This window comes from Corapipo altera, unplaced genomic scaffold (assembly GCF_003945725.1).
Source record: "Corapipo altera isolate COAL_440 unplaced genomic scaffold, ASM394572v1 65, whole genome shotgun sequence".
Lineage (NCBI taxonomy): Eukaryota > Metazoa > Chordata > Aves > Passeriformes > Pipridae > Corapipo > Corapipo altera.
In genome coordinates this window covers 4,465,858-4,601,549 of record NW_020884891.1, presented here as the reverse complement: position 1 = coordinate 4,601,549, position 135,692 = coordinate 4,465,858, and the positions used below count along the sequence as shown (strand labels likewise).

The following is a 135,692-nucleotide window of genomic DNA, read 5'->3' as shown; positions in this document are numbered from 1 at the left end:
CTCTTGCTCACTTACCTCTTCAGGCCTCCCCGGGTTTTGGGGACATCCTGAATCAGCTTTTTATGGTACTCCATCAGCAGCTCATGGAGCCGATCCTCCTTCCTTTCGCTCTCACCCACGGTCCTTGCTGTTAGCTCCAGCAGCTCAGTGCTGGTCTGGAAGAGCCTGCAGGCATAGCAGGTGGATTTGGCAGTTTCCATCTTGTCTCCTGTCAGCACCCAAACCTTCATGCCAGCTGCATGCAGAGCTTCGATCGTCTCTGCCAACTGCTCCTGCAGCCTGCAAGCACAAGGGAAACGTCACTCCTCAGGCTGGCCTGCACCTAATCCACATAACCCTGATTCTGCAGCTAGGAAATACCAGCTCAAGAGAAGTTAACTGATTTTGCCCATGCTGGGGAGATCACTGCCACAGGAATAAGGATTAGAAATCAGCAATCCCAAGTTTTTGTCTGCAGGCAAGAAGAGAAATCACTCTGTTCTACTCTTGACTCTTAGGTCTCACAGTAAGAGTTTAATTCACACTTGCAGTTACTATAACTGCATGTAGAACTGAATTTGTTTTGATGTGCAAATTAATGCTGTGTGCTTAATTCACACTCTAGAAGTACAAGTATTTTTGTAGTTTTATTAATAAATCCCAATTTCTACTACAGTAGCCAATTTTAGCAACTAGAGCACTGTGAAATGGGCTGTGCCATGGTGTAATTCATTGCCCTGGACATCTGCTAGCATCTGCCTGGCTGCTCAGTTCCACCACAGTGAGTCAGGGCCACAATACAACATCACAGAGACAGCACAGGTACCACAGTGCTCGTGGTGGGGTCACCTCTTTACCTGTCTTCTACAGCAGTAGCCCCAATCAGGTGCATGTCTGCTTCTGTGTCGTCAAAAACCTTGGCCATCTTCTCCTCCCTGTCCTGCAGAGCCATCTTAGCTTCATTGAGCTGTCTGTCAATTTTGTCATACTCCTTTTGAGTTAATTCTTTGAAGGCCACGCAGAGTGTCCGATAGCCATCCTGGTGTGGGAAGGGAAAGAAAAAGTGGACAAGTGCCCTAAAACTAGATTCTCTACAGCTCCTCACTTGAGGGTTAGTGCTTTTGTCCACCATCAGTGCTTCTGGCAGTATTGACCCTGAAGGCAAGGACAATTTGCTGGCTTGAGTCAAAAGAGAGATTTTCTCAGTGTTTATACAGTAACTTCATCCCCACAGACTAATCGTGGTTCTGCTTATCATGTGCAGGGCATAGGGCAGAGAGAAATTACGAGAAGGACCACAGTTGAGAGTGTGCACCCGGCAGGGAGAGCAGGGACCAGGTGCCACCACAACTGGGACCAAGCATTTCTCCCACTGGACTAAACAGCCTGTTGTTGTTACCTCTATTTTTAACTTGCCTGGGAGATGCTTGGACACAACTGTGATGGAGACCATATAAGTATATCAAATAAAGGTGGAAGCCAATGGCACAGAAAAGGAAAGAAGCCTAGCATCAAAACAATGTGAAGTGACACTCAGATTTTCAACACTTCCCTCCAAAGCAAGGTCACATCTCCATTTTCGGAATAAAGCTTTCCTGATCCCAGGAGCCAGCCAAATTCCATCTGTGTGCTCACCATAGCATTGCGGTCCACATGGACTTTTGTTTGTTGGATTTCTTCTTGCTGCACCCTTGGAAAAATAGAGGAGTCTGCTCCTTTACAGAAGAGAAGCAACTTTCCTATAAGGAAATTATAAATAGTTTATAGCATTCATAAGCTGTAGAAAAATTTAACAACTAACTCAACAATAGTGAGCAAGTTATGCTGAGGGAGGAAATCTGGCAGGACTAAAGAAGGAACTGCTAGAAGCCCAGCTGACTACCAAAAGTGGCCACATAAGCCTGTGTAAAATTTTGTCTGACCCCAAGTTGGGACATCAAGTGTCCCTAACTGCTTCTAAGCAACCTTCCTGCAACAGGTTGGACAAAGCACTTTATTTTTTCCTATTTAGAAGCCTTGGTAACCTTACCATAGAGGGTAAAACCAGCATCCCATACCTTACAGGACTGACACTTGAGAAGGATGGTGACCTCTGAATTTTTGTCTGTTATCCCCATGAAACCTCATCCCACTCAGGGGACATTCTCACATCTCTCTCTCTCTGTACTTGTTCCAGCCTGGAACAAGGCAGGCAGGAAGCTCTCCATGGGTCACTGTTCCCTCCCCTGATCTGGTGCTGGGTCCCAAATGGCTGCTACGGAGGAAAATTAACTCTATCCCAACCAGACCCAGTACAGAATTTAGTTAGATCAGCTTACAAAACTAAAAGCTCAGTCTCTCTAGATTACAGGAATAAGAAGAATGTGTTTTATATCCGTGCACATACGTATGAGAGTCCACAAATGCACTTGGATTGTACCTGTGGTGGTTCTCACAATGACACTCATACGGCGACGGACAGGGTCAAAGTTCAACACATGGAGAAGTTGGTACCTTAAAAAAAAAAAAAAAAGCTTTGACTCAGTAAAAGAAAACCAGAAAAATAACTATTTGAGACAGAAAATCACTAACAATGAGCTGCAGAAATCAATACACTCTATAAGAGGCATCACCCACTGGGGAATGTACTTTTTACAGCTCCTGCACAAGAAAATGGAGAAAAAAACCTGAACTCCAGTGGTGCTCTGAGTATAGGGTTGAGGGTGTGGGTGCCACCACTGTGCCAAGTCCCCAGGGTGGGCAGAGGCTCAGCAGTGGTAGAACCACATGGCACAGGCAGCAACACTGACTCTGCCAATTAAGAAGTTTCACCACAAAGGAAGTAAGAAATGAAACTTGCTTGTGAAGGCAAGTTCTCAGGGAGTGCTGGGATTAGGTCAGTGACTCTCAGGTATCCATCAAGCTGTGAGGACAGGGCAAAATCTAACTATTTTCAGCTTGGTAGGGGAAAAAAGGTTACAGGGAAGGGAGACGTATCATATGTTTAGGCTTACAATATCCTGCTGTGAAACCCAGCCACTGTCCATAAGGTCAGCAGCCACCCTGTGAATACCAGGAGCCATCTGCATGGTTGGGCATGGATGAAGGATACACGCAAAGGCCTGCAGGCACTTAAGGGACCTGAATTTAGACGTCAGTAAACCACCCGCGGATTTTTGTGAGCGAGCCTTTCAGCCTGCACCTCGCTGTGCTGTGCTTTGTAAAGAGGACAGGACTTTTCAGGCAGGTCAGCATGGCCTGACAACCCTCAAGGAACAGCTTTGACCTTGCCAGGTTGACCAAACTCGCTTAAGCCGTTTGGGAGCGGCGCAGAAGAGCGGCCTTGTTCCTCGGCAGCCCCAGCAGCACTTACATCTCAGTTTCATTCTTTTGGTTTCGTATTTTCATGAAATCGTTTTCAAGTCCTAGAAAAGTGAAACCATACCTGTCAATAAACAAAAGGACAGAACAACATTGAAAACACCCATTGGCACATATTATACATTAAAAATGTTCTCGTTTCGCCTTCTGAACTGCAGAGGAGAGTAAAGAAATTAGTGAGCCTGAGCTAAAGAGCATGGCTGGATGTTTGCTTACTGCATGCACAGCCTGCTATGATGTTCTGGCACTGCTCCCATCACCTGGAGAGCTTGGGCACTGGAGCACAGAGACATCAAGAGCCTCTGGACATGGTCCACTGGGTCTCTGGCAGATTTACGAGCCATGAACAAGTATATACAGCTGCAACAGCCTCATCTAAAACCTAGGGCATGGCAATAGCATCGAACCCCTGAATGGTTTGGGTTGGAGAGTATCTTACAGATCATCTAGTCCCAACCCTCTGTTCACTAGTCCAGGTTGCTTAAAGCCCCATCCAGCCTGGCCTTGAGCATCTCTGGTAGGACACAAATGTGGGGTTGACAAAAGTAACCCACCCTATGGTTTACCACTGCACACCAAGGAAACAATTTTGCTGCAATATGCAAATGGTAACTGGTCTCTGTTTCTTGGGGATTAAACTACAAGGCCATGAGGGTTCCAGCAAAGGAGGGAATTGAAAACCCAACATCTTCAAATTCTTACTTTTCTGCGCCTTTCACCAAAGCAATTTCGTCTGGGGAAGAGGAGATGTAGGTGTATTTGCGCTCTGGGTGTCCTATCAGCCCATCCACCTGGTCTGCTTCCTTGATCTGAACCGTGTGGCACAGGCAGAGGGCTCGCAGGAACAGCTCCTCACGGCTCTAGGCAGAAATGAGGTAGGGCTCGTTACCAGCCCACCTTGCAGTACTTGGTTGTGATTTTTGTGTGCACATATTTAAAAACCAAAAAACTCCAAACCCCACACCCCCTCCCGTTGTGTTCACCCAGTCAGGAGCTTCCATCGTGTTCACCCAGCCAGGAGCTGACCACTAAACCCCAACAGCCACCAATATGCACACTTCTTACCTTTTCTGCCTTGCCGTAGTATTTTGGGAGTCCATCGGTCTGAGAGAAGCCATCCACCTCCGACATGCAGTCTTTGTACTTGTGCCCATCTATGCAGCACTCGATGAACTCCATGCTGTTCTCTGTCAGGGTGCCGGTTTTGTCTGTGAAGACGTACTCCACCTGGAAGAAAGCAGGCAGGCTGCCCCACTGCACCTCCAGCCCCAGCTGTCGGGGAAGGAGCCCCACCAGAAAAAGAGGCAGGGGCATTTCACCACATCTGTGTCAGTGCTGGAGAGTAGTACTTTGCTGCTATCCTAACCTGACCCTGCAGAAAAGATGCAGGTGCCCCACTTCATCACTGTGTAGTTCTTCTACTTTGCTCCTTAGAGCAGCTCCTTTGTTTTTCAGCCTGTTTCATGGGTGGCAGGAGGCAGCTTCTGAAGATTTAAAAATCTGTTTCCAGGCTCTTCACTTTCCCCTCATCCTCTTTCTTGAGTACTTTGCTATAGCTTCTTGTGCTTATAGAACTGCTACTGCAGGTCTACTGCCTCCTTTGGGGGATTTTCGTCTTGGTGCTGTGTTTCAATTAGTTAACTGCTACTCCAAATATATTTTTACTGTTTTTTAAAGCAAAATTAAAAGCAGGAAGCACTACACATGCCCTCCATTCAGTCTCTCCTGGTGCAAATAAGAAAGGGAAGCCTAAGCTGCCTAGGTGCCCCAGCAGCAGAGCAGCTGCAAGTGCTCTGCATGCCCAGGGAGATGACTGGGCAGACATTTTCGTTAATCCTCAAAGAGACAGAGGATTTTTAATTTTTAATTGAAGCAGTGAAAGCAAACCACCCTGACACGCAGAGTGCTGCGCCTGATATTTCCCAATATGGGAACAATTGGCGTGACCCAATTCCTGCTCTTTCATGCACTATTTATATCCTTATCTGTTTCGCAGAGCGAGGGGGAATCACATTAAATGGAAAGTGCCACCAAAGCGGGTGAAGTTCTGCCCTGAGGGAACCACAACAAGGGTTCCTAGCAGGGGGGACATTTTCACCCACACTTTCATCCAAGCAGATGCAAACAGAGCGTGTTCTGACCTGTCCGAGCTCTTCGTTCAGGTCTGAGGTGTTCACCAACGCTCCCTCTTTTATTTCTTCATCATACATCTCCTTGTCCCAAGAGATGAAGAAGGAGCCCAAGAACTTCTGCATCTCTACTGTAACATACATGGAGACTGGGATAATAAAATTGAAGAGAACCATAAATGACAGGAAGTCCGTGAACATCCGCAAGACCTACAAAGGAAAGAGAAGAAGTAGTCTGTGTCCATCAGGAGTAACTCAAGGCCAGTTTACAGCAACACCTTGGGGATTTTAGAGAGCTTTTCTTCTAAGGTCAAACAGAAAAAAACCAACCCAAAAATGAATACAGCTAAGATACAGGGCTAAATCCCATTTTCCTTTGACACAAAAATAAAAGAAAGTTCCATAGTGACCAAAACAATGTTTTATCCGAGCATATTCCTCTTAACAGCATACTGCTGCAGGCCCATCCTGATCCCAAGTAACTGGAAACAAGGAGCAGGTATCTTGGGACTAGTCAAGTTATGGCAAGGGTACAACAGATTCAGTGACATCCCTGTAAGTCCTGCTCAATAATCCATCAAATAACAGATCTCTACACACTTGCACTCTCTCTTTCAGGCTTGACTGCCCACGTCTCGGCAAGTTTAAGAAACTGGTTGATGTGGCCTCAATTTAAGTTTACCTATTCAAAGCTGAAAGATAGCTCCAGTTCAGATAAGGACCCAGGTTAAATCAGCTGCACTTCTATATTATATAGTATTTATTTATGCCTTGCCCTGCTCCACAGAAATATCAATGTGCACAAGCACAAAAGAGGCAGGAAAGAAACGCAGACAGCAGGAGAGACCGAAGGAAACGACAGCACTTTCTGGGGGCAAACAGGACTCACAGGGCTGGCAGCAGGCACCACAATTAAATAAAACCGTCAGAATAGGTAAAGCTGGAGGAGGTGCTGAAATACAAATCCACTTACCTTGAATGTCTCTCTCTCTTTTTTAGTCTTTTCATTGTACCAAGGCTCATCATTAAATGGATTACTCTGCCAGACATATTTCAGAGTCGTGCACACAGTGGCCTTGCTCAATAGGATGCACAAATACACTATCAAGAAAGCGTTGATAGATCTGAAAAACAGGTTTCTTTTTTCAATTCTTGCAGCTATTTTTACACAGAAAACTGCGTAAATAAGAAGGAACAAGACTTCCTTATTTTTAAGAAGGGAAATACAGAACAAGTGCTTTTGACACTGCTGATATTCAGGGTCAGGTTCATATATTTTAACATCTCTTAATTTTGTTTTTAAATTAAAAAAAATACTAAATTATGCTGCTTCTTGCAAGATATGCTTTATCAAATACCCAGATTTTCCTATGCAATCAGAGATCATCTGAAACAAAAGGCATTAGATTAGGGGATTATGTCTTTACAACTCATCCATCAAAAACGAAAACAAACCCAATAACTCTTACTGATTTTTTTCTGGAATATAAATACTCACTTTTCCACTGCAGACCGTTTCTGAGATTTCCCTTGGTAGTTCAGAGCCATTTTTGTCTCCATTCCAGTATAGACTGCAACTCCTGCAGGGTATCAAAGCAGGGCTCATAAGGGATTTGCAGCCCCAGAGGGACCCAGCTGGCACTTGACCATAAGGGGCATCGGTGTTTACATCAAACTCAAATCCCAGCTGAAGGAGGAGGCATTACCCAAGGACTGTTCAACTACAGAAACCTCTGAGGCTGCCAAGTAATGCAACTGCACGTATCCCAGAGGACTAAGCAGGAGCCTATGGATCACATACAGTCAGAAAAACCATCAGTCTTCCATAACAGCCGTCGCCCTAAATCATCAGTGTCTGGAACTCTGCTCCTAGCACATTTCCAGCAAAGGATTTGGGAACAACTCCTTGCTCATTGTATCTGAGGCAAAAAGAAAAGCTTGCTCTGGTGTATAAATACAACCTGCACAGCCTGGCAGCACTGTAGACACAACCACTGTCTCCTAATTTCACCCTGTCCACTTTGCAATCAGCTTGCATGCCAAACATAGATGTACAGCCCAGGCAGATAGGCTGTAGAGAAGTATTTTCCCTCTCCAAATTTAGTAATGAACATCTACATTTTTCATCATTTATCAAAACTATTTAAATGAATAAGTAATAAAAACTGTTCACCATAAATCTTCTTGGTATTTTTGAGGGTAGCACCTTTCAGCAACAGGTTTTCAGGACCCAAAGACCTAAACATAAAAGAAATTATAACATTACATTACTCAAACTACTTTATAATTTAGACTCAGAGACAGATTATAAAGCTAAACAGATGCTCTTCAGATTTGAGTACATGATTTGTATGTAAAATTGGACCTTGCTTGATTTTTTTTTCTCTTTATATACTTACATTTCCATTTCATCTTACACAGACTATCCCTGATGCTCAAAGTCCCACATTTATTGGGGGATTATCAGTAAGGCTTTTGAGGAATAAGTGCAAAATGTTCAGATCTCGTATGTTCCAGTACTTAGATGAAAATCTGATTTTAAAAGCATCAAAGCACAGTCAATCAATGGCACCATCAAAGCTGGTGGCCCCACTTATGTTTTTATTTCTCTCTGAAATCCCCAATGACACTCTGTTGACCCCCATCCATGACCCTCTCTTGCTTCCAGGGTGTGAGTAGATCCACCACAGCACAAATGACATCCAGCATGCTCCAGTGGCAGCTGACTTTTTTTGATGGCTTATGAACATTATTTGCTCATTTTTTTTCCCTGAAATGCTCCGATTGATGTTTAGGTTTTTGCTTTCCTTTGAATGAAGATATTTTGTGATTGTCTGGTAAATTTCCCATCAGCAGGGCAGGACATTACCAGGTGGTCCTGCACTGCTTCCCCAAGAGGGGCTCAAACAAGTAACAGGATGGCAGAAGGGAGGTGTCCTTTTATAATGAAACCTTTGGAATAGTTAAAGAAAAAAAAATTGCCAAATGATGGCAGCACAAGTTCAGATCCTTGAAATTTTATGTAGATATCCAATCCCTCTGTGGAGGGTCAGCAGATGGCTGTAAGACCAACCTGGCTACAGGCTCCTGGTTACTTCTGTAGATGATAATTCTTCCAACAAATCTGTAATAAAAATATGAGAAACTTCTATTACAAACATCTTATAGATACTACAAACATACTAAAGAAAAAAATCACTTACAGGAGATGGAAGCAAACACAGAAATGAGTGCATTTGAGAATTTAACGTTTCAGAGGGGTGGTTGCACTCAGGACAGGGAGAAACCACACACCCCCAGGGCCAGGGGTGTCCCTACATGCCCCAGCACATCCCCATTACAGATTGCAACACACCCCAGCAAACCTCCTTCAAAGGATTTAACCACAAAGACCCCTTACTCCTGGAAGCCATTTGGCCCAATGCATTTCACCTGGGAGGTAGAGTGGCTAAGATAATCACATGGACCATTACTACAGCTGAGCTGACAAAAAGAAAGCTCATTACACCATGGCAAGTGCTGCATGATGGAGGTTTTCCTGCAAAGACACTCAGCCTTGAAGAAGTGTGGTGTTGACTTTGCCATTCTCATATGGAAGAAGCCTAGAAGCTTATCACTGCCTTCAGAAACCTTTTGGTCTCAAACTAAAAGAAGATGGCCTTTGCTTTGCTGAATTGTAACTTAGCAGATTCCCCAAATGATGGTGCTGAGGTGTCTGCAGGACATCGGGCAGGATGGACAGGGAGGGATGCAGGAGGGGCAGGGAGGGATGCAGGAGGGGTAGACTCACTTGTAGAGGTCAGGCTGTGGCTGTTCACACTCGATGGTGGCAGTGAGGGTGTCGATGGCTTCATCTGTACAGAGCACAGTGGTATCCCGCACTGCATAGTGAGTCTGGGCAGAGGAGAAAAGGCAGTGTCACCACAAGCCCCCAGCAACAACCCCATCCCCAAGTTTTACACTCTGTTACTTAAAATGTCACCATGCACAGGCTTGTTAGCACCAGCAGTTCACCCAAGCCCTCACCATGCTCCCACAAAGCAGCTGAAGCATCTCTCAGCAAAAGAATGAAGTCACTAAAGCTTAAGAAAAACCATAGTGGGAAGGAGCTGCTGAATATCTCCCAGTAAGACATCTACCAAAATCAGAACATCTTTGGTTGTTCCCTACGGACCTGTCCTGGTTGAGGTGGGGGGAGGATGCAGGTGACCCCTGAAGAAGGGGCTCCTGGGGACCACCTGCCCTGGCTCCTGATGGTAACTAGACACCAGCTCCAGCACCCAGGGATCAGGCAGAGCACAGGCAGACTCCAAGCTATTTTTAGCAGCTGCTGCTGCAAAGGTTCATCTCTCATAATTAACTGGAAAGCCCACAAAGGATCTGCTCGCTGCCTTTCAGGCTCTATTTATAGGAGCTACTCAGAGCTCCAAGTCACGGCGGGCTGCACGGCACGCTGCCTCCATCCATCTTCATAAACAAATTCATTAAAAAGCTTCCTCCACTCCTTACGTTTGCGTCCCCCTCCTTGTGCATCCCAGGGAGCACCATTACATTACACACACTGTAGTCATGGCATCATAAATAGCCACCTTCGTGCCTATTTCATGCAGGTTTTGGTAACCTGCCTGGCTGTTCGTATCGAAAGCAGACACACAAACACACACATCCCTCCAGTACAAATCATAGCTTTTGTGAAGCACAACTTAAAGCTGTTCCTGCAGTGCCCAAGTACCAAACTCAGCCCTTGTGTGGGGTTTTGCATCTGCTGCTCCCAAAACCACAGACACTGTGCAATTACTGAGTGATACTTCAAAGCTGTCTCCTAATCAATTCCACAATCTTTACATCCTGTAGTGTATTTAGAAAACACATGTTCTTTTAGCTAACGTATGACCAAAGATTTGAGCTTCAAAGACAGAGCCCTAACAAAATCTCTTTTATGGTTCTGTTCCAGTTTAACTTAATCAGGCACCTTTCCCATATCTCAACCTGACATGCCCCAAATACCAGAAAAATCTCCACCAGGAAGACAGCAGATATCCATGCAGATGAGGTTTGGTGATTACCCAAGTGTGCTTCCCTCACCCTCTTTTTGCAGCAAACCCTGGTTCCTAATGTTAGACCTATTTCCCCAAAGAGAACTGGCTTTTCTTCAAACTCATCTTCATCTCATCATGAAACAGGAGACAGCTCCCTGTCACCTACAGGAATTTGCAAACCAAGAAAAACACAACACAGTGCTTGATATAGAAACTCAGCATCACACTTACAGACTCACAAGTAACTAAGACCCAAGACTCTGCAAAAGTAATGTGAACTCATGCATATAATACACCTGACAAAAATAAGCAGTAGCCTTTTTAATATGGTTATCTATTTTTAGGCTCAAGCCACTTCAAAGCTCCCACTCCTCTTCACTAGTGGAACCAGTACAGTGCACCAGCACTGCATCAGCTCCTACACAAGTTATCCAGAACCAATTAATAGCCAGCAATAGAGATGAGCCACAAACCCCAGATAACACTTATCAGATCCACAGTGGTATTCCCAATGACTTCAGAGGGTGCCAGAATGAATTATGTAATTTTAAAGTATCTTCCAGTCTTACTACCGCAGCTGCTAGTATCTGTATAAAAAATTATCAAACTCAAGTGCAACCAAATGTTCATGTCTTCTGAGGTATATAAGTTTTTTACTGTTGCTTCTTTCCCTAGATTAGAGAGTAAGAAAAAGAAAATAAACTGAAGAGATTCATCCTGAGCAAGACTAGTATTAAATTTCACTTCTCGCTTCAGGGAAAGGGAGAAAAAAATCCCAGAAGTGACACTTTTCTCATGCTGGTGAAAAATTCCCCAAATGAATCTGGACATACTGCCTGAAAAAGTCCCCAGTTTCACTGGAAATGCTTGGTTAAGTAACAGGCACGTTGGCAGGTACTGGAAAGGGAGCTGAAGAGCTGCAGGCACTGCTTTACTGACGCACCAGACCTCGCAATGCGCGGCTGGAGCAGGGAAGCACTAACATGTTCCTGTGTTGGGCAGTAAAGCAGTGAAGCTGTATTGATAAATATCAATACAATTTGGGGCAGCACCAGCAGAAATGGCTCTTGGAGACAAAACACAGCACAAACAATCCCTGAGGGCTTCAATGCTGACGCACTGGAAGTAGACAAGAGGGAGGAGCTGTTAAATGCAGCCATGCAGCCACAGGGATGGGCTCCATGGGAGTACCCTCCAGTTAAGTGCACCCTTCTGCCATGGAAGCAGTGGCACCTCCAGGTACGAAAGGACCACCTCCCACACACTGCCCCATCCATTCCTGTCACCTTGAAATTGGACTCGCCATCAAGACTTGCTGTAGTGACATAACAGGTCCCATCAATGCTGCTGGAGGCCAAAAATATCAAGTCACAGGGGAAGGTCTCATCTGCTTTCACTTCTACTATGTCACCAACCTAGAAGATAGAAAATATTTACATGAAAAGTCCTCTCAGTTGTTATGAGATGGTTATGATTTAGCTTCTCCCAAAGCCTAGAAGAAATCACCTTGGCTAAAAAGGTAAATTGGGGTTCAAGAGGTGTTGGGTCCTTAAGCATCACCCTACAAGCCCTACAGGGTGATCCAGCCCATCACCAAATCAGAGCATCCACATGGCACAGTTACTGTTTATTTCTCTGCTAAATCTTGATGGAGCAAGAGACTGTACTTGTCTGGAGTGCGGCGTGATAAATTAATGTCAAAGCTAAGTGTACTTTCCTGGTGTCCTTGGGAGAGTTGGAAATAGAAGAGGACTGCCTGTCCTGGAGAAGTGCAAAATGCTGACAGATCTGTCACTTGTCAGCCCCAGTTCAGTTTTTGTGAGACAGCTTTTCAAAAGCAATCAAAGGCAGCTTCACTCCTTAAGCAGGAACAGCTCTTGAAGCATCTCATCTGAAAGTGAGCAGGCTGGGGCACCTCTAACTCAGTACATCCCTCCTCCCCTGCCCCTGTCTCCTTACCACACACACTTTTGTGTTCCCATCAGCTTCAGCAATAACTATATGTGAGTTAACAGTTACCTTGATTTTTTCACTCTCTTTCCGCACTTGCTTTGCATTTTCAACAACGAAGACATTGCTCTTGTTCACTTCGTTGTCAGCTCTGTGCCTCAGCCAGTCCTCGTACCCCTAGGCACACAGACACAGGCAACAAAGCTCATAATGAAGCAAGTAAACTAATGAGAAAGGATGAGTGAGGCTGTAGAGGGACAGATTAAAACAATGAATATATCAAGCGGTCCTCAGACCTCCTTCATGCCTGACAAAACATCAACTGGAGTAGCTCAGACTGAATCAATTTATTTTAAAAGCTTCATATGCATATTTGACAGATTCGGAACAGATTAAAATAACACACAAAAATAATCTATATGCGGGGCAGGCAATGAGCAGCCAAACTACTGTAACACATTTCTATTATTCTCAGCATTGGCAAGAACAGGCTGATAATATGAATAATACACTTAGCAGCCTGTAACTCTTTCCTATGGTAACGCAGGATGAGACTCTTCCTCTTCAGTCTTTACTGGAAGAATAAAACATTGAGATTTGAAGTAAGTAGATTTTTTTCTAGCACTCTCTTTCCGGCCACTGTAGGAGAAACTTCTTTTATTATTCAAATTAGGAAATTTTAAATGGCACATGTGCATATGATGGGAGGAAAAAGGTCTTTTTACACCTCAATATGAGGGAGGATTACATGTGTTCAGGACTAGCTGAGTGGTTGAACAGAACCTGTCCTTTCCACCTACCAACACAGGAGCAGAGCGTGGGCTATACTTGGAGTACATCTCTGCAAAGACCCACAGAGCATTTCTAAAAAGGGAAAAAACATTCAAGTAACACCAGAACTACAGCAATAAGCTTTACTGACCCTCATGGCCTGCTTACAACAGCACATGCAGAGATGCTTTACACTGCCAAAACAAGAGACACCAATAACCACACTCAAATTGCAGTCTCTCTTGAGAAGCACCAGTGCATGTGTCTCACCCTCTAAGAAGGGTTCACCTAACCTACCAGTCCAAGTTGGTGACTTCTGAGTATATTTAAATACATGTTCATCATTTTCTCTACATGTCCTAAAGAGCATCTTCTTCTCCCCACACTGACATCTGTACCTGTTTGATAGCTGTGACAGTGATGACAAAGAAGAGCGGGAGGCCACTGGTCACTGGGCTGGTTGGGGTGTCCACTATCACCTGCAGAGAAAAAAAACACGTTCTGCTGACAGGTAGCAGAAGAAACCAAAACCCTGGTAACGGGGGAAAAAGGGGCTCATCCCACTGGAGGCAAGTCAGAGCCCAGCAGAGGAACAAGGGAAGGAAGGGCCTTGTCCCTGGAAGTGTTCAAGCCAGGTTGGATGGGCCCTGAGCAAACTGATCTACTGAGTGGCATTCCATGGCAGGTAGGTTGGAATTATATGATCTTTAAGGTCCCTTCCAACCCAAACCATTCCATGACTCATTCTACAATTCCAAGGGGCACATGAGAAGGACCAGCACAGGCCTCCCCAGGAGTGCCCTTCTCCATCACAAGGAGACTCCAATACTTGCTCCTGAAGATCATGGAATGGCCTCCGGTGGGAAAAATCCTACCAGAAGCAGCTTAAAGCCTAAATTTGACCTTGCTCTAGCAGGAAACAAAAGCCTGCTGAACAGGCTGCTGGAGATGGGCTAAATGCAACTATTCAAAGGGTGAATGCCAGCAAGCCCACTCCCACCATAGGGTGTGCTGGAGAGGACCACGGCAGAGGACGAGGATGGGGGAGAGGTAGCAGCAATGAATGAAGTGACAACCACCCTCATTCCTCACTGAGCCACAGGAGGGTCCCTTCTCCAGTTTGGCAGTGGAGACAGGGCACATCTGAACCTTAAACCACTTCTGGTTATGAAAGGGAGGACAGTACAAGTAATCTTGAACCACTGACAATTGAAGGTTCAAAAATAACACACATCAGCCCAAATTACCTACTAGATATACTGCAGAATAGAACATGAATATTTAAGTAAAACAGAAATCCATGTTATGTCTTTCAGCTCTCAAATTGGGATTTCAGAACACAATTTAAGCACCATGACTACACAGGGGCCTTAGGGCAGACAGGTGAATCCTTCCTGAGCTCGCTCAGGTACTCGAGCCAGCCCTGTGGCAAAGAACAAGCCCCATCACCATTAAATAAACCTTCAGGCTGTGGGTAACCACTGTTTCTTCTGACTGCATCCAGAACAGCAGAACAGGGAGGAAACAACATAAGAGGAGGACAAGCTGGACCCTTGCCCCACCTTCCAAACCAGGGTACAATAAATTGGCCCTTTTTCCTGCTGTCCTCAGAGAGAACGGGAGCACAAGAGGCAGATGATGAGCTCTGTGGTGAAAGGGATGGGGAAATTCAGCAGAAAGGCTTTGTGTCCCCACAAAGGGACTTTGTCTCTTGTTTTTGCTTCCCTGACACACTCAAAAACAGCAGCATCTGTATATTTATTGTTTCAGACTGCCCATAAAATGCCGTGTTAAAGACAGGACTCCTCTTACTGGCTACGTGGACATTTTTGACTATGAAGTGCTGTACACTGCAATATTACCCTGGACTACTGAACCCAAAGAGAAAAGTCAGAGGATACTGAAGTGGAAGAGATACAACATAAGAAGCAGCCATATAAGTGGCGTATGAGTTAAGTAGCAGGAGGGTAAACTAAGATAAACACCACAAATATTTCCAGGAACACAAAGCCCTGGCTCACTCAAATGGGTGTAAAATGTCTCCAAGAAGAAAGTCTGGTAGAAACCAGACTTTGGAGGAACAACCTCAAGCAAGGATAGTGCCAAGTGTCACACGGACACACAGCACACGTGATGGCTTCTCACTGGGGTGACATCACTGAAGTTTAGGTCAGACAAAAGTTATCTTGCAAAAACTGGACAGGTCTTGGAAATCCAAGAGGAGCTTTGGTTGAGAAGGGCAAAGCAGAGGACCTCCTGCTGCCCAGCAGAAGAGTTTTCTGCACTGGACAAGATGCAGTTGCATGTATTTATGTAAACAAACGATACAATTTCTGTCCACACAAATGCTGTATTATAGATGTAGGAACACAAATATCAGATGAATTCCCTGAAATAAGCAATTTATGTATCTGGAGTTTGCACACCCTACACATCCCACGGCTGGATACTGCTCTTCCGCTCAGTGGCTGGTGGAAGGCTGAGGAACACATCAACAATGAGACAGAACATCAAAGGCAGACTGCTCTGAAGCTATTTTTGAACTGATTTAGGACTTCAACAGCTTAATTTGGATCCACTTAAAAGTGACAAAATCCTCCTGTTACTTAACAGATTCTTCCTAGGTGATTCTTTAGGAGATTGAGAATCACACTTGCAGAAGTCATCCCCATCAATCAAAAGGGACACTTTTCATTCCTGGTACCACCTAAATTAGTTTACTGCCACCAGCTTGGTCTGTCTACAAACACACTTGGGACTTCAGTCACTCCAAACCAATCCCTTCCACTGGGAGTTTCCTTGCAGATTCCTGTGAGTGTTGCAATAGATGAAACAAAGAAACAACTATTTGTATCTGTAACCCCGCTTGTCTGTAACAGGTGTTCCACCCCAATGTACCTATTTTATCTTAGAGAGACAAAAGAGCTTGAGTCACAATGTAATGTTTTCATAAAGGGTTTCACAACAGGTAGAGTAGATGCACCAGGGAATACCCCAAGTGCTGTAATGCTTCACTCCTCATGCAGCAATCATGTAAGACAATTCCATTCATCTGAAGAAACTTAAAGATAAGCACAAACATTTAAGCAATGGTATTTTTCAAGGTACGACCCTTGGTATTTTAAATGGAGTGGCCCCGGTTGCTTTTTAAGGCAAGTGACATCTCCAGAAGCACCCGGGGGGCAGGTGGTTACTCTATACAGCAGCCAGTGGATCACTGCTGTCAGGTTGGGTTTTGCTTGGTTGGGTTTGTTATTTTTTTAATAGACCATGAGGGCTGCTTCCTCATTTTAGAGGTGCTCACAGAACACAGTGAAGGAGGAACAATCAGGCTCTTCTCTCACCTGCACACACCTGTGTCTAAAATGGGCAAGCAGTTAGACTGCAAGCCGCTCTGTAAGTATAATCAAGAATATTCCACGTTCTTCGTGGCCAGAGGGTCAATAGATAAAATGTAATACCGCGTCACTAAGTGGCCAGCTACACAAAAAGGACATCCCGACTCCAGGGCATCGCTTCAGTTCAAGGCAAATTACAAATTGGGTCTGACAAAATGGAGCAACGCCAGCGAAATGAAGAGATGGAGGCAAGCCAGCTGACGCCGGAGTAAATTGGCCTTTCATGTCACACTGCCAGGAAGAGCCGCACACAGCTGTTATCTTGGGATCCCCCGTTTCTGCAGCAACCACCGAAATGACTATAAATCATAACTCTTTACTGTAAGGATAAAGATTTTAGGCACTCGTCTTTCAAACAAGCAGCCTAGGAGAGAGTGATACCCCAGTCCTGAATGACCAAAACCCTGGAGAAGCCACCTAACAGAAGGATCTCTGCAGTAGCCACACAATGCCACTTCATTTGCTGGGGTACAGCTCTGATGCCTATTTTCAGCCCCAGAGCTGAATGTCTGCTGAGACCCAGGCCTGAGGATTTAAAAGGTAAGTGCACTGTGGAGATTCTCTCAAACTCCCTTTGCCCCAATGCATTTTGACAGCTTGCTTTTCTTGGATGACAGAACAGATAAAATGAGTATTCAGGCTTCCCCAGGATTTGCCCCTTAACTCAAGCCACAAAGCAGAGCAGGAAAAGTTCATTCATGTAAAAAATTTGCTGTTTTGTCCATGCATAGCAGCTTCCTGAAACTTCATGTTACTGAATCTCATCCTACGCATTTTCTAAATTCTAAGTACAACCTATCTCTCCTGCTTGCCCTGAAACTCATGATAACTGAGACATACAAATATCATGTTACTTCAGAAAATTGAGTTATGCAACAGAAGTAGTAACTGTGACAAAAAAATAAATTCTGTAGCATCAAGTGTATTTTCACTGGTTGATTGATCTTAACAGCTAGAGTTAAGATGGTTCATCAGTGTTCCAGCAGTCATTCAAACCTCATCTCAGATAGGCCTAGATATTTTAATTATTATTATATACTGGATGGTGTGGTAGAATTATAACACAGCTTCCAACTAAAAAAACCAAAACCACTTATAAGCACAAATAGAGTCAGTTTTGAAGCTCAATTCTTGTTCAAGCTGTGCTTACCATCTGTACCAAAATAAAACCCACTCTCAGCAGCAAAGCTCTTACCTGCACGAGGAAGATGATCAGGAAATAGAAGTTGGCAATTCTTCTAAACTGTTCAAAAAGGTTCTTCGGGAGGAAGTTCCAGAGGGTGTACTGTGGGGAGAGAGGAGGACTCACAAACAGACCAAGGTCTGTGACTGAGAGGGACTAGAGCTACAAAATGGAAAGTATTTGCACAAAAGAAGAAAGGACTTCTCCCTTTAATGTGGCAAGAAGAACCACAGCAAGGCACCTGAGCAGCTCCAGGCAGAGGTCCAGGTCCCAGATCTAAACCAGGAGCATGATGGACCTGGATGCTGAAATGCCACTGAGCTCCTGCTTCAGATTCCAGCTCCAGTTCTCTCTGCTGGAGCAGAGTAGGAATAGTTGGAAGTGCCTCACAATTGCGTGGGCATTTGTGTTTCTTTGCTTTAAAGTAGACAACTATTTTCCTTTTGTCAAAATAACCCAAACCAGACATTTGGAAAACGGTGAAGGTAAAATAAAATAAAAACAACAGGATCTACTTCAGCAGATAACTTCTAGAAAGCCATTTATAGATGTATGATTTCATTAAGAAATAATGCACAGTGGAGATTTTTTTCCAAATTCCCCAAACCATCTTAGAGCTGCTCTTCTGTTAAAAAAAAAAAAACCGAAACAAACAAAAAGCCAACCAAACAAACAAAAAGCCAACCAAACAAACAAAAAGCCAACCAAACAAACAAAAAGCCAACCAAACAAACAAAAGCCATGCTGCCCATACAAATCTGGTATTAGGTCCTGCTTTATTATAATTTTAAGAAGGCTGTTGAATCATTTGCTTTAGAAAACATGGAATTTAAAATGGAATGTAAAATAATGGGTCTAATATCTATCTTTCAATCTGCCTGGAATAAAAAAGAATAAGCAGTCAAGTCTCAAGACCAATATCTACTTAATTATAAAAGAGACTGGTCAGGTAAGACCACCCATGCCTAGCATATATAAATGGAAAAAAAGAGCAAGGACACAACATTCGAAAATAAATCAAGGAAGAACTAAAATTAGTGCTCAAACAAACCATTTGTCATAGAGGGAACAGGAACGGGGGAAAGCGTCCTCGTTGAAGGACCCCCTCTTGCGTGCCAGGGAAACATCAGTGGGAATGCTACACAAGTTAAACATGGCTAGACTTAAAACTTTTTCCCAAAATAAACTCAGACAGCACAGATATATAAAAGCAGATAAGAGCCAAGATGTATAAAAAGAGAAAGGAGAGGGGAAAAAACACTTTACAGCTCAAGTACAGCAAAACTGAAGCTTAAGTGTATGCTGAGCATCATGAATCCTAAGCAATATCATATGTATCCAGCTGTGTTGACAATATGGAATGCCACTTGTTTGATATTTTACTCAAATTGGTTTCAAATCTTTTGAAATAGTTTCATGAATGTCATGGAAAAAAGCTAAGCAGAAGGCAGATGGGTGTCATCACAGTTTTCCACCATAAACAAAAGCGGCATTAATACCATATGAATGTTTCCCCCTCTTCATCCAAAGGGATAAACAGAGCATGGTTATTTTTGTCCTATCTCAAGACAGAAAAATCTCATGGAATTAAAAAAAATAAAATAAAATGAGGAATTGTATTTTTCAGTCCATTTTTAAAATAATTCTCACTCCCTTTTGCAAATCTGATTGCTGTTACCTCATACTGTATTACATCAAATTGTCCTTTCTTCCCAAAGCGAATGCCAGAAAACTTAAAAAAAAAAAAGAAAAAGAAAAAAAAACAAAACCAAAAAACCAAACACACACCACCAAAAACACCTAACCCAGTCCCTCAAAACCGTTGTGTCCATGTGCTTTGCTCTCATCCAGCCTAGAAGAAAGGAACTTGTACAGACCCCCACTGGCATTGATAGGAAGAAAAAAAAAGCCAAAGAGAGTGACTGGAGCTGCATGTAAGGTCCATACCATGCTGCTCCACTTGCAAAGGGACCTTTACATCCAACCCTGAGGAACTCAGCACTTCTCAATTTCAAAAACCACCACCAAATAAAACCTGGGTGAATACAGGAGCAGGGAATACACGTCCACTATGCACCTGGACAAGCAGAGTGAGCTCACCTTGGAGGAGACAATCCTGTTGTCGCAGAACTTCTGTGCCACACACGCCTCTGTTTCTGAAACAGGACGGTGCCCGACCACCACGGTGCGTGTACCGACCCGCTTCTCCTCCCCAGCACACTGTCAGGGCAACCAGGAAAGGGAGAAATTAGCTTTTAACTCAAAAAAATTAATTATCTGTGTTAATAGCTTCCAGCTTCTCAATGCACTCTGCTGTTCATGGGAAATAAGGCAGCTAGAAACACAAAAATTCACTTCTATGCCCCAGTCAAAGCACAAAGAAGAACACATAAGGTCATTTGGCAAAACCAAGGCCATGCTGAGCCTGCAGCCCAACTCTGCTCAGTCATCAGCTCCCAGAACCCCAGCCTGTCACCAGGACAGGTCACTATGTTGGACATCTGTTGCCTATACTTGCAGCCTATACCAGGCAATTTCTCCTTCTTGAAGGAGAATATGTATTCTTATGAAGAATTTGAAATCATAAGGAATATAATTTATCATCCACATATCTTTTCCTAGTTCTGACTTGAAAGTCCTTCAGCTTTGGGTTTATTCATCACATGCAGAACAATGGAAATTGCAGCCTCCTTTACACACACACTCTCCTGTCTAATCCTCAAGTCCATGCAAAATGTCTCACCACCACACTGGTACACATAGACTTTGGATTTAGCTTAAAAAAAATCTACTTCTATTTAAAAGACAGATGCTCATGGAGTGCCCTGGATCTGGCTCCACATCTCGGTTGTCCAAAGGGCTCATCACAGGCAGCTTGTCAAGCTGCAAACAAAACCCAGTTAGAGAAAAGGTGCTCCGAAAACAAACGTGTTAAGACAGCAAAGCCTGGGACTAACTGCTGCTTGAGGAAAGTGTAAAAACCAAAAATTTAAACAACTAAAATAGGTGTACCTGGAGCAGCAACAACTGAATTGATCCTGCCGCACCAGGAGCAGGATCTGCCCAAAGGAAGCAGCTTCCTTCCCCTTGCTCCCCACCCGTGTCTGCAGCATCTTTAATTAAAGAAGTATTTTTACACTATGCCTAAACCTGGTTTGCTGTGCTGACTGCTCTTGCTACAGCCATCCTCAAACCTCCAGCAGCTGATGCTTAGAGCAGAAGACGGAAATTTCTCACAACCCTGCACCATATCCCTGCACCTCCCAACACAGACCCAGTAGCAGCCACCAGCATCCCCAGCAGTTCCCAAACACAGATAAGGCAGGCGCACACTCCCAGCTAGGGAATGCCACCACTCTCCCAGCCCCATCACCACCGCCTGCAGCAGTGAACAGTACATCTTCCAAACTAGAAACTAGACCCAAAAAATGTTCCCTGATGTATCTGCTGCGTTATAGAGGTGGTCTCACCAACCTGCACCCCAGGAGCGAGAGGCAGAGCCATTCATCTGTGCCACTGCAGCACCAGGGGAGTTGAGACAGACTGTCCTGAAGTGTGAAGTCCCCGTCGTGTCCCTGTGAAGGATCTGGAGCCAGGCGTGCCTGGTGAGCATCCCTCCAGCACAGGGAGGAAACGACACCTTCCCCTGCCTGCACCATTGGCAGAGCAGGGGGGAAGGAGCAGGGGTGAGAGTTTGCCAAACACACGTATTAGCATGGAAACCATAAAGTTCTGGTTAAAGCACTACTGGAAAAATATACACGAGCATTTACTGACTATCCACAGTTAGCCACAGAAAGCGTGGAGCACATGAAGCCCCAGAGCAGAGGAGAACCCAAACCCCAGCCTCACCGAGTTAGCACCACTAAATCCTAGGTGGGTTTTCACCCTCATCTCCCTTCAGTTATTTATTGGAAACATCTCTTACAAAGAATGACTGTAACCCCATGTTAACAGTAACACTGTAACTCCACAATGCATCTGAGCCCGCTGCGGTGGCAGGAGAGGGAGAAGTCATCATTCCCTGGTCTGACCAGGCTCCCACCACTCACGGCATTTCATTTCCCACTCCCTCAACCACCCCACGGTGTCACACCATCCTACACCCCACGAGAAGCTGGAAGGTTTCACACCACATCTTTCTCTTCTCCACTTTCCAGAAAGTGAAAACACACCACGATGACGCCTGAGGCGAGAGGTGTTGGCTCAGCACAGCAATTAAAAGCTCTCATTTTGATGAACCCACCTCGGACCTCTCGCTGGGTCGCTAATAGATTGCTACATCTTAATAACAGCTCTCAACGGAGACTTACAGGGAGATTTAGGGAATAACTGCCAGGCTTTGAGGAAAATTATAAAATATGCAGATTAGCAGAGAGAGGATTTAGATTACCTTTTCCAACTGCCTTTCATCAAAAATTTTAATTCTGATGAAAAAAAAAAAAGAAAATATTACTTGGATACAATTCAAACAGCTGTCTCATTGCCTGGTGGGGTTCTGTAAAGCCCAGAGTCCACAGCTCTGCAGTGAGCTGGTGTGGGTTAATGCCAGAGTTTCTCCTGCTGTTTAGAGCCAAGTCTGCCAAAAGGATTATTCAAGAAAATAAACAATTGCATTCCCCTCATATGCACTTTATCACCTCCCTCGGCCTGAGGCGTGGTGTTTGCATGAGTGCTGGGAGAACCAGAGCTATCTGTAGGGATTAGTAGTGTCAGACTGCTCATGACCTCAGGACAGTGCCAGGGGAAGCCACACTGCATCATCCCACCAAGGCCTGACAATGTGGGGATGTTGGTAGATGACCTCAGATCCATCTGCTCTACCATGTCCCTGCAACCCCTAAGAGCTCCCAGCAGCTGGCAGACACACAGCAGCACCCCAGGGGACACTGCAGACACCAGGAACTGAGAGGAAGGAGGGAAGGAGGTATTTTTGAGCAGAGTCACTATCCTGTCTGCATCATCTGCAGACCAGCCTCAAAGATGTGCGCCTCTCCTGCAATATTTCAAGCTTCAGTTCAGGGCTCCTGGTCCACTCCCCCAGTGCCTAACCAAGCCCATCAACGAGTCAATCTTTCAGCAGGCATTCAAACCAGATTTCTCCTGAAGGAGCTCAGCTGGAAGACAACAGCCAAACACAAATCATAAGAGATAAAGATGAGGCTAGCAAGGCTGTTCTGCCAGGAACATCCTTCAAGTTGGCAGCTCACTTTCCGTCTTCGTTCTCCCCCTTGGGCAGGACCAGGAGTCTAGCTGCAGTAATAAATAACCACATCATCACCACCAATGCAGGCACACTCTGTTGCACAGGCAAAGGGCTGCTGCTGCAGCACAGTCCTCCTCAGATCATGGAGAAATTCAGATACAGAATGTATTTCTGTTAAATAATTTGATGCAATCCAACTTTCCCCTACTCTCACTTTTTATAAAGCCCATGTACTGCCAGGAGCAGTAGCTCTGAGAACAAGGCATTAAGGATAATGACTATTTTCTTACGCTTTCCAAATTTAAAAAGCCCATCTACATGCACCAATACACCCATGGAAGGTCAGTAGAAGTTTGGCATTTCACTACAAACTTTTTTTTAGGAGATAAGAACACGTATGATTTGAAGGCATCAGACCAGGTCTAAAAATACCCACGGATGCAACTTGCAACTAATAAATAACCCAAAATCATCTATGACTTGAAGCTGACAACAGAAGAGACAATGGAATTACATCTGCAGCCCACAGCACTCCCCCTATTCTTCACCTCAGTTTGAGCAACTCTCCCTTTGTGCCTCTTTCCCCTCTCCATCTGTGCCCTTCTCCCACAGAGACATCCTGCTCCAGCACAACAGCTGCCCCCTGTCTCAGAGAGAGGTTCCTCTTCACCCACCCTCCCCAGTTTCTACGAATTCATTACAGCATCATGTACAGGACCTGGATGGCCCTTGATAAAAGTTGCAAACCTGGGTAAAAATTAGCAAGCCTGGATAAAAATTAATGGAGTTAGTCTGAGTTCAACAGGAGAGGTGAACCTCTCCTGCAGCCACCGCTGACAAGGAGCCACTCTGAGTGGACTATTTCTAGGGCAGCTGTAAAACACAGTGTGTAATTATATGCCCCATATGGAAAGCAAGTTGTGTGCTACCTGCTGACCCTGTTTCCAGAAAAAAAAAACACACAGTGGTAGAAGGAAAAAACCCACCAGCATTTGATTCACTAGAGTTTCAGAAAGCACCTAAACCAGAACTAAGTAATAAAAAAAACACTGCTTTCATGTTTGCTGAAGATAGCTTCAAGCCACAAAGTAAACACAAATAACTCATAGAAAACATATCTAATAAAAACCACAGGCATTTAAAAAAAGTAATCTGCTAAAACCAGAGATAATTATACGGTTTAAGTACAAAGTTCAAACATTCGAATGAAATCACAGCTTATATTAAATATATGCAAAAGAAAGATTAAATCACATTACTTGGCTTCAATCTCATGAATAGTTTAAAGTCTAATTTCTCCTATATTGTTCCATTTATCAAAAATGTAGTAGAGAAGACGACCTGATTTACAAAAAAAAGTCTGCAAAAATAACACCATCTCCCAAAACAGCCTGTTCTAGCTCCTGTTTCATTTAGCCACAAAAGAACAAAGAAAAATGCATGCACAATTTTAAAAAGCCTCCATAAATTTACCATAACCTCCCCAAAACATCCATCAGCCTTGGGCAGTCGCTCAGCACACCAACTCCACTGCCCAACTGATACATTTTTAATTGAAAATTTTTCTTGCCGATTTTTCTATGACTCCCTGTTTTCAGTCATTTCCATGCAGGTAAAGGCAGTCCTTTGAGAATACCCTTAATAATTTAGCAGTTCAGACTATGCTTACCCATGCTGACCACATATTTAGGCAGACTCCTGATTCAGAGAGAGAATTCTATCGACTGGGATCAACCCCACTGCTCTCCCTGAACCTGCAGGAAAGAGTCGATAACCTGCACAGACCTTGGAAAGGAAACAACCAACCAACATTGCATTTGAAACACCAAGAGCTCATAGGTCCAAGAGAAAGGGCTGAAGGTGTGGGCTGCTTGAAACTCATCTCTCACTGGACAGGACTTTAGCTGCTCAACCCTAAGCAGAATAGGGAAGGCTGGTACCTTGGGAAAGCAGAAAGTTGAAGTTTAAACCTGTATCCCTTCTCCTATGCTGAAGTTGAAGCTTCTGCTGCTATTTCAATCAGAGACAAAACACAATCACCAAGGAGTGACTGCTGGGATAAGTCAGGTTCAGCCATGATGAGGGGGCAGCAGGGGTAACCATGAGAGCCCCCAGACCAACAGAACAAACAACAGCAAAAGAGGAGTCATGGGAAAAGGACCAATACCTAGTGTTTTTTAAAATCACAGTCAACATGTGATGAGGTTCAATACCCAGACCTTGTCCTTGGTCCCTGCTGGGGATGACAAAGTGGTAGATCACATGCTCTAGCAGAACATCATTGACCCAGATCACACCACCCTTAATGCAAGTTCAAGTACATCCAAGCAAGGGGCCCCAACGAGAGCCTGTTCCCATGTCCTCTCTGCCCCAAGATTGTTCTGCCTGACCATGTGGACTTATAAGAAGGTCACTTTCATCAAGGACAATGGGCTGGGGAACAGCAGAGCCAAACTAGGTTGCACTTCCTGGAAAAGCTGACTTAGCCAACAAAGCCACTGATAAAACCAGAGAGAGACATGGCAGGGTGGGGAGAACAGGGGAAAGAGCTACTTGAAAGGTTTAATAAGGGTGGAGAGAGGAAACACAAGAGTTTTTTTTCCCAGATACTAAATTTACAGGAGAGCCCAGCCCCATCCTGGACTTGAGGAGCACTGTGCACAGGGGTGACAGCTGAAAAGACCTTTTTTGGCACAGGTTTTGTTTTTCTTTTTCCTTCTGGAAGAAGTCAACCCCCAAACCACACAGTACTGCATCTTCCCATCAAACATGCCACAATGTCTGTAATCACAGCTTCTGTTCAGCAGCACTTTGCACAAAGTCAGGTTCACATATGGTGTAGAAAGTCAAACCCAGACAGTATTGATTGGGCCAGTATTACTTCAGTGCTGCTGTTGTGTGGAAAATCTGTTGCTCCTGTTCAAACATAACCACCGACCTTTGGAAGTTTTCAGTATCTCAATTCTTGTTTTTCTCTACCCTGTTGGCAGCCAGGGTTATGAAACCATTGCTCATCTTGAAATACAGGCAGCAGATCTTTATTTTTGGCAGTCCAAAAGAAAAGTTCGACCAGTATGCTGCCAGCATATAAAATTCAGGCTCATAGGAACACTTCAGGCTCGAGAATAGAAAAAAAGGACTTTGAAAAAGAGCCAAATGTTTTGCAGAGGTCACAAAGCAAATACAACAAGGTCTTCCTGTCTTCAAAACTCTTCCTCCCTCCTTTCCCCAGCTCAAGCTGTGCACATATGTCTGTTCATCGGTAGCTATTTTAGCAAGGCAGTAAGCTCTCCAGAGCAGTGATTTGCCCTGGCAAAAATTAAAATAAGAGCAAAGTGGAAAAAACCCTCCAAGTTTGCAATTGTCAGTGCTTGAATCACCCTGCAGAGCTATAATTGTTGGTTTTCCTGTTGTTTTCTGGTCCTCTGAAAGCCTGAGCTCTTCAGTTATGGAAACAAAAAAAACCCCCTAAATGCTATGTTATGCATCCCCGCTCGGCCAGACATTACTCTGACCTCTGCCACCTACAAACATTTTGCCCCTTTTTAAGTTTTCCCAGCATTTCAAAGCCAGGCTGCCAGCTGACTGGCGAGGAGCCCGTTTCCCAGAGCAGTTTCCTCCCTTTCCCCTGGGAAGCAAGCCTACTTGGCTGTCCACACTCTGGGGACAGAGCTGCACACCCCCCTACCAGGGTGTACCTCACCACAGCATCCCAGAAGCATGGGTTGGTACACAGGCCTGCCCAGCCACATCCCCCCAGATCAAGCTTTGCCCCAGGGAGGCCATCATATCTCCCAAACAACAGCCACCAGCAGGGATGGGAGGGCAGGTCCAGGCTGCAGGGGTCCACCAAGTCGTGCACCAGCACCATGGGGTGCTCTCAGTCCCTGCAATGGGTACCCAAGGTCCAAGGTCCCAGCCCCCCATACCATGCTCCTCACTCACACTGATTCAGATTAAGTTTTTCAACTCCAAAAATGTAAAAGCCACGGTTTTCTAATCCTCCCCTTGCTGTACTACAGAGAAATGTTTCCACAGAAGCAGCAAGAGATAAAAGGGAAAAGAGAGGGATAAATCACCACCTTCACCCCTTGCTCCACAGCCAAAACCAGCCCCACATGCTCCAGACCCCACTGGAAAGATTTTCATCTCCAGATACTACAGTGACCAATAGATTCACTCTTGGGGCTGCAGGTACAATTGTACCAGGATACGGGATCATTGCAATCCATCCAGTCAGGAGAGAAATCCTCAACATGTTGCCTAGAACTGTTTATCTTCAGGAAATCCTTTGGCTCATGTTCCTGCTGGGCTGGGTAAGGCAGCTGCAGAGCAGCTCCTGTGGAGCACAGGCTGCCCAAGCAATGCCAGCAGCACAGCAGCCCAGATTGGCAGCAGGAGGGAAATCTGCTTATCCACAGGGACGTGGAGCTGAGGTTTGAGTTAGCCCTAGTATGTTGGCCTTGGAGCTCAAGGGGTTTCAGTGTGGCCAATTGCAGCACCATCAGCTGCAGAAGCGAGCCCATCCTGTGCCGGAGAACAAGACATCACACCAGGAAATGCCTCAGCCACCTCCATCCCATCCTATCAGAGGCTACCCCTAGCCAAGCACTGGGACAAGCACGTTCCTACTCTCACAGTTATCAAGACAAGCTCCTTCACCCAAGGTTTCCTCTCTCTGTGTCACTGCTTCCCACCCTGCACTTACCAGAATGGGACTCGTCGAGTGGGAAATCCCACTTCCATCCATTCAACTGCCCTGAAAGAAACCACCCCATGGAAATTATGTACTCCACAATATTAATTTGGCTGACACAAGGACAACAGCCCTCCAGGCATCGCAGCTAATTTTACTGTGCTCCCTCCCTGAGCAAACAATATAAGAAAAGGTGAGTTGTAAGGAAGGAAGAAAAAACAAAAAGAACAAAAACTTCCCACAACTCAGAGTGAACAGAAGTGGCATGCAAAACACCACCCAAAGTAAACAAAAAAATATATTAACTGCATTTTATGTTTGGCTTTGCAGCCCCCCCAGTGCAGTCTGAGTCCCTACAGACAGCAGTTGCTCGGCTTTGTGCAAACTCTGGGGAGGAATTACACAGAAATTATAATAAAAGATGGCAAGGTTGCTCACAAAGTGGATTTTTTCCCCTGCATTTAATTTCCCGGCAGTGAGTTTGGGTTTTTTTTTTTATTTTTTTCCCCTCTTAAGCCAATTGAGACTCCAGTGACAGAGCACAGCGTCGCTGCAGTCAAGCAGTATTTAATTTGTATTACTGCTGAAGAGATCTTGGATTGCAATGCCAAAGAAGCGCTTCAAATTGTCTGGTCTTGCCTGTTGCACATCTTACTCAGCTCTTCTAGGTCTTTTACAGTACAAGAAAAATAGGATCCCTCTGTTTTGCAAATCAGTGTGTTTGCCACAGTACTGCAAACAAATTACAGCTATCAAATGGCTGATGCCTCTGTTTCTCACTCTAATAGTCTTATAAAATCTTGTTACGGCATACAGCACGCTTTAAGACATGCAAGATGTAAAGACCCTTTGGAAATACACTGCAAGAAATTACCAAGCCCTCCACATACTGCCCTACAAAAGCAAAGCTGGGGTCCTTTCACCTATAGATCCTGCAAAATTCAGCTGAAAACAGAGTAAAAAGCCAACAGCAAATCATTACTCAGCCAAGGCCACAAAGGAGGTTAACAGGAATCGTGTTCAAGTTGTGAAAAAAAATTATGAGTCTTGCTCTCAAAATACCCAGTTAGGACAGCCTCACAGGGGCTTACCCTTCCTTCTGCTGCAGGAGGAAAATAAAAAGCTCTTTACAAACAGCCAGATCAAAAATAAGTGCATTAAGCAGAACAGGACAAATGCCTCTGAACTACAAGCACTATCAATTAGGGTTGGAAGTTCAGAGCAAGTATGCTTTTAGACTAAATGGTCTCCAGTTGGAATTCCATCTCAAAAAATCTAAGTGAGGTTTTGGGAAAAAAAATCACTGGAGTCAGCAAGATGCAACAGGTGCCCACAAGAAAGGACAATCTGTGAGTCACGTGTGAAAGGGATTGCATAAGGAGCTAAACATTTTACAGAGCATTGGTTCTGATCAGCATCCGTGGCAGCAAGCATTCCTATGAGAACACAAAAAAACATGGAGGGGAGGAGAAGCAAAACCTAGGACTGCTTCCTTCCCACCAGTGAGCCCCCAGCTGCTATCTCCATCCAACTGCCCCGTGTGCAGCTCAATATCCAAATGCACTTTACAGCCACCAAAGTGGTGCCTTGTGCCAACCACTGGCCTGCAGCTCCTCGGGTTTTGGCCAAGCCCAAGAAAGAGCCCATAAGCAAAAATAAATGTATATACTTAATGCATCTATATATATTGCACATATGCATATTTGATGTGCATATATTGCATGCATGTATATTTAATGTGTGTATATATATATATAGAATGAAGTCACTGCAGCCTCTGGGCAAAACAGGCTTTTCCTGACCCAGCAGCTGTGCTGCTGCCAGGCAAGAATCAGGTAAGGGCAGAGGCCGGAGGAGACCTTCTAAAACAGTTTTACTGTTTCCCCAGGCTACAAGTCAGCAAACCAAGCTTTAAACCAGCCTGCCACTTACTACCATCCCCTGCAGTGCAGAGGCAGCACCAGCATCACCCTCCTACCACAGAAGGGTGATGGCAATCCACGTAAAAGCTTCATGCACAAGTCTTGGAGTCAAGTTTGCAAAAAAGCCAAAGTACTAACTGCCCAAATCAAATGTTAAGCAATTAAGGCAAGCACAGTGACCAAGTCATTGGTGTGAGGTTGGATAAATCAAAGCAATTCAGCAAAATGCACCATGATGGTTACACTGAAAGCAGTTGGGGCTGCCTGGTGGTGGTGGAGACAACCTAGGAAGAGAGTACAAGGAGTCACAGGAGAGAAAAATTACGGGAAGGAGACACAGTAATTTTAAAATAATAATAATGGCTTACAGTCATCAGCAACATGAGCATTTCCAATGAGTAGGACACTTTCTGACTGGCACAGTATCTTCAAAGGCAGGACAGGGTCTAGCACAGCCCACTTCACAGTGTCCTTCATATTGTGCCCACTGCCAACAACAATCCAGCAGTGTGAGGCTCCTGAGTAACACAATCACAAATGGGCAAAAAACCAGCCAGAGTCCAGCACACCAAGCTGCAAGGGACCAGCCCTGCCTGTAGCCCAGCATATGCATGGTCCCCACAAGCTGGAGAAAACTGCAAATCTCCAGGCAAAAACCAGAAAACACTGGAAAAAACCCAAACCTTGAACCTCAATATTGCTCGGTAATTAAAGCAGGGGGGGAAAAAAAATACTGTCTACTTGCAAGAGATGAGGTAACTGCCAGGGCAGAGCTGCAGGAGACGCACGCCAGGTTCTCCTGGTTCCCATGCAGCATCACCTTCAAGCCTAGGTCTGGATGCAGGTCCACTGGTTGGGAGGGCACAGGCAGGAAAAGTCCACAACACCCTGTTTACTGCACTGGCAAAACCTGCTTGAGAAAAACCAACCCATCTGTCCCAACACCAGACCTCAGCAAGCACAGAATTATTTCTGAGATGAGCAGCGAGAAGGAGACTTCAGTCTAAACGCAGAAGTAAAGTATTTTCTAAGATCACCTCAGGATAGCCTGTCCAGGCACAGGGCAAGAGCTGCTGCCCTCTCCCCTTGGCAGGGCTCAGCAGGGGACACTCTTGGGCAGAAGGCCACTGGAGGGACTGGTTGAGCAGGAAAACCTCCCCACTGCCATCCGGCCTCAGCACCCACCCCCTACACACAACTAAATACAGGAAACTCCCTTGAAAAATCCCCTGAGCAAATGTTTTCAGAGAAAGGCAAATGGGTTAACAGCACACTCAGTCCAAGTTCTTGGAAAACTCCCCCTGCCCAAGCACTCCAGCCAGGCTGGGCAGCTCGGTGACTCCCTTACCCCTGCGATCTCCAGTGGGAAGATCTCAGCCAAAGGGATGTTCCCCCACTTGGCCACTCCAGCATTTTCTCAGCAAGAATAGCAGGTTCAAGTCTCCCAAGGGGACACAGAGTCCCCCACCTCAAGGAATTAGCAGCCAAAGGCTATTTTTCTGCTTCACACCTCGGATAAGAGACACAAGCACTATGCCATGGGAGGAAGATGCTCACAGGAACCCAACCTGCATTGCTAAAAACGTGATCACTGGCAGACAACAACTAATTTGGGTGGGAAGGTCTGTAAGTCAGAACTTACAGACCCCACGAATACTCTCCACCAGCTTTGCTTTTAACTAACATCAAAAAAAAAAAAAAAAATCTCTCCACTAGAGAGAGACTGTTACAGCCAGAAAACAGCAGTTTTAATCAGAAAGGAAGTGCATAAACTAAAGGCAACAGGATGAAATTAAAGGCAAGGTTGAAAAGCTTGCTATTAATAGACAGCCTGTTAGTTTTTACAACTTTTATTGTTAAAATTAAATTGCCATGCCTTCAGCTGCAACTCCAGTCGGCTCAGCTCTGAACCTTCCCCGTACAGCCCAGACAATCATCATTATTCTCAGCAAAATACCAACTGGGGACAAAAATGGTATTGAGTGAAGAATAAAATACAGGCCAGACACGTGTTATTCTCCACAAAAAAAGTTTCTGCACACCACAGGTTTAACTGGCAGCACCATTTATCATTAATGTTTGACTGGTGCTTTCCAGTCCCTCCTTACAGTGTTTTCTAACTTCTCCAAACTTCAACTGCACACATAAATGCTTCCATGCAGCTGTTTATCCCAGGGTAAGTTTTTTGTTTGATTTTTCTTTATTTTTAGCCAAATGGCTGAGCTATTTCTGGGAATAAGGTTATAGTTAGGAGACGTTAAAGAGGAAACAGTTACAGGAATCGAAGAAGCTCCTGTGTCCCCACATTCCACGGAAGTTGAGAAACTCCTGCGTCCCCATTTTCCAGGGGAGGGGCATCAATAAGGGATTGCATCCCTGGGAAAAAGTCTTTTGCAGCTATTTGAGCTTGTCTTCTCTGTCGTCAAGCATAGGCTGCCCTGTGGTTGCTATAGGGGAACTGGTCCCAAGTGCATGAAACGCTGTTATCATGTTAAATACACCTTACAAAATAAATTCCAGCAACTTTCATGAAAAATTCAAGTCGCTTCATTAAAGTTCACACTCTTTTGAAGTGTGGGATTTCTCCAAGCAGAACTGCCACCTGGTGTCACAGAAACACCCCAGCCCCAACCTTTGCTGCTTGCAGGTTTTTGTCACATTAATGAAAGCAAAACACTTCTTGCAGAAGTTGTCAGTCAGGTACAAGGTATCTGACATGCAGCCTTACTCACAAGCTGTTAACATGACTTGATTTAGGGGAAAAAAAGACAATTCTCAAGGCCACCAACTCTTGCCTATGGTCTTCTTTGTTATTAGAGTAGGAACTGCAATCACGCATTAATGTTTGGTTCACACTGTCTTAAAAAAAAAAACAAATGTGAAAGAAAATCACAGATGTGCTCCATGTCCCAAAACAGACATTATTACAAATTTGCTGCAAAAACTATAGACATCCTCCACCTCAGACTCAGACATCTCCTACAAGTCATACTCCAGCATCCCCCCGAGCTGGGCAGGGGCTGGGTGAGCAGCAATCAACAGTGGTCAGCTCCCACACTGCCCAGTGCACCCCAGGAGCTCTCCCCACTCACCCCTGTCCCTCCTCACCTATTTCTCATTGCCAATGGGGAATTTATTTCCCCTCTAAAAAATGACTTTGGGTCATTTCCCATTTTCTGTCATTTGAATAGGTCTCAGTGGGATTATTTTCCTGCAGGGCACCAGGTAGGACCTGCCCCACAGGGTCCCATAAACAACCTGGGGGTAACCCTGTGGTTGGCAGCTGCAGATTCCAGAAGACCAGGAAGGGAACATCACTCCAACTTACAACAGGGCAAAGGCACAGAGTCACAGCCCAGGGACAAGCACTGCATGACCATCTAAGATGCATCTTCTTTCCACAACATCAAGCAAACATTCTTGAGAACCTGCAGCTCACAACAAGCCCAGCACTTGCTAACCACCAGGGATTTACCAGGGTACAGGCTGCAAAGAGGATCAGGTCCCAAGGTATTAATTAAAAGGGAATAACACAACTAAGGTCCTGTTGTTGGGCACTGCACAAACACACAAACAGAATAATTTTGCTCCCAATTACAGACTGTTTGTTGTTTTCTTAATTATCCTGGGTTCTGAACAGAATAGGAAAATACCGGAGCAAGGAACTGAACTGACTGTAGAGGCAAGAGATCCAGAAGGGAGTGCAACTATCAGTCCATGAGCTCAGCCAGCACCAGGTACCCCAAGAGGAGAGAGAACACCTTGGGGTCTTTCCCTGCCTCCTGCAGCCTTCCTGCACTGCGAGCAGGGTGACAGCTCCCAGGGCTCGCTTCCAGACCAGCCTTAAATAAAAGCAAATGGAGGGGAAAACTGATATAATGAGGGCACGAGCAACTTCTCTTTCTGCATTTCTCACTTAGTTCTTACAACAACCCAAACCAGCCCCAGCCCCGCAGCACTGGCAGAGCTGTGGTGCAGAGCTGTGGCCTGCAGGTACAGTTGTCTGCACGCTTCGGAAGAATCCAGCAAGAGTAATAAATGAGAAAAAGCACCTTGTCTTTGATGCACAGCACAGGGACCAGCACTTCCCAGCGAGTCTGGAAGTGGACAGAGCTCACCCCAGTCCTGTGAGGAGCCCAGCACAGCAGACTGACCCAAACCCTCCCTGGGCCACCAACACACTTCCCCACTCTACTCCTGCATCCTCCCCGCAACAGCTGTACAAGCAGCATGAATCTAAAAATAAGACTCCAGTGCTAGAATCCGTTTCCAAAAAAGAATTAAAGTTATATTTCAAGTTGACAGTATCTCCTAAAAGTGGATTAACCATGGCAATTCAATCCCACCTCCCCGCAGCGATCCCAGTCCCACTATTCTTTTGGCAGGGATTATTTCAGTGGTGCAAACTGAAGTTAAGAATCCAATTTGTTTCTGTAGAGCATCAGTCTGTACCCCTGGGTAGCAAAGCAGACCCACACACACCACTCTACCCTTCTTGCTCTTTTTACCACCCCATGTCATACCCAATCCACGATAAGAGTTTATAGGAGGGAGAAACAGAGCCACAAACAATCATGTTGATAGGGCAAGGTACATCCATCGTGCCTAAGCTGTGAAATACAGCTGAAAACAGGATTTTTAATATCTGTTGGTATTTACGAGCCTCTGGCAGAGACCACACAGAGAAGAGGTTACAACATTTGTCTGAGTAGCCCTATGGGATCTTAAGTGTCAGAAAATCTGCAGCCTTCAGTAACTGCAGTGAATTTTCTGCAATGAAGACAAGCATCTCTTGAAGCCCAGTGCTACCCACCCAGGACTGAGGGCAAGACAGCAGCTTGGGACAGTTCCACGGAGATTGCCAAGGGTTGCCCCCTCCTCCCATGGAGTAGGAGAGAGGGGACCAATCCAAACCTCCCGGGGCACCCTGCAGGGCTGGGGACAGGGCAGAGCTGCAGCAGCATGGCAGGAGCTGCTCCGTCAGCCAAAGGCTAATATGGCCACTTGCACCAGCTTGATAACAAATATTTCCTTGCTACTCAAACACCACTTACTAAGCCAAGAGGTGGAAAAAGTGTCTAAAACCCCTCACCAACACTGCAGATGCCCTGCCCTCCTATTCTGGTCCCCAAGCAGAGCTGTTCCTCTAGCCAGAAAATTACCTCTAACCTTCCAAACAGGTGCCGCAACAGTTCAGCCCTGCACAAAGCATTTAGAAATCCCTGAGTTCAGTGTTCAGGACTGTTTTTCCTCTGCCCCAAAGGGCAGCACACCCCAGTAGTGATGCACATCCACTCCTCACAGCCAGGGACTGCGAGAGGTGGCACAGAGGCTGTGCGGGGGCCCCCAGACAGCGCAGGGTTCATACGATGAGGAGCCCCTGGGCAACAGAGGGGTCACACCTCACACATAAGGAGGGTGCTGGACCCAGAGCCTAGTCAGGCACCTCTGTGGGTACCTGCTCAGGGGAAGCAGCCACCTAAAAAAGCTTTTCTCTGAACTCAGTGGAGATGCTTCAAACCCCAAAGGCCTTCCGACAGGACTGAGAAAAAGCCTCCCACAAGGGTGGGGCAGGAAGCACATAACACAGGGCAGAGATAAACTCAGTCATCAAAGCCAGAAAAGCAAGGCACTGAGTACAGATCAGATATATTTGACCCCGAGGCTGCAAAACAATGGTTGTGGTTGGTTCTCCACAGGGCTAACCCAGAGCCTGAAACAGAAACAAACTACAAATGAGAAAATCAACCAGTTTTTCCCCCCATAAGTACTGCAGAGTTACCTCCAGACTTAAAAAGGAGATTTAGCATCCCTTGTCCTGCAAATCTGTAAAATCTGGCACACATAGCAGCTCGCTCAAAACCAAGAGTGAATATGAAAGTGCATCTCCCAGCGGCTCCGGCCTTACGGGCAATTACGGGCAGAGCGCATTATTCCGGCAGGTGACCGGGTGGTGCCTCAGGAACCAGCTCCGGAGCCTCTCAGACGTTTGAGGTGTGCTAACACCACACACCGCTGCCTGCTGCTTGAACTCCAGGAACTTTGCTAAACTACGCACTGCGCAATCAATGACACTGCTGAGTAAACAGCGGCGCCTGAAATGATGTTAAAACACTGCTTTTGCCACATTTGCTGTGGAAGAGGAAAAAATGAGTAATTACAGCATTCAGGCCAAGCAATGAGGTCACTGTGAAATCTTCAAGTAGCTTATGTGGCATGGGGAAAGGTTCGGGATGGATTTGGGGGGCAGGAAGCGGGTGGAGCAGCGGCGGGGGCAGCACACCCCGCATCCCGCCCGGGGAAGAACCACGCGGTTTGCGGTGCGCGCTGCCAGGGCGGGGAAGTCCCCTCCGCTGGGTCTCGGGGGGTAAAAAACAAGGTTTGGGCTCTAGCAGCAAAGGCAACATCTAGAGGGCTCGCAGGGACGGACAGACGGACGGACAGACGGAAGAAAGGGGAGCGGGCCGGCGCCCCGCGGCGCGGGCGGACCGCACCGGGAGGGGGATGCGCCGCTCACCCCTCCCGGAAAAACAAACCCAACACAAGGCGGAAAATAATAACAATGAACTTTTCCCCCGCCCGCCACCCCGGCCCCGCACTCACCAGGCGGCTGAGGCTGCGGCGGAGCATCGCGGCGGCGCCCGGCCCCGCCGCGCTCACCGCCGCATCGCCCGGCCCGGCTCAGCTCGGCTCGGCTCCTATTGCGGCCGCGGGCCCCGCCGCCGGCCCCGCTCCATGCCTCCCGGCCCCGCCGCCCGGCCCGGCCGCGCCGCTCAGCCCCGCTTTGTCCCGCCGCGCCCCGGGGGCGGGACCGCCCCGGAGCAGCCTGGGAGCTGCAGTACCGCCGGCGGCCGCCGGGGGGAGACACCGCGCCCCGGGCCGGCCCGCGGGGACAGAGCGACGGCGGGGGACAGAGGGACGGGAGGGGACAGAGGGACGGGAGGGGACAGAGGGACGGGAGGGGACAACCTCCTACCCGCGGCACCTCGTGCCCTGTTAAACCCTCCTACCCACCTCCTCCCACGGGTGCGATTTGTCCTTAATGCAGCTTCCCCCCCCCGCACGGTGGCACAGGCATAGAAAGGTTTGGGTCGGAAGGGAACTCAAAAGCCATTTAATTCCAACCCCTCTGCCGAAGGCAGGGATGCCTTCCACCAGACCAGGCTGCTCCAAGCCCCATCCAACCTGGACTCGAGCATCTCCAGGGATGGGGCAGCCACACTTTCTCTGGGAAACCTGTGCCAGTGCCACGCCACCCTCACAGGGCAGAATTTCTTCCTAATATCTAATACAAACCTGCCCTCTTTATGTTTGAAGAGGACTAATCCCTTTTGTGACCACCCAAGGGGTCATTCTTCCAGTCCTATCACTACATGCCCTCTTTAAGAGTCCCCCTCCAGCAATCCTTTAGGAACTGGAAGGGGGCTCTAAGGTCTCCTCGGAGCCTTCTCTTCCCCAGCTCTCTCTCAGCCTGTCTCCATAGTAGAACTGCTCCAGCCCTCAGAGCATCTTCGTGGCCTTCTCTGGGCTTGACCCAACAGGTCCACATCCTTCTTATGCTGGGGGTCACAGAGCTGAACACAGCACTGCAGGTGTGGGTATGAAGAGTAGAATAAAGGGCAGAATCTCCTCCCTCAACCTGCTGGTGATATAGCCCATGACATGGTTGGCTTTCTGAAGTACAAGAACACAGTCTTCCCCTCATCTGGTACAAGAAGCCTAGCCATTGTCATGATGCTCAAGCAGCCATCATAAACATATCTCAGAGCATCTTCCTCAAATCATGACTGACCACAGAAGGTATTTAGAGTCTCTGGGTACTTTTCCCCATTGTAAACTCTTCCCAAGCAGCTCACTGCCATGGGTGGCTCAGACAGCTGCCAGCTAGTCCAGCCTGTTCCCTGGGGCACTTTTGCAGCCTCTGAGCCCACAGCTGCCCAGCATTTCCCTGGTGCCTCCAGCCTTCCCACAGCACACAAGCTAAACACATCCTCTTCCCTCTGGGCTGGGACAGCGCATGAGTGGAAGCAACACTCATCTGAAACATTTCCCCCAGGGACCTTCTCCCTAGTTGTGCAGCCACAGAACATGAGAATATTTGTTTCCACATAAACCACCAAAACTGAGAAAGACAAGATGTAACCTAACAAAATATACATGGTTTTCATTATGTTTTTGACATCCTTATTGCCTGGTAATAGAACAGTCTTTTCTAGAGCAATATCCTCTGCAACAGCACAGGGAGTTTTCCTGGTGCTATCTCTCACTGACAACCCCAAGCACCTCCAGGAGCAGACAGGCTCCTTGACCCCAGCCCCCAGGGGCCACTGTCATTTCAGCAGTTTGTACTGCTCCTTTTTTAAAGTCAGCTTCTCCTGGAAACCAAAAAAAACCACCTTGTGGTACCACAGTTGGGCCTGGAGAGCTACTGTCAGGTTCCAGAGACCTGGAAAACACACAGATTTTTTTCACTTGGCATTTTTAAAGCAAGAAGAGCATCATATTGATTTTACTAGGGCTAAAACCAGTCACATTTCCTCTACTCAAGCACCCACTGTCTGACAGTTTTACATGGTGTGATATATCTAAGCTCGCACAGAAAGCCTACCCCAGCACCAAAATAGCAGTCAGGTGGACAAGCAGGAGCCTACTGGGATTTTTTTAACCCCACTTGTCCCAAGGCAGCAGTAGATGGATCATAAAGGCTCTCACATCCCTGCTGAGCAAGGCAGCATTCCCTAGGGAATGAGCCAGTGCTCATCTGAATCCCAAGTGCAACCTTTGCACTCTCTGTGCAGCTGTGCTGTTACTCACCTTTCCACACAAAGGCCTAACCACAACAGAGGAAACCAGGAAACAATGCTAGGCAGTTTGAAACACATTTTAAAATAATGAATGGGAATTGTTAAACATCATAATATAATACCTAACCAGTTTATCTCTAGACTTCCCTCCCCCACAAAACAAAAGAGAACTAAACTTAGACCTACACTACCCTGCAGCTTTTGCACTGCTTCTTGGATACTTTTCTGATGTTTTTGAGCCTGTTTGTGTTGGTTAAAAGAGAGAGTTGTTCTTTTCAGACATTTTTTTCCTGTTGCAGGGCTCTGGTAGGTGCTGAACAGACCAGCAGTGCCCAGTGAACCACCAGCCTTGGGAGCCAGGCATGTAGATGTTTCCAAAGGCCAAGGCAGCCTGACTCACCTGGCCCACAGAAATGAACTTTATTCTTCTCTTCAAGATATTCCTACAGGTACAGTTGCTCCTCACCTTTCACCTGCATTAACTGGTAAGAAGGGGAGTTGGTCTCACCAGCAGAAGAGAGCATCCATGCAGGATTTCACTGGAGAAATCAAGGCAGCTGTCGTTTCCCCCCTCCCCCTGTTTGCTGCTGACACATTGGACTCGGGCAGTGAAACCCCTATCTCAGCAGAAACCACCCCCACAAAGAGGAACAACCCTGACTGGGCTTTTTCACACCCTGGAATTGCCTGTGTGATTCCACTGCTGATTTGGTAGCAATTGTATCAGCTCATGGGTCTTTTACAAGGGAAATCTATTTTTAATGCCACAAACAGCCTGTGCTACATGGGTAACACATGGCACAAGCAGTACCGAAAGGGTCTCTTGCACAGAGCTGGCAGGGACCCCATCCCACATTCAGCCATGCCCTGCCCATGACAAGGGGACCACAAGGGGCAGGTCCTTGGGAGAATTTTGCACAGTACAGCTTGGTTGGGACCCATCACTACTTCAGTTAGCATCAAAAGCAAGTTATTCAGCACATCAGCCAAGCTCTCAGCAGACTACAGCCAGGGCGAGAACAGAGTGACCCAAGGGATTGCTGTGAGCTACTCACAACTTCAGAAAGTCCATTAAATCCCCTCACAAGATACTTTTCATGTCCTGTGAGAACCTTTGTTTCTACTGTTCATGGTGATGGAGGCTTTTGAAGCTCAGTCCCTGGCAGATGGCTTAGCAGGAGGCGAGAGCCAGCCTGCCCACTGACCTTGGGACACACACTAACCCTCACTGCGTTATTTGTTTTGTTGTTTTTTTGGGGTTTTTTTAAACGCTTATTCTTGCAGCGTTCTTTGCTTCTTCTGCCATCGTGTGGCCACTTGGAGGATGAAGAGCAGTTGGTGGCAGAACATGCAATCGGCTTTCCATGTCTTCAAACTGTTTAATGGATTTTTGTAGTATCCGGTGGAGTATGAAGTCAATGGAGATGTATTGCATCTCTTCAAGGCCCATCCACTGCCTGACGAGTACTACAGGTTTCTCTTTAGTGTTGCTACAGCCTGAGGTAGATCTTGTTAATCCAACCTTGTAGACTAACAGTTAGTTTATTGTCAGGGCATGACCTCCCTATTGACTTGCTGCTCCTCCTCCTCACACCAGGCAACAGGATCAAGAAAGAGGTACTCACTGAAAGAGGTACTCACAGAGGTACTCAGCTGACTGATGCCACAGCTACCCACTCCTGAGGTGATTCAATCCCCTTGAGAACCATTCCAGGACCATCTCCATCTGGGAATGTGAGTTCTTGCTCAGGGCAGCCACAGTCTCAGCACTCTTCAGAGACTGGCAGGGCTCTGTCCTTGCCCACAGGTACATGGGCATGTGCCAGGGCCCTCGGGGGGAATGCCAAGGATGAGCTGACACCACCACTTTTTTCCTCCCCTTTTCTTGAATAGGGCAGATCTTTCACTGATTTGGTGGCATAAGTTGTTTGATAAGAAATGGAAATTTTTTTCCCCCCAACACATCCCAAGGCAGAATTCCTGTCTCTTCACACCTGAGACTTTCAAATCTACCCTGCCAGCACAGGGTTGACCAGGGGCCACAGGACCAGGAGCACACTTTCTGAAAGCAGACAAAGCCACCCAAATTCTGTATCTGCTGGAGTCCTACCTATAGCCTTTAGCTGCTGACATCTCTGGGCATTGCCCCTCAGCAGGGCAGGCTGCAGATTTCATCCTCCCCTCATGCCTGGTTGCCTGGAAAAAACAGGTTCCACCTGGGAGTGGCCAGCAAGTGCTTGAGTATCCAGGGCATTACATGGAGGGATTGCATCAGACTTGCAAAACACCTGTGAGGGAAGGAAGCCAGTAACTCTGCAGAGGGGTCTGCATGAAGCCATGCCTCATGACTTCCCTTGGAACATGCACATCCCATCCCCCCTGGATCAGCAGGGCTTGACCAGCACCAGCTGAGCACATCACTCAGCACCAGTTTCCCAAGTTCTGTTTCACACCCTGTGCCAAAAACATCTGCTTCAGACATATGATTTCCTCTGGGAAGTCATAACCTGCAGCAGGGACATCCCACGGAGTGCTTCTGGGCTTTCCCAATCTTCCTGGAAAAGGGAAGGAAGAGGCAAGTTCATAGTCTGCACTGAGCACTACAGAGTTAACTCAGCAGCAGCACCACACTGCAGTGTCCATCACACAAAGGGACTTGCACATGCTTCTCTTCACCCCTCAAACACATTTTAGATCAGTTTATCACAGTTTGCCAGCAGCTTTCTTTGCTGAAACAGGGCAGAGATCTCAGATGCTGGTTGCTGCAGGCCTCTGTAGCCCTAGCACCTGCAGCCTATGAATACAAGCCTAGCCAAAAAAACAAACAAACAAAAAACCAACCAACAAATAAAAGCCCTACAAAATCACACCTAAACCTCTCCTACAGCTGTACTATGCATGGAAGGTGGGTGTAAAGTCTAATCAGAAGAGAGCTCAGGTAGAAAGCAAGATTTATGCCACCAAATCAGGAATATGGGCTAGAGACTTGCTAAACTCACCTGCACAGAAATGTAAGTGTAGTTTAATAAGGTGAAAGTTCTCTTGCATGCAAGGCCTGAGCTCTGATTGCTGCAGATGACTTTAAAATGAAAAATTCTGGTTAATAAATTGGCTCTTGATCCCATATCCAGTGATATTCTGTAGCAAAAGCCCTTCTAATTAATACACTGATAGTCTTTCTCAAGAGGCACTTTCGCCTTATAGTCTGAAATAACCTATTCAAATATGCAGCGACTTACAGAATGATAATTTATGAAAGTGAAAGACTACCAATTTTAGTTAACACAATTTGCCTTTTTAAAAAGTAAGCTTTTTTTAAATGGGGGAAAACCAGCAAACATGTTTGGTACATAATGTGAACAGATTTATATACTTCAGACTCTGGCACATTTCCTGGTGTCCTGAGACAAACATATCCATTAAATAAATTTGGTTATATCCTTCCTCCTTTTGCCAGCAGCAACATCTCCAACAAGGCTAATTTAGCCTAAAAAAGGAAAGTTTTCATATTTTCTCAATTTCCAGTACTCATTATCTTCTCTTTCCCTGCAAAGTCTGGATAGACTCATAACAATGAAGAGCAGCTTAAGGAGTTACTTTCACTAAATTCAGCCTTATTTTTTTAACAATTCTGCAGAACACATAAGAGCAAACACTCCAACACTCACTTTTAGTGCAAAACAACAGAGGATCTACAACTGATAACAAAACTCCAAAAGAAACCCATACATGGTTATTCATTATTCAATGTGTTGAGAGCTGCCCAATATCACATGCCAGCTTTTCTCAGCTCAATATTTTGAATGTGCCTAGGAAAGTCAGTTGTGCCCTACTGTGCTTATTTAGAAAAAGCAAAAGTGCTTCTCAGCACTTGCTTTGTCTGTCTCAGCTAGGAAAATTCCACAAGGACATCCTGGCTCCTAGCCCACCCTGGTCAGAGTCAGAGGGTAGGTGCTGCAAGCACAAGAAAGTGTACATAGCAACCAGCTTCTCAAGCTCAGAAAGCCATCCACCACACGCTTTTATCAACCCAAACGCCCATGCCCAGGCTTAAAATCCACTTAGCTTGCTTATACATGTTTATTTAAGTATGTACACAGTGTAACCAGCTTTCAGACAACAATGTAACCTGAAAAAAGCCCCACCCCTTAGCACTGCCTAACCAGTGCTATTTGTGATACCTCCAGCCCTATCCCAAGGGTTGACAAAGACAAGGAGCAGGGACTGCACATCTCCCCACCAGCCGCTGCTGCTGTGGGGCAAGAGACTTGTCATTAATTTCTTTATCTTTGGCCAAAAGCAGAGAGGAAAGACCTTAACCACTCCAAACCCCAAAGTCTGTCTCCTAAGAAAACCCTGCTCTTCCCCTGGCTGTATATATATGCCCTCGAACAGGTGATGGGATTTATGGGTAAGCTGGTGGGGAACAAGAACCACCTGCAGGCACCCCACAGCATGTGATCGGTTCTATTTGCCTTGCAAGACACCCATTAGCCTGGATCACTTCCACTTGCACTCACTTACCTTTACAGCCTTAAGTCAGTGTTCAAATTCCAGTGTCTGAGGTGTTCTCCAAAACTACTTCCTGGCTCCTTTTCCTGTAAATTTGAGTTAGTGAAGGAGCAGACAAAGAACCACCATGTTTTTCACACAATCACAAGTCTCTGTCTCTTTGTTGAGGTTTTTTTTCCCTCATGGAGCCTGGCTGCTTCTGGGCTGTGCCACCCCACAGCTCCCTGATGTGTGGAGCACCCCAGGACCAGGCTCACCTTCCTTGTCCTGCCCCTCTGAGCATGGAGCATCCACGCTCCAGGTGCTAGGAAGGCTGACTCCAAAAGGATGTCTCCATCAGAAAACTGGAAACAATGGTGAGACCCACAATGGTTCACACTCCTCTGGAAACACTCGTATAGAGGAAAAAAACACACAGCTGGGTTTTTAATAGTAAAACAACAGCGGATGAATAGCAGGAGAAATACCTGCACATCTCAAGATTAGCTTGCCATGGAGGATCTCCTGCCCTGTCCATGTCCTTGGGACAAATCAAAGGTTCTCAGAGGAGATTTCAGAGTCAAGACCACCTTCCCCATCCTCTCCTGGGTACCCCCAGGAGAGAGGAGCAAAGAGATGTTATAACATAAAGTATAATTGCTGGCTAAGCCCAGCCAGTGGGCAGAAAGTGAAGTATAACAACGTGGAAGAAAGCACAACATGGCTATGGGTGCAGCATGGCTATGGGTGCAGCCAGAGGGACTGGCAGCTTCATCATGTGGTCCCGTCTTCCAGGCTCTCCTCCAGGTCTTCCTGCTCCCTGGAATTCTTCATGATGTCCTGTACACTGGAAGACTTGGCAATGATGAAGCAATGCTCTTCCCAACTCTCTTCTCAAAAGCACAGTAGCCTCTCTGTTACTCTTCAACTCCCTGCTCACCCATTTAAATTTTGATAGCAATAACAGGCATCAGGAAAGAATCTGATTGTGCAAAGCAATGTTGGTGTGAGGTGATGAGACCAGCCATGCCCTGTGTAGGTGTATGCACAGAGGCACTCACTGAAATTTGTCTTCATCTCCTCCTGGCACCATACAAACCACCACCAACTTTTGCAAAGCTCAGACAAACACAGCCTCCTCCCTCTGTCCCTCTATTCCTCCATTCCACAGGCTCAGAAGGACATGTCATAGAGAGAGCTGCTGGTGACCGTGCTGGCAGCTGTGGGTCTCCAAATGAGCACCACCAGGAGCAGTGGGCTGTAGAAATGCAAAACTCGCACACCAGTTTACAACAAATGCAGCCACAGCCCAGGCTGAGGCATCACGAAAACACTGCAGGCACCAGGTTTTGCCTAACCTGACCCTCCTGAGACAGCTCCTCTGGGAACCAGAAAAGAAGGATCTGCTAGATAATATCAAAATGCTGAAATGTGAAGCAGGGTTGTCTCACCCAGCTGGCTCTAGTCCTCTCTGCAGAAAATTCTGTTGATACCATGCACAAGAGATAGAAAATGTATCTCCCTGGAGCATTTGCTTCTCAGCATATTTGGCATTCCAGCACATTCCAACAAACCCAAAATTCACAGCAGAGTACCACTCACCACTATCTTCTTTTTGGGGATGTTCTTCTCAAAGCAAGCACCACTGTTGGGCTCCATGCCTGGCCTCAGTGCACCACCAGCAAATTGGACACTCCAGGACTACCCTGGGCAGAGCTGCACCTCATCCCCCCGACAGAAGGCAGTGCCACCAGGACCATGCCCCCCAGAGACCTCCTGCCCTTGCTGGTTATTCAGCTATTGGGATGTAAGATGAATAAAAGGATGAGAAATATGGAAAAAAAGAACCCTGCCCACCCTGCCTGCCCCAGGCATGCTCACTGTGTTATAGCCACTGCTTCTCACACGTGGCAGGAGCAGCCCAAACAATTATCCAGTGGCATGGATTAGCCATTAGTAAATGTATTCTGATTTATCTTTGATCACATCTCATTTCTGAGGTATTCCTGAAATGTTTTGAGATAGACCATTTTTAACATGGAGTTGTTGCTGCTCACTTTATAAAGAAGATAAAAGTTGTATTCCTGGTTGGTGCAGACCAAGATTGTCTCCTGGTTGTAGTAGGGATTAGCTGCTCTCCACTCATGGAAGCACCAGGATAAGGAGGTTTGATTCTGAAATATATTTTAACTGTCTGTCTGCACCACAGGCTGGAGATCATTATGTCAGGGGAAACGTGTTAGATCAACCTTAACGGTTTCTTACAGCTGGCTCTCAGGGAAAGTTTCCTTCAGCTGCCCAGCAGCACCAGTTGGGCCAGTTCTGCCTTTGGACTTGCCTTACTGGCCCTCCTCTCTGGCTGTGGATGTGACACAGGGCTGTGTCCCTGCGTGGCTGCCGATGCTGAGGAGCTGCAGTGCCGGGAGCTGCGGGGATCACCAGAGGGAGCTGGCTGCAGCCGTCTGTGCCAGATGGTCCCAAACCTGCTCAGCTCCCACTCCCCACATGGTTCTGGAGCCATAGTGAGTAGGCCATGGGCTGTTTTGGGATTCCAGCTGTTTGGGAGTGCTCGGCCTCCTCCCAGACCCAGTGGGTGTGTGAGAAAGGGCTTTTAGAGGGGATAGTTTTTTAATGTTCCTTTCCCAATAATCCTGTGGAGGTTTGTGACCCCAGCAGAAAGAACCTGGCTGGCAGCCTGGACTGGCCCCCTGGGGAAACCCATGGTCCTGACCCATCCCAGGAGAAGGGGCTCCACAGGTGCAAGTCCCTTCTGTACACTCCTGCCCACAGCACTGACATTGCAAGGAATTCCACCAGAGACAAGGGGTTTACTAAGTGATGTATTTACAGGCCAGTATTAATTTGTGCTCTTATTATTTACAGTTTATTTACAGTGAATCCTTATAGTCTCTGACAGTTGAATCCAGCAGAGTTAGACAAAACTTTATAGCAGGCAGGCAAGGCAGTGCAGCCAGTTTCTCTTCTTTTCCCTTTTCAGCCCTTCCAGGAGCTTCAGTGATTTTCCTTCCCCGTGGACCACAAAGGCCTGTTAATCAGTAATCATGGGAACAGAGGTGACTAATGCACAGTTCAAGTCCTAACACTCTTGCAGGTGTTAAGAGAAAACCGTCCCACTCCTAACTTCACATAAAGTGTTTCCAGGACTGAGGATTGGTTCCCCACCACATACATCCAACTGGAGCCAGGCAGCACAAGCTCAGTCCTCTGGCACAGCTCAGTCCCTGTGACAGGCTTGTGTCACAGATGGCTTGTGTTGGGATGCAAATGTTGCTTGTTGTCCTGTCTCAGAGCTGAGATGAGCACAGAGAAGTGACTGCCTGGGGCTGTAGGGTGCCAGGCTGCCAGTGACATGGGAGGATTTTGCATTTCCTGCAGGTCACCACTGTCCCTCCTGAGAGGATGGCAGCATCAGGGAGAACGATCCTGGGGAAGGAGCCTCCAGCAGCCTCCACCACCAGTTGCCATTGAACTTAAACTTTCACTGACAGGCTGCTGGATGCACAAACACAGGCATAACCCTCCTTCCCCACATGAGAGGAGTCCTGACAACACTGCCAGATGTGGCTGTGGGCTGGATGAAGGTCTTCTGCAGACCACCTGGGACTGCCCTCCCATCTTCACCACTGGGAAATGAGGCTGTTCCAGGCAGTAGGCAGGGACTGATTGACAGGCCAAGTCAGCCCCTGACCTGTGAAGACAGCTTTCCTGGGACATAGGTCAATTCAAGATGAAGGTTTTTTCCCCTGAGATGTTTGCTCTGATCTTCCTCTCTTCCACAGGCTAATCTGGGTTTAGATGGAGTCTTCCACAGAATACTAAAAGGGGTCAGCAAGTGGCTGGCTGTTCCCTTTTCAGATGGGTTTGCAGCCCAGCTGCCAGAGAAGCATCTTACAAAGGGACTTTTGGCTCGTCCCTGCAAATGCCCTGTTTCCAAGCCACACCAAGGACAATGCTGCTGTTCATGCCCCAGAATCTATTGCCCAGGACTGCCAGCCCTGGAAAAGCACCCCAGCAGCCCTGCATGAATCCCACTGCCACTTCAGTCTGGGATCCCACTGCCACTGCAGTGGGTCCTCTAGGACCACCCATCCCCTAGTTTGTGCCTTCCCTGCTCAGGGGGTGATGGCAGATGGCTGCTTCCTCTGCTCCTGCCTCATCTTCAGAGCCAGCATCGCCCGGCGGTACAAGTCTGCAAGGAAGGGAAGCAGTTGGGCACTGACCAGGGGCCAGCTCCAGGACCCACCTGGCACCCTGTGCTGAGTGAGAGCTGCAAGGACACCCCAGCCTCCAGCACAGTGCACTCATTCCACCTCACGGCAGAGGTAACAGCATCTGCCTCCCCAACAGCCGCCACCTTGCCCTGCAGCAGCACTTGCTTGTGCCCGTGTCCCCACACCAAGCACCCCGTGGCCAAGTGTCCCTGCACAGCTCACACCCCACTGCCAGCAGGCCAGGCTCCTTGATGCTTTCAGCAAAATCTGTCCTAGGAAATACCAACCAAAGGTGCTTGAGACCTCCTCATGCTGCTGCTCCACAGAAGATTCCTGTGACTTAATTTTATTCTTGATTTTCTTCTTCTTTTTCTTTTTCACTCCCTGCACTGGATAGAGAAACACAAAATTTCAGGCACCACACCTGAGCAAGGATGCCTTTGCCACCGCACCACCTGAGAGGACTGTTGGTGGCGGGTCCTCAGTCCTTCATTGCTTCTGTGCACCATTCCCCATGGAGGTGCTCAGAGATGTCTCTCCTCTTCCCCTTCAGACTCCTGTGACCTTGCTCTGCACTCTGCTGGTCTGCAAGCAAAGCTAATGGGAGTGGCAGGGACCAGTGGTCCAGCATTCTGCTGTGTTACCAGGTTCCAAACCCTACCTGTAGGGTGGCTTTGGGGGTCCTAATGTGCTGGTGCCAGCAGTGCTGGCAGCCTCCCATAGCCCCCTCTCACCTGGGTGGGGTGTGGCCATCCTGGGGGGCACAGGCTCCTCCTGCCCGACCCTGTTGGGGAGTAGTAGCCCCCCAGCGGCCCCCGCATGTCTGTCACTCCCTTCTCCTGGTCCCTCCGGCTCCTCAGCTGGGCTCGGCTGCCCCAAGCCCTTCTTCTTCACCTTTACCTTCTTCTTCCTCCTCCTGGCGCCCTTAGTGCTCTCCTCCTGGGCAGGGTAAGGAGGATGAGAAGAAAGTGCAGGAGCCCCCCTTCCACCCCGTCCCACCCCTGGGGTCTCACTCACTCACCAGGGGCAGGAGGCGGCAGACGGGGCGCAGTGGCCGGTTGTCCCCGTTCTTCCCCGCACCTTCTCGAGCATCCTCCCCTGGGGGCGGCCGGTCCCTGGGGCGAGAGCATGACGGGGTTGAGGTCGAGCGCTGTGAGGACGAGGACGGGGACACGCACCCGCGGAGCCCCTCACGGACCTGCGGGCGGGCCGGTGGGCGCGGGTGGCCCTCGGGGCGGGCGGTGCGGGTTCGGCGGGCGGCGGGGCCGGAGCAGCGGCGGCGCGGAGGAGCCAGCGCAGCCCCTGCAGGGTGGCACGGGCCGGGCCGGCGGGGGGGCCCCGCTTGGCGACACAAGGCTCCTGCGGGCAGGCGGGGGATCAGCCCGGGTAGCGCAGCTCCGTGGGGAGCGGGAGCGGGGAGCGGGGCCAGCCCCTCACTCACGATGCGGCAGGGAGAGCGGTTCTCGTTGACCAGCCGCTCCAGGCACAGCCGCTCGATCACCTCGCAGGGCAGCAGCGCGGCCGCCGCGTCTTGCTTGTTGGCCAGCCTGGGGCATGGGGAGAGCGGAGCGCGGCCGTCACCCCGGCCTCTGGGCGCCTCGCTGCGCGACGGCGGGGGAGGCTGGTGTTTTCTCCCAGTTTGGCTGAGATTAGGTGAAGCGTTGCCCTAGCCCTTGCCTGGCACTGTAGCCTCTCCTCATCTCCTCTCCAGGGATGCTCCCATCTCCCAAGTGCCACTGTGGTCCTCATGTCCCAGCACCCCTCGACAGCTCCCTGGACGCCACGCCCCCGCAGCAGCCCGTGCGCGCAACCCACAACCCCAGCAACAGGTTCCCACTCACCCCCCTCACCTCAAACCCCAAAGGTCACATCCCGCTGACCAGCCTTACAGTAAGAGAGGCTTCCCGGAGATGTCGGGATGGCTCAGGACGCGACTCAGGACCTTGCGGGCCTCTTCCATCCGTGCCAGGTCACTGGAGTCCAGGACGAAGAGGAGCCCGTGGGCCCCGCTGTAGTGGCTGCGCCAGGAACTGCGGGATCGCTGCCCCCCGGGCAGATCCACCAGCGTCACCTCGAACCTGTCCACCCGCAGGCGGGTCTGGCCGGGCTGTGCGTCGGGCAGCACCTCCCCGGCCAGTGCTGTGTGTGGGGAGAGGGCAGAGAGCTGGCAGAGGAGCCCGGGAGCTTCCGTGCGGCATGTGCCTCCTCCTCCCCCAGCCACATCCCTGCTCCCGCTCCCAGAGCTGCCCGCGGCACAGCTGCTGCCTTGCACACTTCCCCAGAACACCCGCTGTATTTTAGGGATCTTGGATACTTGGTTGCAAAGGACGATAAAGGTGCTGCCTCCAGCTGAGGCCGGCTCTGGTGCTGCTCCTCACCTTTCTCTATGTCCGTGATGACAGAGGTTTTCCCTGCATTGTCCAGCCCCACGACAAGGAGGGTCACCTTTCTGCAGAGTGACAACAGCAGTTGAGCATCCCAAGAATGGTTGTGCTCCTTGGAGAGTGGTGACCTCTACAGGCCCCCAGGCTCCCAGACAAGGGACCCTGCCCACAGCAGCTGCATTTCAGCCAGGAGGGTACAGGACAGTGACACAGGCTCTGGCTGAGCTGGGGGCAAGGGCAGGGATGGGCTCTGGTACCTGGGAGAGGGTGAGGGAAGGCACAAGTGCCTGGAGCCACCCCAAAGCTGTGGGACAGCCACTATGCAGAGCCTTCAAGGTGCTTCCTATGGCAAGAACTTATTTACATATCATATAGGATTAAGCAATGGTGTGCACGGGCCAAAATGATTCTTCCTTATATGCAGTCAATGATTACTCCTTCCTTGGCAGTAAATTATGAGTACACACAACTAGGGAGAGGTAGAAAGGACATTTTTACAAGCTTCTGCCTGGACTCAGATGGTTTCTCCTGTTGCCAAACAGTCCTATTTGGTCTCCAGCAATGTGCTCCACCAAAGCACATAGAGAAAGTCTTCCCTGTTGTTGACAAGCCACAGTAGTCATTTGCAGTAGTTTTCTTTCTTAAACATATAGACCAGGCTATGTGGGTGGCATGGCTCCACCTCCAGCATTTCAGCAGGTAAGGTCTCCTCTCCAGGGAGGGGACCATAAACCCAGGGTAATTAACCTGGGTCTCCCGACACACACAGACACAGCAGTGTTTCAGTGCATCCTCCCCATCTTTCCTGGGGAGCTGCTGACTTTGCACAGGGGACATCCTGCTGAGAGCATTCCCTGCATGTGCACCCCTGCCCAGCCTGCTCCCCTGCCTGCCAGCTCCTGCCTGCTCAGGGGACAGCGAGGACACACATGTGCCTTGCTCAGCAGTCTGGGGACAGTTCCTACAATGGGCACCACTCTCACCCTCTTACTGCGCTGGTGACCTCAGAACTGATAAACACACAGGTAAATGTTGTGCCCCCTGGGAATCCCGAGGAGCAGGCACAGTGACCTACCTGATGGGCTCCTGTATGGCCTGCAGCCACGACCAGCAGTGAGAGAAGAGGTGGAACATGGTCTGCAATCCCTTGTGGAGGGATGGCCTCTCTTCGGCACCTACTCAGTGAGCAGCCCAGCGTGTCCATGTCCTTTGTCCTCCTGCCTGTGCTCTCTCTCCGCGGCTGGGAGCATCTCATCCCAGGATGCCCCGTCCCACGGCCCAACACTGCTGCCTCCAGCCTGGTATGCACAAGCCAAACCTGGGGATAAAATCCATCCCTCTGGGCAATACCTCATGGGCATGGACCTGCTGGACAGACCCTGCCCTGACAGCCCCTTGCATCACAGGGGTGCCAGTCAGCCTCTCACCTGCTTGTCCCCACTGTGCGACCCCTGCTCACATCCCCTTTGCATAGCAGCTGCTTAAATCTAATCTGGATTTAAATTACTTACTCTCACAGGCCCTTTAATCCTGGTGGGTCGGCCCAGGCCAGTGGCTGCTGGGACACTGTGTGTTGTGGGGCTGCCTGCTGCACTGGGCACTGCATCACCCACCCCACTGCACCCCCATGGTGCTGGGCAGCCTCGTGCCTCCATCGCTGGCGTAAATGGCTTTTGGTGGGGACATCACCCGATGAGGGGTTTCCAGCTGAATCAATTCCTCTTCTAAGGAACAGCGTCCCTGGCTCCTTGCTGCCTAATCCCCGCGTGGATGTTTCTCTGCAGCCCCTGCAAGGATCATCCGCTTCATGGTGTGCACAGAGCTGCTGCCCCCCCAGGGCCCACTCTGAGCTGGGCTGGGGGACATCACTGCTCACTGCTTGTATTTCATGCCCTAATGAGGCATGAATGCCCCCTGAATGGCAGCTGGTTCTTTGCCGCTTGGGACAGAAACACTGGCCAGCCCCATCAGGAGCCTGGCTGGGAGCAGGGAGGTGGTGGAGACCCTCAAACAACAGTGGAGCTAAAAAGCCCCAGCTCCTTGATCTGTAACTCTGAAGCTCTTATCTTGCTTCTCAGGTTTCCTGGTGCTTTTCCCAGCAGGAGCTGCCCTCCCTGGCATGCTGCCGCTGTTGCATGTGGAGGAGAAGAAATCATACAAGGATGTCTGAGCTGCAGGAGCTCTGGGTGGGGGAAGTGGAGTCCAGAGGGACAAAGAAAGCCTTCAAAAGCCATACTGTGGAGCAAACAGGAAGCCCACTGGCTCACGCTGGTCCATGCTAAACCACCCAGTGCCAGCAGCACTACCTTGACCAGCTAAATCCCACCCATGACTCAAAGATGCTGAGATGCTGCCTTGCATCCAGGATGGCCCCAGGGGTACAGGCTTGGGATGGACACAGCCCTATTCACCTCTCTCCAGCACCACGTGCTGTTGGGAAGCTCAGCACCCACCCTGGGCAAGGGAGGTGCCCCAGGGCAGTGCCATGGGCAGGGAGCCATGTGTGGTTAATGGTTGATGGAGGAAGTTTCTGTTCTGATATCATAACCACCTGCCATATTTGGGGTGACTGGTCACCCCTGTGCTACTGATGGTGTGGCAGTGGCTGCACATCAGCTCCCCTAGCCTGGCTCAGGGACAGAACCCTGTCCCCAGCCTGATGGTCTTTCCTGGTTGCTTCTGTGCTGGTGCCAGCAACTGCAGGGACCAGTGTCAGAGCCAGGTTTGCAGGCAGCATGGGGTTGGGATGCTTTTTGGAGAATTAGTTGCACTAGATCTGAAATTACTTGTTGGAAGACAGTGCCTTCCTCTGAGCTTAGGGGTGGCACTGCTAGCGGACAGCCTGGCAGGGGATAGGAGGAGGCATGACCACAGCTGCTATAAATAGGGAAATGCCATGTGTCAGGCAGCCCTGGAGGCAATGGCTCAGGATCCTGAAGGGTAGCAAAAGCTCATCTCACTCTGGTAACAATGGATTTTCAGAGATCTCTGAGCACTTGAGGTACTACTGCTTTTAACACAAGTGTCCAAAATCCCTGACCAAACCAGTCACAGGGACAGGGAAAACCCCCGGGAGCCTGAGGTTCCTCCAGTTCACTCCTCCCAATGCACACACACTGGGATCAACAGCCAAGAAAACCTCAAAATCCAACCCAAACCTGATGAACCCCACACTCGGCTCTGGAGAGGTGATGCAAAGGCCAAGCCTGCATCGATGGGCGTTCTGCTGTGCCTGGGCTCAGGTTACAAGTGAGTGACTGGCCCTTCGACCACACAGATTACCAGACAGGGTGCAGCTGGAGACCCTCTGCCAGGGCCATGGGGACCCCTAAGGCAGCACCAGTGGGGACCCGCAGCAGCCATTCTCGTTTCCTTGGTGACTGTTGCCAGGTGAGAAACTCCAAGGCAGAATTTATTATCTTGGTGGATAAATGAAGATGTTCCTCACCAGCGCTATGCCCGGACTGTGCCCCGGCACGGTGCCGGGCTGGACACTCTGGTGCCACCAGGAGCCCCTGAAGGGAAGCTGTGCCTGAGGTGTTGGGGCTGCCTGGCCCCTGGCATCGCTCCCCAGAAGGTGACACGTGCTTTGGGGCTATTTCTGCCTGCTGGAGTGTCACAGGCGAGGGAATGAGACGAAACCACAGGGACCGTGGAGAAGCGCAGATGGACACGGGCTGGCGGGCTGCCCTGCCTTGGCTTCCCTAGACAACCGTGAGTACGTGCCTGAGCTGGCATCGGGCACACTGGGAACCCTGCTTGACACCCCTGGGGCAAAAGGCAGAGTGGGGGGGATGGCTGGGAAGCTTTCACATGGGGAACAATGGTTTGCAAGGGAACATGATGTGCAGTGCAGAGCTATAGGGGCTTCTAGGGGCTGACCACAGCCTTTACTGAGGGCCTTGAGCCGGGGTGACACCAGAGACAAGGTGATGGCAAAGACCAAAAAGTCACAGCGGAAATATTAGCAAGATGTTCTGCTTTACTTGGAACTGCATCAACTCTGCCTAGAAAGGGATCTGTGGGGGGCAAGGTCACTCATAGGCTTTGAGGAGAGACTCATCTTTCTATTTAACATACTGTCTGACAGCACACTGAGGGGGTAGATATGCAAACAACTGCATTGTCCCTTTAAATCCCAGCATGGCACTGGTGACTAACGATAACCCCGGATCATACCAGCTCCTAAATCCCAAGAGCTAATTACAGGCAAACACCCCACAGTCAGGCTGGGAACACAAGATAATTACAGCCTGTGACATAGAGACCTGTTGGTGAGGAATTGGGGCACCAGGCAGGTTTGCTGGCATAGTACCAAGGAGCATGGATGGTTTGCATCCCACTGCCAGCAACCATTCCACAAGCTATTTTGGGTAAGGGAGATTGTTTTTCCAGAGCATTCTTTGCTCTCCCACACCAGTACCATCACCCTGTGTCAGATGCAGAAGCAAGCAGGAAATGTGCAGGGAGCTGTTTGCTCTTCACCCAATTCCTGGCAGGGTGCTTCCCAGCCAAAGCACACACAAATTCCTGGGAGAGGTTTGGATTTGAGCAGTCTCTTTGCTCTGCTCCCTGCTGCAAGACAAGCTGCCAGCTTGCTCCTGTGCCATACACACAGCTCTAGGAAGCCTCTGTGATGGCTACAAGCCCTGTCTGGGCTCCTACAATGACTTTGCTGAGAGCATTACAGTGCTCCTGCTGCTTTCCTGCATGGGGAATAGGAGAGTGTAAACCAATCCTCCTGCCTGCCAGAATGCCTGGGCAGGCACAGGAGCAGCCTGGCTGGATTATAACACTGTCAGGGCTGTATACTCTTACAGCAGGGGGGATCTGGGGGGAATCAGTCAATTAAAGGTAATTTTAACCCTTCCTGCCTAGTTTAGTGTTACAGCATTACCTGCTGCCTGAGCTGGGACTGTAGCCAAGGAGGCATGACTTCAAAATGTGTATTTATTGCAAAGACCTATAAATGCACCCAAAGGTAACTCTGCTTTCTTGTTAAAGAATTGAAGCTTTGAGGCAGCAGTGACATGGCCCATGCTCTGCAGGCAGGCATCCTGGCTCTGGCAGCCCAGTGTCTGGATCCCAGTGGGCTCAGCACAGCTTCCAGTGAGATTTAGAGAGATGAGGTCCTCAGCACAAGCATCTGTTTTTCTCCCAGGAGGACCAGAGACTGAAGCTGGGTGAGGAACTGAAGCGGTAAAAGCAGTCACATGATGAAGTGAATGGAATAAATATTTCCCCAACCAGAAACTATTCCACAGACTGCTGGGGCAGGAAAAAATACAGCTGGGCTACTGAGAAAGCAATGCAAAATCCAAACAGTTTAGCCCGTGGAAACCAGTCATTTGCAAAGCTATTTCCAAACTAAGTAAAAATTCCTAGCTCATGGATTCCTCAGAATCTCCCAGCCCTGTTAGTCAGGATGGAGTGGCTGCACTGAGGGGGACACAACTGTGTCCCCTGCTCACAGCATGTCAAGTGGGGGGGCACTTTTGATTTCCACTTCATCCAGCACACTGGGTGTTTTGGAGATCAACACATTCCCACCATCACCCCACGCGGCACCAGCTGAATGTTTAATCCCCTGCACAGATCGTGTTCCTGAGGAGGTTTCAGATCTGAAGCAGGGAACCTTGGCCATCCCCACACCCCAAGCAGCTGCCTCCACCTCTGTGTGCAGGGCTATATTTGGAAAGGCAGCAGCGTGCTCTTGGCATGTCCCAACAAGCACCCTGGGAGTGATGTCTGCTCCAGGTCCTAGTGCAGTGAGGAGAGGAGAGCTTGGGGAGCATGCTGGCAGCTCTCCCCACCTGGGCTCTTTAAGAGCTCTGGCTCAGAGCTCCCTGCCTTTTCCAAACAGCTTTTCTCTTCTCCTTTTACAGGAGCTGAGCCACCAGACAGGCATGTGTAAAGCAGACATGGCTATTTCAAGAGTGAGAGCTGGTGAAGGAGCCTGTTCCCACCCCACTTCCACAATCCTGCACACAAATGCCCTGGCACATCCGCAGGCATCCAAGGGGCTGGAAAAGCTGCACAGCAAACCCTGCATTTCCCACGGCGGGTGGCCACCACAACCACTGCCCTTTGTGCAAAGCATGTTGTGTGAACACTGGGATTAAAAAAAAATAATAAAGGCTGGGATTAAGATATTAATGAAGCTGGGAAGCTCTCCAAGGCAGGGCAGACACTTGTGGAGACAGGAGAATTGACATCCACACATGGTGGTAGGACTCCAACCAGTGCCTTGGGCATTCACAGGTAGAGGGAGACTCCTGAATGCTGATGCCTGCAGAAAAACATGGGGAAGGGACTCAGGTGACACTGTGCCACTCCTGTGCAGGGAAAATTGGTTTCTCCTTCCCTCTGCCTTTTTCTCCAGTTCCAGCTCCTGACAGTGAGGTTTGGAAAAAACATGAGCTTCTAGGGGCTTCTGTAACAGAAGTAACATGCATCCCACCTAAACTCCTCAATTTCCTACGTGGTCCTAGAGATCATAGAACCACAGAATCATTAAGGTTGGGAAGATCCTCTAAGATCATCGAGTACAAAAATTAACCCAGCACTGTAAAGTTTACCATTAAACCATATCCCCCAGTACCACATCTAGAGGTTTTTTGAGCACTTTCAGGGATGATGACTCCACCACTTCCCTGGGGAGTCTGTTCCAATGTCTGACCATCCTTTCAGTGAAGATTTGTTTCCTAGTATCCAATCTAAACCTTCTCTGCTACAACTTGAGGCCATTTCCTCTTGTCCTGTAGCTTGTTACTTGGGAAAGAGAGCGACCCCCACCTGGATACAACCTCCTTTCAGGTAGCTGTGGAGAGCAATAAGGGCTCCCCTGAGCCCCCTTTTCTCCAGGCGGAGTCCCCCCAGCTCCCTCAGCCTCTCTTCATCAGACTTACCCTCTAGACCCTTCACCGGCTTTGTTGCTCTTCTCTGGACATGCTCCAGTCCCTCAGTGTCTTACTTGAAGTGAGGGGCCCAAAACTGACCATGGGATTTGAGGTGTGGCCTCAGCAGTGCCCAGTACAGGGGGACAATCATTGTCCTCATCCTGCTGCCGCTCTATTGGTGATACAGGCAGATGAGAAGCCAGCACAGTCCCCCTCTGTTTGAAACCTTGAGTTATATCCTGATGGGCACTTCCAGGGCAGTTTCACATCATCTTGGATGTCACTTAATGGCGTGAAGCTGCATCAGAGTAGGTTTAGGTTAGATATCAGGAAAAGGTTCTTCACCCAGAAAGTGGTCAGGTGTTGGAACAGGCTTCCCAGGGAAGTGGTCACAGCACCAGGCCTGACAGAGCTCAAGAAGCATTTGGACAACATTCTGAGTCACATGGTGTGACTCTTGGGGCTGTACTGTGAAGGGCCAGTAGTTGGACTTGATGATCATAGTGGGTCCCTTCCAACTCAGCATATTCTATGATTCCACATCACTTCATCTCCACCAGCCCGGGGACTGTTCCGCTCCTGGGAGGACTCAGAACAAGGGTCAGCCAGCAGCCACCCAGGATCCAGCCACTGAACATAGGAACAACGGGGTAGGACACCCCCAGTGCTCTGCTGGCTTGTGACAGCCCTGGGCCAGGCAGTTGCTCTGTGACAGTGGTGTCCCAGGGTGTCTGTGCAGCCCTAGCCATGCTGGGCTCGCAGGTGGAGGTGTAGGCGTGGAGCTGGCAGGGACAGGGAGTGGCAGGGCAGTGGGACAAGATCCCTGGCTGATACTATCTGTGACACAGGTCACTTTTATGGCCTATCTGCTGTTTACACTGCTGAGCTGTGGACAGGTGGGGTCAGGCTGCAGAGGTGACTCACGACATGAACAGCCTGCTGCCTCTTCGTGCTTGGGTCAGAAAATAGGATAATAACTGGTATGGGAAGTGCTGTGATGCTTTGTCTCTCCATTCCTCTTGATGGCTGCTGGGGTTTATGGATACAGGACTGGAATTCTTGCCTGCTTAAACAATTGCTCTTAAGTATTTCATCATGAAGCAGGGGAAATTAAAAATACGATGAGTCGAAGCACAGGCGTTGCTCAGCTGAGGGCTTGGTGACCTGCCAGGCTCCTGGGGAATGCTTTTAATTTGGGTAAGTGGAAGTTTCATAAATGGTACAAAGGGCGCATTGCTCTTGCTGCTCATACAGAGCTGTGGGTGCAGCTGGCAGCACCGCATGATGTGCTGCCACTGGCTGAGCACCCAGCTGGGCACAGATGCTGCTGTGCACAGCTCCCACCCCAGCTGGCCTCTGGCTGGTGGCAGTCTCCTCCTGTGTTTTAGACACATCCCTTCACACTCTGCCCTGCTGGAGGTTTTTTTTGGAGAGGCTGTTTTCCAAAAACAGCTTGAAAATATGTAACTATCATGCCAGAACTGAGCTGTCACGTAGATCTCCCGTCCCTTCTGGTCAGGCCAGTCCCTATGAGCTCATGGGGTTTGTGGTTTCCTGAAGCAGCTGTCCATCCTCGGAAGGAAAAGCAATGAGCAGCTGCAGAGACAGGGATTGCTTCTGTGTGGGAATTGCTGTTGGGGGAGACACGGCCTCCAAGGTCTCAGGTGGTTTTATTCCCAGCTCTGCTGCTGATAAGACCTAAAGCCCTGGTAATGCTTCCAGCCTGGTAAAATGAGAAAAACTCTTGTGCATGGGGTTTGGGAGTTTTTGTGCTTTTGGCTTGCATGGGGAAAGTGAGTGGACACAGTTTTTCTGCTGCTAGCATGGGCATCTCCTTGTGAGCTGGCCTGGCCTGAGGGATGAGCACTAAGTGACTTTTAAAAGTTACCTAAAAACTCCTGGTCTGCCTAAACCAGGAAAACCTGACCAACGTCAAACACTCTTTGCCTTGTCCTGTCTCTTCCAGCCAGCCTGTGTGTGCACAGGCTGGACTGAGGGATCTGACAGGCAGTGCTCAGGCAAAACAGTGGGTGTGCATCCCTGCCTGTGTCCACACTGCTGCTCATGGGGAAAAGGGGGGCAGGGCTGGTGCTGGGGGCACTGTGTGCATTGGGCAGAGCAGGGACCACCATGGCCATCGAGGTGGGGAGCAGCCCACACGGCCTTGTGTTCCCACCACTGTACAGGTGACCAAGGTGGGACAGACAAGAGGGATTTCGGGCTGAGTGGTGGGCTCAGCGATGGGAGGTTTGGCTCTGTCAGCAAGTCCATATAACCCATCACTTTGAAGGTGGGATCCTTGAAGTTGATGGGAAGAGCAGTCTGTTGCTCATCTGTAGGCCAAGGTGGTCTTCACTACATCTTACCTGGAGGCAGCAGCATTCAGGATACAGGAGCCACATCTCCCCTGTAACATCCAACCCAAATCTCGATATAGACTCCAGCTGCCTGCCGGACCTGAAGGGGTGTCCCTGCCACAGCTTGGCTTGCGAGATACCAAGATGCTCCCTCCCTTGGCAATACCCTTCCTCCCACATGGCACAGGACCACTGGCTGGTGGGTGGCCCGGCCTGGCCCCACATACCCTTCCCAGGGCTGGAGCTTGGGTCAGGCCCCAGAGCTGGGATCAGGCCCCAGATCTGAGGCAGCAGTGGGTACAGGCAGCTCTTTGGCAGCTGGCTGAGGCAGGCAGGGCTGGCACCCACGCTGGCATCCCCTCCTGCCCCACAGTGGGACCCTGCTGTCCCTGGAGCTGTCTGACAATTCTTCCCTGGAGGGATCCTGCATTTTACTGCACTTTGGGGTGTTGGTAGCTGACAGGACATGACTGGGCCAGGATTTGACTGAGTGGTCCTGAGGAGAACCCCAGAGACCCTAGAGCACATGCAAGTTGTAGCATGGGGGTTGACAGGGCTATAGCTGGGGGAAGGGGATTCCCAGGGGGTGTGCTGCGGGAGCAGGGGGTTCCTGACCATGTTGGGGGGGGTCCTGGGGTGGGGTTTCCCTGCAGAAACAAGGAGTCCTCGGTAGAAGATCCCCATCAAAGGCAGGGCTGTTGGGGCAGGGGCACAGGTGGGGATGTCCTGGGGTAGAGGGCTCCATGCCTAGTGGGGATCAGGGTACAGCAGTTGCAGGGGGCCCCAGCGCAGGAGGCTGGCGGGCAGGGTGGGGCTGGGATACCTGGAGGGGGGACCCCGAGCTGGAGGGTCGGGGCCCGTCGGGGCGGTCCCGGAGCGCTGCCGGTGAGGTGCCGCCCGTCGGGGCTCGGTGCGGCGGGGGAGCCCCGCCCCGTTCCGCCCCGCAGCGCCGCTCTTCTCTCCGCTGCAGCCCGGGATGGCGCCGCGGCGGGGCTGAGCGCCCGGGCCGGGCCGGGCCGGGCCGGGGCCGCGATGGACAGCCCGAGTGGGGACCGCCCGCCCGCCGCCGCCCCGTCGCGGGCGAAGCTGCCGCTCAGCATCGTCTTCTCGACGGCGCTGTTCTGCGGGGAGGGGGCGGCGGCCACCGTGCTCTGCCTCTCCTACAGCCACTCCGACGACCGCTTCTGGCTGGCGCTCACCATCTTCTTCATGCTCTGCCCCTCCGTCCTGGTGCAACTCACCCTCACCTTCGTGCACCGCGACCTCAGCCGCGACCGGCCCCTCGTTCTGCTCATGCACCTGCTCCAGCTTGGCCCCGTTATCAGGTGAGCACAGCCGGGGGCGCGGGGACCCCCCGCACGGATGTGCGGACCTCTGGCAGGTACACGGAGACCCCCGGCACGTCCGCGGACACCGGATGAGAGCGGGAACCGGTGCCGGGCAGGACGGGCGCCCCGGGGACCGCCTGTCAGCAGCCATATGTCCGGTGTGCCCGGAGCTGCTCCTGCCGGCTCCTCGTCCCTCCTCCCCGGAGCTGCTGCTGCTCCCGGCTCCAGGGTGTCTCCTGCTCGCCCCTCCCTCCCTAGTGGTGCAACGGGCGCTCCTGCCTGCTGGACCCCTCTCCGGGCAGGACGTGGCTCTGCCAGCCTGTTGCATGCCAGCTGCTGGAAAGGCACTTCGCAGAGTCCTGGCTGCCACCAGAGGCTCTCCCAGCGTCTGGGGTTTGCCATCTCCTTGCTGGGAGCACAGATGGGAATCCTGACGGGGTGCTCGAGGGTGAATAGGAGCACCCTCAAAGAAGGTCCCCAGACCTGGAACAGCTGGGATTATGGGGCATGGAGGAGAGCAGCTGGGTACAGGATTGGGGCTGGCATGGGAACTGGTGAGCCACTGGACCATGTTGGGAAGACGGCAGTGAGGGGGTGGATATTGCACAAGTTGGAGATGTGCTGATCTCTCATTCCTTGGGAATGCTGCAGTACTTCCTGGGCTGCTGTCACCCTGGCCACCCTTCTCAGTGAGAATGCACAGCAGGAGGCAAGGCAAGCTGCCATCTCCAAGGGTGGGCCAGGAGCCACTCTTTGGGGCCCACAGAACTGTGAAAATACGGTGGCCTGCACCCCATTTCCTCCATCACCGGAAACAAGCAGAGTGCTGGAAGTGTCCTCGTCACCACATCCAATCTTCAGAGGTTGCTGGGGGGCCTCACCTCAGTGCTGCCAGCCCACGGTGGCCCATGGTGGTGTCATGGGTCTCACCACACTGACCAAGGCTGTCTGAGATGGTTATGGTGGAGCTTGGCTGCTTGCAAGAGCCAGCTGGAGCTGCCCGGGTTAGACTGCCTCAGCCGTCTGCTCAGGCCGGAGATGGAACCCAGCCTGCTGAGAAGGTCTGGCAGGGCACTAGGAGCCAGCTGGGACTGCACTTGAAGTTGGACCTTTGGGATGAAACCGTTTTCCCATTCAAGTTTGCAATGAGCCATGTGCACTGGCCTGATCTGCCGAGAGAATTTATCCAAAAACCTCATTCCGTTTGGGTCTGATGCAGATAAATTTCTGCTGCCCTAATGAGCACTCATAAATAATGATATCCTGTTGGTCCCAGGGCTTGCTAGTCCCCAGGCATGAGCCAAACCTGTCAGATGAATCCTCCTCTGCTGATTACCTCTTGCCATGCACATCCACCCCATGGCTGTGTGTGGAGGGGCTGGGGATCCCCCGCCCTCGCAGTGAGGAGCAGCACAGGAGAAAGTCGCATCCCCACCCACACGTGAGGATGCCCCGCGGAAAAGGGCCTGCGGAAGCGCTGTCTTATCTGCCCATGTCACACACAGCTTCACCCTGCGCTCCTCTTCCTGCTGTCCCCACCAAGAAGGAAGCGTGGAAGCCTTCTTCTGCTTAAGAGCAGAGATCAAAGACAATATCAGAGTTTCTCTTCCCTCTGCTTAGAGGAAGAGGTTTTTACCAGTTGGGAAAACAGAGCCCAAAGGTGATTAACACCTTCCTGTAGCTGTAGCTCCCAGCAGAGCCACTGTTTCTGTACCCTGAATGCTGCACCTCTTGCAGCAGCTCTTTCACCTCACGAGTTGCCCTTGCTGGGGCAACTGTTGCTCCTCTGCCTCATATGATTCATCCAGAGTGCTGGAGCAGAGAAGCAGCCACGAGGCACCTTCATGATCCTGGTGTGACTCTGCCATCATCTTGCCATCCCAGGGCCAGGAACCGCCCACAGCACTGCTGGACAGTTGCCCAAATCAGTTGGGCTGCACTCAGCAGGAGGACAGGCTGGCCAGCACCAGGAAAGAGTCTGCTAGACGTGCCAGGAGTGGGGCTGGGGGCCAGCAGGGGGGCTGGCAGGGTGGCAGCTGGTGGGGTGACAGCTCCTATGTCTCCACAGGTGCATGGAGGCCCTGCTGGTGTACTGCAAGTCAGGGAAGAAGGAGGAGCCCTACGTCACCATCACCCGCAAGCGCTGGCTGCGGAAAGGCTACGAGGTGGAGATGGAGCAGGAGGTGGGACACTCGGAGCGCCGGCTGGCCACGCACCGCAACGCTTTCAAACGCATGGCTGTCATCCAGGCCTTCCTGGGCTCCACCCCGCAGCTCACCGTCCAGCTCTACATCAGTGTCTTGGAGAAGTACGTCCCTGTTGCCCGAGGTAAGGGTGCCTGGCATGTGGGCTCCCTAGGAACCCCACCAGGGCACAGTGCCAGCTCCTTAGCTGTGTGTGCCAATGTGGCATCCAAGCAATCCAAGCAGTTGTTTCTGGGATCACAACTGCCACTGGACTCCCCTAAATGTGGAACGCAACCCACAGAGGTTGGGCACTCATCAGCTCTCTGCTTTTCGGCTTGCAGTGGGGATGAAGACAGTGGGAAGAGTTGGCCATGACTGAGGTGCCAGGCTCTGCTCCCAGACCCGATGCTTGTGGGTATCTGCCTTATAGAGCCATGCCATCCCCTCAGTGCCCTGTCCCATAAAAATGGCAGGTGCCTGCTCCAGCCTGCTCCAGTCTCCATTAGTTTTTTTCTGTCTAGCTACAGCCTCTGGGTTCCCTACAGTCCTTCCACTGGATCTATTTCTCTACCTTTCCCAACAGCTGGAGCTCCTAGCCTAGCACTTCCACTCCCAGGCTCCCTCGTGAGCTCCCAGAATGTTTATGTGCTTGGGGGTGGATGTGCCAGAGCAAGCTTTTAACTCCCTCTTCTGCATGCTACCAAGCCAGGCAGAACCTCCTGCTTCCAGCAGCTCCCCTCGAAGTCATCTCATCATGGGGACTGTCACCACCAGCTGTGAGCTGTCCCAGCAGTGCTCACACTGAGCCTCCTGCTGTGAGCCCCAGGGTTTGGCACCCTGCACTTCTCACCCAGGATTGGCACCCTATGTTTCCCACATGGAGCTGGCACCCCAGGCTTTGCACCTCAGGCAGCAGAGAGGCTGGACACACAGTGCAGTCCCTGGTGCTGCCTGACTCCCCTGCTCTCTCCCTCTGCAGCCGTCCTCATGGCCATTTGCCTGGTGTCGGTCACCTACGGAGCGCTCGTCTGCAACATCCTGGCCATCCAGGTCAAGTACGATGACTACAAGGTCCAGCTGCGGCCACTGGCCTTCCTCTGCATTGTGCTGTGGCGCAGCCTGGAGATCTCCACCCGCGTGGCCGTCCTTGTGCTCTTCAGCACCGTCTTCAAGCACTGGATCATCCCCATTGCCCTGGCCAACCTGCTGGTGGTCTTCTTCTTACCCTGGGTGCAGTTCTGGCGCAGCGGCACCCGCCTGCCCGACAACATCGAGAAGAACTTCAGCCATGTAGGCACAGTGGTGGTGCTTTGCGCCTTCACCCTCCTCTATGCCAGCATCAACATGTTCTGCTGGTCGGCCGTGCAGCTCAAACTGGCCGACCGGGACCTCATTGACAAGTCGCAGAACTGGGGCCGCCTGGCCGTGTACTACGTGGCCCGGCTGGCCGAGAACACGGCCCTCGTCATCCTCTGGTACTTCTTCAAAACAGACGTCTATGAGAACGTCTGCACCCCACTGCTGGTAGTGCAGCTGCTCCTTGGCTACTGCCTGGGCATCTACTTCATGCTCCTCTTCTTCCAGTACCTGCACCCCTGCCGCCAGCTCTTCCGGCACAACGTCGCCGACTTCCTGCACTGTGTCTGCTGCCACCGGCACCCACCAGGGACCCCACTGTGTCTTGAGGCACCCTTTGAGCCCGGTGTGAGGCACAGCATTGTCTGAGGCACAGCATTGTCTGAGGCACAGCTAGCACCCATCTCTTCCAGCTGACTGCAGGCATGGGGATGGGCAGCACTGGGCTGCACCAGCAGTCAGAGGATGCTCGCAGCATGAGCCAGGCACTGCCTGGTTCTGCAGTGGCAGCCAGTCCCAGTGTGTCTTCACAGTGGCAGGGGGACAGGAATGTGCTCACCTGCCCAGGACCATACATATGAACATGAAGGAGGGTTGATTTGGATTTGATACAAGAAAGGAGTTTTTTACAATGAGAGTGGTGAGGCACTGGCACAGGTTGCCCAGAGAGATGGTGGACATCTCATTCCTGAACATATTCAAGACCAGGTTGGATGGTCAGGCTCTGAGCAGCCTGGTCTAGGTAAAGATATCCCTGCCGATGGCAGGGGAATTGGACTTTAGAGGTCCCTTCCAATCCAAACTATTCTGTGATTCTACGATTCAAGGACTTGTGGGGTGCCCAAACCACCTGCAAGCTGGCTGCTGTGCAGTGCACAGCCCATGGGGTGCCCCTACACCCCCAGCTGCTGCTAGGATGCATACTGTGACCTTGGGCCGTGGGTGCCATTGGGACTGTTTTAAGCAGTAAAGAAACTTTGCTGTGGCTGCGTGTCTGGGTGCTGGCAGTGACTCACACAGAGGGTGGGGACTGTCCCACCAGGGCTGGCATGCGTGCACACACCTGCTGTCCACATAACCCTCATGTTCATGGGCACTGAAACGGGGCTGCCCCGGCGGGGCATATGGGGATGGGGGGGAAAAACCCTCAGTGGAGCTGGTAAGATTCAGGAGCACGGTGAGATGGGGGCTGGCCTCATCCTGCGCTTCCGTCAGCGTGGCCATGGCTGGGGGCCAGGAGAAACCAGCATGCCAGCAAAGAGCAATCCTGTCCAACCTGTTCCTCCAGGCTCAGGGCCTCAGAACTGACTGCTGTTCCCAGCTGGAGTGCTGGGCACTGCAGAGCTTGGGGCCTCCGGTGGAGGGCAGGCAAGAGGGGAAAGGTGGCTGGCAAAACAGCAGGTATGCTGATGGGACCCAGGCATCCTGGCCCCAAACTAGGAGTGTAACCCCACTCCTCCCCCAGTACCCATTTATAGGGTCAGGTCAGTCTGGGTGCAAGAATGAGGACGCTCATCCCCCCTCGTGCTCACAGAGGTGCAGCACTGCTGGTGCTCAGTTTTAACTCACCTGCCCTGTAATGGATCCCTGGGACAGACTCTGGCACTGGCACAGTGTCCTCAGGATACTTCTCCTCCTTTGGCGGTTTTTCTGTAAAACAGAGGCAGTGGAGGGAGGTCAGGAAACAGCACATTGGTTGAACCGGTCACAGGATGGATCCTCCGCAACTTCTTCCCACCAGGAAATTCCTACCTTAAAAGAAGCCCATTTTTGTCCTCAAAGATTGCAAAACCCCAAGAGGAGCAGCCTGATGCCCTCCCGCACCCAGTCGTGTGTGCCAAGGGGACCCTCAGCTGGGGACCATCCCCGGCCGGCACAGGGGGCTGGTTTGGGGCTGGCCAATGCGGTCAGCCCTGCCTTCCCGGAAGGTGGCCTTTGAAACTACCGGCATTTCCTCGAAGGCTTCTCAGGGGAAAGTCCCCGCGGTGCAGTTCCCGCACCCGGGACTGCCGCACCGCCTGCTCCCTCCATAAAACATCGGGCAGGCAGCGGCAGGCACGGGCAGGCAGCGGCAGGAGCAGGGACATCGCACCATGGGCAACTGGCTGGTCAACCACTGGTTCTCGGCCGCCGTCCTCGTGAGTGTGTGGGCTGGGGGGCTCACAGGGGTAGGGCAATGCGGGGGGCTGTGGGGACTACGGGCCCTGGGGCACCTGTGGGAGAGATGGGGGCTGACGGGCTGTCCCGGGGCTGGGCTCTGGGAAGAGACAAGCGTCCCTTCTGCTCAACCAACCTGCGTACCCCGCCAGCCAGGGGAAGGATGAGGGTTTGGAAAACTGAAGTCTTAAGGGAAATGCAACTCAGAGGAAAGGGAGGTCCTGGAAAACTTAAAAATGCTCCTGGTTTGCCCACTTTGGCTGGGAGCCTCCCGCACGGCTCTTCTCCCCCCATGAGAGCAGAGAATCCTGTGAGAGCTCACGCCAGGGTGAGGAGATGGAGATGGTCCATAGGGACCATCTGCCAGTGCTGTGCTGTGGCATCACTGGTATAACAGAGCGTGCCTGGCCAGCACCCATCGACTGGTCAGCACTGTATGGGGAGCTATGAATACATGGGGAAGTGGGAGTTTACAGGAAGTTGGACTAACTTAAGTTACCTTAAAAAAAACCCCAAACAAACCAAAAAACCAAAAACAAATAGAAGGCAGAGTGTTTTTTTAGGGAGCTCTGCAAAAAGTCAATGGCTGTGAGAGGGGCCAGTGTGGAGTGCAGTGGGGTTAGGCAGGGGATGGTGAGGCTGGGTGAGCCAGCTCCCTGTAAAACTTCCTCCTCCCAGAGTCTTCCCTGTGCAGCCCCGACCAACCTCCGGACCTGCCTTCCCGTTACACAGGTGTTGCCTGCTCCTGCCTTTCCTCCTTCCTCATGCATGGGTAAAGCACAGGGCTGTGGGTGACAAGACAGTAATTTCGCAGGACTTCCACACCTCTGCCCACCCTTGGCCCTGTGTCCTGGCCCTGTGCGTGATGCTGCAGCTCATAAGGAAACAGGAGGGGATGTGCTGTCCTGACACCCTCTGGTTGTGCCTGCACCTGACTGCTGCAGGGTGAGGGGTTCCCAAGGCCAGGGCCCTTCATGATGCTGTGACTTTTCCCCACAGGCAGCCTGGCTGGGCATCAATATCTTCCTCTTCACTTACTACTTTCTGTTCTTTGACCAAGATGACCGATATTTCTACACCAGGGCCATCCTCGGGGTAAGGTGCTCTCCAACAGCACCCTTCCTACCCAGGCACATGTGCATCCTGGAGCCCTCCTGCAGTGGGGTGGGGCTGCAACATCCCATGCCCCTTCCTTATTCTGTCCTCTTCCAGCCCACCACCATTCTGTCCCACTCCCCAGCCCAGTATTGCTCCTTGTTGGTCCCTGTCTTGATCCCTGTCTGGTCCCAGCCCAACAACATCCCAGCCCAGTACAGCACCACCCCCTCCCAGTCCAGCTCAGTCTCCCCCTTCCAAGTCTCCATCCCAGTCCAGCATTGCTCCTTCCCAGTCCCCAGGCCAGCATCACTCAGTCCCGGCTCAGCATCACTTGGCCCCATCCTAACCCAGTCCCAGTTACAGCACCAAGGGAGGTGCTCACCCCTCTCTTCTCCCCAGTCTGCCTTGGCGTGGGCTCGAGCATCAGCCAAGTGCCTCAACTTCAACAGCATGCTGATCCTGCTGCCCGTCTGCCGCAACCTCCTCTCCTTCCTCCGTGGGACCTGCTTGGTGAGTGCCCTGCAGTGGCATGGCCAGCATAGCTGTCCCCATCCCTGTCCCTGTCCCCATCCTGACACCACTGCCTCTCCCTGCAGTGCTGCAGGCGGACGCTGCGGAAGCAGCTGGACCACAACCTCACCTTCCACAAGCTGGTGGGCTATGCCCTGGCCCTGCTCACAGGTATCACCAGCACTGGGCTGGGGTATGGGGGGACAAGGGGATGGCCATGTGGGTGACTGTCTGTCCCCTGTCCAGCCGTGCACACCATTGCCCACCTCTTCAACCTGGAGCGCTACAACCAGAGCCAACAAGCCACTGATGGCAGCCTCCCCGCCATCCTCTCTAAGATGCACCTGCAGGACAACAAGTGGCTGAACCCCATCCACTCTAACGAGACGGTGAGCGCAGCCTTGGCATCCAGCCCCCTGCCACCACCTGTCCCCTGCCCCCCTAACCCATCCTGCCTCTCCTGCAGACCGTTGAGTACGTAGCTTTTACGACCATCCCGGGGCTGACGGGGGTCATCATCACACTGGCGCTCATCCTCATGGTCACATCCTCCACCGAGTTCATCCGCAGGAACTACTTCGAGGTCTTCTGGTACACACACCACCTCTTCCTCGTCTACTTCGCTGGCCTTGTCATCCACGGCATTGCGTAAGACTCCTCACCACTCCCCAAGGCAGGATATTGAGGGGCAGTGGCTACAAATCCCCTGTGGGGCACCCCAGGCAGAGTCCAGTGGGGTTGTGAACTGCCGTTCCCATGGTGGACTAGCCCAGCTGGCCTCATGCAGCACAGCTCAGCCCTGGCTGGGAGGCAGGAGCCGGCCCTCGGGCTCACCCCTTACCTCCCTACAGCGGGCTGGTGCGTGGGCAGACAGAGCAGAGCATGGCAGAGGTGGACCCCCATCGCTGTGCCCAGTACCTTATGCAGAGGGACCAGAACTGCACCCACCACTGCTGCAAAGACCCTGCGTTTGGGAGCATCCCTGCTGAGGTAGGGCAGCATTGGAATGGGTGTGAGGGGAGAAGCCCTCCCCATAGGAGGCTCCAGCCCTGGTCCTCCCCAACCCTTTGCCCTCCTCTGTCTCCACAGTCCTGGAAGTGGGTTCTGGCCCCCATCATCCTCTATGTCTTTGAGCGGATCCTCCGGGTCTGGCGTGCGCAGCAGAAGGTGGTTGTCAAGAAGGTGGGTGGTGCAGGAGCCTGTTCCTACCCCAGCTCCTTTCCTTGGAGTCACTGGTGCTGCAGCTTCTCGCTGTGGTGGCTGTGCGGAGGTGGGCAGGGGTGGTGGCCACAGCCCCCTTCCCAGAGACAGGAGCCAGGCTGGGTGCTGAGCCCTGTCCGTGCCCCCAGGTGGTCATGCACCCTGCCCGTGTGCTGGAGCTGCAAATGCAGAAGAAGGGCTTCCGCATGGAGGTGGGGCAATACATCTTCGTCAACTGCCCCGCCATCTCCCCACTGGAGTGGCACCCCTTCACCCTCACCTCTGCACCCGAGGAGGACTTCTTCTCCATTCACATCCGGGTGGCTGGTGACTGGACAGAGCGTCTCATCGACACCTTCCAGTCACAGAACCCCAGGTAGGCTGGAGAGTGCCCCCACAGGCCATCACAGGGATTTGAGGAGGCCACACCTCTCACCCAGGCCCTCCCTTGGCCAGGATCGAGGTGGATGGTCCATTTGGCACTGCCAGTGAAGACGTGTTCCAGTATGAGGTGGCCATGCTGGTGGGAGCGGGAATCGGCGTCACTCCCTTCGCCTCCATCCTGAAATCCATCTGGTACAAGTTCCAGCAGGCTGACCAGACCCTCAAGACCAAGAAGGTACAGAGTGTCCCATGGGACCAGCTGTGGGTTTCTCCATGCTGAGCTTCCCAGTACTTGGCATTGCATTCTCCCACCCGTCTGTCTCTGCTCCATCTTGAGCAACCCCTCTCCCCCCACATCCCAGATCTACTTCTACTGGCTCTGCCGGGACAGAGAAGCCTTTGCCTGGTTTAACGACCTGCTTGCCTCGCTGGAGCAGAAGATGGCCGAGTCGGGCAAGGCGGACTTCCTCACCTACCGCCTCTTCCTCACTGGCTGGGACACCAGCATTGTGAGTTGACCAGAGGCTGTTGTGGCTGCAAGAGGGGACACGGAGTGGCCGAGTTGGGCAGGGCAAGCACGACAACGGCTTTCAGGCACAAAGTCTGGGCATGGTGTTTGGTGGGATCAGCAATGGATACTCCTCCACGGTGAGGGACTGGGCTCAGGGGTGGTGTCTGGGGTTCTCACCATCCCTGTTCTGCCCAGGCCAACAACGTGGCACTTCACTTTGACACCGCTACGGACACGGTGACAGGCCTCAGGCAGAAAACCATCTTTGGGCGGCCCATGTGGAACGCAGAGTTTGAAGTAGTGGCTGCAGCCCACCCCAGGTGAGAGGTGGGCACAGAATTCAGAATGCTGAAGCGGGGATGCACCCCTCTCCTCCCTGGCACTCAGCACTGGGCTGGGCAGTGGCTTTGGGAGAGGTGTGCTATCCCCAGTAGGGAGCCTAACAAGCTTTGAAATCACTTTACCCTGAGTCGCCCACCTGGCACTGACATCCCCATGCTGTTTGCAGGTCAGTGGTTGGTGTGTTCCTCTGTGGACCGGGGGCCCTGGCAAAGAGTCTGCAGAAGTCTTGTCACCAGCACTCCAGTCTAGACCCCAGGAAGGTCAAATTCTACTTCAACAAGGAGAACTTCTGAGTAGCAGTGAGGCTGGAACCCCAGCGGGCAGGGATGTTGCCCGTCTCACCTCACCTCCTGTGCCAGAGAAAGGCCAGGGATAAGCATCTGTGCATGCATTGAAGCCAGGCAAGACACAGCAAGGTACTCCTTTCTCCATGAGAAATTCCAGGTTCAAAGACTGCTGCCTGCCTGTCCTGGTGTACAAGGGATCCTCATGGAGCCAGTGGGCCGGCAGCTCTGCATGGCCCCTTCACTGACAAACCAGAGACACATGCTGCAATGATGCTGCCAGAGCAGTGGGAAGCAGCAGGAACACCCAGTGGGCTGGGAGGAGCCACAGGACACAGATGGGACACAGGTATCAGGGGCCAAACATGCTCCTCCAGGTTTAAACAGTTCTTTGTGTAAAAGATTAAATTAAACTTGCTTTTCTTTGCAATGAGAGTCTCTGTGGTGAAGCAGCCCATGCTCTGACCTCTTATAGGGCTGTAATAAAACAGCTGGTTGATAGCAAACCCTCTGAGGTGTAGGGTAGACACCCCTCTACAAGGACTTGCTGCCATCCTGCCACCCCCAGAGCCGGGCTGCCCCCAGAGCCAGGCACCCCAGCACACAGGCCAGCAGCAGATGCAAAGCTCACACATACCCTGCTCCAGCATATGCAAAAAAGAGGGAAAACTCCCCTCCCCGAGCTGGCTGGCATGGTAAGCCATACTGCAATCCAATATGGTGCCCTTCCTGCTCCGCCAGCAGGGATAGAAAGCCAAGCTCTCTGTCCTGCCCTTCCCCTACACCCCTGCGAAGAGCATGGAACAAGAAATTCCAGGACTAGCTCTTGCCCTGGTGCTGTGGAGGAGGGAGGATGGCAAGTGGTTTGGACAAGACTGGAGACAGGCGAGACTGCACCCAGAACCCAAGAGTCCCACTCTGGCCTCCACGAGAGACCGAATAAGGCAGCCAGAGACATGGCTTTATTCAAACCCTCCTCCCACTTTATTTCAAACATCATAAAATATACACAGAGGAAAAAAAAAAAAAGGATGAATTGGAGGGAAAAACGTTGAGGGGGACACAACCTCTCCCAAAACGCAGCATCAGCTCAGGTACCAACAGGAAGCAGCTGCCATGGAGCATCACCTCAGTCCACCACAAGCCTGCCAGAAGGAAGGGGAGGAGACTGAGTCTGGCATGGAGAGAGAAGCAGGACAGAGCCCCATCCTGGGCAGCTCTGATTTACTGGAGGAGAAGGAGAACAGGCACAGGTTGAGGGTCAGGTTAAGGATATTACCTGTCAGGGTGCCCCTGTGGACTTCTGGATCTGCTCCTTCAGAATGAGGATGCTCTGCCGCTGCTCTGGGGGCAGCATGGCAATCTGGTCTGCTGTCAGCTGCAGGACCTGCATGATCAGTGCTGCCTGTGGGGAGAAGGGGGTCAGAGACATGCCTTGCCGGAGAATCCATGGGTTACCAGAGCCAGGGAGGGGCTGTCCCTGCCACAGAAAGGCACACAGGAAGTTTTGCTCCTGACATCTCACCCTTTCCCTTTTCTTCTCTCACCTTCTCATGATCCTGGGGGGTGACCTGGCTCTGTCCAGGGCTAAAGCCTCCAGGCTGACCAGCTCCTTGGACTCCTGCCCCAGGAATGCCTCCTCCCTGCAAGCCTGCCCCTGCCATGTTAGGAACCTGTGGGAATGAGAGAGGGGGTGAGGACTGAGGGGTCTCTGGACTCAACCATACAGTTCCAGGAAGGTAATGCAGATGATCTGATGGATGCCCTCGGACAGCCTGAAGATGCCTGAGCATGATGAGAGACAGGCTACCACGTGTTTTACGTGCTCTCCTCTCCCTCCAACTCCTGCACTCCTTCCTGCACGCCAGGAAGAGGTGGAGAGAAGCTTGAGCCTTGTCCTGTCCCCAGCAGATGGGCAGTGCCTGGGGAGATGGGACCCAGAGCCAGTGTCCCAGGCCTTATGCTTCCCAGAGGTGTTGCTCTGTGTGACACCCTCCACCCAGCCCCAATCTACAGGATGCCGTCGGTGCCCAAGCAGCTGAGCAGAGACGTGTGTACCTGGCGGGGCCCCTGTGGGCCACTGGCTCCCATGTTAAGTGGCCCAGGACCCTGTATCCCACCGGGCATGGGGCCACGCGGGTTGGGACCAGGCCCTCGAGGCTCCAGGCCCCGGGGCTCCAGGACCCTGGCCTCCATGGCCCTGGCTTCCAGCACTCGTGGCTCCAGGACCCGCGGCTCCAGGCCTCGTGCCTCCAGCGCTCGCGCCTCCAGCACCCGGGGCTCCAGCCCACGCGGCTCCAATCCTCGTGGCTCCAGCCCTCGGGGGTCTCTTCCAACTGTGGAGGAAAGACAAGGTAAGGTGCTGAAGGGAGCAGCGCTGCAGGGAGTGTGGGAGCGAGCCTGTGCCTCCTTTGTCTGGGGGATAGCAAGCACCCAAAAGGTGCAGGGTTGGGGGCAGAGGGGACATGCCTGGAGAAAGTCCCTTGCACCCTGGGACAGTCCCTCCTTGCCTGGTGTCAGTCATTTCACTGCCCAAACCCCCTTTCTACTCCTCAGGTCAGGGCAGCTGGCTCTACTCTTCTTGCCTGCATGCTCTAAGCCACCCAGTATTTCATGCCCCCTCTCTCACCTCGAGCGTCCATCAAGGGCCCCCGCGGCTCTCCCATCAGTGGTCGGGGTTCTCCCATGGGTCCCCCCCTCATCTCATGGGGGGGGCCACGGCTGTCATGACCAGGCATATGGTGCATAGGGGCTCCCTGGTGGGGCGGCCCAAGGTAACCTCTGATGCAGAGAGACGAGGAGAGCAAAGCAGGAGGAGGAGAGAAAGCGAGAGAGTGTGAATCAGACGCTGGCTTGGCACGGTCTGGGCAGAGCACTGGGATTGCCCCCGAAGCCGGCCGCAGGGGAGGAGGGTGAGGCTGACACAGGGATAGGTGCTGGTGGCCCCATGCCACAGGGCAGCTGCCATCACCCCGGGGATGTCCCGTCCCCGGGGAAACGGGCTGGCCCCCACAGTCGGCAGCACACAGGCCTCCGACCAGGCAGCAGTGACTCCCGGAAGGCTGGTGCCATCCCTGTCCTCAGTGAGAGGTCACCCTTGGTCAGGGGACAGTGCCAAGGGTTCCTCTCCTTCCCTCTCCCCTCACCTGGGCTCCACTTCTCCAGTGACTGAGAGCAGGGTCCCTCCGCGAGGGTCATTCGGGGCATCTCCCAAAAGGCCTCGGGGCGGCGGGCCACTAGCAGGTAGAGGTCCACGCTGCATAGGGGCCCTCGGGTCTGGCATGGGCACTGCCAGGGAGACACACAAGAGCTCGTGAGGATCTGCATGACCAGTGCCGTGCCGAGACCGTCCCCGGCGCTCTGGAGCCGGGTGTGGGTCGGCTGCACTGCTGGGGAGGCAGCCCCACACCCAAGGCTGGAGCACACCAAAGCCCCTTTCCTGGCTGCTGATTTTATTCCTCTCTTTTTCCTCCCTGGATCTACCTCAGGCTCCTTATGGCACCAGGGGTCAAACCAAGTGTGGGTGCTCCCATGGCAATCCCTACAAGTGTGGGCATCAACACCCTGCTGATGTGGGGCCAGGAGTAAAGCAAGACTTGGAAGACTCCTGGAAGTGCAGTGTCAAAGGAGGCTGGACCCTAGGCAAAAGCCCTCTCCAAACAAGCTCTCCTTTTCCACTGGAGGCTCCATGCATGGCTTTAGACTGTTCTCTCCTGCGGCCTTAAAGGAAATCCTGCCTCCTCCTCCTCTTAACCCTGCCAGGCTACAAGGAGGGATATGCCAGTCCCCAGGCCTCAGCATAACAGGGTGAAAGCTGCTCTCTGCACACTCCACAATGAGCTCCACGGGAGGAGGGAGCTGGCGGGTGCTGGGATACCTTGGACGCGTTCGATAGACGCAGGCCTGGCAGGTCCCACGGGCGAGAGCTGCAGGTTCCCTGGGCAAGCAGCAGGAAAAGAGGGAAAGAGCAGACACGTAAATAGTGTGTGCACACATGCATCCAGCCTTGGAGACAGTGCTGCCTGCAAGATCACACTTCCTAAAGTCCCCAGGAAAACCTACAGAGAAGATGCTGCAGATCTGGCTTCATTGACCTCTTCCATTAACACCACCTCTGTCACCACAGGCAGCACAGCCAGCGTGGCACAGTCCTTCCCTTGCTCAGGGAGAGAGGCAGGGAAGGAAGACAACCTGCCAAAAGACGTGGCACTCTGTGGGGTCACGTTGGCCCCACAACACACAACCAGCTAGCTCCTACTTCTGCCCCTGCCCACAGTTTCTGCTCTCCAAAACCTTTCGGGTGCCAAGAACTACCAAGTTGTTCTCAGGAAGACATTGCCCACTCCAAAGAAAACAAGAGTCAACTACCCCTAAGGCCAAAGTATCTCAGACCAGGTTTACCACGTTCCTGAAACAAGGCCTAGGACACAAGTCAAGACAACAAGAGTGTCAGGTGCCTGCATGCTTTGCTACTGGGAGAACAAGAACGCTCAGGTCTTCCTAGCCCTGGCACATGGCAATACGTGGACCATAAGGAATCTGGCTACGGGGTTGGGCCATACAGACCGTGCCTGCGGAGGGAAAGCCGAGCTCCCCGGGAAATTCCCAGCTAAGCCTCAAGCCAAAGCGGAGGCCCAGCTCCCTCTGCTGGGCACGGCGGAGGAGGACGCAGTGGCCGCACCAGCTGCTTCCCAGCACACAGGCAGCAAAGGAGCAGGACAGGGACCAGAGAAAAGCAAGCTCTGCCTGCCCGCACAAGCACAGGTACAGACAGGGGCTCGCAGAGATCGAAAACACAGGCATATCCCGCTCGGCGGGGCTTGGCAGCTCTCCCTGGCTTCCAGGGCACGACTGCACAGCATAGCACAGAACGAGCTAGGAGCAAACCGGTGCGCGGGCTGAGTCCTGGGAGCCAGAGAGCTGCTACCACAGCCTTGTGGCTAAGCCTTGTGCTACCACAGCCCAGCACTGTGGAGCTGCCCCAGGGGCAGGCACAGACAGGTTGCAGGTGGCTGGCAGGGGCTCTGGATGCTGCACTGCTCAGCACCCACAGCCTGGGCCCCGCTGGAGGGAGGCTCACCCCACACACAGCACCAACCACGTGTTTTACCTTGTCCACGCTCCAAGGGGACAGGCCCTGCGCCCGGCATCCCAACCTGTGGCTGCAGCCCACCTGGGAGAGGAAAGGCAGAGATCAGACCTCCCCTCAGCCATCCCTGTACCACTAACCCATTCCTTTGGCCTCAAATACCTTCCCCCTCCCAGCTCCTGGGGGAGTATCTGCAGGTTTATTTCCTTGGTGTTGGTCCCCCCCAGAGATAATCCAACATTCCAGCCTGCTCCTGGCAGCAGCCACAACCACAACGTGCTGTATGGGACCACATGTGCTCTCATGGGGCCAAGCCCTCCAGTCAGGGGGAAGGCAAAGGGGGGTGTCTGCAGGACCTGTGTGCCCACAGGTGGGGTGGCTCGGCCCAAACTCACCTCCTGGAGCCATGGGGCCGGGTCCCGGGCCCTGCACAGGGGCTGCCATCTGCCCTGGGGCCGGCACTCCGCCCTGCATGGGTGGCTGCATCAGAGGAGGAGCACCGTTCACATGCATCCCACCCTGCCGGGAGAGACACTGGAGTTCAGGGATGTCTGGTCACCCAGGTATGCACCCAGCTGGAAGAGCTGGAGCAGGCACTGCCCATCTTCCCTGCACAGCTCATGTGTCGTGCAGGCTCTTACTATGGGCTGTGGCTGGGACGACGGAGTGTTCTGTGGGTTCAGCTGCGTGTTGGGCCCTGGCCCAGGCCCTGGTCCTGGCCCAGGTCCTGGCCCTGGCACTGGCTGCTGGTTACCTGGGATCAGAGGAGGAACACTGGTCTGGCGATGCAGGATTTTCTAGGGTGAGAAAAAAGAGAAAGAAGTTCTTCCCCACTCCCACTCCACACAGGCTGCCACTGACACGCTCTCGACCCCGGATGAGCAGCAGGGGACGAACCAGCGCGATCTCGGGGTCGACGATCCTCATGACCACCTGAGCCTGCAGCAGGGCATAGGCCAGCTGGGGGTTCTGCAGCAGCATGTTCCTGGCTTCCTGGGGGCTGTTCTGGACACACAGCTGAGAAGACACGCACGGGTTAGAGCTCTGACAAGGTGTGACGGGGCAGTGGCAGTGGGAGCTGTGCCCTCCTGCACTCACCTTCATCTGCTTCATGAGCTCGAACATCTGCTCGGGGGGCAGGCTGGCCACCGCCCGGCTGATGGACTCGGGAGCGTCCTCGGGGTTCACAGGGTCCCCATAGGGTGACTCTATGATGGGGGCACCTGTGCCCAAGCCTGAAACACAGTTGGTGACCTTGTATGGCAACATGAATCGACAGTGGGTAATAGGGTCATGAGGAGGGTAGCACCACCCCACTACGGGGAAAGGGGGGGCAGTGAAAACAGGGAGACATCAGGAGGAATTTCTTAACACAAAGGGTGGTCAGGCATTGGAATGGGCTGCCCAGGGAGGTGGCGGAGTCACTATTCCTGGAGGTGTTTAGGAAAAGACTGGAAGTGGCACTTAGTGCTGTGGTTTAGTTGACAAGGTAGTGTTTGGTCAAAGTCTGGACTTGATCTTAAGAGATCTTTTCCAACCTAAAAGATCCTGTGGTCACCTTGGAGTGAAAACACAGCACTGAGCCCATGCACCCCTCTGGGGAGCCACTCACAACACCCCTTAGAACAAGTCAGCTCTCACAGCCACACAGGAGAGCACCACCTTGCTCTGCAGCACTGCCAGGGCCAGGCCCACCCCAGAGTTCAGACTCACTCTTGAGCTCCTCCTTGTTCTTCTCGCTGGCGGCGTTGTCGACGCGCAGGGCCCTCCCGCTGAACTCGCGCCCGTTCAGGTTCCTCATGGCGCTCAGCGCCGTCTCCTGGTCCTGGTACTCACAGAACCCATATCCCTTGGGCTTCCCCGTCTCCCTGTCATACACCAGCCTGTGCAGGGAGGGGAGGGACACCGGTGCTGAGGGCACGGTGGGCACCCAGCAGTGCCCACAGCTCCCAAAGCAAGGGAGGAGCTGCTGGGATACACCCTACAGGTGTGCTGGGAGCAGTGAAGGCACTGACGCCAGGCTTAGGCTGGTTAAGTCATCCCTAAGCCAGAGCCAAAGGGTCTCCTGACTTCTGGGAGGGGTGTTCCCAAAGCTCTGGTGTGAGGGAACTCTGACTCCACCAGGCAGCTCATAGGGGCACAGGATGGGACTGGATGCTCCTGGAGCTCACAAGCTCTTAATTGAGAGCTCTTCAGGACCTGGGAAACACCCCTGGGAGACACTGGGGCAGGACTGAGGAGCACAGAGCCTGCCCAGAGCCTGAGCACTCCTCTGCCACAGCAGGGTGGCCCCTCCAGACCATGTCCCTCTGTTGTGTGCCATGTGCTCCATCTCCAGGTGACCAAAGCACAGCCCCTCAGCCCTTGAGCACACCTGCCACAGCCTCACAACCCCCAGCAGATGCTGCTCTGCTCAAGGTGTGCCAGGGTAGGTTTGGACTGGATATTAGGGAAAGCTCTTCACTTGTTGTCAAGCATTGGCACAGGCTGCCCAGGGAAGTGGTGGATTCACCATCCCTGGGGATGCTCAGAAGGTGTGTGGATGTGGCACTTGGGGACGTGGTTTAGCGTAACAGTGCTGGGGGAACGGTTGGACTCGATGGCCTTAGAGGTCTTTTCCAATGCTAAGGATTCCCGACTCCGCGGTTCCCAGAGCCCGGTCTGGGGCGGAGCAGAGGGACGCAGGGGAGGCCAGCGGCCGCTCTCACCTAAAGCTGACCACGGGCCCAACCTCCGAGAAAATGTCCTTCAGCTGCTCCTCGGTGGCCTCGTACGGGATGTTCCCCACTGTGGACACAGACGGAGCCGCCGGTCAGCGCGGCTGGGACCGACCCAACGGTGAGGGGCGGGGGGAACCCCACCTGATACCCCGTCCCTTCCCCGTCCCTGCCCCTGTGCTGTCCCTCAGTCCGGCCCCTCTCACCGAACACGGAGCGCAGGGACCGATCCACGGCGGGGTCCCGCACCGACAGACCCGCCATCGCGCCGCCGGCCACTTCCGGTCCGCGCACACACCGACCCCCCGCTTCCGCCTCCGCCCGCAGAAACATGGCGGCGGCGCTCTCGGAAAGTGCTCCGGCGGGAAACGCCCGGTAGGACCGCGACCCCCGGACCGGGAGCCGGACCCCCGACTGTGGCCTTGGGGAGCCCTCCTGGCACAGCCGGTCAGGAGGTGCCAGCTCCTGGAGCAGCCCCGCGGCCTCGGTGGTGCAGTTCCGGGCACCGGCCCTGAGGCACAGCCCCCCGGGTATCCCACCCTGGCCACCCCATCCCCGAGAGCCCCGATCCCAGGGTACCCTGTCCCGTCAGACCCCCGGGCACCCCACTCCCAGGGTGCCCAATCCTCCTAATCCCCTGGGACACCTCACCCTTAGTGTACGCCCCCTCTGGAGTACTCTACCCCCCAGACACCCCATCCCCTGGGGTGCCCCATTGCCAGGCACGCCATTCCGTCCCATCCGTATTGCCCGAACCCAGAGCATCCCATTCCCTGGGACACCACCCCCAGGACACCCCACCACCCCGGTCACCCTGTCCCCAGTGCCCCCAGACCCTGCCCCGGGCAGCAGCCAGGGCTCCGATGTCCCTGGCACCCAGTGAAGTCTCTCCATCCCGGGGCTTGGCAGGATGGAAGCCGAGGACATCTCCATCCCCATCCCTGCACTAGCCACGGAGCGGCGGCTCGCCCAGCGCCTCAGGTGAGGGGAATGGGAACGAGGGGGGAATGGGAGCGAGGGGATAATGGGAGCCCTGTGCTGCTCCAGCAGGTGATGGTGGGACTGGCTGAGAGGAGGGTCACAGAGCCAGTCCCGCACCAAGAGGGTCTGCAGAGCTGGAAGGGCCTGACCAGGCCTTGGCCTTGCAGGGAGCATTTGGAAGAGAAGCAGCTGCTGGACAGGCGCTACCAGCTGCAGCAGGTGCCAGGGGGCCGCATGGCCTTGCCTGTGCTGGAGGAGAAGCTCTCCCAGCTGTGCCTTCCCCTGGAGATGCCCTGTGAGCTGGTCTGGATCCAGGTCAGGAGAGCCTCCTTGCCCCAAGCCCTGCATGGGGCGATGAGGTCTCAGCCCCACGTGCCACATCCCTGCAGCAGGACCCTGTCCCCTCCAGGGCATCCCGGCGACGGGCACCTGCCCAGAAGCTGCGGGATGAGCTGCGGCAGCTGCTGGGCGGGAGCTGGTCGGAGGAGCTGGAGCAGGATGTGCCCCATGCCTGGCAGCGGCACGGGGACCTGGTGCTACTGAGTGAGGACAGCTTCAGGGCTGCACCGTGGGAGAGCCTGGGTAAGGAGGAGCAGGGTCTGCCTGCCCTGATCCTGCCCACAGAACCTCTTCTGGCCTTTCCCAAATCTCCTGGGATGGGTTTGTTCCAGGTCCAGTGCTCTGGGAGACGGTGGCCTCGGCTTTGGGTGCCCGGCGGATAGCCAGGCGAGGACGGGTGTTGCCAGACGGGATGCGGACCCCCAGTGTGACCCTGCTGCTGGGCCAGGACGGCTGGGTGGAGCACGTGGACAATGGGATCAGGTAGGCAGGAGCCACGGTGCAGGATGTGGCCGGCACAGGGAAGGGGCCACCTTCACCATCCCGGCGGGGTCTTCCAGGTACACCTTCGACGTGACCAAGTGCATGTTCTCACCGGGAAACATCACGGAGAAGCTGCGGGTGGCCTCACTGCCCTGCTCTGGGGAGGTCCTGGTGGATCTTTATGCAGGTAATGGGGATGGAGAAGGGCTTTGGCAGGGTGGGCAGGCAGAGAGCAGTGATGCAGATGGCATCCAGATGTCATTTCCAGCCTGGAATGAAAAATACTTAGGCTTAGAGCTCCCACCCTGTTTGTGAGCCCTCAGCTATCCTGGCACTTCTGTCCCTCCTGTGTCCCTGCTGCCTTTGGACACTTAGGATGACCTTGCACTCAGGATCTGCAGAGCACTGCTGCTTGAGGGAATCATTTGGATCCAGGGGAAAGATTTGCTGCTGTTTTGTGCTTAGGGAAGTTAGTGCTTCCAATTTGTGCCACACTGAAGGGATGTGGCACCCACAAAACTGCTCTGGAGTAATTAAATGTTAGTCTGGGCACTCCTGCACAGAGTGGAAGCAGGGCAGGTTTTGAGCTGATGGCCAGAGACTGAAGGTAAAATAAGCTCCTCTAAACATTTTTCAAGACAGATTTTGCTTTTGCAGAGGAGGGAGGGGTGAACTTCCATTTACTGAGTGTTTGGGCTCGTTCCAACCCAGAGCAAAGCAGTTTTGGAGAGCTGGGATGACAGTGTGTACCCCACCCTGCCTCCAGGGAGGAGCATGGGTCTCCAGCAGGTCCTTGCCCTCAGCCACTGCCACCTCCTGCCCGCAGGCATTGGCTATTTCACGCTACCATTCCTGGTTCATGCGGGAGCCGCCTTTGTCCATGCCTGTGAGTGGAATGTCCACGCTGTGGAGGCTCTGCGCCGGGCCCTGGCACTGAACGGGGTGCAGGATCGGTGCCACATCCACCACGGGGACAGCCGGCAGGTGAGCACCGCTGCCCAGCTGCGGGTCCCCATCCGCACCGGGCATCCCCTCACCTCCCCTCTCCTCCCAGCTGGAGCTGCGGGACACGGCCGACCGGGTGAACCTGGGGCTGATCCCCAGCTCGGAGGAAGGCTGGCCAGTGGCCTGCCGTGTCCTCAAGAGGGACACGGGTGGGGTTCTCCACATCCACCACAACGTGGAGACTCCCCCTGCACCGACCCCGATCCTGCCAGCTGAGTGGGGGTCTCCAGAGGCACAGCGCCCAATGGAGGACACTGGGAACAAGACAGTGGGGGCCAGGATCAGACCCGAGTGGCAGAGGTGGGCTGAAACCACAGCAACGCGGATCCAGGGGCTGCTGGTGGAGCTGCATGGGCGGCTGTGGCACACCAGAGTCCTGCACATCGAGGCAGTGAAGTCCTATGCACCCCACGTCCATCACCTTGTGTTGGACCTCGAGTGCCGGCCAGCACTGCCCATGTAGCTGGGAATGGGCCCTGTTGTGGCTCCAGCTCCCATGGAATAGTGCTATCACAGCACCAGGAGCAGTGTCCTGCTGCCAGCCTGGATATGCCTTATGTCCTGTGCCTAGCAGTGCCTCCCTGTGCCCAGAGCACCCAGGGATGTGCTCCCTTGGGAGATCCCTCCAGGATCCAGGTCGAGGATGCAGTGAGATGGGGCTGAGAGCTCCCTGTGTCCTGCCCCGACTCTGCCAGTCGCTGCCTGGATTTTGGACATGTGGTGGCACTTTCAGCCCTGTTTCCACACAGGAGAGAACCACAGGGCTGAAAAACCTCGGGTTCCTGCTGGGTTCATTTCAACAGGTTGGGGACGGGCTTTGTGGTCGTATTTACCAATGTGCTTTTTTATTGTACTGGAAACAGGGCTGTTTATCTTGGCTTCTTCTTACATTTTTTTCAGAAATAAAGATGTTTCTCATATCTCTTGTTAGTGTCCAGTTAAAATGTGAACACTGGTGCAAGCATGGGGGCCTGGGAAGGCCGGGTCCCAGAGAGGTGTGGGGAGGGGCTCAGAGAGCAAAACCTCTGCTGGCATCCTATGCCTGCAAGCCCAAAGCCCTCTAAGTATTGTGTGTGTACCCCTGATGGAGAGAAGCTCTGCCGCATGAGGGAGCTCCCACTGGCCCTTTGGCGTCCCCATGTTTTTTCTCGTGTCGGTGTCTCATCTTCTCTAGGGCTGGGAGCCTCTGGCTCTCCAATCCCGTGACAGGGAGCCCCGGGGTGCGGCCGAAAGTGTGGGAAGAGCTGCGTCCTCGCGTTTGCTCAGGGCTGCTCCCAGCTGGCGCTTCCCCCGCAGGATCTGCGTGGCAAGAAGCCACCTCTCCACTGGTGAGAGCCCCACGCCTTGTCCTGTGGCGTGTGCTCGCGGTTCCCGTGTTGCCTGTGCCGCCGTGGGCTGTGACAAGGGCCCTGCCGTGGCCGTATCTCTGCCACGAAGGACAAGGGCAGAGGCTGGAGCCTTGCGGCGGGAGGACACCACGACCGCGCGGCTGGGATTTCAGTCCTTCTCCTTGGAGACCCCGGGAGGGCGCCCCGCAGTTCTGGTGGCGGTGGGCTCTGTGCTCTTCGGGAGCAGCTGCGTTCCCAGCCAGGGCCGTCAGCCCTGCCCAGTCGTGCGGGAGGAAAACGTCCCGCGGTGCAGGGGCCGCAGCTCAAGCGGGACAAGGGCTGGAGGGCGCGGGCACCGCCTCCCGCACGGGCCGCCCCGTCCGTGCCGCAGGTGCGGCGGGCGCGGCTCCTTTAAGGCTCCGGCGCCGCACCACCCCCCCCGGCCCCACCTCCCCGCTCCGGGAGGCGCCGGCCGGAGCCGCCGCAGGTACCGGGAGGGTCGTGGGGACCGGGGGTCCCTCCACTGGCGGGGGTCGGAGGGTACAAGGGGTTCGTTCCTCCGCGACGGGGGGCACCGGGGATCCCTCGGCTGGGGGGATGCCGGGGGGTGCCGGGTGTCCCTCTGTGGTTGGGGTGTCGAGCCGCGGTGTCCGGGTCGGGGCCGGTGCTTGCCCGGTGCGGGTGGCCGCGCTGCGAGCGCGGTGCCGGCGGCCCCCTACGACCCCCCGAGAGAGAAGCTGGGGTCCGTCCCATCAGCCCCTGTTCCCCGGGGCGCGGCAGCGGGGACGGGAAGCTCCGTCTTGGCGGTGCCGGCGGTCCCGGGTGGGCAGTGGGCTGAGCTACAGCCCCCCGAGCAGGCGCCCCTGCTCCTTCGGGGCTGGAGCGGCCGCAGCCACCCGGGTCCCGGTGCCGGCGCCTCCGGACCGGATCCTGCCCCTGTCGCGGCTCCTGGAGCGTGTCCGCTCCTGGCGGCTCCGCGGGGGTCGGGCAGCTCCAGGCCCCGCTGCGTTCGTGGGAGCGGCAGCCCGGGGCGGCTCCTTCCTGCCGGGGCTGCCCGCGGGTGCTGGGCGTCAGCGCGGTCCCACGGAGCCGGCTGAGGTCACCGGGGCGGCGGGGCTGGCAGGCGGCCCGAGCCCAGCCCAGAGCAGGGCGGCGGAGGCGGCGGGCGGACCGCTGTCCCGGGTGCCGCGATCCGGTCCAGCCCGGGGAGCGCGCACGGAGCACCTCGCGGGGCGGGAGCCGCCGGGCTCAGCGGCTGGCATGTCCCTAGCACGGACACATCTGGCCAGGGCCGGCGATCCCGGGTGCAGCGATGTCGGAAGCCGTGGATCTGTCCTTCCTGTCGGACGTGGAGAAAGAATTGATCCTGCAGGTCCTGCAGCGCGACGAGGAGCTCCGTAAAGCAGAAGAGAGGAGGATCAGGTGTGGACGTGGCTGGGGCTAGGCAAGAGCTGGTTCCCTGCTTTGCTCTGGAAGTGGGTGGAGGAGTGAGAGTGCTGGTGATGGGGGTTCCCCGGGGCGGCTCTGACAGCTCCCGGTGTCGGGTCTAAGCAGGCGCCTGAAGAATGAGCTACTGGAGATCCGGCGCAAGGGAGCCAAGCGGGGCAGCCAGCGGTACAGCGAGCGGACCTGCGCCCGCTGCCAGCAGAGCCTGAGCCGTGTCAGCCCCAAGGCCAACACGTGCCGGGGCTGCAACCACTTGGTGTGTCGGGACTGCCGTTCCTACAGCCCCAACAGCTCCTGGCGCTGCAAAGTCTGCACCAAGGAGGCGTGAGTACCTGGGGACAAGTGACAGAGACCTTCTGCATGTGCTTCCTGTTCCCTTCCTCTTCCCAGGCTCCTCAGCTTGATGCCCCATGTCTGGCTTTTCCTAGCCTAGCTGGTCCTCTTCACTGGAGGACAGCTGGCTCTGCTGTTGCTCCTGGAGTGGGTTTCCATGGTTGGGTGATGGAGAATTGAGTCGTACCCCAACCTTGTGTCTCCTCCATGCCCTCCTCACTCCTCCTCCCTCCTTTACTTGACTCCAGCACAGTTCCCCTTGCACAGCCTGTGTTTCAAGTATCCCAGGTTTCCTCCTTTTTGGCCTCCCTTGTCCTATAAAACCTGTCTTGCTCCCATGTTTACTGGGGACGTAGCTGAGCCCGTCAACTGCCCAGTGAATTGTCTCTGCCCAGTCGCCTGCCAATCATGCCCACTGTGTCTGTGTTCTCCTTGGGTGGTGGGAGCACCAAGGGTGGGTTGGGGTGCAAGGATCAGCCCCCCACTGCCCTTTCCTGCCCCCCACCACCTCCCTGCCCTGCAGTGAGCTGAAGAAAACAACGGGTGACTGGTTCTTCGACCAGAGGGTCAACCGCTTCGCCAACCACCTGGGCAGCGACATGGTGCGGCTGTCCCTGCGGCACAGGCCGGCAGGTAGGGGTGCCACAGCAATGCCTCCTCCCACAGCTCAGCCATCTGGGATGCTTCCCCTTTCCCCAGTGCACCTTGCACAGTGTGGAGCTGGATGGAAGCAGCTCCTGCTTTGGGCAATGGGCTTGGAGCAGAGGTCCTCCTGATGCTCTCTCATTCCAGCCAGCAAAAGAGAGACTGTGGGACAAACCCTCCTCCAGAAAGCTCAGCTTGGTGAGCCCAAAAGCTCCTCTGTAGCCCGGCAGCCGAGCCCCTCTGCACCCCGGGAGGGGTCCAGGTAAGAATCCCTGCTGTCCCACTTGCTCCAGGCACCAGCCCTCATCTGCTGTGGGGATGAGAGCGATGCTGCTGCCCTGCTTGGATTATTGGTGGCACAGAAGCTCTCTCAGACTAACTTCCTTGCCAAACAGGACATACCTGTGGTTTTGTTTGTCTGCAGTTTGTTTCCAGATGCCTCAGACCCTCGGGATGGCAAAAGTGACACAGAGTCCATGGAAAACATGAGCCTGGATGGCTACAGATCTAGTCCTGGTGATGGGGGGGGCAGGTGAGGGGCTTCCCAGGTGGGTTGTCCTTGGCAAGACTGGCTGGCAAAGAATGAGGACTTTCATCTGAAGTGTGTTTTCTTGGTCTAGTGAGGGGGAGCTAGCTCTTTTGACTAGGCTGAAACTTGTCCCTGGGCAGGCATGTCCTCTGCTCCCAGGCTGGCGTGTTATAGGGAGCTTATGTGCCTCCAGGGAGCCTGTGTGGAGATGGTACTTTCCAGCCAGTACTTGCTCTCCCAGCTGGGCTTGTGGCCTGGGACAGACCTTTCTGTGTCCTCTGCAGGAGTAACTCTCTGGAGAGAGCCATCCCTGGAAAACAGGTTGCTGCACCAGCAGGACCTGCTGCCTCCAGCCTGACCCTCCCTCTCCGCTCCAAAAACGCTTACTCTGACGGACGGGTGCGTGACGCTGCTCCAGCAGGCTCAGCCCTGTCCTGGGGCGTGGGGCCAGGAGTCTTGTGGGGTGCCCAGCCCCGCCCTGCTCTGACAGGACCTCTCCTCCCCAGGATGCCACTGCGGGAACCCGCAGCAGCGCCTTGGTGGACGAACATGAAACGATATTCAAGAAGAACCCCCGGCGGGTGGTGAGGCCTGCAGGTGAGAGCTGCAGGGGTGCAGGGTGTTGGGGTGCCAACATGGCCAGGGGTGGGCAGCTGCTTCTCCCTGGGCTGAGGTGAGCTTTTGGTGTGGATGGGAGAGGCTGGGGCAGTCTTTTGTCTGAGGGAGCAGCAGGGCTCTGCTAGTCCTGCTCCTTGCTGCTGCCTCCTGCTCACCACCTCTCGTGCAGACTACACCAAGTCAGTGATCGACCTGCGCCCCGAGGACTTCATGGGGGATGGTGGATCTTTGGGGGACAGGAGCAAGTCGGTCCCTGGCCTCAACATGGAGCTGGTGAGACCCTTGGAATGCCATGGTGGAGGAGCTGGGTATCTGGCCTGCTGTGCCCTGCTGCTCCCCACACAGTTGACTTGTCTCCCTCCTTACAGGAGGAGGAAGAGGAGGACATCGATAACCTGGTGGAGATCCATCGTCAGCGGGTGGCCCGGGGCAGCATGCGCAGTGGCACCTCCTCAGTGAGTCCCCATGGTGTGGCCATGCTGTGCCCTGCTGCAGGGAGGAATGATGGACAAAGGCAATGCCAATGGGTTAGGTGGGGAAAAGGCAGGGTGGTGCAGAGGCAAGAGCCTGAGGCATGGGGACTTCCTCCCCTTGAAGGGGATCGAAATGCAGAGACCCAGCTCTCTTCTGGGGAGCCTCCATGCGTGTGGGAGGCACTCAGTGGCCATCCCCAGCCACAGAGGGTGAGAGGGGCTGTATGGAGGAGGCACGTGAAGGAGTCTTGCTGAGGATGAAGAGGGACCATCAAGTGATGGTGTGCCAGCTGAGCCCTGCCATGTCTTCCAGAGCACGCTGGGGAGCATGGTCAGCATTTACAGCGAGGCCGGCGACTTCGGCAGCGTGGCGGTCACTGGAGGCATCTCCTTCTCCCTGAGCTATGAGCAGAAGACGCAGACCTTGTTCATCCATGTGAAGGAGTGTCGCCAGCTGGCCTACGGGGACGAGGGCAGGAAGCGCTCCAACCCGTGAGAGCCCGGGGGGTGATGGCTGGTGGCACCACTGGTGGTGCCCACCTGGGTTGTGGGGTGTCCGCCAGAGATGGGAGCTGTAAGTGGGGGGGTCTTGGCAAGGCAGGGAGTCTGGGGTTGCCCTTGGGAGCTCAGAGGGGGTTAATTGTGGGGGGACCTCGGTGAATTGCTGCTTGCTCCTCCCTGTAGGTATGTGAAGACCTACCTCCTGCCTGACAAATCCCGGCAGGGGAAACGCAAGACAACGATCAAACGCAACACCATCAACCCTCTGTACAATGAGCTGCTGAAGGTGAGCAGGGATGGATTGGAGTGCAGGTAGTCAATCCTGGGGATGCTGCTGGAACAAGCCAATGGCAGGTTGGGCTCTTAACCCTGAGGCAGGGTATCTACAGAGAACTTGTTCCAGAGACTGCATCCTGAAAGCTGGAAAAACCCAATCCCAGACTGGGTCGCTGCTCTGGTCTGGCCGTGGTGTCAAGTCCCAGTGCCGTGGTGGGGTGGAGGCACAGCTGCAGATGTAAACATGTCACAGGGCATGTCCCTGGTTCCTCTGGCATTCCTCAGGGGCATCCTGCTTACCCTGAATATTTCCTTCTGTGGCAAAGGCTTCCAGGCCCCTGGAAACAGGTTACATTGGTGGGAGAGCAGCACAGCTGCAGAGGCAGAAGTAAGGCAGTTCTGGGCCCCAGGGCAGAACAACTTTGCACTGTCCTTCACCAGCCCTGCTGCAGCCACTTTGGGGTGGTGTGACTGGCTGACTCTGTCCCTGAGCCTGGCAGTGCATTGCTGAGGCCAGGCACTCTCAGACAGGAGGAAGTGAGAGCTGTGCTTTGGTTTTTAGGCTCTCACAGCCAGGTTTACTAAGGTCTTGTGCTGTGACCCCCTGAGGCCCTGTGGGCTGGCAGAGCTCTGTGTGTTGTGGGATGAGTGGACAGGTGCCTGGCTCTGAGGTCTGTCTGGAGAGCATGGGCTCCTGCATCACTGCCCCAGGACTCTGAGGTTTCAGCAGGCATGGAAAGAAGAACAGACTCCTGTGTGCATCCATTGCTCCTCAAACTTGTTTTCTTTCCTGATTGAGAGCTGTGGCTGATGGTGTTTGCCAAGCCTGTCCCTGCCTGCTGCTGCCTGCTCACTGGGGGTTTTCCTGTCTCTCTCCCTAGTACGAGGTTAGCAAGTCCCTCCTGCTCACGAGGACACTGCAGTTCTCGGTCTGGCACCACGATCGCTTTGGCCGCAACACATTCCTGGGGGAGGTGGAAGTCCCACTGGATGCTTGGAACTTTGACAGCCACCTGGAGGAGTTCCTGCCCCTGCATGGCAAGGTGTGCCCCTGCTGCCCACAGCTTCCCTTGCCTGGCCCTGGTGAGGGGTACAGCCCTCTGTGGGCAGAGGGGTGTGGAGACAGCTGGGAGCTGCCAAAAGGCTTGTGCCAAATCAAATCTTTGGAGAAATGAACAACCCAGAAGCAGACAGCAGTGCTATCATAAAAAAGGGCAGATCTTTTGCCTCAAGCCTAGCTTCCCACCTGTTCCTCAGGTGACTGAGCCAAAATAAGATCCCAGAGGAGCTGGGGTGATCTGGTGATGCTGGGGAGGGTTTGCAGGCACTTGTGCCAGCTCAGCCATATCTAGGAGAAGCCAAGCCCTTTGTCCCAGCCTGGGGAGGTGCTCCACACAGGCCAGGCTGTCACTGTGTCTGCCGTGGCCTCTCTGCAGTGTTTGGTAAGTCTCATGTCCTTTGCAGACTGGGGCAGATGCTGCTGGTCTCCTCCAGTACAAGGGAGAGTTGGTTGTCTCCATGAAGTACATCCCATCTGTCAAGCACCCCGGGGCTGGGAATGGCAGGAAAGGTGAGTGCTGGAGCTGCAGGATGTCTGTGCAGCCTTGCAGGATCTGCTCGTGGCCACGTGATCTGGCTCTGGGTAGCGTTACTGCAGCCTTCTGCAGCACCTGCAAGGCTGCTCTGGGTCAGGGCAGACCTGGCTGTCCTCAGGCTGACTGAGCCATCCCAGTGCTTCCTTGGGGCTGGACCAGGCTGGACCTGCATGAAGCAATTGTCCACCTTCGCCTCAGCAGGCAGGGCCAGTACTTGAGAAGGCAAGAGGAAATGGCATCCCGGGCTCTGTACATGCCCCTGGGATGAAGGGTGTTCAGCAGGACCTTTCCCTAAGTTTGTGGTGGTGGAAATTGAAGTTGATTAATTGATGTGTTGGGTTTTTCCTAGGCAAAACGGGGGAAGGTGGTGAGCTCCAGGTCTGGATCAAAGAAGCCAAGAACCTCACAGCTGCCAAATCTGGGGGGACCTCAGACAGCTTTGTCAAAGGGTGAGTGAGAGTCCTGGGGGGGGGCAGTGAAGGCACTGTCCTCCCTGGCTATATTTCCAGTGCTGCCGTGGGGACCTGGAGGAGGGCAGGGTCTCTCCGTTAGCTACCCTGCACTGCCTGTGTTGGTACCTTGAGAGTCACTGTCTAACCAGAGACAAGATGCTCCTGGTAGCAGGTGCTCTCCTGGATTTTGGCTGATTGAGAGGTTGTGGTGGAAGGCTCTGTGCAGGACAGGGCTCCAGTTGCCCTTCCCAAAGGTCACCATGCTATGGGGCAGCATGACTAGGGCCGAGGAGGCTCCAGTCCTTGCCCTCCCCAGACCACTTGCAGTCTGAGTGACTTTTCAGGAGGCAGGGAAGAGACCACCCCTTGCAGAGTGTCATAGTCCTTCCTGAGCCATGTCAGGGAAGGTGGAAAGAGCGGCTCCAGGCCAGGTCCTGGGGTGCTGAGGTGCCCCAGCCCTCGGAGCAGAAGGCCCATGTGCTGCTAACCCAAGGGATTGCTTCCCCCAGCTACCTCCTGCCGCACAAAAACAAAGCCTCCAAGAGGAAGACGCCTGTGGTGAAGAAGACCCTGAACCCTCATTACAACCACACCTTTGTCTACAATGGTATCAACCCCGAGGACCTGCAGCACATCTGCCTGGAGCTGACAGTCTGGGACCGGGAGCCACTGTCCAGCAATGACTTCCTCGGGGGTGTCCGTCTGGGGGTGGGCAATGGTGAGGAGCCCTGTGGTCCCATCAGACCCTGGGGACAAGCAGCCTTTCTTGGGGCTGCTGCACTGTGAGCAGGAGCCTGCTCTGGCAGTGACTTCTGCCCACTTCCATCCTTTCTCCCAGGCATGAGCAATGGGCAGGCTGTGGACTGGATGGACTCCATGGGTGAGGAGCTGAACCTGTGGCAGAAGATGTGCCAGTATCCGGGCTCCTGGGCAGAGGGGACACTCCAGCTCCGCTCCACCATGGCCAAGCTGAGGCCATAGGCTGCAGCACCGGCACCTGGACTCGGCTGAGGGCTGGCACCACTGCTCCGGAGCCACTCTTACTGCAGGGCTTGGCAGGGCTGCCAAATGTGGTTGTGTTATTATTTTTTCTTCTTTAATAAACATGACCTTCTCTAAACAGGCTTGGGCAGAAAGTCTTCTTGGCCTAGCTTCATTTAAAGGGTTTTCCTTTTGTCATAAGCCTTGCACCACATTTCAGGCTGAACTGAAGTCCTGGTGGACCCTCCCTTTTTCCCCTTGAGGCAAAATGCTTTGAAATGTCATTGGGTTTGTATTTCTTTCCATTCTTCTTCCTCCCACCCTTTCTGTTTCACAGTCTGCTCCTTCCCTGTCCTCTCCATCCTCCTAGCTGTGCACAGCCCAGCCCCAGCCCTGGCTGCAGGGACCAGGATGGAACCATGTGGGGTCAGCTTGGGGGGGCCAGGGGTCATGGTCCCCAGGAAACATTTGTTTTCGGGGCCTCTCAGCAACACATCTGCCAGCACAGACTTTTAATACAAATTTATTTATTTCAAGTTAATATTCTACTGCCAAAACAGTTCCCAGGAAGGGTACCCTGTGGGTGGTGGGAAGGGGAAGCAAGTGGCAGTGGGGAGGGCGAGCCCTCAGGGTGGGCTGCATTCCTGGCTGGCTGCTACAGGCTCTGCTGAATGTGGGGCCATTTGCTTTTAATAAGGGCTTTCTGAATGGGAGGGTTGTGCACAGGGTGAGGGTGGCCATGGGGAAGCTGAAGCTGCTGTGTTAGAGGCTGTTGCACTGCTGCCCTACCTGCTCTCCTCTGCTCTGGCTCCATGTCTCCCCCCTGCCCTGGGATGTGAGCAGGGCAATCCGGTGTCTCCTGCCACGGTCCTGGCCAAGCTGAGCCATCCAACCCCTCAGCCAGAGAGAGCTCCTGTCTGCTGGGCAGTGGGGACACTGCTGGCACACGGCCCCTGTCCTCATCCCTGTTCACCTCTGTGCCAGAACAGCCAGAGATGGGCTCCCGTTCCCGGGGGTCCTTGGCACCGTTTCTCCTCTATGGTGGGCGACTAGAAAAGCAGAAAGGAAGGTGTCCATCCTCTGAGGGCAGTGGAGGGAGGGTGTCCCCGGCGCTGGCTCACTCGCAGGGGTCCCCGTTCTGTGCCCGCCGAGCTGCCTCCTGCTCGCCCAGCAGGTACGTGTCGATGAAGACGAAGAGCTCGTCGGGGCTCACGGGGGCGATGTAGCGCTCGCGGTCAGTGCCTGCCTTGTCCAACAGCACCGCGTTGAAGTGGGAGCGGGTGAGGTGCAGGAACTGCCTGGGGGCGCAGGAGGGGTCACCGGTCAGGGCTGGGGGGTTGCACTGAGGGTTGAGCCTGCCCACTTCAGGTCCTCCTGAAGTAGGGGCTCCCACCTCTTCCTTAGGGCTGTGAGCACTGTGGGGCTCTGGTGATGCTACATTCAGACTTGCTGGGGGGTCCTTCCATTGCACAAGCCCCTCTGGTGCAGGAGGAAGGGACTATCCACGAATCCAACTGCAACCTCATGCTCTGCCATCCCCAGAGGTGTCCCTATTCCTGGTGCCCTCGCACAGTCACCTGGCTTTGCAGGACAGCCTCCCATCTGCCTTACCTGAGCTCCTGGATGATGCCAAGGGACAGCTGGTGCTCCCGGATTCGTCCCACCTCGTGTGGGGGCTGCCCCACCAGCTCAATGATGGTGACGTGGCGCAGGTCCAGCCCACAGGCGGCTTGCTGTGGAGGAAGGAGGTAGTGAGGGTGTGATGGAGACAGAGGTAAGGAGGGAAGCAGCAGGAGGTTCTCCTCACCTGCAGCATGGAGATCTGCATCTTGTAGTAGCGGTTAGAGGGGTCGGGGGCCGAGATGACGAGGAGGCGGCGTTTCTCGTTAAATTGATCCAGCAGGCTGGCGGCTGAGTTCACAGCTGTGTTGATCTGCATGGCTGGGGCGAGACAATGGTGTGGGGAGGTACCATTGTGCCCCCCAACACCCCTTCACCCTGCTGGGCAGCATCCCCTCAAACTGCCAGGCATTGCCATGGGCAGGTCCTGCCCTTCCCACACCACTTACGTGTGCAGAGGGGCTGGGAGCCCGTCCACTGCTGGGTGGATTGGCAGACCCGTAGAGAGGTGCCCTGCCGCTCGTAGCCCCCATCACACAGGTACTCGCAGGTGGCACCGTAGTTGTTGCCGTCAGAGGTGCAGGAGATGTACCCGTTCTGCGGAGGCTTCAGGACAGGGCAGCGCCTCACTGCGAAGAGGGGAGCTGGATGAGAGCTGGGGGTGATGGAGCACAGCCCTAGCCATGGGGTGTGGAGCCTGAAGCCATGGGAGAGACAGCTGGGAGCCCCAGGGGAGCCCACTTGCCTTGGACACGGACACTGAACTTGCAGCTGGCTTGGTTGTACGCCTGGTCGTGGGCGGTGTAGCGGATCACATGCTCTCCTTCAGGGAATTCAGAGCCTGGCTCTGGGCCCCGCAGCATCACCCTGAACCCAGCAGACGGGTTTCTCCATCAGGGCCCCATAGCCTCCAGCCCTTGCTGGCAGTGCCTGCGGCACCTCCACTCTCACCTCTTGATGACGCCGTCAGCAGAGTCCTTCACGCGAGGAGGGTCCCAGTAGACAGTTGCAGTCAGCTTGCCTGGCTCGGCTATCCGCTCCCGGGAGTCTGGACAGCGGATCTTGGGAGGCTCCAGGTCTGCCCACAGGGAGGAGAGGGTGTTGGGGAACCTGTGGATGCTGGGGCTGGGCTACAAGAGCCGGGCACCAACCCCAGCACTGAACGACCACAGGGATGCTACACATAGCCAGGCACCCTGGAGCCATTGGGAACTGCTGTAAAGCCAGCACTGGGTGCCCCAATCCTGGGCTGGTGCCTGCGCTTCAGGGCTAAGGGCACCGTGGGGAGCAGAGGGACCAGGGGTCCCATGAGGGGGAGGTGCAAGAGCTGGCACCTGGCAATACCCATTTTGGATGTGGGGTGACACCTGCAGACACCCCAGGGATGGAGGGTGAGAGGCCCCTGTGTGCCTCAGAATCGTGGGTTGAAAATTTACCTACACAGATTGGCTCGGTCCCACTCCAGCGCCCGTCCTCCATGCAGATGCGGCTCCGGTCACCCTCCAGCTGGTAGCCAGGCAGGCAGGTGTAGTCACAGCGGGAATCCATCTGCACTCCAGCTGAGCACACGTAGGAGCCCCGCAGCACTGCTGGCAGCACGTGGCACCGGATTTCTGGGATGGAGAGAGCAAAGAGGGGAGGGAAGTGGCAGCCAGCCATGTGAGTGGGCAGAGCACCCAGGACTGGCCTCTGAGGAGCCTGTGGAGGTGCTGGCAAGGCAAGAGCTGGGCACACTCACGTCGGCAGTATGCCATCCCAGACCAGTGGCGGTTGGGCAGGCACTGGACCACGCTGGAACCCACCAGCCGGTACCCGCGGGTGCAGCTCAGCTCGCAGCGTGTCCCCAGGCTGCTGCGGTAGGAGCTGCCCTGGGGTGAGTAGCAGGTGGCATCTCCGCGGTGGATGTTGAGTGTGGCACACCACTGGGGCACTGCAGGAGAGGAGGAAGGTGAGGGAGGCCCCCACTGTGTCTCAGTTTCCCCATGAGGACCCAAAGGATGGGTTTGTGCCATTACCTCGACGGTAATCCAGGGCAGGCTCAGGGGGGGTTTCTTCTGCATAGACCTCATTGGTGTGACTCTCTGTGTAGTAGCCAGACCCTGGAGAGAAAGAAAGAGACAAGGGGGCTATGGGGTGGTTCATGGCTGCAAAACATCCCCAGCAAGCAAGCCCATCTCCAGGCAGACCCTGTCCTGTATCCTTGGGGCTGCTGTCAAGGGTTAAGCCAGGCACACTGCGAGCACAGTCCCCAGTGACATGGTTTGTGCTGGCACCAGCCGCAGACTAAACAGTGGCAGAAGCAACTGTGGTTATGGCAGGAAACGGGTGCTGGCACGGAGTAGGCTGGCACCGACCCCCAGCTTCGTGCTGCTGGGAAGTCCTTCCACACGCTCCCATGGCCCCGTTCCTGCCACGGGGCATGCCAAGGGAAGGAAGAAGGCTGCTCTCTCCTGCCCATCCCCTGGCCAAAGCAAGGGATGAGAAGCACGCTGCTCAGCCCCCTTCAGGGGGCTGGAGGGGATGCAACCCCTTTCCTGTGCTTCAAGGAAGGATGAAGCTACTGGAGAGGCTTGGCCAGAGCTGCTGGCCCCACGCCATCCATGCTGCGCAGAGGGGCCCCCTGGATGGGGTGAAGACAGCCTTGCGCCATCCTTGCGGGCCACCCTCTAGCCCACACTGTGTCTTCATAGGCAAGGGACACGCCAGTGGGGAGAGAGCCGTGCAGGGGGAGAGGGCTGGCTCCTTTACCCGCGGCCCCTCGGCGCCTCGGCCGGCCGCGGCATTCCCGAGCACTGAGCTCACGTTTCCGCCGCGTTTCCTCTGGCCCCCGCCAGCGCTGCCCCCTCCTCGCCGCCAGCCCACCCCACCGCGTTCCCCTTCTGGCATGGTGGGGATGCTCAGCCTGGGAAAGGACCCCAGGAGAAGCGGCAGCCCCGCTGTGGCTGCACCCAATCATCTCATCTTCTCCCTGTCCTGTGTTTTGGGAAGGGGATATCCGCCGGGACCAATCCAAGCAGCAGCCCAGCCATCACGGGGAGGAAACTCCATTACAAATCTTTCAGACGCGACTACAGAGTGACTCCCTACTGCTTCCCACAAGTCGCCCACTCATTGTTCACAAGCCTTTTGTCCTCATGCCCTTTCCACATTGCCGTGATGCCTTGGAGAGCACAGGAGCAGGGGGCGAGCCCAGTGATGGTACCCGCGGGACTGGCTGTGGGGATGTGTTGGTGACCTGGTGAGAAGGGCTGTTTCCCAGGGGCATATGCCAAGCTCTCCCCGGGGCCCTGGGGACGGCGTGCACTGCGTCCCCACAGGCAAACGTGCCATTTAATGGGATGTTCCCTTTTTATGGAGGTGCTGCCTTTTCCTTCTCACCTGGGGTCAGCTCGCAGCCCCGGCTGCACCGGGCAGGAGCATCCCCAGCCAGGCGTGCTGGCAGCACGGCCAGGGGAGGGGATAGAAGCAGGGAAGGGGGAAACCCCCCAAACAAGGCTTGAAATCCTTGATCCAGCTGCCCAGCCGTGGGGCGGTTGGGATTGAGTGCTCCATTCAGGCAAACATCTGCTGGCCGATGGCTCCCGTGGGAGCAGGGAGTAAGGGAGAAGCTGTGCTCCTGCAGGCAGGGGTGTGATGGAGAGGCTTGTTTTCTGCTCCTCTCTGGATGCCTCCCACCACCCACTCAGTTCCTCTCTGTGCCCCTCAGCGCACCCCTGCAAGCACCCAGTACCCCCAGGCACTGATGCTCCCCCGGCATCGCTCGAACTCCCTCCCTCCCCAGCACGAGCCCCCAGCGGGAGAAAGACCCTGCAGGCTGCCATCCCCGGGAGCCCCGCTGTGCCCGCACTCACCTTCGTGCCACGTGGATGACACCAGCCTGGTGAGGACAACCAGGAGGACGGGGGCCGCCTCCTGCGCCATGCTGGGGGGCCGGGGGCCGGGCAGCCCACCTGCCGTGCTGTGTCCAGGGGCAGCCGCGAGCCCTGATGAGGATGGAGAGGGGCTGGAAGCAGGACGACGGCCCCCTGCGTCGCCTGGTCACAGCACAGACGCCTGTCTCTCCTGCCTGGCTGTGCTGCTGGTGCTGAGCAAACTTACTTTCCCCCTTGGCTGCCCGTCCCAAACATTCAAAAGCCGTGAGTCAGGCCCAAAATGATGAGATTGTAAAAAATTACAAGTCCTAGGATCGCCCGTTTTCCGATGCTCCTCCTGCTCCTCCGAGGCTTTAAAAAGTTGTAAGAGGTTTTTCTTTGCAAGCAGAAGAGCCAGGAGCCTGTTTAAACACAGGAGAGAGCCAAGCCGAGCCTCTGTCAGCCCTGCCTGGCTCCGGGAATGAGGGGGACAAGCACAAAACCGCAGGAACCAGGACCCTTTTCCCACCTCTTTCCAGCAGGGAGGGAGAGACTCCGCTGCAGACGGCGGGCTCTGAAATTGCTCATGAGGCAAGCGCTTCCAGCTGGGGTCTGTTTTCCAGCTGAAGTTCAGCCCCTGCGAGGCAGAGGTAACGAAATGCCTTCACTAGGACCCATCACCCCACATCCCACGGGGTTGGGGTCAGGAGGGAGCTGGAGCCACCTGAGATTGGGCTCTGGAACACGGGACTGCATGGGCAAGGAAAAACGAGGGGTGAGCCTGGCTCAGACAGGTAGGAACATTGGCGTGGGGTGGTGAGAGGGGGAGGACGTGCTGCCTCAATGGGCTAATTATGTGGCGGCCAGGCCAGTGAGCGCACTGATTAATAACACTGTCCTGAGCAGGAGAGGGCTGCCGGGAGGGGCTGCTGCTGCCGATTGTGGGGAGCCCACGGCCCCCTGCAGCCCGGCGACATCCCTGGGAAGGGAAGGGGGTGCTCACCCCACGGAGGGCAGGAAGCCCGTCGCTTGTTGGCACGGTGGTACTGCTGTGTGCTGGCCCACGAGGTGGCTCTCCTGCTGGACACCTGGACAGGAGGGGCCCCCCTCTGCGGCTGGGGCTGCATCGGCAGCCGCTGGGACAGGAAAGCAGGAACTGGTTGGCATCGGGCAGAAGGTGGCTCGGGGAAGGTGGAGGGTGTCACGGCGCAGGCAGGAGGTGGCACCGGGGAGGCAAGAAATGGTGGCATGGGTCGGTCAGGGGCTGGCACAGGGTGGCACGGGGCAGATGGGAGGTGGCAGGGGAGGTACGAGGCGGGCAGGCGGCGGCATGGTGCAGGCGGTGGCACCGGACAGAGCGTGGCAGGGAACAGGCAGGGGGTGACACTGGACAGTGGGTGGCACCAAGCAGGGGGTGACACAGGACAGGGCGTTGCACCGGAGGGGTAACACGGGACCGGCAGCGGACAGGAGATGGCAGGAAACAGGCAGGGGGTGACACCGGACAGGGGTTGGCACGGGACAGGGGGGACACGGGCCAGACAGTGGGCGGCACCGGGCAGGGAATGGCAGGAAAGGGGCAGGGAGTGACACGGAGCAGGCATAGGGTGACACCGCTCGGGGTGTGACACCGGGATCCCCAGGGGCAGGAGCTCCACTCTTCCTACGCGCTCGGCCTTTTCCGTGAGCGCTCGGGCCCCTCCGGCGGGTGGGGCGGGACCGGCCCCGCCCAGGGGCGTGTCCGGGGCGTGTCCCCGCGGCCCCGCCCCGGCCCCGGTCCCGGCAGTCGCCCAGTGTCGGCCATGGCGTCCCCGTCGCGGCGGCTGCAGACGAAGCCGGTGATCACCTGCCTCAAGAGCGTCCTGCTCACCTACACCTTCATCTTCTGGGTGAGCGCCCACCCCGCCCCGCCCAACACCCCCCGACAAGTCGCGGCCGCGCCGCTCTGTCGTGACAGTCGGTAGCTACGGCAGCTTTCCCCTCTCCCCAGGTGTCGGGCATTGTGCTGCTGGCCGTGGGCGTCTGGGGCAGGGTGAGCCTGGCCGTCTACTTCTCCCTGCTGGACGAGAAGGCCACCAACGTCCCCTTCGTCCTGGTGGGCGCCGGCACTGTCGTTGTCCTCCTGGGCACCTTTGGCTGCTTTGCCACCTGCCGCGGCAGCACCTGGATGCTCAAGCTGGTGGGTGGCCCCAAACAGAGCAGGATGGGGTCCCATCCTCTCCTAATCCATCCTGACCTCTCCTGATATATCCCAAAACGTCCCATCCTTCCCTACCCCATCCCTATCCCCTCCAATCCCAATTTACCCTGTTCAAACCCCATCCCTACCACATCCAATCCTGTTTCAACTCCCCCTGTTTCAGCCCCGTTCCGTCCCATCTTACCCCGTTCCGTCCCATCCTATGCCATCCCATCCCATCTTACCCCATCCCATCCCGTCCTACCCCATCCAGTCCACCCCCTCCCATCCCACCCTTTCTGCCCGCAGTATGCCATGCTCCTGTCCCTCATCTTCCTCATCGTCCTGGTGGCCGCCGTCGTGGGTTTTGTCTTCAGACACGAGGTGAGTCTGGGTGGCCGCTGCCATCTCGGAGTGAGTTTGATGCTGTTTTAACTCAAGTGCAGTCGCAGGTGTCGCTGGAGGGACAGAGGTGCTGCTGGGAGTGGTGCTTAGCTTAGCAGAAATGGTATTAAAACAGCCCAAAGAGGAGCTTGGTCCCTGTAAGGACCCAGAAGGATGAGCCTAGGTGCAGGGTCAGCCCAGCACAGCACACTGCCCCTCCACCAGAACTGGCAGAGTAGCCCTGGACTGTAATTTCTGGCTCGGATCTACCTTCTGCAATAATTTCAGTAATTAAAGCTCCTTAGAGGGTTCCTGCGCCACAGAGCAGCCTGCTTGGGGGGGAGTTGGCACTGCACAGGTCCTTGTTATTACATGCAGCATCCCTGCTGCCACAGTGCATCCAGCTGCCCTTTAATACAGCCTCTAATTGCCTGGTGGCTGGGAAGTGTCTGCTGGCCACAGCCGGAGTCATTCCTGCCATCACGGAGCGGTGACTAACGTGGGCATGTGGGTCCTGGAGCGTAGGAGAGCACGGCACCACCACTGAGACCTTTCTCCTGCAGATTAAGACAAACTTTGAGAGTAACCTGAACCTGGCCTTGGAGAACTACAACGTGACTGCGGATCGGCACAGCGAGGCTGTCGACACCATCCAGAGGACGGTGAGTACTCCAGGCTGGTGTCTGGCTGGCATCAGCTGGGAATGCTCCCCTCGCCCCAGGGTGTCCCCTGGGACCCCCCACGGCATCAGTGTCACTGTCATATGTCCACCATCTCACAGACGCTGGATGAGATCCTGCAGTTCCTGGAGAAGCAAGTTCCCTAGGAACCCATGGGAGTGGTGGTGGGACTAAGGGATCAGTGCCCTGGTGTGACCATGCTTCCCAAATGTGCTTCCCCCTCCAGCTGCAGTGCTGTGGGGTGCAGAACTACTCAGACTGGGAGAGGACTGAATACTTCAGCCAGAAGGGCATCCCCCAGAGCTGTTGCAAGAGGCCAAACGACTGCTCGGAGGAAGATCTGAAAGACCCAAACAAGGCCAAGCTGAAAGTGTTTGTGGATGTAAGTTAAGCTCAGAAAAATCCCACTGCCAGTCCTAGAGGCAGGGATGGGCAGGTGGAGAAGGGCTAGTCTGTCCCTGGGAGGCTTGAAAGGAGAACTGTTCTGTCAATGCAGCTGGTCTGTGGCCCAGAGACTCCCCTGGAGTGCAGGTAGGGGAAGGGTTTGGAGTCCTCTCTACTATCTCAGGTCCCCCCACTCCTTCCTTGGAGGTCAGGGACCAGCTGGACCCAAGCACTGGCACTTGGGGCTGTGTGTTTTGGAGAACAGGTGAGTAAGGAAGTAGTTTCCCAGTAAAGTTTATTTCGGTAATGGTGACACCTCCCATTGGTGCAAAGTCCTGACCCAGTGGTGAGCACAGGTGACCTCATCCTGCAGGGATGGTTGGATGATGCAAGGCATGTTCCTCTGATGAGTCACCTTGCTCAACTCAGTGCTCCTACTGGGAGCAGCCCAAGGGCTGTGCTCCCCTTGAAGTGTCTGGGATGAGAGTCTGTCTGGGGCAGCACTGATAGGGAAATTGCTTTGCTGAGGTTAGGCAGCATGGGGACAGCCAGAACCCCAGATCTGCCTGCACAGGAGCATCTTCACCTGGAGCTGTGGGTGCTCTGAGGAGGTGCTGCTTTGTGCTCCTGGGAGTGAAAAGCACTGGACCCATATGCTTGCTTTCCCTTCTCTGCAGGGTTGTTTTTTCCTGGTAATGTCAACTATGGAGTCCAAAATGAGCATTGTGGCTGGAATCTCCTTTGGCATCGCATGTTTCCAGGTAAATCTCCCTTTCCTGGCTCAGGAGGAGTGCAGAATGAAGCTAGTGTGTCTCTGGAGGTATTTAATTTCAGTTCAAAGTCTGATGTGTACAAAAGGCACGGCCAGTTTCAGTCAGGGAGGAGCAGCTGTTCCGTAGATTCCCCTTGGGTTTTATCTCACCACTGTGCAGGCTCCAGCCTCTTACACCCAGGGCTGAAGCACCAGTTCTCTTTCCATGAGCCCAGGTTATTTGGGAAGAGCTCCCCTCCGAAACCACTGACTTAAGGAAAACCAACGAGACAAACAAACTCCCTGTGCCTGCTCTTGTCATGGATCAAATTTGTGCCCTTTCTTTTCCTACCCACCAACCTCTCTTGTTATCAGGGAGGTGTTTTGGCATTGCTTCTGTGTGAGAGGGTCCCTGTGAGTACCAATGGGGCACCACTTGTGCTGGTGGCTGACACCCCACGTGCCACTCTACCCAGCCATTGTGTCCCCTCCCTCCTGCTCCGCAGCCTCTCCTTTACTTTATCCTGCAGGACACTTCCTGCGGGAGCTGCAGCAGCAGCAGCCTGCTCGCCAGCCCTGCTCCGGCAGGCTTTATCCCGGCAGGAAACGAGAGGCCCCTGCCCCCAGCTCCGCCAGGCTGGGTGTTGGGCACACTGACACTGCGGTGGGGTTTCCCAACGTGCCGAGGGTTTTCCGATGCACCGCTGCGGGAGCTGCAGAATGTGCAGCCGTCTCTCCTTTAGCTGGATTGTGGGAGCTTGCTGGGCTCTCGGTGGTAAGCAGCTGGCCTTGGCTTTGGAGGGGCTTGAATTCACCCTCCCCTTGACCCAGCACAGAGGCCGTAACATGAGCATCAAGGCACTGCTGGCCAGGACCACTGGCTGCCGGTGCTGGCGTGGGGAGAAGGAACCCTGCCAAGATACTCTGCTGTAATGAGTGTGTTGCCGTGTGTTTTCCGTACCGGATGGAGTGAACTGGGGGAGAGGCATGAGCTGACAGCCTTTGGCTGCAGCTTGTGCTACCAAGTGCTTTGGGAGAGCCTGGGAGATGTAGCTGTTCTGCTGTGCCCAGCCACTGGCCCCAAGCTCCTCCTTGGTTGGGCTGTGCTTGCTGTGGGGTCACTGAGATGTGGTCGACACACAAATGGTGAACTCACACACACTCCTAGCTGCAAAAGTATCTCAGCTGATGGCAGGCTTGGGAATTATGACCAGTTCCTTCAGCAAGCCTTGCTGGCTGTGTGGCTGACAGGGACTCATTGTGCTGATGTGCCTCTAACTCCACTTGTGGAGGCCAGGCTTGTGCAAGACCTGTCCCTGAATGTCTGCATGGGTGCTGGGGGGCTGTGTTGTGATAACAGAGCATGTTGTGATAACAGTACCGTGTCCTTCAGATGCTGATGTGAGAACAGCAGCCTTGTTTCCCCACTGCCCTTGTAACAGGGAGAGGTACTGCCGTTCTCTGGTGGCTGTGTAATTGGCTGTGACTCTTCTGATATCTGTGTAATCTCCACAATTACCATAAAACAGTAGATGCTTCATGAAGCAAAATGTAACAGGATGGGATGTGGAGCGTCTCTTGTGAGGACCTTGTTTAGCTGGTGCCAGCCAGGATCCTCTGCTTCAGCCACTTTCAGTGATTCCAAAGCAGGGCACAGCAGCCCCTGTTGTGGTTCGTAAACACCACTGTCCATCCTTGGATTTTATATAATTCCGGAGCAATTTGTCAGGTTTTTCTCCTTAGAACACCTCATCCTGGTTTTGGCTACCTCTGATACGTGGGATTTTTTTCTCTTTTTCAGTTGATTGGCATCATTCTCGCCTGCTGCCTGTCCCGGTACATCACGAACAATCAGTATGAGATGGTGTAGCTGGCCCCCAGCACACTGTGCCTGTGGCTGGGTATGTCTGTGAGCTTAGTGGGCTGTCTCTGTATCCCTGGCTGCTGCCTGGTTGCCCCTGGGATAGGGGCAGCATGTGTGGGGCATGTGCTTAGAGGGAACCTGCAAGACCGTGTCTCCTATGTCATTTTAAGCTGTGTATAAATCCATCCTGTCTGTTATCTCTTTGCTGTTGTGCACTGCAGGGAATGCTCTCCATGGCTGAGGAGGATACCTCCACCTTCAGTTTTCCTTTGGATGCCACATTGTGAAATCTTGCTTTGAACTGACTGATCTTCTCGACTAGCTCATAGAAATGAGTGCACCAGCTGTCCTGGTGTGCTAAGGGACTTGTCCTGACACTACTCTGCTGTGCCACCGCCTGGGATAATTAGCGTAGCTGTGGTGGTTACAGCCAGCATGTTCCTCCGGGCGCTGCAGCTCTTTCCTTGGCAGTGCAGAGTGCTGTGCCATGTCGAAGCGACCCTGCTGGTGGCCTTGTGGGACTCACAGTGCTCATCTTCAGTGCCTCCATTGGGAAAGCGATGCTTCCCCTCCCCTCTGGCAGCCCTTTGAGATCCCCTCACTCTCCGGATGTGGTTGCTCTCGAGATGAGGCTGTTGCCCCATTAAAACACGGCCCTGCCTGCCTGAAGCCTTGGCTCTGCCAGGTCTTGGCTTGTCACCAAGCTCTCTCTTATCCCTACCCTGGGTTTTATATATTTTTTTATAGTTGTACTTCTTGAAGTACAGGCTGTAGTGGTTCTTTTTAAGCTTTAGTGAGATTTGGTGATGTAGCTCCTGGTGCCTTTACCTTGGTAGGTGTCCTTGCACCGAATCAGCTGTGACTTGACTGTCAGTATTATATGCTGCTTCAACTCATTTTATGTATTGAGTAGAACTCTTTTGTCCTGAGACACAATAAATATTAAGATATTTTACTCTATGAAACCTCCTTGACTTTTCTTTCATGTCCGAGAAACTCCTCTGCTTGAAGAGCAGCAATCCCCCCTGGGGGTGATCCGCTCACCCCGGGCCAGGCAGGAACCTCTGGCCGTTGCAGTTCACATTCCTCCAACGTGCACTGGTGCACTTGTGCTTGCAAATAACTTCTGTAATTGAATTTTCTTCATAACAGAGGTTGTGTAACGGTGCTGAAGCAGAGGGCCTGGAGCATCCGAGCCCAGGAGCCAGGTGGGTAAGTTCAGCCCAGTGCAAACACGTGCATCCTTGGCTGGCCACTGTCTTGGAGAAAAGGGCAGGGCAGTGCTGGGCAGTCCCCAGCTGCTCCCCAGGGCAAGAAATGTGGATTTAAGCTTTTACGTTCCTTTGTTACTGCTCATCTTGTGGCTGTTTCATCAGCAAGCCTTTGCCTTGCCAAGCCTGATGCTGCAGTGATGTAGTGAAGTTCCCCTCTGCCAAGCTTGGGGGATTTTTGGGTCTCAAGCACTGAACTCAAATGGGCTGTGTCTGGCTGGATGCTGGGCTGCCTGTCCTGTTCCTGGAGAGGAGGCAGGTGTAAGCAGAGCAGTGAAGCCATGGGTAGCAGTGGTGGCCCTTTGTCAGTGTCACCACTCTGGCAAATGCTGCCTTGGTGCTGGGTGAGCTGTCCCAGCCCAGCCACCCCACGGTGTGGGCAATCACCTGCTACAGGTCAGCCTCCCTGCTGACAGAGGAACCTGGAGGGGAACACCCAAAATCCCTGTGTTGCACTTAACCCAGGTGAGTAAATCAAGACTGTTGTCAGTTCCTGGCAGGCTGAAAGCCTCCTGGCTTGGGATGGCAAGGCAGAGTGCGTCAGAGTGTAGAAACTGGGCTGGAGACTGGCTGATGGCAATTAACGGATGGATGGAGACAGGGCAAGGACACGTGAGAAACAGAACCATATTTGGATAAACCCATCCTCATCTGAAAGCCTGCACAGAGGGAAAGACCTTGTCCTGTCCTGGTCTGTGCCTCTGCCTCCACAGGCAAATCCCTTCCCAGGGCGGCTGGACGACACCAGGTGGACAAGGATAGTGCCAGCAGAGGGTGACATAGGGAGCCTGGAGGTTTCCGAGCTGCTGCAGGAAAACCAGCATGGATTGTGCCAACCTGGGGAGTGTGGAGGCTTCTTCAGCCTGCTCATCCCCATAGGAAGTGACAGCACTGTGGCCATCAGAGTGTGTGGATCTTACCTGGTTGAATAGCACCTAGGCAGACAACTCACTTTAATTTGGAGAGATGTTCTGGAGGAACAGGCTTGTGCTTTGGGAGGTGCCAGGCAGACTTGGGACACTGCTGTCCTAGCAAAGGCATTGTATGCACCTTGGTCACCTGTCTGGACTCACTGAGCAGGGACAGAAGGGCTCTAGTTTCTTGCAGCAGCTATGGTTGGGTGGGTTTCATACATCTCCTACTGTGTTTGAACCTTTCCTCTCTGAGGGATAAATGTCTCAGGGGACTTGTCAGGCTTGGTGTCCCCAAAGCTGGTTGGTGTCCCTTGGGGACATGTGGGGAGTTCTGCTGCACCATGCTCACAGTGTTTTAACCACATTGTCAGCACAGCCATGAACAGGGATGAAGGGAACTGCTCTGAAAATATGCTTATGTCCTCATGGGAGATGCAGGAAGGTGAGGAGGGTCTGGCTCTGACCTCTCCTCCCTTCTCTGTATGTACGTTCTGGCCATGACAGTGTGTGATTCCTTGGTGACACAGAGAGGGTTTCACCTGGTGATACCTGTGGGATGTCAGAGCTCCTTGGCAGCAGCTGGCTCTCTGGGATGAGAGCTTGAACCTGGGGCTGGTGTGAGCTCCCAGGCTGTGGGCAGAGGAAGGCTGCACAGGGGCACACAGGGATTTTGATGTTAGTCCTCAGCACTGCTGCAGGCAGTGTCCCGCTCAGGGCAGTTGCAGTGTCAAGGACTTACATTTTCCCCTCGAGCATCAAGTTTTGGTAGCAGAGCTGGGGACAGCTAGTCACCCTTGGGTGCTCCACACCCTCTGCTCCCTTTCACTTTTGATGCTTGGCTCCTCGGGGAGCTCCTTGTGCCGGCTTCTTCCTCTGCCTGTGCTGAGACAACTCCAGAGGGGACTGGTGGCACCCCTGAGCTGTCAGTAACAACTACTGAACACATCAGAGCATGCTGGAACAGGGGGTCAGGACATGCTGAACAACCACCAGCACCATCAGAGAGCAAATTAGGGACCTCTGCACGTTCCCAGTGAGGTGAGCACCGACATACCCAGTACCTGAGTTATGGATGCTCATGACGAGGCAGCCAAGCAATTAGATCACTTCTCAGACCCATTAAGCATCAGACTGAGACTAAAAGACTTTCCATTTTCTTTGCAATCACTCATACAAGACATTTATTGTTTGCCTCTTGCTGCTCAGCATGGTGGCAACGCACTCGAGCGCAGCCTCACCCAGCCCCGCCGGAGCAGTGTAGGATGCCGGGGGATACACACGGTGAGGGTGCCAGAGTCGGCAGGTTTGCACCTCACTGGACAACAAACAGGTTGTGACCTGTGTGTTGGCTGTGTCAGGATGCACCTGGCTGGGTGGTGGCGTGGCGGGCAGGTGTGGGGCAGCACCTGAGCAGTGGGTGCTACACCCTGCCCAGCATCCGCGCAATCCACCAGTTGCAGGGCATGATGATCCGGCAGATGACCCTCCCGCCCTGGTAGCAGTAGGGGTAGGGGTAGTAGCCCAGGAGGGGCTCGCAGACCCGCCGGCAGTAGCGGTTGGCACGGCGGCACTGGGCACAGCAGTAGCCTCGCTCGTCCCACAGGGGATGGAACTCCAGCCCATTCTCTGACTGCGGGGAAGAGGCAGAGTCAGTGCAGTGAGGGCAGTGTGCGGCTGAGGCTTCCCGGGGGCATGGACAGGACATCCTGGGAAGGCAGCCAGGGCACCCCAGAGGCATGGGCAGAGCACCCCAGGAACATGGACAAGGCACTCTAGAGGCATGGACAGCGCATTCCAGCAGCAGGGACAGGACATCCCAAGGAGCATAGCTAGGACACTGTGGGAGTATGGCCAAGATACCCCAGGGTTGTGGCCAGGGCACCCCAGATCATGGGCAGGGTACCCCAGGGTGGGATTCTCTCACTCACATAGTCATTGACGGGCAGGTCCTCCTCAGTGAGCTGTCGTGCCCGGCGCTTGGGCCCCAGCTGTGCATCCTTCTCCACCTCATGTTCGCTCTCCCCATCCAACCAGCTCTGGTTGTCTATGAGCAGTTCAGGGTCTTCTTCTGCCCCTTCGAGGTTGGCCAGCTCAGGAGCTACAGGAAGAGCCCAAATGTTGCTGTCAACAACTACAGAGCAGGGTGACAAAAGCTACAGCAAGAACTAATGTGTCTACCAGAATTTGGTGCCAAGGTACAGAAAACACCCATCAGGAAATCAGTACTCCATTTCCTCCTGCTCTCACCCAGCCTGGGAGAAGGGCTGTAGGAGGAAATGGCCCATTCCAACCCCATGCCCATGGGTGATGGGTGTCTGTGGGTGCCGTTGGCACCTCCTGCATGAGGCTGTGGGTGTGTAGCACATCCTCATGGTGGGATCTGCTGCTGTGAGGTGGATTTGTAGATACAGCACTCATAGCTTGGGTAAGACCCACAGCAGCATTAATTTCCTTTGCTGGGGGAGATGCCAGGAAGCCTCAGGACGCTGCTGTCCTGACAAAGGCATTGGATGCACCTTGGTGACCCAGTTGGACCCACTGACCTGGGACACAAGTGCTGCTGCAGATGGGGTCTAACAGCAGGGATGAGGGAGCAGAAAGGGGACAAGTCAAGGATACCAGCCTCCCTCTGCACCAAGGATCTCTGATGCCCACCTGCCCTCAGGACCACTAGTGGCCGGCACCTGTCGGGGACATGATGTGGCTCTGTGGCTGCAGAGCAGAGGGAGTTTTCTCAGTAGGGAGTTTTAAACTAGCTCATTCGGCTGGAAGTGGGTTAGAGAGAGTGGGTAATTACACCGGCAGATCTCAGAGGCCACAACCTCTGTGAGGGCTGTGTAGTGAGCAGCTGGAGGTGGCAACCCCGCCGTGTGATTTAGATGCAGATGTCTGTTCACACTCTGATGTTCATGCAGTGTCGAGAATTTAGGCGTCCCAGTTTCCAGCAGTGCTGGTTTCTTTGCAGGTACAAAGGATTGGGGTTTTTTTCCCTTGTTATAAGGAGGGTGGCCACTCTGCAAAGTGCAGGTCAGTGGGGAGCTGGCAGAGACAAGCGCTTTGCAGAGAGAAACTTCAGCCCCTGCTATTACACTGGCCGAGATCTCCTGTGGTCATGGGTAACACTGTGTTTGTGTCTGAGATGTACAGCAAGGCTGTGAAAATGGGTTCCCACCATGCCACAGTGGGGGACATGGCAGGGGGGCCACGAGTGTGTGACAGAGCTGCTCCTGGTGAGAGGGTTCAAGAGTACCTTGGGGAGGAGATGGCTCCTTGTACCTGCTATTGGTGTGGGGTGGATCCAGAAGATGGTCACATTTCTGCAGATGTCAAAAATTTTGGAGCTCTTCAGGAATTCCTTGTTCTGAATGGGCTTTTTCCCAGGCACCCAGACTACAGACTGCTCAAAGTAGGTGGTGGTGATTTCTTCTCCCTGGAAAAAGAGCAAGATTTGGCCCTGGTATGGTCATCCACATGGGAGACACCCTCTCCCCACACACTGGCTGCTTCTATTTCCCTTGGCTTACCCAGAGGCACCTCTCCCCTCCCAGAATGCATCTGGACTTTATCTGCCTTGGCTCATGGTGCTCTCTGGGTGCACACAAAGTACCCAACTGGTCCTCACATGGGGAGAAAGAAAGCCTTGTCTTTCCTGTCCACCTTCAGTCAAAACCACTATGCTCTCTCCTCTCCTAGTTGATCATCCAAAGGCCTTCTCCTGTGCAGTCCCCACTATCTAGAAGAGCCTTCTGAAGCACCCCAACTCATTCAAACACAAGATTAAAACACCTCCTCTCTGCTTTGCTCTTAGTACTTAATCCCTCTCTCCTTCTGCTACTGATTTTGTGATCGAACACTTTAATTTATTCCTCACAGAAATTCTTTGCATGGCTGTATTCTGTAATTTATACCACATGTCTCTGTCGTTGCATTAGTCCATGGTGTGTTTTGGCAGGCACTTAGGGAGGGAGATATATAAAGATTATTGGATGGATCTGCACTGAGCTCTCTGCCAAGGCAACGTTGTCTATGTTGTTGTTGGTAGCCCATAGAACAAGCTGGCAAAAGGCATTTTTCTCTCAGAAGGCGTCTGGAGCTGTATATCTCTCTCACAGAGTTTTTTTCTTATGACTTTGGGAAGACACAGGAAGGAGCCAACACAACCTGACCCAGTCTGGGTCGTTTTTGGATTCTCTGGTAGAAGCTGCGGGGTTGGGGCGGTGCTGCTTGCACCTGGCAGCGTGCAGGCTCTGAGAAGAGATGGCTAGAGCTTAAATATACATTTATCTCACTGGGTTTTACATTTCAGCTCTCTACCCGGGGCGATGCTCTGCTAAAGCCTGGGAAGTCATATCCCTTTTATGATGGTAGCTGAAAAGATCTATTAGCTTCTTAGGGCATAATCAAAGAATCGGTGTCTGGGAATTTGGGTCATGATTCAGGGAAATGTTTCTGCCCACGCTTCGTTTCAAACACATGTCCTGCTGGTGTTTTATCTGTGGCAGCATCCTTGGGGGGAATTCAATCTGCTAACACCCGCCGTCTCTCATATGGGGAGGCAGGAAGGCTGTGCCACCACAGGGGCCTTGGGGATGGGGACAGGGCCAGGGGACAACTGCCATCAAAGGACTGAGCAATCACTCCGGGGTCAGAGAGGGGTTAAAATAGGGAGTCCAACACCTTTTTCCATGCAGCGTGCAAAATGTGAGGCTCCTTGTGGCAGGATGCAGTGGGCAAAAGATAAATTGATGCAGGACGCAACCAGGCACATCAATGGGAAGAAAGTACATGCAGGGAAGTGGCCCCAGCCTGATGCTTCCCACCACTCAGGTCTGTACACCAAGAGTTTTCTCAAATTGCATTTCTTAGAAGTGGCGGCTCTTTTAAATCCCTTACTTCTGCCTCATTCTGCTTGAGAACATGAGGCTCAAACCTGTGAGAAAACAATTTGATTGACTTTTTGGTGCCTGCTAATCCTGAGCTGCCTTGCGACCTTTTGACTACAACAGGATTATTGTTCTTGATCTCCAGTATTGTGCTGAGAGGTTTTTGTCTGTCGCTGTCTAATCCCGTCTCTTTTCACTTGTTTTTATAAGCAATCCTCTGAAATAAGAGCATTTTATGAAGCGATCACAGCTCATTATTTCTTTATTGCAGCCTCTCTGGGAAGGCTGGCGCAGACGGGAGGGTGGCAGGAATGGCAGCCACTCTCCTATGCCAGGGAGAGGAGTGAGTTTCACTGGGGACAGAGGTGCCCTGTTTTATTCACCTACCTCAAGCTCAGGGATCTTGGCCTCTGTCGTCTCAGGTAGGACTTTAGTCTGAGTTTTGATGAAACACTTTTGAAGTCCCACAAAGAAGATGCCGGTTATTCCCTGCAGGATCAAAGCAAACACTCAAAAAGCAGTCAGGGCAAAGAAGAGGACGAATAACCCATTGTACAGAAGGTACAGCTGGAGGAGGACTTAGTCATATTTTTGATGTTGATGTTTTTGTGCCACCTCTGTTCCACAGTGGTGCTAAGATGCACTAACAGGTTCTCCTAAGCGATATTGCATTTTATGGTTTGGGAGAACTGGGATTTTTGTAAATATTTTAAAGTAGGTAGTCATAAAATTTTACTCCGCTCCCCTTCTCCTTATAACTATCATGAGCTCTCATTATCATAAATAAAAATATGCAGAATAGCATCTGACCGTTATGGTTATATGAACATTCATCCCCCAGTTCCTGCTAGGCTATTAGCTCAAAATTTTGCCATATGTCACTGCACAGGGTATTTCCCTACAAATTTTAATTAGGTTTCAGAGAGAGCCTACAACAATGTCATGAGGTTTTAATGCTCTCCAGACAGATGAATGTACTGGGCTTGGATAGACTGATGATGATTGTGTTCCTTTGCAAGGGTAAATCCAATAACCAGATCTTGCTTGAAGATGTATTTTGTTGGAACTGAACCATGCTACTATAAATACCAGTGGAAGCTTATTTAGGTACACATCTCCTTTCCTTTGAGAGTATCCCCAGAGAGTCTGAGCATTTCTCTCCCTGACGCAGGAGCAAATAGTCCTGGGACTTGCTTCAGTGATTCCACAGCACAATAAGGGGTCCCATCAGTCCTGCTGCAAGACTGGGGAGTCTCAGGGACAAACTGCTGCACTCACATTTTTGAAGTCATGGATCTCCAGGATTTCCTCGCTGCCATTCCCGCTGGTGAAGGTCTCTGTCCTGGCAAGGGGGTCAATCTCCATCACAATCTTCTTCTTCTCACCATTGCTGAAGAATGTGTGTTCCATATCATAGACCTGTAAGGGCCAAAGTCACACAGGGGTCAGCTCAGCACCCATCCCAGTTTCACATGCTGCCCAGTGGGTGAACAGGTTGGTGCTGGGTATCCTGCCATGGCTGCTTCCTCACACGGCGGCTCTGAGCCAAAGTAACATTCTGGATAGCATAAGGAGAGGCAGCTCCCTGGTGCGAGGGCTCAGCAGAAGGTCAACATGCAGCCAGAATGAGGGGTAACTTGTCTGTCAAGCCTGGGATGTGTCAAACCTAGGAAAAGATGCTCATCCCACACTTGCACCAGGAGCTTTGCCACAGCTCAGCTCTTGCTAGTGCTTTCTGTGGCATGAGCCTGGTTACATCCCAGGCGGGACTGAAGTCCTGAACCCAAGGGGACCTCGTTTTCCCTCCTCCCTGCTTTGCTTGCTGCATCACTGTCTCCCTGTCTCTCGCTCCATCACTGCATCCCTGTCTTGCTTACTCCATCACTGTGTCCTCAGCTCACTCGCTCCATCTCTGCGCCTTCTGTTTTTCCTGGAAAGGCAGAGGTAAGAGCCTCTCTCTGCCTGGAGGAGATCAAGGATCGCCTGCGGATCAAAGACCTCCTTGAGGGCTGCTGACGAGCTTCGGGGCGTAGCAGCCGGCTTCCCGGCGGCATTCCTCCCCACGGGGAGCCGGGGTGAGCAGCGCCGGAGGGAGCAGCCCTCCCCTCCTCGCAGGTGCTCGCCGCACTCAGCCAGCCCGGCAGCCCTCCAGTCTCTGCGGATGCCTGACCCTTAAAGGATGAGTAGTGGCAGATGCTATTTGAAGCACAAAAATTATCCTGCTGGCGCAGCGTGAGCTGGCGAGCCTCAGGGAGTCTTGTTTTCCCGGTGCTGTGTGGAAGCAAAGGGCTTGTGCAAAACCCCTCAAGTCCCCTGGGCAGGGAAGAGGGATGGAGGCACGGTGATGGGAAAGCCCTGTTAATCCCCTGGCATGGCCACGGAGCCAGGGAAGGAGCAACCTGGCCCCACTGGTGTGGGGTAGGGGCTCTGCCTTCAGTGCCAACCCAAACCCCCTTTCACAGTCTCCTGATTCCTGCACATACCTTCCCATTTGGGGGGTTCAAAGTCTCTTAGCAATGTTTCCAGCATCAGCATAACCCATCTTGCATCCACCTGGGCACAGAACCAGCTGTGGGAACCGCTTGGTACCTTCACCCCTGCTTAAAGGTTAGAGGAGTGATATGCACCTTGGCAGTGATGAGCATCTCCTGTTGGTCTGCAAGAAGCTTTTACAAAGATATATAGCTCTCAATGGATTTTATGATATGGTAAAAACAGTCTGAAGCCTAAAATGGCTGTAAGGCTGCTAGTTTTGACTGACAAAATGTGCATGGTGCCATGAATCATTTCTAGGAGGGCAGGATCCCAGGTGGTACCGTACCTTCAAGTGCCTCTCCATTTACAGAGAATTACTTTGGCCAGTGCAGCGTCCACTTGGGCTTTGCCAGCTCTGTGCTATTCAGGGAGCTGTGAGATGTTTTCTAGGGCAAAAAATGACACTTTCTGGTGAATCATTGAAATATGCCCCCCTGCGAGGCTGCGATGAAAACCCCTTGTTAGCTGCATCATCTGCTGTGCCTGCTGGCACAGGTGCTGCCTTGCAAGGGGGCACAGCCACGTCCAAGACAACCCGACAGAGGGACAACTTTTCTTTCAAGTTTTTTTTCCCACACTCTGGTTAAATTACGGGAGCTTGAAGGGTTTCTTGTTCTTTGAAGAGTTTAATTCCCCTTGGTTTATATTTTTGAGTGTTAGGAAGTTCCAGCCTCCCCCATCCTGCTTTTCCCCAAGTGCTCCTGGGTCAGCTGGAGAAGACATTGCCCTGCAGCCATAGGGACACAGCAGTGCTGGACACTGGGAGTGTCAGTATGCAGCTCCACTGCAGGAGCATCTCTGCTTTCCTGTGACCTCACACTCCACTTGTCTGCCCATCAGGTGTTGGGGAGGGCTGGATGGACTCCATCCTTCACCAGTGCCCGCCAATGAGGATGCCAAGGACTGGTGTTCTGGATATGCTTTCTGAGACTGGTAATGTCTCTGTGCTGCCAAGGGAAATCCTCCCCTCCAGGGGTTAACAATCTCTTCCCCTCATGGCTGGCATGACCCCTGTTTTTCTAGGAACAGTGAAGACTTTATAACCATCTTGGCAGGATCCTGGAGGCACATCTGGCTTTTATTGCTTTTTCTTTTATTTTGGGGGGTATTTATTTCTATTTGCTGATAAGAAGACAAAGTTTCCAGCAAGCAGGGTGCTTCCTCTGCCTGGCAGGAGGGCAGCCTGGCCGGGCTGGAGCAGCTCTGGCGTGGGGCAGGGAGGAGAGAGGAGTTGCCAGCATGGGAAACAGGCTGCCTTGGCTGCACATGGGAATTTTGTAGACGTTCTTGAGAGTTGTCAAAACCTGCTGGTGCCAGGGTGCAAAGTGGGGCCTCCTGGATGAGCATGGAAATTCAAAGGAAAGGAGAATGAGGGGTACTGGGCAGGCTGTTAGCTTCAAGGTTAAGGGATTTACTTGGGGTACGAGATAAAAAAAGAGTTTTGGCAGAATTGTCAGGATGTTGGGTGGCAGCAGGCAGAGATGGACGGGAGATGCACAGTCCTGCTGCCACCCCGACATGTTCGGCACTACAGCAGTGTCCGTCTGGAGCTGGGAATAAACGAGCCCAATCCAGTTAGCAGGAGCTCCTCCAGAAGCTAATCTGTCTCACCATCCCCTCACATTGCAGACACATTAAAGTAAGAAATATAATCCATGACAATCAATCACCACTGCGTCCTGGCTTTCTCTCCTCTCTATGCAGTGGCATAATGACTTTTCCACCGTTTTCTGGCAAGATAATTGAAATGAAATGGAAAATATTTTCTTACTTGTCATAAAATTTGCTGCCGGTGAAATAAGAGTAACTTTAACTCTTTGTGGCGTAGCTCCCACCCCCTGTAATTGTCAACTGGGGAAAGAATGTGGTGGCAGGGAAAAAACTCAGCCTGTATTAAGTAAAAGCTAGTTATGAATAACACAGAGATTTTAAAAAGTGCCATGAATACTTGTCGTCTGAGAAAATGCACTTTGTGAAGTTGCTTGGGTTTTGGGGAGTAGTTAAAAGTTTCAGGGGTTAAGGGGAGGAGGACAACTCTGTCCGGGGAAACAAGGCTTTGAAATGCTGTATCAAGAGTTTTTACTTACTTTTCTGGGTGTTGGGTTCCAGAGGTATTTGACACCAAAAAATATCAGAATAAGAGAAAGGAGCAGCACGCTGAGGAGCAGTCCACAGAGCTGGTACCTGGGGCAGCTCTTCTTCCGTGGCTTGGCTGCTTCTGCCTAGTTAATGACAAAACAGTGATAGCCAGGGTGTGCCGAGGATTCGAGGAGGGAGGACACGCACGTATCAGACATTTGTGGTGCTGCAGAGATGGAGGGGGGCAAGGCAAGCCATGAACTTACGTCCAGAAAGCGGCAGTGCTCCGGGCTCTCCCGAGCCGTCCCTCCCATGGTCTCCTCCGTGTGCGACGACGCCAGCCTGCTCCGAGGTGGAGTTAGGCTCTGTCTGCACACGCGGTGGGAAGGCTGGGTCACGGCCGCCCCCACGGAGGTGCAGCCAGCTTTCCCCACAGCCTGCGGGGCCCCAGGCGCTCCCATAGCGCTCCTGTCTGCAGGGCACAAGCCATTCCCACGCTGCTGGAGACGAGCCCACATGAAGCCTCACAGCGTGGTTGGTGTCTGTCAAATACGTCCAGGGTCACATTTTTGGTTTAATCTCTGCTTCCTGCCTGCCCTGTTGCCCATGCACCAACGGCTGGAGGTGCCCAGGCTGTGCAAATGCCGCCAGTCCCCCCGGAGCTTGGGGACGTGGGGAACTGCTGCAGTCGGAGCTGCTTACCTCTGTTTGTGCCTGTGAGTGGGGCTCTGCAGTGGGTGCAGCCCAGGAGCTGCCAGTGGGGTCACTGCGTGGCAGGGGGACACGGGCATGGTGGGGGGAGATGGGAATGGCGGGGGACCAAGTGTATGTGGGCACAAGTATGAGCACGTGTGTGCAGGCACACGGGCATGGGTGGGCACAGGTGTGTATGTTCATGCATGTGTGTGCATACAGGTGTGGGTGTGTGTGTGTGCAATGCGTTTGCATGGACATGGACACGGGTGTGCACGTACACACGTGTGAGCACATGCGCAGTGTGTGTGCGCCGTGAAGCCTGATCTCTCCCAGTGGAGGGCTGTGGCATCCCACGCCCGCCTCGAGCAGAGCCTTGCCCCAAAGTCGGCCTAGCCAGGAATTTCCTGACTAATTTTTTTTCTTTCAATACGCTCAAAAAATTTCCCTGTGTTGAAATCGTAGCATTTCTTCGTGGAAATGAACCCATCTCAAGAAAGGCTTTCAGGAATCTGGAGTGAGGTTTCTAGTCTGAACATGATGAGGCTCCCTGGTGTAGAAGGGCTGGTGTGGAACTCTTTTTCCAAGCTGTTTACTCTAATAAAAACCCAGAGCGCATCATGTACTAATTAAAATTGCACAGAAAAAATTAAAATCCACATCAAGTTTTGCTCAGGATGAGAAATGGAGACAGAAATTGCTTTTAGCAGGTCCAGGGCTGGCTTTGCAAGCATTGGAAACATCGCTACCTGCAACCTGGGGGCAGATCCCAGAGGGACAGAAGTGGAGATGCTGAATAGCTTGGGGAGAGCATTGTGCACTTCTGTGTGCCAGAGGAGTTTGTCCTAGTGTGTATCTGCTCCCTGCAGAGGGGTTTGGGCTCCCTGGCCCTGGAGCAGCAGGAGTTCCTCACCCCACAGCCCCTTGGTAGTGCCACAGATGTAAAACACACCAGGGTTGTCTAATATTTGAGATGCCAATAACAGAAGGGAATCATATTGATGAGGTTATTTGGAGGAGGAAAAAATCCCTTTTTAATGGAAATCAATCACAGGCAGCCTTTGAAAATATCTGAGAGATTTTGGAAATCTAAATACAGCAAATCTGTGCAGACACCAGGTTTGTCTGTCTCCACTTCTCACTAGAAAGTTCCATCTCAGAAGCTTTTGTTATTCACTGGAAACTGACGTATTTGAAAACATTTTCTTTTCTTGTCAAAATTAGAGTTTCAGAGGAAAACTTTGGAACAGCTCTACTGAAAGATGGTTCTGATTACAGGAAAGAATTACAGCAGTGGCGTTAAACAGACGTAATTGATCAGCAGAGCAGGGATCTTCACCATATCCCCCACTCAAGGCACAGGAAACACTGCAAATACCACTCGTAAACTAAATTAGGCATTATTATTTTATTACTGTTGTAAGGTAAATGTCAAGCTTTTTAATGGCAATCACTGTAACTCCAGCAGGAGTCAGGTGCCTGAATTAGTTGGAAGAGGTGAGAACCTCCCAGGGCCAGGAGTTAATAAAACTCAATAAATATCACCAGTCCCTTCCAGCGCTTGGAGTGCAGGGGATGGAGCAGCCGGGGTGAGTGCTGGGGGGTGGGGGGGATCCTGTGGCTGGGCTGAAGGCTTAGTTCTGCTGCAGCCTGCAAAGCTGGGCACTGCTGCCCAGGAGAGATGGGGAGCTATGGGAGTGGGCATATACAGTGCATACATACACACGCACACGCATGCATGTTGAGCCCCAGAGCCAGCTCAGCACTGCATATCCTAGCTCCTTACAGGGCAGGTAGCAGAATGAGATCCCTCAGCACTGCTGTTCTCCACAGAGAGCATTATGAATACTCAGCCTTGAACAGGGAGGGGTGACATCAGCAAAACCCCGTGCAACTCCAACTGTCCTCCGCTCAGCAGCTGTGGGTGTGCAACAGCCACTGGATCCTGACAAGGAAACAGATAGCTGAGATGCAGAGAGTGACAGAAACTGCAGGATGACACTCATCAAGAATGGTTTTTTCCCTCCCCCCATTCCCCAATGCTCAGAGTTGAGAGGTTTAGAGGAAAAAAAAAAAGTATTTTTTTTTCACGAAAAGACAACAATTTGGGGGGAAAAAACCCTCAATCTCTTTGACAATCAGGTTCCCTGTATAAAAAGCAGTTCTGATGAAAATCTCTCATCAATGCCAATGAAGAGGGAACAATCACTAATTTTCCTTGAAGCTAATGAGCACAAGTGCATATGACAGGGGAGAATTTAATCTGATGCAAACTGAAGAAGAGAAGCAATACTGATATTAATGTGTGACTAATTGATACCCAGAAGAACATTTGAAATGATTAAAAGGCATTTGATTTTTATACAGGACAATAGGAAGCTCATTGGCTATGACTGGTGCATCCTTTCAGTTTTCTACTCCTTGTTCCAATTTGCCTGGAAAAATCCATCATATCCGCAGCGTAGCTTGACTGCTGCATAAAATCTCTGTGTCTGGAAATGTTATACCAAGAAATTCCTCCTGGACAGCACAAAGGATCGTACACAGTGTGAGCGGGGGCGAAAAGCCTGGTAGAAACAGGTCCCCAAACCACTAAAAAGCAGCTCCCAAAAGCAGTGGGGCTAGGGCAGCAATCTCCAGCTGAAACCCCCTTGTGATTAATATCGTGCTCTTTTTTATAATGAAAAACCCATTAAGGTCAGTGGCAGCATCTCTGAGTAGCACTAAATTGGAACGATGGAGACAGTAAAGTTAAAAATGAGGCATAATATTAATGTGGATAGTGAATTAATTGGGCAATTCCATGGGCAGTAAGTAAATCATATCATTTACCGTGGGATGCTGCTCTCTCTGGCAGGTGGTGTGGTGGCAGTGGTGGCACCTACTCCTGGACAGAACCAGGGGAGTGACACAGAACCTCAGCACCTGAGGGACCCCACTGTGTCCCCCTCTTCATCAGTCTTTGCCCCTTCTCCTTGTTTTCCACTGAGGAAAAATGCCTCTTGCTTTGCTTTTTTAGGTGCTTAAGCCCCAAAACACATCCAGAGTACTGGCTGACAGCTTGTCTGAGGTGATGCATTCATGGTACAAGGTGCCTGTCCCTTGATCCTCAGCTGTGGTCCAAGGTGGCTGTCCCCCTCTGCAGCTGTACCCACAAAGCTTTGAGCAAGCTGCCAGTGGACTTATGGAAATGCTGTTCCCCTGGTTTGTGTGGGTCTCTCAGGAAAGGCTTCCTCAGCATCAGGAGATGTGTAATACCACTACACAGCCCTTGGTCATCTCCTGCTACTTTTGTGCCTTGGACTGGGACCAGCTGTGGCAGCAGAGGGCAGGGATTTGTACCAGAATGAAGCATTTGCGTGCATATGGCTCAGGCTGTCAGCTCCCTCTCTACTTCCAATATCCCAGACAGCAAAACAGAGAAAGGAAAAAAATCACATATAAAAGAAAATTACTCATTAGCCAGTGCCTGATTACACAGAACTGTCTTTGCTTCAAACCATCCTGTTTTTTGTAACATTTGTCAGATGAGAGGATGAGCACCTCCTCTTACCAACCAGCCATACACGGCCATAAGTGAAAGTTTCAGTAAGGGAGGTTTCAGTAATTGGCCTATTCATCATTCATTGTTTATCTTAAGTTCACATCATCGCAGGGAACTCCAGAGACATCCTTGATTTAAGTTAAGAAACTTAATCATTATGATAAAACTGCTCAGGGAGCTGGAGTTCGTGTTGGAGACGTGCGTGGCCATGTGGCACTCCAGCAGCCGCTACTCACAGCAAATTATTCAAAACTGACAAGGCTTTTTGGAGAGAAAAGAGAAAGATAAATTCATGGTGGCCGTTCTGATGGAGGTGCTCAGAAAGTTATTACTGAAGACACACGCTTCTCCTTGCTCACAGCCCGTGAAAAATCCTGCTCCTCCGAGCTCAGGGGACGGCTGCCTCATTGCTGCTGCTACGACTCCCTCGTCAACAGAAGTTATTAACAGCGCTGGAGAATTTTATCCAAATGCCAGTTTCATCTTGATAAATAACAATTTCATGTCTCTGTTCTACCAGATGACTACACGGTTTTATTTCAAACACTTAACTTCTTCCGAAATGCTTCCCCATGCACAAGGCTCAGCTCAGCTGCAGAATATGTGCTGAGCAGTTTTTATTTTCACCAGGCTTTGAATACCTGTAACATAAAGACCAAACCCATAATGCTGCACTATTGTAAATCACTTTTCCCAGTAAAGAGCTGCTTCCTACTGGGAATGCTAAAATGTAATTGAAAGCTACGTGTGTGTTGGTGTCACACTGAAAAGACTTTTATTAAAAATAGTTTGAGAGTTGTGTACATCTGAAGGAATATTCTGCCGTTCCTCTTGGATGTGTAAGAAAGGAAAGCAGGAAGAGGATCACCTGGGAGTGATGGGTTGGTGTCTCCCCTGCCCTGCAGTGATCTCCCTTCTGTCGCCCTTTGCCCAAAACCACCGTACAGGGGGGTTATGTGGTTCCCTGTTCATGGCAGCAGATGATGCTCGGAGTGGTGCCAACGCTCTTCTGGCAGCAGTTAATTGCCAGCCTGCTTCATTAGAAGCTGGTAATTTTGTAATGACTGTGTCTGAGGTGCAGGAGAAAGAGGTGGATGAGGCCAGCCTGGTTCCTCAGGGAGTTGCAGGCGTGGTGCTGCAGGTCTGGGGGTCCCTTGCAGGATGGAGGGATACTCTGGGTCCCTCCAGCAGCAGCAGTAAGCCCAATATGGAGAGGCACCGGGTTCCCCTTTGAGGGTCTGCCAGGTCCCTCAAGTTCTCAGTTGAGAACTTTACAGTGGGAAAGCTACAGGGAGAAGAAAAATTTTCGTAAAAATTACTTCATTGCACTGGGATTGTGTGAAGAGAATAACTAGTGTATTATCACTGCTTAGCAAACCTAAAACATTTAATATTAACATACTGAACGTTTCTTGCTGAATCAGTTCAGTACTGCATAGGCTCCTGCCTTATTTTATTGTCACCTGATATACATATTAATATTGTTTACTTACTAAAGCAACAAAGACAGATTTGAAATTACTCCCAAATGCTACTAATCAAGAAAGAATCCATTAAAGTAAAGCATTTCAATGCAGTTAATTTTTCTATGAATGTCATTAAATCTCCTATTGATGGCCTTTGCCATTAATTGCTCTGTGTTGCTGCAACCACCATTTTCCCTTGTCCTCTGAGACCACATGCAGCCACAGCCCAAAGATGGGAGGATGAATTCCCAGCTGTACTGGGTGCACTGAGGTTCCTGGGAAGATTCTGAGGCTCAGAAGTTGAGGGTTTGCCTGGTCCTTTCTCAGTGGTGTCTCCACGCAGCCATACCAGTTTCCCTGTGCCTCCAGCTCCACTGCTGCCTTTTTCACAGTTCTCACATGTACAGTCAAGCTGTTCACAGCCCCAGAGTCCTTTTGGAAAGAAAAGCAGCTATTTTAAAAATCAATAAAATAAATAAAACGATCTAAAGTCAGCATGATTGCCCACCTCTGGCTCCAACAGAAAGAAGTGGAAAGCTCTGTAACTCTTTTGGGGTTCATTGGCTGGTGCTGGCTGCCCTCTGGATACTCACTGGAAGCCAAGGGGCTCTGAGGGTGCCCAGGTTGGGGGGCACTCTAGACAGCTACGCTTCCACCTGGTGCATCAGGTGTTCCTCATGAGCAAAGGTCGTTGGAGCTAATTTGCTCAGCTGGCTGGGAAGGTATATAGGGGATGGGGAGGCTGCAGGTGGGTTTGGGCTCTGCCCTTGGCTGCTGGGGGCAGGGGGACTGCAAGGCTCCCAGGAATACAATGTGCTGAGAATCAGCATGAAGAAACTGGGACAAATACAGAAAAAAAGGTAGGCAACAGAGCAGGAGAGAGGCTCTGGTGCATTCAAGTGAGGTGGGAGCCGCGGGGTCACGGCAGTGATGCGTGTATTGACCAGCCCCGTTCCTGTAGGGCAGTGGCACCTGTGTCAGGCTGGGCTGTGTGCCCATGGGGCGATGATGGCAGGGGAGGGTCTCCTCCTTCTCCTCTGCAGCTTTCTCTCCGCCTCAGCCATGTGTGCTCGCAGATGGGCTGCCGAGGGGGTGCAGAGGGGAGACGATGAGCATATTGTTGCTGCTGTACCGCGGCACACGCCGCTCTCCCGCCTGCGGGAGGGGTCTGGCTGCCGGTCCGCGGACACAGCGCTCCTGCCGTGCTCCCTCCAGCCCAGCTGCAGGGGCAGCCCTGTCCTGAGGCTACTACCTGACTGGTGTTGGGCCGGAGGGTTCCCAGTGCTCCCGACTGTGTCTGGTGTTAGAGGGAGTTGCTCTGGGTTGTTCCAGGAGTTGATGCCCAACTGTGACTGGGGGTGCTGTCAAAACCTGGGTGACTCAGCTATTGCCCTTTTGGGAGGTGCCTGAGTCCCAGGGCGCTCACCCTGGGTGAGGTTCTCCTAGTACCTGTCCTGGGGTCTGTAGGAGGTCTGGCTGACTTAGGCCCCTGTGGTGCAAGGCCACTGGTGTTGTTCTTGACCCTGTTCTGTGCCCCATGAGTCTGCTTCCCCTGCAGCCAGATTGGCCATAGCTCTGCTCTTTCCTTGACTTGGTGAGTCTTTGCCTTTGGGATCACCATCACACACATATCTGCTGTATGTGGGGTGTCTGCCTTTGCCTTCTGCACAACATACACACAAGGGTCTGCTCTGGGGGACTTGTTTTGCTGTCACAGCCTGGCTGTGCCCCACAGAACCCACTGAGGCTGTGTCTGTACTTTTGGAGCAGTCTGGGAATGCAGAGAGCATCTGCAGTGCCCTCTCTCTGATGACACATCCCTCTCTCCTCTCTCACTCCTGCTCTTATTTTTTCCCTGACATTAGGGCTTGAAGCTCCATCCCACCTTCTTTCTCTCCTACTGCTCTGCTCTCCCACTGCTATACCTGTCAGGTTCTGTTTTGCCTCCCTCCCTGCCAAGGTGCTTCCCTTTTGTTGAATTTTTCTCTTTCTTCACTTTGTTCCTGCTCTCTCTCTCTCCTGGTTCCTGCTGCCTTCTCCTTGCTCTTTCCCTCTCCATGTCACCTGCAAAGATCTTCTCTTCCCATTGCACCTCTAGCATCTCCCCTGCTCCCCAGTTCTGCAGCAGGAGGGGCTACAGACTCTGGCACTGGGGTCTGCACCCTGTGTCTGTCCCTGGTGAGGTCTTGGCTGGGAAGTGGAAATTCCCAGGAGAACCTGTTTTACTTTGCTGTCAGTTGCAGTGATTGGTTTCTGCCTTTTTACAATTCTTTTTGTTCTGTGAGAAACTGCTTGCTAAAGAAAGCACATTTTTCTTGCTTACTGGGAGTTCCTGTTTGTCATTTTTATAAATCAGTGTTTATTGGCCTAATTATTGTAAATGCAGAGCCCAATAAAGGTGACTGTGATTGCAATATCTGATAATGAATTTTATAACAAACCTGCTGAGCCTGAAAGCTGCCAGCAGGAAAGACATTATGTCAGGTTAATGACAGAGAGGAGAAATCCTCCTTGCTAAGCTTTTTTCCCAACATGTGAAGGATCTCTGGTGGAGGCTGCTGGGGGTTCTGCTGGGCTGGAGCACCTCAGGCTGCTGGCATCTGGCTCTCCAATGCTGCACCCCAAAGCTTTTGGGGCTCCTTCACTGCTCCCCCAGCCTTGCCCTGATGGAGAGATGCTTTGGGCAGGACAGAGGGCTGTGAGGAGGCTCAGACCTCACTCTGGGTGTGCAGACATTGGGCACACCCAGAGGTGCTCATTTCTCTGCTCCTGCTCCCCCCATCTGACTTAATCCCACCATGCAAATGCTGAACACAAGGCATAGGGAAAGCAGCTTCAATAGCACCTAAAGCTAGCTCAACTTCAACTCTGTATAGATTAATTAAAAAAAAATGAATTTTGCTCTGCGGGGGTAGGTTTTCATGGAGATGCTGGTGCCTGACCTAACCTCAGGACCTTACAGGTGCCCTGGAGGGGGAAGAATCCCCTCCCTGCCCTTACTTGACCATGAGTGGGGCTGCTCGTCTGTCACCCCACCTTTTCCTACCCATGGTGTCTGCTGGAGTGGTGCATGTAGGAGTCATTTTTCTGGGAAAATCACTGATGCTCCTGCAAGGTCCTGGTGCTGTGAGGATGTGGGGGATTCATGGGCTCCTTTTGGGTTGTCTAGACAGCCGGGTGTGATGGCACTGCAAGTGCTTCACACTCACACGATGCTCAGGTGAGGAACTTGGGGCTATGCTGGCATGTGGTGTCTGCCCTCCGCTCTAAACACTGCCTGACATGGTGGCCTCAGGCTCGTGCTTTGTCTTGTGATGGGCCTGGGAAAAGTCAGTGGCAGCTGCCCATGTGTATGCTCCCAGGGCATGGCTCTTTGCCAGAGTTTGGACGTGGATCTGCAGTTCAAAGCTACAAGTGTTGGGCTCTGGGCTTTTAGTCCATGCATAGCAGCTGTTGGCTCTGCTGAGCCCAGGTCTGCATGGCTCTGCATCTGTCTGATCTGAGAGCTGGCTCTGCCCTGCTGCAGGAATGGGGATGACTTCCCAGACCTGGATTAGACCCAGAGTCTAATCAGAGTGGCTTTGTGAAACCTGGGCTTGGAGTGTTTGATTTAGTTCACTTGCCTGCGGTAGGAATTGAGCACAAAAGGAAAAGAGTAAAGACTAGAAGAGAACATGTTTTCTCTTAAATAATGCAGAGAAACATGGAGGAGGATGTACAAGTGTGATGTAGTCCTTTGCCCCTATGTTTTTTCTGCTTGTCACTGGTGCACCCCAGGAGTGTCCTGGGGGACCAAGGGACTTGTTTGCCCACTGCAGTGTGTGATGCCCATGCTGAGCCTTCTCTCCCAAACTGTGAGCAAGGGGCTGCAGCTGCTTTTTTTTGTCTTTAATATTTGGTTGGCAGCTGCTGTGTTTGATGCGACTCAATGTGGGAGCAAATTGGATTAACTGAAACGTATTTACCGGGATAAGCAGCAAAAAAACCCCCAACCTGCACAGAGGTTGTTTGCAGAAACTGGTGTCTGCAGATGTGGCTGGGCTCTCCAGGGACTCCCAGTGGACAACAAAGCAAGACCCTGGGATGGAAAGGGGGATGTGGGGGGGTCAAGAGGGTCACAAACCCATCACTGGGTGGCCCGTCAGCGGTGTAACCCAGTGATTTATTGGTGTCACCCGCCACGTTTGCAAAAACACTTGACTTTAGCAGATAACCCTTTCAATAGTGCACTCAGCAAGAGGAGGACATGGATACCTTGTGAAAATGCAGTGGAATTTGGGAGATGTTTGTTTGGATGGATGAGCACCAAGCACCAGACTCACCACACTGAACATGGTAAGCTGTGGTTTGGTGCTCTTCAACAGAGTAAATTCTTGTCTCTGCATCTGGAAATGACTCTCCTTTGCTCAGGAGGGGACAAGGCACAGGAGAGATGCAGACAGAAGTTCTTGCTGCTGGGGCAGAAGGCTGGTGACTGTGATTTCCCTGCCTGCTGCCAGGAGCACTGCCAGGGCAATATCCTGCCCTGCTCCCCGCTCAGCCCACAGAGCACGATTATTTCATTAATCTCATGTCATCTCCTCCTCAGTTGATCCAGCTGCAATATTGCAGAAATAACTTCCCGCTGCTCCCTGAGGAGGAGCAGACTTCAGAGGCCGGGAGAGTTCTTCCCTCTACTCCCTGCTCACAGTGGGCTGTGAGCCCCAAAGCTGCCAGAAGGCTTGAAAGTCTTTGATTCCTTCTAACTCCTATAGTCAGGGATGCATTAAAAGCGGCTCATGCAAAAAAAAAAAAAAACCCAACCAGTTATTATAATCATCAAACCCTTCAAATTCCCAGGGCAACTTAGTGAGGTCTAGATGAAGTCACGTCCCCATCCCAGACACCGAAATGTCACATTGCATCGGCCGGTGGCTGGCAGATGCTGTCAGGCAAGTGGTGTTGTAGATCATTCCCCATTCTCTTTGTGCACCTGGTTTCCTTGGATGCTCATCTGGTTTCTCCCCTGATTTACTTCCCAGACCACATGCTGCTCCCTCTGTGCATGCCATCCTGATGTCATGGTCCCTCTGGCTCTTGTCCGGGCAGGAGCTTTCATGGGGTGCTGGTTTGTGGAGCCTCATTAGCTACAGATAAATGAGGAGTCAGGTGAATTCTTACTCCAATTCTTAAAATGCTGTTTTAATGCATAATATATGTCCAGGGGTAACTCTGTTTCTATTTAAATGTGGGGAAGAGCGCACTGCTGAATTTTAAGTACGTTATCACAGAAAACAATGACTGTCGAGTGAGTGACACGTCTAATGAATATAGCAAGGGGAGCAGGGCTGGCATTACCACCCCCTCGTGCTGGTCCAGCCTCCGTTAGCTGCATGAGGGATGTTTTTCCCAGGCATGGTAGTGACAAATTATATGATCAATACTCAGGCTGATCTGCGGTCTAATCTTGCTTAGCCCCAGTAAGCCCGGGATTGATCCAGATCTAATCTTGCTTATCCTGGACAAACCCAGGAGCAGATCCAGATCCTGAGGTAATGCATCCCATGCAAATCCAGAACGTCTCTATTGATTTGCTGGCGTTGTCACTCTGGTTTCCCCTCATTGCAGAGGGGTTTATCTGTGTTATCTGCCCCTTGATGTGTAATGCAATCAAACCAGTTGATGAAACTTGATGAATCTTGATTAACTGTTGGCAGTGAGTGTTGGGCGTCTCCAGCTGCAGGACTGTGGTGGCTGCTGCAGCTGGGAAACCATGAGACTTCCTATGTAAGAGCAGTACAATAGAGGGAGGAGGTTAAGTGCTGGCTGTGAATCAAGGTACCCTCTGTTCTCATTTCACCTGAGCTGAGGGAACTTTTCTTTGCTGCCAAAGGTGGTTGTGGAGTCATGGATGCCTGCAGAAGGTGCAGTCTGTGTTGGTGAGGCTCTTGCTCCCGCTTAAAATGCTTCTTGGTCTCCTCTCAGTCCCTTGTAGTTTCCACCTGTGACTTTAGTGAGAGAAGGGCTGTAACATCTGTCTCCTGACTTTGCTGCATTGCTCTGCAAAGGCAAATGCATAACCTAACCCTAACCCTGAAGCCCACCATCCCTGTGTGCAGCCCATGGGCTCCAGCTTGCACAGAGCTGCTGCTCCTGTGGGTCAAGGGGCTTCTGCTGCAAGGCCTTCCTGTGACTCTAATAACTTCAGGAAGGAAAAAAAAAAAAAGTAATTACCTTCTGGGGTGGAATTTCTCAAGCCTTTACTCAGCCCACTGGGGAATTTGTCAGGAACATGGACTGTGGTTTTATTCAGCGATTCCTGAGTTATACCAGCACTGGGAAAATGGCATGTCTTGCAGCTTGATGTTGTTGTGATGTCTTTCTTTGCTCTCAGGTTTGAAAGAAAAATACCAGACCCCCAAAATCTCTCTTCAAAACATAAAACTTGCCCTTAGCTTAATTCACTGGAGACTTGAGCAGCTGCTCCTGCATTTCGGAGAGAAAAAAGGCCTTGTGCTATTAACATGTCTAAAGAAATTGGATGTAGAAATATGAAGGTCCCTCGTCTTTTAAGAGCTGTACTCTGTGCCTCTGGCTCCTGGCTTCTGCGTGAGCTGTGTGGCATTGTGGGATGCAAATAGGTTTCAGGAGCTGACCCTGCTAGGCTGAAAGGGGGATGTTGTGCCCCGGAACCTTGAGGAGAGGTGCTGTGAGGTGCTGGGGGCTCTCTCCCATCCTACAGCTTTTACAGCCCCATGCAGGTGTGTTGTCAGAGGCTGTGGGACTGAATCCTGGAGGCTTGATGCCAGAGCTGAGCTACAGCTGTGTCTGCAGCCTGGACCCATATTTTTCAGAGTGCTTTGATCTGAAAAGTGCTTTAGCAGTGTAAATATAATGTAGAAGGTTCTCAAATGCCCCAGAAACGTTCTCCAAGAAAATATGCTGCTTTCCCCCCCTCCTTTCCCTTGAACAGGAAATAATTCCAAATTCATCCAAATGTGCTTTTCTAATCAAAGGGGCCGCTTTGTACTTCTGAATCCAAGGGGAGGGGATTGGAGCACAAATAAAACAAAACTCCTTCTCAGTGCTGCGTTTGTGAGACTGATCTCCCATGGCTAAATCCATCTGTGTTTCTCCTTTGGTGAGAGCAGGAGGATCTTCCCACTGCAGCTGGGCACTTCACTTCAGATGCTGAGCTGGTGCACGGGGAGAAGGATGAAGTGCTGGAGTAGCCCAGGTTTCTATGGCAGTGTGTGCAGCAGCCGCTCTCCTTATCTTTCCAACTTGATCGGGAGAAATTGCTTTTGTCAATTTTAATTTCAGCTGAGCTGAGCAGGATAAACAAAGGGAGGTGCAGGAGAAGCAGATGGTTTGTCAAAGAGCACGGAGCAGTCAGGAAGACTGTGCAGCTTTTTATAGCATATAATGGCCTTTCCTTGCATCTAGCTATCCATCACCATGTAATTCCCAAAATAAACTGGGATTGTGCAATATATGTGAGGTATGCAAATGTCACAGCAGGTCTGGAATATTCAGCCCACAGAAGTTTTGGCAGTGGTTGGGAGCACCCACGCAAAGCTTTCTACTGTTGGTGTCAGTTCCTGGTTTGGAAAACCCCTGAGGAGGCTTGAGCTAGGAAGGGATGCTCTAAGTCTGGGTAAGACCTTCTTCTGCAGCTTGGGAGATGTGGCAGTGACACTGATGCTTCTTGGTGTAACCAGGTTTAATAAGGGGTTTGTGTCTTACCCTACAGTTCTCCCTTCTGATTATAACAACCAGGGTCATGGAGGCCCCCTGGTGACTCCATCTGTCTCAGGTCAGGAGGGGGCTGAAGAAGCAGGGGAAGGAGACATCTCATGGCCCTGTGCTGTGTTTCCTTGCCTCACATTAGTGGAGCTTTGTTAACCACACAGGAATTGTTTGGAGGGTGGAGAATCTGTGGTTGCTGCCTACAATGACCTTCTACCTGGACTGGGGTGCTCCCACCACAGGGGATATTTTGGCCATGGGGTCTCTCCTCATGCCCTCCAGCTGCATTGACCTCTCTCCTTCTCCTCCAGTGCTGGTCCCAGGGTGCCATTGTGCCTGGGAAGGTGTCCTGGGCTCATGCCCTATGGCATGTGCAGGGCTGGCAGGGGGCTGCCTGTGGCTGAGATGCCCCAAGGCTGCTGCCATGGCACCGTGTCCAAACCAGCTGGGGAGATGTGATCTTTCCCAGAGCTGGTGCACTCGGAGCACAGTGCAGATTGGTGGATATTTGTTTCAATAAGAACCATGCTGGTGTTTGCAAACCCTTTTAAATTGCTCTCAGCAAGAGCTGCTGCGTCTGGAGCAGTCTGCTTCCAGAAAAGCCTGTGGAAAGAGGAGGTCTGGGGGGCGGCAGTAGGAGCCTGAATCCTTGCCAGGTTTCCGTCCTGCAGAGCCTGTCGGGGCCGGAGCAGGGATGTGCTGTGGCTGCTGCTTCCTTTGAACAACGGGTAGGCAGTCCCCACTCTGGAACATCCCCATTAAAGCATCCCTGTGCAATTTCAAATAATGAGCAAATATGAAGAAAATCAAAGAGTGTTTGAACTTCGTTAATGAACAGAAAGAGGGCTAAATGTTTTCAATAAACTGTTTGCTGCAAATTTGCAGAATACCTAAACCAACTCTGTCCGTTCCAGCTCAGGTTCTGCAGTGTCTAAAACCATGAAAATCTCAGTGCTGGAATGATGGGAGCAGCCAGAGCCCAGTGGGTGAAGCTGCTGGTGGTGGCTGTGATTTCTGGAGATAGGAGACTTAGCCAAAATCCCAGTAAGCGTGTTCCATTCCCTGGTGTGAGCAGGAACATCTCTTTAGGGAGAGCAGCAGGGAACAGCTCGCTGGTGCTGCTGGCCTCGACAGCAGCTGGAAAAAGGTCCTGGGCTTGGAATAAATCAAAGGAGGTGCCCACGGGTGGACCGGCTCACATTAAAGAGGATAGTCCCCATGGTATTTTCGTGCACTGCAAGGGAACCGTTTAGTATTTATTTCCCTTTATTTGTTGTTTACAGGAGGCTGAGAAGTGGTGTTGCTGCTTCATAGGGTCCACCTGAACTCCCGGCTGTGCAGGCAGAGCCGGGGCTCCCAGCCCGGAGCAGCAGCAGGCTTTGTTTGCGAAGGCAGCCGGAATTTCAACAAGCTGTGTTTTCATTCTTCAGAGCTGGAAACTTGATCTCGATCACGGGCTGGCTGCTCAGGCCTTTTCCTACGGACAGACAGACAGGGAAGGATAGCTGACCCCCCCCACTGCACCCTCCAAGCTTAACGCAGGCTCGAGGTGCCTTGCGAGGGTGGCTCACACCGGTGGCTGCCTCCAACGGGACCCTCGGTTGTCACTCGGTGCCAGCCCTGGCTCCACAGCGCCGTCAGCTGATTAGCTCACCAATTAAAGTAAATCATGATGACGAGGCTGGGGTATATGTTAGATCTCTGCTGTGGGGGGTGTGTTTTCACGTAGTGTATCACGTAACTCTGACGCGTGGTCTCGGCTGTAATTGTGACTTTTCCCTTTGAACGTGGTGCCTGCCTTAAGTTTAATGGTTACTTATTTCCTGTTTGCAGGAGAGCTTGGTGCCCTGAGTAAGTCACAGCTTGGCTGTCTGAGGGTCCTGGATGCTGTGTAGAGAACCAGGGAATCATAGAAAGGCTCGGATTGAAAAAGAGCTTAAAGTTGGTGTCATTCCAACCTGCTGCCATGGCAGGGACACCTTCCACTAGACAATGTTGACCACAACTCCATCCAATCTGGCCTTGAACACTTCCAGGGATGGGGCCTCCACAGCTTCTCTGGGCAATCTGTGCTAGGGCCTCACCTCCCTCTCTTTCAAAGAAATTCTTCCTTACATCTAATCTAAATCTCTCTTCTTAGTCTAAAACCGTTACCCCTTGTTTTATCATTATCTGCCCAGGGAAGAAGTGTTTCAGGAGGATGTGCATGTGGAGCTGTGCTGTGGGCAGCTGTTTTCTCTGGGATCCTGGCATGTTCCCCACAGGTTCCAAGGGTGGATCTCTGGTCCCAACTCTGCACAGTGCCTGGGTATCTGTCCCCAGGCTGCTGCCACTCGCTGCTCTTTACCCAGAACTGGGGTGATGGCAGTGGGGTGTCTCCATGCTCCAAACCTGTCCTGGACATATCCATGTGGCACCTGGTCCTGCTCCTGAGTGTGTCACATATTGGAGCAGGTCTTGCTTTAAAGGCAGCTCTTCCATCAGGCAGGATGCTGTCCCTCCTCAAGTGCCCTGCCTTGCTTTCAGGGGTGACTCAAGACTGCGGAAACACAAAATTTCCCAAAATGCTCTCAAACAGAAGACTGGTCCCTTGGTCTTGTTTACAACACCTGTAAACAAGATGAACCCAGAGAGCAGATGCACATTTTTGCTGTTAATAGATTAAAATTATAGATGATCACAAAATAACAGCATACAGAATAAATGCTTAGGTGATGTAAATTACTATTTCCTCCATTTCCTTCCATTAGCCACCAGCCATTTACCCCAGGCAGAGCTCTGTCCCTGGGAAACACCCAAGCTGGATGTGGAGCAGCAGGCTGGGTAAGTGCTGGGGAAGATAGCACTGCTGATGGACTGAGATGAGATGAAGTGAGAAAATCAGAGGGACTGGGAGATGGAGGATGCTACCTGTCATGTTATCTCTATTTCTTAAAAAAAAAAAAAAAAAAAGAGGAAAAAAAGGCTGAAAGCTGTTTCTGCCTTATTTGTGGTCTTCTGTTCTGAGTATCACTTGCTACAGGACAGGATTTGGCCTGCAGAGCAGTAAGGAAAGTTTGCAGCATTGGCAACAACCCCATGATTCAGGAGCGAGCCTTTAAACAAGATTATTACTCGTTTTACCAGGCACAGCTATCCATTATGGTTAATAAAACACTGCATAAGTGATTCTCAGCCTGACCCAAATGATATGTCTTGTGGCCCAGCTGGGCTTACTTTTATCCCGAGCCTCATACTTAGGATATGTTGGTGTCAGTAAGACACTGAGATGTTGGTACCTGATGTAATGGACAGACAAGATCTGCCTCTTACTTTCCAAAGAGAATGAGTGGTGTGAGGTGCTGGATATGCATGGCTTCCACCTCCCTGCTGTGTCCTTTTCTGAAGGATAGGGTCTATATCAGCTGTGGTAGCACATTGTCCCAGGGTTCTGGGGAGAAGGCAGATCCATCCCAGGCTGGGCACCCTGCACACCTGCTCTGTGGCAGGTGGGTGGCCTCTCGAGGGACCATCCTTCATACTTTTGCACTTCTGGAGATGCAGATGCTGTTTTGGGTGCCCAGAGTGTGGTGTTTCATCAGGCCAGAGCAAATGAGGTCTGCAGACTGGGGAAGGGGAGGAGGACCAGCCTGTGCTGCAGAAGCAAAGCTTTGTCCTGGCACTCCTGTTGGAAATGAGGCCCAGGAACTTGTTTGTGGAGGTGCACCTGATGCAGGGATGGTGATAAGGCTGCCTGCACGTGCTCATGTTGCTGAGCAGCCTGTGCTGTGGGAGGACAGAGCCAACAACCCTGCCTGTACATTGCCTTTTGCATCCAGCATTCCACCTGTTCTGTGAGGCACCGGGAACAGCTCGAGGAGCGCTGGGGCAGTGGTATGAGCTGGTCCCTGCCAGGATGCTGTTACCCCCACAAATAAGGAACAAGCCCTTGCTCTGAGGTGTGCTAGTGGCTGGCTGGGGGGCTCTACTCTAGGCCATCCATCTGGCATCTTTTTGAGACACTGTGCTCATTTTTTTCCACTGTGCCAAAACAAATCCTTGCAGACTATTAATCACTGGCTTGGAACACCATCCACCCAGGTTCAGTTGTGATAAGATATGCCAGCCCTTGTCTGACATCGTGTAGCCATTTCAAGAGGACATAATTACAGCGATTGTTAGGCATTTTTCTAGCTTTTTCTCCCTTCCCTTGCAGGTAATGTTATGTGACAAATCACTTTCCCTGACATCCCACATCACCGAGTGCTCAGCTCAAACACCGCTGGTGTCCTGGCTGTGCTGCAGTGTGGGAACATCAGGCTCACTGCAGACAGCACAGGTGGGGTGCCAGAACGTGAGAATCTCAGTTCGATGGGTGAAAATGATCCATGTGCTGGGGCTTTGACAGGGGTATCCTGCAGTTTCCCTATGTCTGCAGTTGCAGGAGTAGCAGGGGGTGCCGGAGAGGAGGGAAGCACACCATGAGTGGTGCCTGGACTGCTAATTGCCAGGTGTAGGATAAGGCAGGCAGTGTTGGAAATGTCAAACCGTGGGATGCTGCGAAATCAGTACCAGTAAGGAACCAGAGCCAGATTCCCCAGTGTGGGCACCTTGGTGGGATGGAGCTGTGTCCTGGCCCTGCAGCTGCTTCTCATCTGGTGCTTATGTGTCTCCATCAGCAACTCTGAAGCTGGGGCAAGTTGCACCAGCTGAGGAATGCTGTCGAAATCTCCCAGCTGGCATTCAGTGTTGTGGCAGGAGGCTGTATATCCCAGAAATGTGCTCTCCTGCCTGTTGGCATGCTGGGCAGGAGGCTTGTGGCTCAGGGGTAAAGGCAGATGAATGTCTGGGAGCTGTCAACATTCTGCCAGTGCCAGGTACCTAATTTGTGCTGGAAGATGGAAGAATTGTGCTCTCTCTGACCCCTTGCATGGGGTCAGCAGCAGATAAAGTAACATGCAGGAATAAAGGGGAGAAAAGTAGAAAGGGGAATGTAGAATAAGTGATTTAGTTGTGTTCATGACTGTTTTGAAAGATGGGATGGGCGTTGCTGGAGCAGCTGTGCGGAGTTGGCTAAGCTCTCTGTGCTCTCTGTGAAGCTGTTCAGACTAGAGGCACTGCACTTCTCTGTTTCACTAAATCACTGTCCTTCCCCAGGTGTCTTTATTCCCCGACCTTCGCAATCTGTTTGTCCACGTGGGGACCCAGGGACTGAATTAAGATGTGCTATTTGTAAGCAGGGTAGAAAGAGCAGAGATTCTGCCATCACCCGGGATAACCTTCTCCAGCAGGCGGGTCTCCTGCAGAGAGAGGTTTGGTTGCCTCTTAATTCATCCATGGCAGTGTTGCCTTGTAAACCCTGAGGCCGTCTGTTCTTCACCTGTGTGGGGAACAGCACGCGTGGTTTGTAATCCAGGCAGGCGTCCAACGCGCTGCACAGAAGGTCCACCATGGAATCGTGCACTGAGCTGCACTGCCGTGCTCCCCCGGCTCGGCTCCCACACGTGCCAGTGGCACACATTCCAGTTTCCTTGTGCTTCATTTTCCACCCTCCCTCTTCTCTCCTCCTCGCTTTTAATCTTTGCTTAACTTGTTGTGCAGGCAATTGCAGGGCATTTAGTGCACGGTGATGTGTGTTTGGGGCCTGAGCTGGAAATACGGCTCGTTATCTGGAGTGGATAATATTAAGCACTTCTCTCTGTTGGCCATTTGATCACAAGGTTATCCTGTTTGATGGTTTTATACCCTGGAATTGATTACATGGGAAATGTTTAGCCAGCATGGTTGGAACCTGTGTCTCCCCACAGGCTGCCAGGTGCAGGCGAGCTACAGCACTGCGGGGAGCCACTTGTGGGGGGTGACAAGCAGCCCTCTTCAGACCCTCAAGTCAGCTTTTCTTGCAAGCTATGGGATTAAATCAAGCTGCACAGTGTTTTGGTGTGATCCTGCAGCAGCCAGTGGGGCACAGGGTCACAGTCAGTGAAGTGGGGAAGAAGGCTGTATCACTTCTTACAGCCCCTGAATCGTGCAGCATTTTTTGTTTCAGATCTTGAAGGCTCCAGAGAGACCTTAGAGTACCTGCTAGTACCTAAAAGGGGCTACAAGAGAGCTGAAGAGGGACTTTGGAAAAAGGCATGGAGTCACAGGACAAGGGAGAATGGCTTCAGGCTGACAGAGGGTAGATTTAGATTCGATATCAGAATGAAATTCTTGCCTGTGAGGGTGCAGAGTCACTGGCACAGTTACCCAGAGAAGTTGTGGACGCCCTGTGAGTGTTCAAGGCCAGGCTGGACGGGGCTGTGAGCAATGTGGTGTAATGAAAGGTGTCCTTGCACATGGCAGGGAGGTTTGGAAAGAGATGATCCTTAAGGTTCCTTCCAACCCAAACCATTCTGTGATGCTGGCTGCCCTTGCCTTGCTATTGCTCTGTGCAGGCTGCAGAGAGCCAGCCACTTCCCAGCTCCTTGCTGTGCCCTGTGCTGCCTTTGTTCACACAGGATGTGCCTGCTTGGCTCCTGAGGTACTTCCAGAAAGCACCATCCAACTATTTCTCCCCTTTCCCCACGTTTTGCTGCTAGGCAGGCTGTGTACATTGGGAGTGGGTCCAGCGGGCTTCCTCTGGACTGACACCAGTGTTGGAGCGGAGAATTAGCCCTGCACCTGTCACTTTTTTAATATAGGCTTTAAATCTGATTATAACTGCCTATCTGGCACTGCATTATGTGCTTCATGATTATTCAGCATTATGTAATCTTTGATAAAAGATGCTGCATCAGTAAAAGTGAATTAAACTATTGAGTGATAGGAGTTTATCGAATTCCTCGGAGCGATGTTGTCCTCTCTTTGGCACTTTAACCTCTCCTGTGGAAGGAGCGTGCCAGACACTGCCCTTGCTAACAGCCAGGAAACCCTGCTGACTTGGGTGGAATTGCAGGAGTACAAATAAAGTTAGATTTCAGCTTAGAAAGACAGTTTTTTATAGTCTAAAGACTCAATATTTTACAGCAGCAGTCCCTTATCTGCATTATGTGCAAACTGCTAACAGAGTTACACAGACAGATGTCTGCAAGTCCTGAAGATGCTCGATAAAGTTTGGCTCTCAGAGGGCTGATGGGCAGAGCTGGCCAAGATCTCTTCACTCCAAACCCTCTTGAGAATGGGCACTGAATTCCCACAAGATGAAAGGGGGAAAAAAATGGGTTTAATTCTAATGTCTTATTTTCCAAATTCCCCCCTAAATATAAAATCTTGTATTTTTCTTCAGTTAGGCCTTTCCTTTTTCCTCCCACAGTAGATGTCTGATGGCTGAATGGTCTAGGGATTTTGCTCTTAGTTTTCTTATTTCTTCATTTCCTTTTTCTATACTGCAGGTTGGTGTGTTTTTTTTTACTTTGCTGTGATATTAGAAACATTGCTAGGAGAAAAAAAGCACAAATCTAAACTGTAACTCCTGACACCAGATGCTTTGAAAAGCTTTCAAGTTGTGCAGAACTGGATAAGCAAAGAAAGGAAAAAATAAACCTACATCATTTATTTTATTTCGCCCAGGAGCTAAAAGGAAAAGGTGCTGGAAAGGGGAAAAACAACACTTCAGAATCATGAAATTAAAAGAAAGGTTCTGAAAAATTAAAAAGATAAAGTTCCTCCTTGATGTTTAAAACAGATTTCAAATTTTCAAACTATTTTGTGCACATTCCTGCAGAGAAATGGGATGCTCGGGGAGTTAGAGAGGGCTTTACTCCCCCCATGCTGTAGCAGAAGACGTGAGTGATTGTTTGGGTGCCACCAGCAGGGTCAGGATCCATAGGGGCTTTGGATAGGGAGGGATGTAGAGCAGGCATTGAGCCCCCAAAGCCCAGCATCCTCTGCAGTCTCACACCCCAGGAAAGGCAGGGATGCGAGCAGGAGCTGGTCAGGCAGGAGATGTTTGTGGGCAAGGACCCATCCCCTGCTTGTCCTTTTCCCTCATCCCTGCACAAGGAATGTTTAATAAAACCCCTAGGCTTGCCAGTCCTCTTATATCATAGTTTTAAATATACGTGTTTCAGATGCTGAGATTTACTCTTTGACAGATACGAGAGAGACAGCTATAAATGCTGGGCTGGAAAGCAGACATCACATTAGCACTCTAACAAAGGGCTGCAAGCTGCAACACTTGCTTTTGATCAAAAGCTTTCCTTATTCTACAGCGTGGGCAGAACCAATATCTCCACTCCATGCTGCCTGGACCCATCAATGAGGTGGCTGACTGACAGGTCATGGTGCTGTCCCACTCCTCAGCCTTCAGGCTGGCCCTGTGCCCACCCTGGACCCCCAGTCTGATGCTGGGGTCGTCAAGCTGGCTCTGAGGGGGGTGATGCAGCTCCACAGTGGCAGCAGGACTGGAGTATGGTACTACAAAGTGGGCTGCTGTCTTATATGGAGAGCTCTTGCAGGCAGTTTGGCCAAAGGGGGCATGGGGACTACCATGCCACCAACTCCCTCCCTCCCAGCCAGGCCACCAGGCATTGATGCTAGGGACATCATCAGATGCATTGCAACAGGAGTGTTGGGCTTTGGATAAACTAATTGTGTTGCAAGGAGTGGAGCGAAGCTTTTAGATTTCAGAGCCAAAATGTGGCATCTTTATTAATGTGTCTACTTGAGTTCCCTGGGACGCGATGTTTTCTCCTCACCCTGGCCATCCATCTGAACTGATAATAGGACTATTAATCCATTTTGTTGACAGCACGCACAGACCTCCAGTGAGGCAGGAGATGGGGAGGGGTGGGGCTGCAATCGATGCTGTTTTGTTCCAAAGAGATCTTGTCACAGCCTCTGGCAAACGAAGCATTAGCTGGAGGTGAAAGGATGGAGTGTTAACCAAGGTTATGGGTGATCTGCAGCTGGCCAGCTGTGGCCTGGCTCCTCCTTGGTCAATTGGAGAGCATCCTGAAAAAA

The 135,692-nt window shown here is 52.6% G+C and overlaps 9 protein-coding genes across 23 annotated transcripts in view; 5 read left to right on the top strand and 4 right to left on the bottom strand.

Moving 5' to 3' along the window:
- The window catches only part of ATP11C (ATPase phospholipid transporting 11C), a 55,332-nt gene extending 19,027 nt beyond the window's left edge, over window positions 1-36,305 (bottom strand). For 5 of the 6 annotated variants that reach the window (XM_027645252.1, XM_027645247.1, XM_027645249.1 and 2 more), the window contains exons 1-19: window positions 36,237-36,305; window positions 19,910-20,029; window positions 17,822-17,911; window positions 13,627-13,707; window positions 12,527-12,634; window positions 11,794-11,922; window positions 9,259-9,362; window positions 8,542-8,592; window positions 7,642-7,706; window positions 6,967-7,048; window positions 6,442-6,592; window positions 5,481-5,678; window positions 4,405-4,566; window positions 4,042-4,199; window positions 3,332-3,403; window positions 2,399-2,472; window positions 1,615-1,718; window positions 837-1,018; window positions 16-279 (exon numbers count right to left, since the gene is read on the bottom strand). In XM_027645252.1, the coding sequence (XP_027501053.1) occupies window positions 16-279; window positions 837-1,018; window positions 1,615-1,718; window positions 2,399-2,472; window positions 3,332-3,403; window positions 4,042-4,199; window positions 4,405-4,566; window positions 5,481-5,678; window positions 6,442-6,592; window positions 6,967-7,048; window positions 7,642-7,706; window positions 8,542-8,592; window positions 9,259-9,362; window positions 11,794-11,922; window positions 12,527-12,634; window positions 13,627-13,707; window positions 17,822-17,911; window positions 19,910-20,029; window positions 36,237-36,263 (2,222 nt within the window). In that variant the 5' untranslated portion in view covers window positions 36,264-36,305. Of the gene's footprint in view, window positions 1-15; window positions 280-836; window positions 1,019-1,614; window positions 1,719-2,398; window positions 2,473-3,331; window positions 3,404-4,041; window positions 4,200-4,404; window positions 4,567-5,480; window positions 5,679-6,441; window positions 6,593-6,966; window positions 7,049-7,641; window positions 7,707-8,541; window positions 8,593-9,258; window positions 9,363-11,793; window positions 11,923-12,526; window positions 12,635-13,626; window positions 13,708-17,821; window positions 17,912-19,909; window positions 20,030-24,684; window positions 24,800-36,236 lie in introns of those variants that run through there. The other variant, XM_027645248.1, reaches the window with a different exon arrangement.
- A 23,521-nt stretch (window positions 36,306-59,826) lies between these two features.
- XKRX (XK related X-linked) lies at window positions 59,827-64,659 on the top strand. Its single transcript, XM_027645467.1, has 3 exons — window positions 59,827-60,125; window positions 62,197-62,456; window positions 63,294-64,659. The coding sequence occupies exons 1-3, from the start codon at window positions 59,833-59,835 to the stop codon at window positions 64,037-64,039; spliced, it is 1,299 nt and encodes a 432-aa protein (XP_027501268.1). The 5' UTR covers window positions 59,827-59,832; the 3' UTR covers window positions 64,040-64,659.
- Window positions 64,660-65,548: 889 nt separating this feature from the next.
- On the top strand, window positions 65,549-70,565 carry NOX1 (NADPH oxidase 1). Of its 2 annotated transcripts, none has more exons than XM_027645353.1 (13): window positions 65,549-65,808; window positions 66,827-66,922; window positions 67,325-67,435; window positions 67,522-67,606; window positions 67,682-67,824; window positions 67,902-68,026; window positions 68,287-68,425; window positions 68,525-68,617; window positions 68,785-69,011; window positions 69,092-69,254; window positions 69,382-69,528; window positions 69,726-69,850; window positions 70,039-70,565. In XM_027645353.1, exons 1-13 carry the CDS (start codon window positions 65,764-65,766, stop codon window positions 70,163-70,165), a joined length of 1,626 nt encoding a protein of 541 aa, XP_027501154.1. In that variant the 5' UTR covers window positions 65,549-65,763; the 3' UTR covers window positions 70,166-70,565. The 2 variants fall into 2 exon arrangements, with proteins under 2 accessions (XP_027501154.1, XP_027501153.1); XM_027645352.1 differs by having other exon boundaries at window positions 67,902-68,083.
- A 552-nt stretch (window positions 70,566-71,117) lies between these two features.
- Window positions 71,118-78,288, bottom strand: CSTF2 (cleavage stimulation factor subunit 2). 3 transcript variants are annotated; one of them, XM_027645425.1, is made up of 15 exons: window positions 78,169-78,288; window positions 77,954-78,032; window positions 76,959-77,128; window positions 76,344-76,480; window positions 76,143-76,262; window positions 75,887-76,042; window positions 75,641-75,764; window positions 75,267-75,329; window positions 74,034-74,093; window positions 73,303-73,444; window positions 72,786-72,937; window positions 72,215-72,492; window positions 71,704-71,829; window positions 71,436-71,561; window positions 71,118-71,301 (listed from the first exon to the last, which is right to left on the bottom strand). In XM_027645425.1, the coding sequence occupies exons 1-14, from the start codon at window positions 78,224-78,226 to the stop codon at window positions 71,439-71,441; spliced, it is 1,788 nt and encodes a 595-aa protein (XP_027501226.1). In that variant the 5' UTR covers window positions 78,227-78,288; the 3' UTR covers window positions 71,118-71,301; window positions 71,436-71,438. The 3 variants fall into 3 exon arrangements, with proteins under 3 accessions (XP_027501226.1, XP_027501227.1, XP_027501228.1); XM_027645426.1 differs by lacking the exon at window positions 74,034-74,093; XM_027645427.1 differs by lacking the exons at window positions 72,786-72,937; window positions 73,303-73,444; window positions 74,034-74,093.
- TRMT12 (tRNA methyltransferase 12 homolog) lies at window positions 78,286-81,682 on the top strand. 4 transcript variants are annotated; one of them, XM_027645429.1, is made up of 8 exons: window positions 78,286-78,337; window positions 78,872-78,943; window positions 79,111-79,258; window positions 79,336-79,525; window positions 79,615-79,765; window positions 79,843-79,952; window positions 80,592-80,749; window positions 80,820-81,682. In XM_027645429.1, the coding sequence occupies exons 1-8, from the start codon at window positions 78,294-78,296 to the stop codon at window positions 81,231-81,233; spliced, it is 1,287 nt and encodes a 428-aa protein (XP_027501230.1). In that variant the 5' UTR covers window positions 78,286-78,293; the 3' UTR covers window positions 81,234-81,682. The 4 variants fall into 4 exon arrangements, with proteins under 4 accessions (XP_027501230.1, XP_027501229.1, XP_027501231.1 ...); XM_027645428.1 differs by having other exon boundaries at window positions 79,333-79,525; XM_027645430.1 differs by having other exon boundaries at window positions 78,322-78,337; window positions 78,787-78,943; window positions 79,333-79,525.
- Window positions 81,683-82,552: 870 nt separating this feature from the next.
- SYTL4 (synaptotagmin like 4) lies at window positions 82,553-90,086 on the top strand. Of its 3 annotated transcripts, none has more exons than XM_027645510.1 (17): window positions 82,553-82,585; window positions 83,388-83,520; window positions 83,653-83,868; window positions 84,401-84,510; window positions 84,670-84,784; window positions 84,947-85,054; window positions 85,336-85,450; window positions 85,558-85,648; window positions 85,839-85,942; window positions 86,038-86,124; window positions 86,456-86,634; window positions 86,827-86,929; window positions 87,801-87,962; window positions 88,384-88,489; window positions 88,864-88,963; window positions 89,476-89,684; window positions 89,805-90,086. In XM_027645510.1, the coding sequence occupies exons 2-17, from the start codon at window positions 83,411-83,413 to the stop codon at window positions 89,945-89,947; spliced, it is 2,058 nt and encodes a 685-aa protein (XP_027501311.1). In that variant the 5' UTR covers window positions 82,553-82,585; window positions 83,388-83,410; the 3' UTR covers window positions 89,948-90,086. The 3 variants fall into 3 exon arrangements, with proteins under 3 accessions (XP_027501311.1, XP_027501313.1, XP_027501310.1); XM_027645512.1 differs by having other exon boundaries at window positions 82,559-82,585; window positions 83,369-83,520; window positions 86,041-86,124; XM_027645509.1 differs by having other exon boundaries at window positions 82,559-82,585; window positions 83,369-83,520.
- Window positions 90,087-91,064: 978 nt separating this feature from the next.
- On the bottom strand, window positions 91,065-95,499 carry SRPX2 (sushi repeat containing protein X-linked 2). The gene is made up of 10 exons (XM_027645413.1): window positions 95,419-95,499; window positions 93,583-93,666; window positions 93,306-93,497; window positions 93,004-93,180; window positions 92,519-92,645; window positions 92,313-92,434; window positions 92,017-92,196; window positions 91,755-91,888; window positions 91,559-91,680; window positions 91,065-91,245 (listed from the first exon to the last, which is right to left on the bottom strand). The coding sequence occupies exons 1-10, from the start codon at window positions 95,486-95,488 to the stop codon at window positions 91,065-91,067; spliced, it is 1,389 nt and encodes a 462-aa protein (XP_027501214.1). The 5' UTR covers window positions 95,489-95,499.
- A 1,697-nt stretch (window positions 95,500-97,196) lies between these two features.
- Window positions 97,197-102,620, top strand: TSPAN6 (tetraspanin 6). 2 transcript variants are annotated; one of them, XM_027645325.1, is made up of 8 exons: window positions 97,197-97,307; window positions 97,409-97,597; window positions 97,907-97,981; window positions 98,545-98,643; window positions 98,888-99,043; window positions 99,723-99,806; window positions 101,598-101,697; window positions 101,882-102,620. In XM_027645325.1, the coding sequence occupies exons 1-7, from the start codon at window positions 97,221-97,223 to the stop codon at window positions 101,664-101,666; spliced, it is 759 nt and encodes a 252-aa protein (XP_027501126.1). In that variant the 5' UTR covers window positions 97,197-97,220; the 3' UTR covers window positions 101,667-101,697; window positions 101,882-102,620. The 2 variants fall into 2 exon arrangements, with proteins under 2 accessions (XP_027501126.1, XP_027501127.1); XM_027645326.1 differs by lacking the exon at window positions 97,907-97,981.
- A 2,421-nt stretch (window positions 102,621-105,041) lies between these two features.
- Window positions 105,042-113,656, bottom strand: TNMD (tenomodulin). The gene is made up of 7 exons (XM_027645479.1): window positions 113,609-113,656; window positions 113,351-113,485; window positions 110,007-110,147; window positions 109,116-109,217; window positions 107,122-107,275; window positions 105,774-105,943; window positions 105,042-105,475 (listed from the first exon to the last, which is right to left on the bottom strand). The coding sequence occupies exons 1-7, from the start codon at window positions 113,654-113,656 to the stop codon at window positions 105,266-105,268; spliced, it is 960 nt and encodes a 319-aa protein (XP_027501280.1). The 3' UTR covers window positions 105,042-105,265.
- Window positions 113,657-135,692: the final 22,036 nt, after the last annotated feature.

Bases quoted from the DNA above. Each gene is read 5' to 3' on its own strand.
- SRPX2 (XM_027645413.1), bottom strand. From the start codon at position 95,488: ATGGCGCAGGAGGCGGCCCCCGTCCTCCTGGTTGTCCTCACCAGGCTG. The intron at 93,667-95,418 runs GTGAGTGCGGGC...CTTTCTCTCCAG, and splicing joins GTCATCCACGTGGCACGAAG to GGTCTGGCTACTACACAGAG. The intron at 93,181-93,305 runs GTGAGTGTGCCC...TCTCCATCCCAG, and splicing joins TGGGATGGCATACTGCCGAC to AAATCCGGTGCCACGTGCTG.
- NOX1 (XM_027645352.1), top strand. From the start codon at position 65,764: ATGGGCAACTGGCTGGTCAACCACTGGTTCTCGGCCGCCGTCCTC. The intron at 67,436-67,521 runs GTGAGTGCCCTG...CTCTCCCTGCAG, and splicing joins TCCTCCGTGGGACCTGCTTG to TGCTGCAGGCGGACGCTGCG. The intron at 68,618-68,784 runs GTGGGTGGTGCA...CCGTGCCCCCAG, and splicing joins AGAAGGTGGTTGTCAAGAAG to GTGGTCATGCACCCTGCCCG.
- TSPAN6 (XM_027645325.1), top strand. From the start codon at position 97,221: ATGGCGTCCCCGTCGCGGCGGCTGCAGACGAAGCCGGTGATCACCTGC. The intron at 97,982-98,544 runs GTGAGTCTGGGT...TTTCTCCTGCAG, and splicing joins GTTTTGTCTTCAGACACGAG to ATTAAGACAAACTTTGAGAG. The intron at 99,807-101,597 runs GTAAATCTCCCT...TCTCTTTTTCAG, and splicing joins TTGGCATCGCATGTTTCCAG to TTGATTGGCATCATTCTCGC.
- TRMT12 (XM_027645428.1), top strand. From the start codon at position 78,294: ATGGCGGCGGCGCTCTCGGAAAGTGCTCCGGCGGGAAACGCCCG. The intron at 78,944-79,110 runs GTGAGGGGAATG...TTGGCCTTGCAG, and splicing joins CGGCTCGCCCAGCGCCTCAG to GGAGCATTTGGAAGAGAAGC. The intron at 79,259-79,332 runs GTCAGGAGAGCC...ACATCCCTGCAG, and splicing joins GTGAGCTGGTCTGGATCCAG to CAGGACCCTGTCCCCTCCAG.
- XKRX (XM_027645467.1), top strand. From the start codon at position 59,833: ATGGACAGCCCGAGTGGGGACCGCCCGCCCGCCGCCGCCCCGTCGCGG. The intron at 60,126-62,196 runs GTGAGCACAGCC...ATGTCTCCACAG, and splicing joins CAGCTTGGCCCCGTTATCAG to GTGCATGGAGGCCCTGCTGG. The intron at 62,457-63,293 runs GTAAGGGTGCCT...CTCCCTCTGCAG, and splicing joins GTACGTCCCTGTTGCCCGAG to CCGTCCTCATGGCCATTTGC.
- SYTL4 (XM_027645510.1), top strand. From the start codon at position 83,411: ATGTCGGAAGCCGTGGATCTGTCCTTCCTGTCGGACGTGGAGAAAGAA. The intron at 83,869-84,400 runs GTGAGTACCTGG...CCTGCCCTGCAG, and splicing joins AAAGTCTGCACCAAGGAGGC to TGAGCTGAAGAAAACAACGG. The intron at 84,785-84,946 runs GTAAGAATCCCT...GTTTGTCTGCAG, and splicing joins GCACCCCGGGAGGGGTCCAG to TTTGTTTCCAGATGCCTCAG.
- TNMD (XM_027645479.1), bottom strand. From the start codon at position 113,656: ATGGGAGGGACGGCTCGGGAGAGCCCGGAGCACTGCCGCTTTCTGGAC. The intron at 113,486-113,608 runs GTAAGTTCATGG...GTCATTAACTAG, and splicing joins AGCACTGCCGCTTTCTGGAC to GCAGAAGCAGCCAAGCCACG. The intron at 105,476-105,773 runs GTGAGTGAGAGA...TCTTCCCCGCAG, and splicing joins ACCTGCCCGTCAATGACTAT to TCAGAGAATGGGCTGGAGTT.
- CSTF2 (XM_027645425.1), bottom strand. From the start codon at position 78,226: ATGGCGGGTCTGTCGGTGCGGGACCCCGCCGTGGATCGGTCCCTGCGC. The intron at 78,033-78,168 runs GTGAGAGGGGCC...CTGTGTCCACAG, and splicing joins GTCCCTGCGCTCCGTGTTCG to TGGGGAACATCCCGTACGAG. The intron at 75,330-75,640 runs GTGAGTTTGGGC...TTCCTCTCCCAG, and splicing joins CGGCCCCATGGCTCCAGGAG to GTGGGCTGCAGCCACAGGTT.